This window comes from Chamaea fasciata, unplaced genomic scaffold (genome assembly GCF_029207755.1).
Source record: "Chamaea fasciata isolate MVZ Bird 193981 ecotype frontalis unplaced genomic scaffold, bChaFas1.0.hap1 SCAF_10, whole genome shotgun sequence".
Classification (NCBI taxonomy): Eukaryota; Metazoa; Chordata; class Aves; order Passeriformes; family Sylviidae; genus Chamaea; species Chamaea fasciata.
The window spans coordinates 16,281,877-16,404,679 of NW_027094095.1; the positions used below are offsets into that span (position 1 = coordinate 16,281,877).

General features: G+C 40.2%; 1 protein-coding gene across 3 annotated transcripts; it reads left to right on the top strand.

Moving 5' to 3' along the window:
* Positions 1–3,973: 3,973 nt before the first annotated feature.
* Positions 3,974–120,040, top strand: TGFBR3 (transforming growth factor beta receptor 3). Of its 3 annotated transcripts, none has more exons than XM_066192480.1 (17): positions 3,974–4,143; positions 17,372–17,547; positions 49,754–49,938; positions 69,617–69,754; positions 82,763–82,946; positions 88,304–88,472; positions 90,731–90,878; positions 95,449–95,638; positions 96,865–97,181; positions 97,869–98,018; positions 99,749–99,877; positions 100,126–100,293; positions 102,913–103,206; positions 103,693–103,813; positions 107,777–107,812; positions 109,786–109,893; positions 116,066–120,040. In XM_066192480.1, exons 2-17 carry the CDS (start codon positions 17,487–17,489, stop codon positions 116,182–116,184), a joined length of 2,517 nt encoding a protein of 838 aa, XP_066048577.1. In that variant the 5' UTR covers positions 3,974–4,143; positions 17,372–17,486; the 3' UTR covers positions 116,185–120,040. The 3 variants fall into 3 exon arrangements, with proteins under 3 accessions (XP_066048577.1, XP_066048579.1, XP_066048578.1); XM_066192482.1 differs by having other exon boundaries at positions 96,868–97,181; XM_066192481.1 differs by lacking the exon at positions 3,974–4,143 and adding an exon at positions 4,339–4,578.
* Positions 120,041–122,803: the final 2,763 nt, after the last annotated feature.

Genomic DNA, 122,803 nt, shown 5'->3' on the forward strand with positions numbered 1-122,803 from the left:
CAGCTTAAAACGAAGCTAATTTTAAATAACATTTTACCTCAGAGAGGGACAGAATGGATGTGCTGGGCAATGACTGTACTCATCTGAACATACTTCCTGTGCTTGATCCCAGTTCCAAACCTATCTTATGTACAAGATATCTGTTCAGGATGCCTATTCATCCATTTGGCTTTTGAAATTTAGTGAATTAGCATGCTCACTCTTTTCTGGACTTTCAAAACTACCAGTGGTTCTTTACTGGTTCTTAGAGATTCAAGAACATGGCTGCTGGCCTGATTTCTGGATCTACCGTTACAGAACCTGTATTGACCTGATGTACAACATGATCCATAAATTCAAAAGCAAACAGGAACAGTTCTTAGGACAGTGGTTCTTACTAGCTTTCTTTTTCTTTTCTAATGCTTCATTGGTTGGGACAATCTTTTAGCCTTGAAAAGATTCTAAACACTGTATGAAGTAAGAGAGTTTTGTGAGAATTATCCTTACAAATGTCTGAAAATAATTTCTGGAATCTTAAAATACTTTATGTCAAGAAGACATTTTCATACCAAGTTCTCATTTATAGAAGTCTCTGTTTTCAATTAGAATCTTCAAGTCAATTTGGGAACAAAATTCCATGGAGCTGTAGTACCCTTTGTTTCTTTTGGTGGGTGAAGCATGTTTAAATAGTGCTATAAATAGGTAAATGACCATCAGATACCTACATCCTGCAGAAACTATTTAAAGTGCACTTGGACTCGTGGCAGTGGGCTCATCATAAGGATCTGTGAATTAGCAGGCAGTGTATTCAGTGCCTCATCAATGACAACATGCAATCCCCAGCTCCACATTTAGTCCCAAGGCCCCAGTCGAACGTCACTACAGAAGGCAGAGAAGATTCTGTGCTTCTTAAAACTGTGGAAATTACCCAGGCAATGATGAGTTTAATCTTTTAAGAACAAGTGAATCCTAATTCTCCTTTCCAACACAAACTATTCTGTGATTCTATGAATATGGAATGGTATCCAAATGAATAACCTGTCTCTGGGAAGGATTAGTTAGTTCAGGTTGGATGCCATTTTAATAGATTGAGGCTGCTCCTGCTGTTGGTGACCTGAACTCAGCTGGCTCCTCAGTGCAGGCTAGGGCTTTATCACCATAACATGGAATTAGTAACTGAAACTAGTCCAGAACTTTTTGAGAGTAGTAAATGGGTAGTTGTTATCCACAGGAGCATCCCTACTGTATTTTCTGAGAAAGGAGGAAAAAAATTAAAACTGCCATGTTAATAGTTTTAACAGCACATATTTTTAAAGATTTTACATTTACTTAGGCTTAATTCTGTAGCACCATGAAAACCTCTAAACCTCCTGCAAAAGTGAACTGTCACAGCTTTCATACCTCTTTGTGAGGATAATACATTACATTGGTGGACTGGGCCAATGCCTGCTAAGTGAAATAATCCTGCCCAGGACTGAAGTTAATCACTAGATCAGCAAATACATAAAAAGCAAGTAAAAATATAAATTATGTAGATAGTTGTGTTCCTCAGCTGCAAAGATTGAACACTATAGTAAAGATTGCAGGAATTTTCCATGATTTTAAGAGGAAATGATGTGTTTTCTGTTTGTTCTGCCATAAAATGTAAAAATAAAAAAAATGTCAAAGCCCACCATCATTATGTTCCTGGGTGAACCAACCCATGTGCCTAATTGTACTTCTATGGGGCAATTTGTCATGGCTTCAGTCTTTAAACATCACGTACATCAACTGAGTTACATATTCGTTTATAACTAAAAATCAGTGTTATTTGTGTCTTAGTCTTGGACTTTTTGAAACACCAGGACAAGTGGCGTAAATCCTAGACTTTGGCCAAGGATGCTGACTACCTGACAGAATTGCTGCCATGGACGAGAATCAGTTCTTACCAACATCACTGAAAATGGTGAAAATAATTTGACTAAACTCAGACCTATAAAGAAACAATTTGATTTTACAAAGGCTTGTGCATACACATTTGATGTCACGCACTTGAAGAGCTCTCATGGCTGCTTATTTGAGTGAACCTAATCTGTTTGATTTAATCTTTGCAGGACTGGGACCTAAATGAGTAATCAAAATAAAAAGAATGTGTTTGCTTAAGTTTCAATCCTATTTTTAATCAGCAGTCTGGATTTTGGCTAGCAGAAATATAGTAGACACATAATATGCCTTGAAATACATATATTGCTGTAGAATATTAGTTTTCTTCTCTGTTGTAGGGACTTCCCCCACCTCCACATCCCTCTTCAAAAATTTTGCATCCTACATATGAGAGTGATAAGAGAGGAGGTATGTCATGCTCCAACATGCACAACTTTTCAAAAGCTAAAAACAAATAAAAAATTCTGTAAGTGAGCTTAGGCTGCCAGCAAGCAGTCTGAACTTGTATTTTACTTGTTTCTGCAGGTTTTTCTCCAGGTTTTGTAAGCCTGTTTGCCAGAATATTTAATGTGGATGAAATGCTTGTTATTTTGATTTTACTTTGATTTCCTTGCTAGAGCTCTCATGCACAGATAATGTAGAAGTTTTGAGGACTATTCTTTGGGGGACCCAGCCATTGACTGATGTGTGGTACATGCAGCAGAACTGTGAGTAAGGCTTGTCCAAACACAGAGGTCAAAGGTAAATGGCAGTGGATTATTCTAGGTTGCAAATTGGCATTTCAAGACTGGCTAAATGGTGTCTGAACTCTCGTAACACGCCTCTTGGGTAGATGTAAGAACTTGGCATTCATGACTCAGGGTAAAGGGCCTGAAGTCAAAGAGCATTATGAAAAAATCAACTCATGCCTAGTCCCCTCAGTAAGAAAGCCAATTAAACTAGTAAAATTTTGCTGAAACATCCTGAAACTCCTCTCTTCTTCTCTGTATCCCCACACGGTCTCCATGCCTACACATGAACAATTGCTTATTTGGATAACAACAGCAGGGCTCAATTTTCTGATGGGAGTTTTGCTGTAACAATGTTTGCCAAGTTCTAGTACTGCTCTCATTACCATGACCTTTAGAGGACATACAGGTTCGGAGAGCAGCACACATGTGACGTCTCAGCACTGTGCCAGAAACTAACTCTATTCATCCTGCTGAAGGATAAAGTTATGGTTGAGCTGAGCTACGGGTGCAAAGGCCTCATCCGTGGTGTAGCTCCCTTATAATGACAGTTTGCTCCACAACTCGATAGTCTTGACGTTGGGGGATTTGACAACCTTAAGCGTGCCTTCTGCACTGAACAGCACGTTGCTATTTTCTAGCGTAATGAACCTCGAGTGATCTGGATTGGTTTTCTCTGCTGTAAACGATGTCAGCTCTGCGGTGTTGGCCAAAACTCGTTCTGATGTGGGCTTTTGGCTGCCCTTGGCTGGGGTGGCAGCACTGGGGGGGCGGCCGGGGCCTCCGCGCCAGCCGCCGGTGGGAGCCGGGCTCGCTCGGGGGGCTGCAGGGACGTACCTCGGTGCACAGGGCTGGGCACCGCCACACCGCCGCTCACACTGGGCCCGATACCGAGCGCAGCGCAGGCTCCGTTACGGACGCGGTGCCCGGCGGCCTCACGCGGTTTCGAGGCCGGTAACTTAAAGGCCGTTGCCGGCCCCGGCTGCCGTGAGCGGGGTCTGTGCCTCCCGCCCCGGCTGCGCGGGGGTTTTCGAGCCGCTGGCCGCCGGCACAGCGGGGCCGTGCGGAGCCCTCGGAGCCCCTCTCGGCGGCCGGCGCGGTGGGCGGGGCTCAGGTGGGGACGGGGCGGGGCGGGCGGGGGCCGCGGCGCGCGCTCGCTGCACGCGGACGCGAGGGGCGGTGGCGGTGGGCGGGGCCGTCACGGCGCCGTCTCCGCCCCGCGCCCAATGGCGGCACCGCCCGCGCCCGCCCGCCCGCCCTCCCCGCCCCGCCCCGCCCCGCCCCGCGCGCCGAGGGGTTACTGCCGGGCCGGGGGCCGGGCGGGCGCACACGCGCCTCCTCCGCCTCCGCCTTCTCGCCGCCTCCTCCGCGAACCGCGGGCCGGGCAGCAGTGGCCGGCGCTGGGCGGCCTTGGTGAGGGCTGCGTTCCCATCCCGGCCGGCCGTGCCCATGGCGTAGCCGCGCTGCTCCGCGCCTGCCCCGCGGGACGCGGCGTGGACGGAGTTGCCGCCAGGTAGGTGCGGCGGCCGCGACCCCCGCCCGACAGCGGCGTTTCGGGCCGGGCGCCCCGCAGGGATGCGCCGTCCGCTGAGGCGGGCGCGGGCTATGCGCCCGTCGAGGTGTCACCGTGCGCGGGCCGAGCGGGAGGGGTCCGGGGGCGGGCGCGGCGTGCGGGAGCTCCGGGGGCGGTCAGCGCCCGGGCGTGTGCCGTGAGGAGCGCCGGGAGCCGCTCGCTCCTCGGGACCGGGCGGGCTGCGGGCTCCCTGTGCGAACTGAGGGGAGAGCCCAGAGGTGGGCGTCTGGGGAGGGGGAGCTACAGGTGTCCCGGCGACAGTCGCTGTGTCCGGCTGGTTGGTGCGTGCTGGGCGAGTTACGGGCACCGAGGGAAATCCTTTGCCGAGGCTCGCTCTGCTGTGCGCGCGTGTCTTCGTACCCTTCGTGAGGCCAGGTGAGAACTCGGCAATGTACGAGGAGAGTGTGAGTTCAGTGTAAGTGAGAATAATATAAAGACCAATATAATGTCCCTTCGGTGCTATTTCACTGAGGAGCTGTTGACATGTGGGAGTTAGTGCTGCATATTTTGCAGGGGATGCACTGGGGTCAAGTCACTGCGGGCTTCTGAGTACGGCTCTCCCAGTAATAACAAGAATGAGGCTTCAGTGTTATATGTAAATTAAGCAAGTTTTTAAACACCCAGTTTCAAGTGCACTTGCAATTCCAGAGTCATTGTCATTGGTGTCAAACAGCACAGGATGTGATACTTCTTGTCCGTTTCAAAAAAAGGGACTTCTTCGGGGATAGTATGCACGTGCAGTTATGCCTTTTCCACTTGCTGTGGGTGTAACCAGATGTAAATCTACTTATCTCAGTTCTATTAAGCTGTAGCTGTTTAAATTGATTCGCTATCATTTATTATTCTCATTTGTGTGATTATCAGCACAGTTCATTTTTCACAGAATGTTTATGATAGTAAGTTATTAGAGAGACATTTGGACCTACAGGTGCCATGAGTTTGTTCTAAGAAAGTTTTTCTGGTTTACTGATCTAAGTTTATCTACTTTTTGTTTGGTGAGGTCAAACAGGCTGATATTAAGCCCCCGGTGGAGGAAAAACCCAAAGTGAGAGAGCTGTCTGCTCACTAACTGATATCAATTGGGTTTGTCTCATGGTGACCTGGAGGACTGATACTATTGTTGTCTCATATGTGGAAGACTTTACATGTGTAAATGAAATGTCTTTCCAAGACCAAATCTATTTGTTCATTGTTACTTATGAAGATTACTTTATTTCCCTTACATTCCATACTTTTTTCCATGAATGCCTGGGACATCATGAGCTGGTACCTGAGTTTTAATTAGGACTGTACAGGTGTCCTGTCAAACTAGTCCCAACAAGGGCGTTAGTAAAATGTTAATGGAAGATGCCTATTCATTTGAAGAGCTCCAGTTTAACCCATGAAAGCTTACAGGGCTTGAGTTCCAGCTGAGGAGGAGCTGCTCTTCAAATGCAGACCTGGGCCAGTTCTGCAGCCGGTGCTCGGCTGGGGGAGGAAGGGAGGGACGCGTGTTGGAGGGGGGGTCAGGTCATTGGCTTCCTTCAGTGAAGAGCCCTTTACTCTGAAACTTGCTTCCCCCAATTGTTTGCTGCAGTCCAACCTTTTCAAGTTTAAAGTGACACTTCAGATTTTTCTCTCTTGACATGCTCTCTGTCCCTGGAGAGATCTTGTTTCGTTGTTGATTTTGATGCATGTTTTGTGCGTCAGAGCCTCATCTAAAGTGTGTAAGTGATATCCACCAAGGAGGTGAATTCTTTTAAAAACTAACTTTCAGTTGTTGTTCCTGGCATGCAAAACATATTTGCATATCCCAGCATCTTGATGCCTAGCACAGGAACAGCGTTTGGAAGTCAACTGCTAAACCAGCAGGGGGAACACAAAACTTTCTGTCTATAAAGTCTCTCCTCCTACCATAGTGGTAATTTATTAAAACTTCGGGCCTATACTTTTGATAGTATTTCTTTAGAAGGTGAATGTTAATTTACTTGGAACACCCACATAGATTGAGATAAACACATTATTTTCAAGTACTTGTTTGTGAATTACTTCTAGCAGGCATATCTCCCATTCTTCTGAATGCAATTTTTGCCATATTAGCTAATACTGACTTACAAAAACGTGAGAGGTTTGTTTGAGGGAAATTTCTCTTTGAAGATGATTGAAGTGAATTAAACCCAAGAAATGATATTTTGAGCAATCCTGCAAAGTTTCAGATAATGAACTAGATAAAATATTTTTACAGTGAAGCTCTTACTAGATCATGTTTATGATTGTATATAGGCATCTTGAGAGCTCAAGTTGACTTGCAAAGCAGTTGTATTCTCACCAGAAACTATTCTTAGTATTTAGGATTTCCATAAGAGAAAATATTTTTAGATATTCTCTTAGGTTTTAAGAAATCATTACTAGCTTATTACTGTAGAGGTCAACTGACGGTCCCAGCACAGAGCAATAATGGTTTTCCTTTTTGATTCATATTGGCATAATAATTAAGTCTTTTGCACCAGGAATACTGAATGTAAAGGCTGTTGCCAAAGAAGGTTGTGTGGATGGCTTGCACCAATCCATATTGCTTCCTGGTCTGTCAAGTCTGGTGCAGCCAAATGGCAAACACCGAAGGTATGGATGTACAAACAGATGGCAGAATGTGAAGAGTGGGAATTTGCAGCATGTCAGCTATTCCCCAGTAAGAGCTGGGGAATGGGCTCTTACCTGCAATAAATGCCTCAATCCTGCTGCTTCACCTTGGGGTTAATCCACCTTTCAGTGATGGTGGGATAAAAACATGCCAAAGAGCATTTGCTGGGAGTACCCAATTTGCTGCTTGTGAATGATAACAATTGTATATTCCACCAGCATTGGGTGTTAGAGCAAGTACAGACACAATAGAGTTCAACTGAACTTGACAGTCCCAGGTCAGGTTTCAAGCACGATATGTAAGCTCTGGTTCTGGAATGCCACTAACAGCATAGTGAGGTATAAAATATGTATATATATAAATGTATATAAAGTATATGCATATTTCAATGGCTATGCATTGTTCTCTAAGAGCATTACATGATGTTCCCTACTACTGAAGGTACAAAAAGGTGTATGTTAAATTCCATTGGCAATCTTCATCTTCTGTTGTTTTCATGGAATCTGAAAACTTTCTCTCCAGATGGTTCTCTGAGATGCTGAAGTGTGTAATTCGTAAAGCCAAACTGAAATTTCTGCTTTAATGTGATTTGGAAATAGCAGTAAATCTTTCCCTAATTTGTCTTACAAATCTTTTCTTTGATACCTCCAATAATATTGTGTCAGCATTTAAGACATGAATTACCAAGTCTTGGGCCATTTATGTGGATCTCAGAAAATATTCTCTGGGATATAGATTGCAAATATCTTTGCAATCACATTGCCTTTGATCTAGTTCCACAAAATATTTGTGTATTATAAATAGGCATTACTTCTATAGCAGTAATATTTGTGGTGATTAACAGTGGTATGCTAGTTTCTAGCCACTTCATGAATAAAACCATGTTTTGTCATAAAAATGTACTAGCAAATAGTAGTGCAATTGGAATTGCTTTATCCATCACTGTGGATTCGCATTTTTATGTGCTGGCAGTCATCCAATAGAGCAGCATTTCTTGTGCTATTGCAGCAACAATTAACTCTGTGGTAGCCAAAATGAAAGAGATTTACACATCTCTGGAAATCATAGAAGGAGGGACTTTAAAGTTGTCAATTTATATTCCATATTTTTTTATTTCAAGTATCACAAAATATTTTTAAAAAAGAACTTACTTTATGACTTTGATTATCTAAGTAGTCATATTTGTTGAGTTCAGCAGAGAACATTTCATACATATTGCATTTTAAGTGTAATAACTGTTGATTTGTACTGCTCACAAATAATAATGCCTTGGAAAGTATGCTAGTTTCTGATGTTTCTATAATGAAACGAAAGGTGCTTTTGAAGAAAATGTGAAAATAATAATTTCATCTTCATCCTGTGAATAGTACTTCAAAATGAGCTATACCTGCTTATTATTAACAAATTTAAATGCATTGTAGTTAGCACTTCTCTATAATCTAATTTCAGTACACTAGTTGGCCAAATTCAGATTTTTTTTTTTCTTCTTTCCTATTGTAAGATGTTGTAAGATTTTGAGAACCAACTGGAAAGGGCCTCTCTTTTAGATAATTTCAGCTGTGACCTTGCAGGAGAACAGCTTACCTAGAGGTTTTGGGTCTGAAACAAGTTAATTATGGAGCTGCTATGTAGAGGTGGTTTTTCTGCACAGAAAGCAAAAGGGACTATGATACATAAGGGGTTGTTTGTGATTCTAACGAATAATGGCAATTCACTTGTTCTCTGATTCTCCTTTGTAAGTATAGGCATTTTCTGTTGGAAGTTGATGAGCTATATTGTGTGAGTCAGGGACAGTAAAAAAATCCCAAAGTATCCAGCGAGCTTACTGTGTAGTACAAATTTGCTGAATTCATGTATTTGTTTGCCAAGAAGCTGGAGGTGGATTGAAGACTGATATCTCCTCTTTTGCCTTAGATTTGACAAGTAAGTTGTTAGACTCTAGCTGCATTTGACACTGTGTGATTAAGAGCTATGGGAGAGTGTTTTTATCACACATGCGATACATTGGTTTTGACAGTGATTTGAGTGAACCAAAATTCTGTTCTACTTTACAAGCAGCTGTTGCAGTGTTTGAAAAGATGAGCCTTTTCTTGTAATAAAGCTATTGCATTAATGAACCAACTCACTCCTCCAGTGTGTACAGCTTGTGTTCTGTGATAGATTAGTTCTTCCCCCCAGCAGTTAAAATCACCAGTATTTCTAAATACTTGTAGATCTGGTGATTTGGTTCACTCCCGTGATGAGGTGTAACAATTTCCTTCTGGCAGAAAGATGCAGAAATTATATATATGGCTACAGGAATTTGTTGTGGTCTTCCATCTCCCCATACCTGTGCCCCAAGATTTTTTTTTACAGTTGTCATTTATACATTTAATGTAAAATCATTCAAGGAATTTCTGAATGGTAAAGATTTTATGGGAGTGTATTCTCATTCTGAGTGGAGCATGCTAGTGATTCCTACCTTGACTGAAATAAATCCCCAATGAAGTTGGGAATTTATTTATTAAAAAAAAAAAAATTAATGGAAAACCTTTGCTCCAACCTGAATGTGTTTTTCTGTTCAACAAATGGAATTACGCTCTTTATTTGACAGACAGGGAAAGGGTAGATACCCCTACAGAAAGGGAAACTCCTTTAGGCTCATTTTTTTAACTATGTGTCACTTTAAGGACTTTCCTATTTGTGTGGGAGAAGTTTCCTATCTGTAAGATGTGCAGCTGAGAATTTAGTGGCTAACAGTTAGCTTTTGGTAAATGTGCTTATCTTGCATTCTTGTTTAAGCAACCTGAAGAAATAATCTATTAATCTGCCTGCCTATTAGAGTTTGTTGTATTCTAGAGACCAAAACACATGCTTCTTCTGTTGTTTTGTTTGGGTTTTTCTCCAAAATGTGGGTTTGATAATGCATGCAATTAACTTTAAAATACCTAGTAGTTAATATTTCAACCTGTTAATTTACTTCTTGTAGTATCTAATGGTCCATGGCTGTGAGGAGGGCTGGTTTGTATCACCTCATCCAGTTCCCCTGCAATGGGAAGCACTGATTTTTCAATCATGTTCACTTATTTATTGACTGTCTTGTTTGTTTGTTTTACCCTTCCCAAAGAGGATTGCATCCTTAAACAGTGAATTTATGTTTAATGCTATAGTCTTGCTTTTCATCATGCTCTTTGTGGGTTTCTCACAATTAACCCAGACAGTTTCAGGTATTTATAGGTCATGGTTTCGAAACTACTTTTCTGAATGTGTAGTTTAGAGTTTCCTTAGAAACCTTTAGTTTCAAGGTTTTAAATCCACCAGTGACAGATTTAGTTTTCTTTCCTACCAGAAAGGTTCTTGGTAGAATATTTCTAGATGCAGTCTTAAGGTTTTGCAGTTCAGTCTTGAAAAAAAATAACAGCGCCAAGCATTCATTAACAGCAATTTGCTGGAATCTTTTACCCTGAGTAGAAGCCTTGCTGAATTGTTGGTAACTTTCCATGCTGCTGTGGCTTCAGTTCCGCAGAGATGCCTTCCCTAGGGTTATATCTGTCTTGATAGGTACATTAGAGCTGTTATCTGTTTAGTTTAGGTGTGCAATTAGAAACTCAGCCAAGTAAAACTTAAGATAAATTAAGTTTGTGTGAAGTTTTTGGCTGCTGCTGTGTTTGTGAAGAGTAAGATAGTCCAGTGCCAGGAAATCTATTGTTTCAAATTAGAAGCAATTAAAAGTTAGTAATTAGTCCAAAGAAATTTAACTGTGAGAAGGGATGGTTGTAGAGATGTTTTTTCATGCAAGTTACGATGATCTTGCTCAGTGTGAAGATTCCTATTTCTGTTGCTTTTGTTTTAGGGTAAAATTTTCAGAAGCAGCAAGTCCCACTTAAAAAACATGAGCTTGGTTCCTGTTAGTTGTGGTGAGATATTACTGGTTAATTGGGAATTTGAGTTTTATTTAAATGTGCATTGGAGATTTCTTGGGTTGCCATGTTTTTGTATGTATGTTTCTAGAAATCTCTGCTTTTTTTCTTCCTTTTGCTTCCTTAATGTGTATCAGAAAGATGGCATATAATTGTGCTGCTGGTATTGGCTGGTAAGATTCTTGTCCATCTTCTAACTAGAAGGTGGAAGCAGAATGCCTAAAGTATAGTTGTCTTTCCAGGCAGCTGTTAAGAAGTGATGCTGGGGCTAAGGTGAGGTCCTGTTATGACTTTTTTTGCCTTTGAAAGAAAAGAGTAGCTGTGAGTTGCACAGAGAATACATGGCTGGAGATGGTAGGAGATGGCAGATTGCTTGGGCCATTACAGTTTAAGAGCTGTACAGCATCCCAGCCTCTTGTTTTCTCCACTCCCTTTAGAGATGTCTTGATGTAGAAGTTCCTGAGAGCTCTATTATCAAGTAAAAAAAATTCTGATTTGGTACTCAGATTATGTGTATAATGTTGTTCTTGTTGAACTCTGCAGTGCCATTGGTGCTTCTTCCTGTAGAGGTTCAGTGGCCTCTGGGAATTTCTGCTCTTGTCAAAAAGCAATCTGTTCCAGTCTGCTCCTTGTGGAAGTCTTGTGTTCTCCTTCCACTAAAAGATGCCCGAATGTACTTCCTTCCCTTCCACGTATTGAAACCCTCCTGCATCCTGATCCTGTAAGAGACTTTTCTCATGTTTACACTTGGTAAGCAAAACCTTGCCCTCAGCCCAGGAAGATTATTTAGCTGCATACCTCCCTGTGTTTGGGAGAAGTCCTGGGAAGATATAACAGAATGATTTTTGGCCTGTTTCTGTAAACTGTCTCTTACTTTTGTGCTAAATTATGCAAGGATTCTTCAGCTGCAACTTCCAATGTCTGGTGTTGTTTAAACTCACAGCAATAAAATCAGGTGATTAAAAAAAGAGAAAGTTGTGAAGCTGAAGGGGAAGTTGGTTATGAAATGATACTGAGAATAGACAACCCCATCCAAACAGGAGCTTCATTCCAGCTGTGGGCAAAATATGTACCAGGTTGCAAAATCCCCCTCCAGTATACTATTACTAAATAGGTGGAATGGTTTCACATTTTTATGGGGCTTTTTTTGTGTATATTTTTGTTCCTGTAATTTGGCAGGCAACATTGTAATACATTAATAAGAAAGTAAATAAACAAAATACTAAAACAAAAATCACATGGCGTAGAGGGGCACAATTGCTAAATGGCATAAAACATCTTCCTTTGGCACTCTTCCAATTCCCATAGTCTTTAACTGTGACGTGTTGAAATGTCCCATTACAAGCACAGCAGCATGTGAACTGTAGGACATCAGAGTTACTTTTTCCCTGAGCTTTTTGATATGTCAGGATTTTTAGTTTTATTGCTATTCATATATTCCCTGAAAATGAAACCACTTTGTTGCTTCTAAACCAGTATCTGTCCCTTTATAATTTATGAATAAGTTACTATTTTGAGTTCTGAATGGTGGGACTTTGTGTATATGCCTTGGACATAGGCATTTAAAAATACTTACAAATTTTCAATTCCACATGAACATTTGCTGATCCTATTAATCAGCTTTCCAACCCGTATGTGTACAAATCGTGCAGAATTGACATGATAAATGTCGGCTAATAAAAAAAGATGTCTTCAAAAATGCATTTTAATAGGAGTAGGGTTATAAATAAACTCTTTTGCTATTCCTAAGTTTATAGAACTGCTCACAGAGTTAACTATTCATGGTTTGTTTGTTTGTTTTTTTTTTAACTTGAGATTGGGTCTACTTGATTTCAAATGATGGCCTTTTTTACTTACACATGGCATGCTTGTATCAATTGCATTCACATGGGGAAGCAACTTGGACAAGTGGAAGAAAAACTGGTTAAATAAGTGAAATGGTTGCCATGCGTAAAACAAGCAAACAAAAAGTGAAAAAGCTTTTGCTATGAAGGCGGCCTTGGATGGCCTAGAAACTTGGGTTCACGTTGCTATGGCAAAACAACACAAAGGGACGGATCCTGCTGGCTTCGCTCAAGTATCCCCATTCACTTCGTTGGGACTTGTGATGTGACTTAGAGGAGGAGGATTTTTGGCTTGCTTTGGTAGAGAAGTGTTTGTTAGCAGTGTTGTAGAGAGCTGTGCAACCTCTGGCACCACACGTGGAAAGAGGAGGGAATTACCAGAGTCCATGCTGATAAGGAGGAGAGGAAGTGGAAGTTATTCTTCAGGCAGTAAAGGAAAAGTTTAGACAAGAAGGAGATAGAGTTAAGGCAGGGGAAGAACTTGTATGGGAAAGGTAGGTGCTGATTAATGCAACGGATGGTGGCTATTGGGGAAAGAGCTTAAGGGAACAGAAATAAAAGGGGCAAATAAAATGGAATGATTCCAATTCAGCCAGAAATGTGGCAAATTCCTGTGCTAGAGAAGCCTTTAATAGGAAACAGAAACACCTCGGAATCTGTGGCTCTGGCCACCTGCAGGTTGGGTTGGAAAGAGAAGTTTTGAAGAAGTAAGCTAAATAAATTTACGAAGAGAAGTGTGTAAAAGTTGAAGCGAAGTCTTGCTGATTTCAAGACTACTACACAATAGGTACTTGGCTACAAGTGCAGAATTGGGCTGAGTAGAAAGGTGCTCAAATGTCCTGCAGCCTGAGCCTAATCCATCTACTCTTGTCTATTTTCGCTTATAGTTCTTCAAACACTTAAGAGCGGAGTCCCTTCCCCTTTCTGGAGAGCATTAGGCCGGGGTGGGGGTGGATACGTTTCTGCTAGTGGCAGAACAATGCAGAATGTAATTTCTTAGTGACAAGCCATCCACAGACCACAGAGCTTTATGGTTTGGTAATGCCTGTCAGTAAGGACAGGAAAATAAGTAGGGAAAGATGGTTTTTTAAGAGTAAGCATCATGCTTCTAACCTGTGAATTCTTCCACCTTGTTGTAGTATTAAAGGTGACTTTCTAGTTCAAAGGCTAGCTTTAAGAAATCCAAAGACTGAAATTCTAAGGAAGGTGAGTAGCATATTTTTACAAAGAAAACTATTTCTCTTGGTGAAAGGCAGAGAGAAAACAGTGGTGCACTCAAGTGATTTGTGTTTTGTCTGCTGCCGGCTCTAACAAATGTAGATTGCTTTAAATACCAATGAATTAAGGAGCATTTGTTGTCCTCTAGTGTAGCATAGCAATGAGAACTGTCCTTCCAGTCAGTGCTTTGTATCTTTCAAAAGCACCATGGTTTTCACTAGGTTCTAGCTAAGCTTCATGCATCAAAATTCTCATGGGCATCAGAGGCTTCTAGTTGAAACCAAATTAAAACCTCAAATTAAAGACTCTGCTTGTTCTTATGTACTTCAAAATGTGTTTCCTCCCTTTTCATTTCCCCAGTCTTCTTTCAAACCTAATAAAAGATAGCAGTAGTCAGGTTCTTCCTGATGTCCCTAGCAGCACATATTCCTGATTGGATCTGCAAATATATATTTCTCAACAGAACAGGGTCTTGTTGCTTTTTAGACCCTCACTTTTACCAGGACTACTGGCCTTTACAACAGCAGAATTCAGTGAAAATGACCCCATAGTCTTCAGTGGTTTTGATTCAGATGCCCTCTTTTACCAGCCTTCCTTGCAGCTTGTTATGGTACAGAGCATTGGTATGAAAATATATTTAATAAACCCAAAACTGTCGTGTCTTCTTCTCTTTCTCTTCCATGTCGGGATTCTTTAGTTATACTTTTAATATGCCCTTTCGTGATCTCATTTACAAAAATAGCCACCCAGATATACCCCAAAGGAAAAGATGATTCTCTTGGAAATTTCTTTTGAATGTCAAGTTGACTAGCAGTTGTTTACTTCTTGGGTAAATAGTTTAGGTTCCTTATCCCTTTGCACAGCTTTCTTCTCTTATTTCAAAAGAAATATCTTCCTGTTTTGTGGAGTGGTTTTTCCTACTTTTCCTAGTTTGCGGGTTTCACATTTTTTCTAGTGACAGCAGGTGTCACACTGCAGCAAAATCTGGCAGATTTTGCACCACAGCTTAATTTTCTTACTCTTTTTTTTGTTGTTGTTGGTTTATTTGGTACTGTTAGATGGTCACTTAATAGCAGCTTTGTAGCTGATTGCTGTGACATGTGATCAGATTTTGCAAAATATTGATAAACTGCCTGCTTAGGTTTAGTCTTAAATGAGTTATTAGTAGCAGTTTTATGTATTTTGACTTAAATTGCAGCTGTGGAGCTGACAGTTTGGATATCATTCATCCTAAATTCATTAAGCTCACTGTCAGTTTGTCACCTTTTCATGTTTAACCTTTTCATACTTGCCCTCCTTTTTAAGTTTGTGAGTGTATGTCTTCAAGCAAGTGAGCTCACTCTTTAGAAAACTCTTCCAAATACTCATTTAAATCTTCGTTATGCACCCTTCATGAACTGGCATAATCAGGGTAGAAGGTTAGGGCTTTCCAATCATATACTGGCAGCTCGGAGTTATACCTTGGAAATGTTATTGGCCAGTGGGAATTGAAACTTGACATTTTAACATACTTAGATGCTCGGGTCAGAATGGGAATCTAAACATCATTTCTTTCTCTCCAGTTCTTTCCCTGTGCTCCCTGTTTCTATGCAACTTGGTGTCTTATAAAACTGTCACTGAGGAATGAGAGGTTTGTGCAGATGGGAGAGTGACCTAAGTCATATCTTGTGTTTTCTTATTTGATATATTAGCATGTATGCTAATATATAAAATAATTATATATTAGCGTATGTGCTCTTTTTCTGGTTTCTCTTGTATTCACTGTTGGTGGTGGAATGGCTGTACATTAGTAACTTGGGTTTCAGAATGCTTCTTCATTGCCCATTTGCACATGACATTTTACAGAACATTATGATGGTCTTCTATAGATAACACTGGCTAGAAACCTCATTATTTGCTGTTTTTGGTAATTTTTCTTTATGGCAGCATTTAAAAATTGAACTAGCAACCAAATACTATCACCAGGTAGAGTTAGGTTTCTTTTGACCTAGAGAAATAGCAGCACATTATTCCAGTTTATATTTGACATCCCAAATAATGCTCAGGATTTGTCGTGTCTTGCCATTTTGCCAGAAGCGCATTTTATGTGGGACACTGAGCTTGAGAAGGAACTGCATGAACCCCCATGTTGTGACAGATTGTCAGCCCCTTGCTGGCCCCATAGGCTGCTGTCCTGCAGAAGTGTGTGTCTAGGTGTTCCCAGCAGCCTGCAGAGCTACTCCTGGGCTTTCCTCCCACCCCGTGGTAGGATCTGGGGCACTGCCAAGACCAGTTGGAGGTTTCAGGAACTGGCTGCTGAGTGAAGGATCTGTAGGAGTTCTGGCCTTGGGCCCTGACAGCCCTTTCAGGTGTGTAGATGCAGCACCCTGCACACAGGGCAGTGCCGTCCCTGCCAAATAACCCGGGCAGAAATGCTGCTGAAGAGTTTCTCAAGTTTCCTGTTAGCCCCAGGGGTGCAGGTCTTGAAGTGCTGGTCTAGGTGCAGGTTCTAGCTGAGCAGACCTTTGCTGGTGCACAGCATGGCACACAATGTATAGCAGATCTGGCCTTTTGTCCTTGTACTCATTACATTTTAATGTCAGCAAGAACCTTTTAAATGGTATTTATGTTGCCACAGTTTAGATTTTTTGATTCTGACTCAGCATTTTGCTATCACTTAGTCCCATGATGGGGGTTTGTAATTTCTTGCATTGCTTTATGGGGAGCGTTAATGGTTGCCAAGGCACCATCTGTCACCTGCTCCTGAAGGCACAATACCAGCATTCTGGTTCTTTACGTTCTTGGTCTGTAATCTTATTCTAGACATCTAGATGACTGAGAATATAGTTAAAAAAAAAAAAAAAAAGTGGAAGAGGACATTGTGGATCGGCTTAAGTGTTTCCCCTGCAAAATCTGCAGCATGCATTCTGGAGTCAGAATTTTCAATGTTTGTAAGGCTTGCAGGCATCGGCTGTATTGTCATCTATTAGTATGGTACACTAGAGTTGTTTTACTGACTTGGTATATCATCTCTTGAAATCTCTTAAAGATTTTGAGCAGTTTTGTTTCTATTTAGTGTCAAGTGGCATTGAAAAGTTTTCAGAATTTGTCATACTGAGAAATGATGAGTTAAATTTATCGAGTTACCTGTCAACCAGCTAGAGCACATGTGAAACATTTCTCCATGCTATAATAAACGTAGCAGCAGATAACTAAGCAAACAAATGTTTATATGCCCTAGAGAAAATCTGATTACTTAAGAGAAACATGTCTGAGGGTGCGGGTACCGTTGGCAGGCTTCAGTGGGACTTTGGTATTAGCTGACAGAAAGGACTCTGAGGCCTCACTTCTGAGCAGATCCTAACTTGCACAATGTATAACATAAGGGAGCAACATCTGCAAAGAAGTACTGAAGTACAGGGGAAAGAGTATTGGTTATTGGTAAGTTATTGGTACCTAGAGTATCTGGCAATATAAAATGCACTCCCCTACTAGTCCTTTAAGGAAGAGTTCTGTTTCTCTTCTTAGAAGAGAAATAATTTAAAATATCTAATAACATTTCCGTAAGTTGTATTTGTATTAATATTTATTTTTACTTCTTTCTGTAGGCAATTAAAGGTCCAGAAGATCTGATTTGAAAGCATACCACAAATTTCAAAGGAAGTAAATCTACATGAAGAGCCACAGAGCAAGTTGATTTGAGAAGATACAGCATTTACAAAAATGTCGTCAAGTTGTGTGACTTCAGTGTTTGCTTTGATGGTTTTGTGCTTTGCAGCTGCAGGTAGGTGGCATTATGCAAATCAGACATTCAGTGTAACTGGTCGTGCATATTTAGAATTGTTGATCAGAAATACTTTTTCATGCTGAAAAAAGTAGGTCAGCTAGAGTTTGTTTATGTCTAGGTTTTCTATTTCTATTGTGATCATAATGGCATTGTATATGATGTGAGAAACAATGCTGTTCCTATAAGAATGTTTTCTTGCATCATGTTCACCCTTAAAACAATTTAAGAACTGCAGTAGTAACGTATATTATTTAGGTTATTTACCTATTTAGTTTTAAAAATTGCATGGTACACATGTATTATAAAGGGGAGGTGTAGTGGTTTGAAAGCAAAACAAATGAGAGGCTCTGAGTCACAGATACAACGTAATAGGAAGAAAGGAAACAAAGTAAAATAAAATAGATGCAGTGTTACAAAAGACCACTGGCAGAGTCAGAATGCAACCTGAGCAGGGGGAGGGGGTCTGGGAAAACACTGCCCCGCCTGGATTCAACAGTTCATGAAGATGGTGATAGAATACTTTGTGCACATCCTATACTACAACCAAGGACGGGAGGGTTGATATGGAAGCCTTTGGGAGTGGAAGCAGGTTAGCTCTGCCAGCATGATGAACTATTGGCTCTGCCAAGAGGCTGGATTTATTTCCCCAGGTGCAGGGTTGGGCTGGTGCAGCTAAGGCTTCTAGGCTCTCTCTACAGGGCTGGGCTAAAAGGGTGTACCAGCTCAGCTCCATGCTGCCTCCAAGACCTATAATCTGGAATTAAGCCCCAGTTATTTGACTTTATAAAAGTTATGTCTGACAAAATCCCGGGAAGGTTCTTAATAGGTCACTGAGTCTGTCTATCCATCCTGCCTTATTGGGATAAATCTCACCTTCGTCATTCCTGCCAGTTGTCTAACCTGATTTATAGTCAGCCATTAGTGATGATGGCAAAAAACTTTTAATAACAGTTGTCAGTGTTAATGGAGTCCTTGTAGGTTAGGAACATGCATTGCCGTTTAAGGGGATTGTTCCTGTCCCACATTTTGGCCTAGCTGGGGATTTTTAAAACAGTATGTTGCAACAACTTGTGACAGAGAAAGGAAAGATCTGTGGAGTTCAAGTACCTAGTTTATTCTACAGTTTCTTCAAGCACTCAAGTGATTCTACTCAGGATGTTTGTTTGTCAAAGTTCTGTCTGTGGTTGCAAGGGGAAGCCTCTTATGTGTCCAGCTTGTGTACAGCGTGGTCTTTGGAGAAGAGGCCAAGTCAGTCAGAATGAGACAGTGGGAAAAGTGGACAGTGGACAGATGGCTTGCTTAAATCTGAGATGTCCTCACTATGGAAAAGATGACCAGCTTTGGAAGAGACAGGGCTGAGCAATTAAATGTGTTACAATTTGGCTTCATTTCATCTTCAGCATGGAAAATTGTGTTATTTCAAGCCCTCAAGCCTTGTGGGACTTTCTCTGGGTTTGACCTCCTTGAAGGCATCCATCCAACATTAGTAACTTTGATTGTTTAATAGTACGTGATGCTGACATTTTGCAATAGCTTCATTACAGACAGACTTTCAGCAATGCAGGGTGTGTCTGAGTGTGTCTGCGGCTCGGCCTGAGGACATCAATGCTGCTCTTGGCTGAGAAGAGCCATTACTTGGAGCAAATCTGTATTATTTTAGATGTGTAAAAATCTACTTTAAAAGGAATTGCCAGTGCAGAAAAAAGCTTTTTTAATTGATCACAACCATAATTTTGTTTTGCTGCTGAGGAGAATGCTTGTCTATCAAGTCAGCTTACCTCTTAACTCCTGCTTTGATTAAAACCCACTGATTTAAAAGTGCTATCAAACAGTACTACTATTAGAAAGTTATTCAGTGTTCAGAAAACGTAACATGTCTGTCTTGAAATTCATTGTGGTTTTTTTGGTTTTACTCCCCAGTTCTGTTTTCCTCTGGCAGATATTCTTGAAACAAACTCTTAAAAAGCTTTGGATTCAATCAGATGCTTATTCATAAGTAGAGTCACAGAATTATTTTGGCTGGAAGGGACTTCTGGAAGTCTAGTCCAGCACCCTGCTTGGAGGAGGGCTAGTTTCAAATTGTCTTTCTTGGAGACTGATTTTCCCTCTATCTTCATGGGAGGAAATTAGCTGAAGGGAATAGAAAGGGTCACAGTTTGTTAGGGGAAGGTGAGGAAGCACTGTCTTTGTGGTTTCTGGCTGTACCTGCCTGTATATTTTGGCTTTCTTCTATGCTTTTTATTTTTTTCAATAAATTCTTAATGAGAACAACTAGATAATGTCCTTTGCAGAGTATAATGAGTACAGTAAGATAAGAGCAAGAACCAATGGACTATGATTAAGAAGAAAGAGATGTCAGGCAGATATAATTATAACTGAGGAGGGACAGCTCTCTGAAGGTTATTTAGATAGAGGTTTTTCATCTTGAGTCCTTTTAATGCAAACAGTTACACTTGAAATGCAGGGAGTTTGTGTCTCTAGGTGAAGACAGGTGGGAGCAAACAACATGTTCCAGTCTTGTGAAAAGCTGGCAGAGCTCTGGTCAGTGTGATGGCCAGCGGACTGCAGGCTTGGCTCTCAATTGCCAGCATACAGAACCCGTGCTTTTTCAGTCTTGAACCACTAATGTGCTAGTATAAATAAAACTAGAAGTCTAAATAAAGTAAAGAAGTATAAATAAAATTCCTTGCTTGTGGTGGAGCCTGGGGGAGGCAGGGGGCAGCATGCCACCTCCTTAGGGTATTGATTTTTATACATTTGAGCCTTTTTCCAGCTTGCTCTTTGTTTCTGAAGAAGTGAGGCTGCTGCAGCAGAGCACACCTTTCTTTTGTTTGTCAGTCCTATGCTGAAACTGCTGCTACTAGTTTAAGAGGGGGTTTTGCTGATATTATAGTAGGTTCAGCATTCTTGTATTTTCAGTTATAAGTGAGCTAGACAGAATCTGTGTTTTGTTTGGCTTTTTTTTTTTTTTCCTATTCTTGCTCTTGAAGGTGCTAGGATGTTAAATACATCAAAAAACACCCAAACCCCTCGAGTTGCATGACGTGATGCACAGAAATGGATGGTCAAAGATGAGTCACAGACCTACATATCTTTAAGATAATAGCTTAAAGATTGCACCTCACTAACTGCATTGAATATGGTCTGTATAAATATTCAAAGAATATTTGCCTGTTTTTCTATCTCCTCATAGTACCTGGCTTTATTTAGATAAATGCTTATCTGAATCTGATTTGCTTTTGTCTTGTACATGGATTTCTTGTAAGCTTTTATTTATACAGCTTTAATTGGACAGAAAAAGACTGGAAAGAAAACCTTGATTACTCTGAGATTTTTTTCTACTTCATGGAGTGTCCAAGGCAGAATGGAGAGAAACTGCTGGCAAGCTATCTGCCCGACTGAAGGAATTAAATTTTTGAAGTGGGATTAAATTAAGGTCTGGCAACCTGTAGTAGGAGCTCCACACAAACACTCAGAACTGCACACAGTTATCCAGGCCTTGGATAACCTCTAAATTAGTCTGGCTTTGTAATCTTGGAGCAAAAATGTTCTGTCCTAATGTGGCTTATATCAAAGGCTGGAACGTATTTATTTTACTTGCTGGCAAATTAGTGCAGTTGAGTGCATGATGCATGTCTTAATAAAATGTCTTACAGGACAACTGAAATGCATACCTGCTCTAGACCTTGAGGGCCAAACCTTCAACAAGACAGGTCCTCCTGTGGAGGAATGAGAACATTTTTTAACTTGAACTTCTGTTTTTACTTTTTTCTTTCCTGCATTACTATTCAGGAAAGAAGACAGAAGGGTGATACTGCCTATGGATCTACACTAGCCAGAGGTTCTCATTCCAGCCTCTGGGGTAGATCCTCTGTTAGTGCAAATCATTCCTGCTGCTGAGAAAGTAGTGCAGCTGTGGCATCTGATACCAACCAGAATCTGCCCATGGAGCTGTGTTCACTTTCCTTCAAACCCCCCCAGATATTTAGCATTGCCTGTGCTTGACTTGTAGACACCTCTCTCCGTATGACAGAGTTTCATGGTTGTGGTCAGGCAGATGAAGACCCTGTAAGAATTAGATATAGTGAAAAGTTTACCTATTTGCTATGTTATTGAGGTTACTGGTTTATCTGCTCATGTTAGGTCTGTCTTTATGGTTTTCTTCCAAAAGCTCTTTAATCCCTGATTCTCCACTCTATTGTAATCCTAGCTGTTTTTTCTTTTTTTACATACTTGTTTTTATAAGTAATCTTACATTGTTCAGAGCATGTGTGCTTCATTTTCAATGAGACTGTTCACTTGCAAGTTCATGTATCTTCTGGATCTGTGCCCCCCAGATGTGGTGGTGATGGGTGCCATGTTAATAAGCAGAACAACAGGAAGAAACAGGCCTTGTCATGACATCTACTTTTTCTTTTTTTTTAAAGATGAACTTCCCCTGACCTTGAACACTGTTTCCAAAAGCAATATATGATTCTTCAAAGTATAATAGAAAAACCTTCCACTGAAAGGTGAAGGATGTGATCTTAAAAAAAAATATATATATAGAAATTAATACTGGGAGTTACACAAATTTCCTTCTATTTTAAACAGTGTTGCTGGATATTTCCCAGATGTAATTAGACTAATTTTTATTTTTTCCCCAAAATGTTTGTTGCCAGAGGTGAGGGTTTTTTTGTTTGTTTAAATTGAGTTTAGAGGATGGAAACCAAGGGACAGAGGTTGGATCTTGATTTTTAAGACTGAAGTAAAGCACAGGCTGGTTGCAGCTTTTAAATGGATGAGGATTTCACTCCCTACCTCCCTTTTCCTTCATTTCTTTCTCATAATCAGCTGACTTCTGCCTCCTTTGTAAAATCACCTATTCCTATGCATTGATGGTCCGGGTGTTCAGACTTTTGAGGATGAGATGAACCAGCACTCAGAACATTTGAAGATTTGCAGTCTCAGAGAATTAGAGGAGCAGAGGGCTGGTTCATGTGCTGTGCCATGTCAGAAAGACTGCAAGCCCTCCTGCAGGGGCTGCAAGGGAATATCCATGCCCTGCAGGGGATGATAACGTGCTCTCAGTTCTGAGAAATACTATTGAGAAACCAGTGGCTGGCTATTAGAGGTGGAAATTGTTCTAATTTTTTTATTTCTTCAGCACCCTGATGATGATTTGAAACATCTTAATACTACATGTTTACCTGATAGAGAATCAAATGATGAATTCCTAATTTCATGTCAGTCAGCTCTGTGACATAACTTTGGGATGCCAAAAAATATATTAAAAAATAGAGTTAATTTTCATTTCACATAAAGCATAATACCTTTCATGCAGTAAATTGCTTTAAATGAGCACTTTAAATACAAAGATTGATTAAAAATGGGAAGCTGTACTAAATCTGTGTGCCCCCTCACTTTAGTTTCTTCAGCATTCTTGTGCTGCATGATGATCTATCTATTCCTTTGTAAATTATATTTTTAATCTGGTCATCTGTTTGTCTTTCAGTAACTGAATTGAGTAAAATCCTGTGCCATTTCTATGCTTTTTATATATAAATAGTGGTTTATCTTCCAAACCCACACAAAAATTCTGAAGAATTTAGAGCGTCAGGATACAGAGAGGGTTATGTATTTTCAAAGGGGCAATTGTATCACAGACTTGGAATGGCTTGAACTGAGCAGACTTCATTTTTCCTGTATCAGCAAAGTTCTCAAGCTAAAAGCAGTTGGAATTCAGCAGAATTCTGCTCAATTCTGCACCCATGTGGAGCAGTAGGATGTGGGATTGTGGTCCTGATTCAGCAGAACAGCTGAGTGTATATTGAAGTGTTTGCTAAACCTGAGCATTTATCACTAAACATGAATATCTGGTTCTTTGATTAAAACTGGCTCTGGGTGATGCCAAAGGAATCCTAAGAAATATGAAGTCCATAATGCAGTACTGGAATTGCATAGATGCAGGCCAATGGCAGCATTACTGAGGGTCTCTGGAGGGGAGTACTCCACTGATGGAAAGTAGTTTTGAGGAAAATTTTATGGCACAGAATGGGGAATGGCATTAATCCTTGTCTTTGTAAGGAAATTTATTCAAGGTTTTTTTTAGAGAGAAACTTGTCTTCAACAAGTTCTAAGCTTCACATAATTATTTTATAAATACTTGGCTAAAAATAATTCTTTTGTTTTCTGAAGGGAATTGGGATTTGAGGTTTTGCTTGTAGATCTTTTAATATCCTTTCAGTATTGCTGGCCCTTATTAACTCTTTCTTAACTTTTCCATCTGTCATTTGTCTTCCAAATAACACGAACTGTTGACACCTTTAATTAATAAAAATGTGGAAAGGGCATATTCAGTTAACTAAAGATTAGACTTCATGTGCTGTAGCACCCCACACCCAGCATTCTCAAATGTGATCCTGGGGTGTCTCTACCAGAAATGAAGCATCTGCTATTAGAAAAACAGTTGCTATTTTAACATGAAAATTGTACTGAATTTCTGCAAATCTTTCTTTTATAAGCTCCTTCCATGAAATATGTATGTATGATTCAATGCCATTCTTTTACTACTGGTGATATTATAGTGTAGAGAAAATATGGGGACCAGATATATGCCTTTTCAAGGAAGAGAAATAATTTTATCCTCTGTGGCTAATGACAAAAAGAACTGAAGTCCCTTAGGCTATAAGTCATAGGAGGGATGAATTTGGAGTGAAAAAAAAAAAAATTAGTACAAAGCACAAAGACTGTACCATGTTTCATTACCTGGAGGCATTGAGTTGGATTCCTCTTTGGTGTAAACTTGTTTTAAGTCAATGGAATTTCACCGAGGATAAATTTTGACCCCAGGTGACAAAAGCAAAGGTTTCTAGTAATGCCATGAAGTGCAGCTGCTTTAAGCACAATGTGCTTTTCTTCATAAGTGTACTTCATAAAAGATGGAGCTATTGTTCCTTTTTTTGGCAGCTTCCGCACTGAGACTTACTAATAGGCATTTAATAAAAAAGGGATTTTACCTGTCACTGATGGAAATAACTGAACTTAAAACGTCATTACTCTCATTGAAGTAGTGCAGCAAAGAAGTAACAAATAAAGGAATATGGGGCTGGGTGATGGAAACATATGTAAGGTTTGTTGCTGTTTTCAGCAAAAAGTTTGTTTTCATCTGAGGTAGGTTTGGTGTTTTGGTGGTGGGTTTTTCCGTTTTCTTTTTGAATTTTAAATTAATGTATTTTTCTTAACACTTGGAGTCAAGAATGAGTGAAGAATTTATTTTTATGGTTATTTTCCCTCATTTTCCTCTTTTTTTTTTCTTAATTTCCTAGATCACCAAATTTGCCTTGTGTGTGGAAAGGGTGATGGATGCAATTTATTTTGGAATAAAATTTTTCTTTGTTATTAATTTTAATGGAGTAATATGTATGGCCTACTAGAGATACTCCTCAAGTTATTTTGATTCTAGCTACTATATCAAAGTGATTTTTTTCCTTCACAGGAATGCGTGCCTTTCATTAATGTGTTAAAATCAGGGAGGGGCGACAGGACACTTAGTGTCACAATGCCTTGGTGATTCTTTAGGTTTCAGGAGTTGTATGAAAGTGGATAAAGGTGAAAAGCTTATTTGAAAATGTAGCTATTGCTGAAGTAGCTTAGCATAGTTCAGTTTGCAAATTTGAGTTTCTTTAAGGAAATCTGTAGAAGATTTAGAACTTGATAAAATGTGTGACTGACTGCTTTTATATTGGTGCATGTGTGTTTAGTCCAAATAGGCAATTTGGTTACTCCTGGGAAACATCTGCTTGGTAGCATAAAAGCTCCCTGTGCCTCAGGGCATGGCTGGACAGGTGCTGCTGTGTCTGAGGCCCATGGTGGAGTCTTCTCCTGCCCATGGAGTGATGTGCACTCTTCACAGAGCCAAGGCACAGCAGCCCTGCGTGACGTGATGTTTGTGTGCTCATCCTCGGTGGTGACTGCATGTAAATGCCTGTGTCTGAAGGACCTTTGGGAGAGGGTGGAGCGAGTTACAGGCTGTCAGAGCAGGTCCTTCCAGCTGTGGCTCGGCCATCAGCAGGCACTCCTGAAGGAGAGCACAGGGATGCTGGACCAGGAGCTGGACCTGTTCTCCTTGTTGGGTCCCCGTGCCCATGGGGGTGACCATAGCTGTGTTAAATGCTTGGGGCTAATCTGTGAGCCTCATGCTTTTGCTTATGCTAAAAAGCCTAGGCTTTTGACTGAAATGTGAAAGGCTTTTATCTGGATTTGTGACTTTATCTGTGATCTCCTCACAAGTTATTTCATCTTTCAATCTTGGTCACTTTGTGTAAAACAGATACGTTCAACTCTGTGATCTCCTCACAAGTTATTTCGTCTCTCAATCTTGGTCACTTTGTGTAAAACAGATGTGTTCAACCCTGGCATCTTCCATGCTTCATGGAAACGATCCTTCGTGCAGGTCTGTTTGGAGAGCCAACCTAATGGCTTTAAAGTCACATGGATCACATTGTTGCTAACTGCTGTTGTCTTGGTGGTTCTTCAAAACCTCCTCCTGCCCTTCTTGGAGGTATGAAAACGGCAAAGGTTTTATTAAAGTGACCGTCAGACTTTTTGCCTGTTTTGCTTGTTTGTAGACTCATGGATGCTGAACTGCAGAGGTTTGTTGTGATCTCTGATAAGGAACAAGGTGGTTGACGTTTTGGCAAGTCATAGATAAATTGTGATGTTCTGAGAAGTGTCTTAACTCATGGAGTTACTTCTTTTACTCTACCTGCCCTCCTTATTTAAAAAAAAAAAAAAAATCACTATATTTGCAGAAAGTAGAATGAGTCATACCAAAGCAAGGAAGTGGGAAATCTGAGACTGTACCAAAAACGATTTTCAGGTGAAGTGCAACTCTTTTTCTGTATGATTGAGAGATAACTTAGGACAGCAGGGAGAACTGCATTGAATCCTGTGCATGTTTTGAGCAACATGATACAAGTTAATGTGTGGCTTCAGTTTCTTGCATTAGGGTAGACTTTGACTTTGGGGATGATTTGGTAAACTATATAATTTGTAATATTTGCCAGATTTCTATATCTTCTGCTTTGCAATGGTCATATGTCAGTCTGGCAAAATTTTATTTTATAGCACTAATGAATTCAAAGCAGTAATTAATTTTTCTGTGGGATATTTTCACCTTCAAGCTGAAAAAGTAATAGGTATTTGAGTAAATTGGCAAGAGAACTCTTCAGAGATCACTTTGGAAATTACTTGTCTCAGTTGCTTTTTGGAACTAGGCCAGTAGTAGTTATTTTTCTTGCTAAAATAGTGCTCATGGCCATATTGTTCACTGCATTCATTTTCATTTTCCCAGTGCTAATGTTTGATCTCTGTGATCACATTTACCATCACAGATGGAAGTAAGAGAGCTCAAGTATGCATTGTAGGAAGGTCTCTGAGGTTTTGCTGAAGATTACAATTGTCTTAGTTGTAATACTTGACAAATGATTCTGTAGTGCCTCCTATTAAAAGGTCAGTTATCTGACTTTAGTAATGGTTTCTTTACCAAGGGGAAAAAAGTATAAGAAATGCTTCATGCCAATAACAGAAAAATAAAAGCAACCCTGAAAAAGATCTAGTTGTATTACTTGTGTTCTCTTGAAATCTTTTTTCTTTCTTGAAAAAAAGCAAAGCTAGGGTATTTTTCAGCAATTTCATGCCCAAGATAAAATAATGTTTAATGGTTTGTAATGGTTGATTTTGAATAAAACAATAAAAAAATTAAAGTTCCTTAATTCTAGGTCTCTGATACATTTACTGGATCTCAAAAGTATGTTTTCAACAAGAAGCCTATAAGTCAGCTCTTATACATACTAGACTGAACTTCAGCTTCATTGATGTGATTCAGGAGAAGAGAATTCTACTGAAACAGTTCTGAGTACTGACTTGCTTAATGGTGTTAAAATCTTCTTGTATGTCAAGAAAACTGAACCATCTTATTCCTCTGTTTGCTTCAATATTACTTAAGCACTGTGTAAAGGATTAACAAAAAATATTGTCTGAAACATTTCAAGTAAAAGTTGCTAACAAAGAACTCCTCTGTTTTTGTTTTTTTTCCCTGCCTTGAGGAGTCCTAGAATGTATCTTCCCTCTTTCTCCAGAGAAATAATAATGCACTTGAGATGGTTTTATAGGTCAAGCATTCATGTAACTGTCTATGATTTGACAAGATTGCTCAAAGTAAAAGTGGAGTGAAATCAGGATTTAACTGGGAGGGTGTTTGAGCAATGAATCAGTGCTTTTTTGGCCTAGTGGACTGAAGTAATTTAATTGGAGCAATCAACATTTTTGGTACTAGCTGACTGAACTAATTAAGTTGATTCTGTTCTGATACCTGTGTTGTTGTCTTGTTGCCGTTGATTTCCTTGAATTTTTGGAAGGAACCAGCCTGTATACTGGTGTCCCTGTGTTCCCTGGTGGCATCTCTTGCTGGAATGCGTTTCTCAGGATTTAGTTTGCTGCTTGATGGGCTACAAGTGCTGCAGTCAGAATGGGCTCATATTGAGACCATAACTTTCTGCAGAGTCACTACATCTTCTTCCCTTGAATCCCATTCTAAGCCAGTCAGTAGGTGCCTGATCCTGATAGAGTTGTATAGCATTATGTCTCTAGGAGGATTTAATGGCAGAAATTTGAAGATGGTGTAGCACAGGTCTGCCTTCATAATGGATTTAATCCTAGGGTTCATGTCCTGAAGTGATTACAAAACTTATGATCTGGTCTGAAGTCTTTAGGCCTTCCTTCTCCATTGGCAACACATGGGTTTGTTTGCTTTTTCTTCAAAGCTGCTTCTTGTTAGGTCCTCTGTGCTATTTTGTGAACTAGGCCGTGGCTGTTGGAGTTGAAGGGAGATTTACCGAGAGCCTGCTGTGCAAGGGCTGTTGTGCCAGTGAAGGGAAATCATGCTATTGCTCACTTTTGGTGGGACCCTGCAATGAGTGTGGTGCTCTCTGCTCCCCTCTTTACTGGGAGCTGTTTCTCCCTCCTGTGTCCAATATCTCACTGTAGTTGTTTGTATCCAAGATGTGTATTAGTATGTTTTTTTTGTAGTTAGGATGATCTCATCACTAGTGAGTATTTGATGCCTTTGTAATGCTCCTAATATACACATAGAACAGCTGGAAGAGACTTCTTAAACAAGCATCTTTGTAATATCCTGGATGATCTCAAAGAACGTTTAAATACAACAGTGCAGTTACATTGGAAGCTTTAAAGATAAACATTTCTTTTTCATACAATGGCTGAACAGTGTGTAGTGGGTGACATATGGGGTCTCTGTATTTACAGTGAATGAAAACTGCAGTAAACTGTCCAAAGGGATTAACTAAACTCTTAATGGTTAATAGTAAGCACAGTTAAAGAATCCATAGATGAGAGTACACTTCTGTGCTGTATTTCTGAATCTGTTCAATTTGTTACTGTACCCTTATTATCTAGAGAAAAGGTTGTTTGTCCTCAACAAGAACTTGGTTCTTTTCCAGCCAAACTTGTGGCGCTGGTGGTAGGGCTGCGAGTGGTGGGACTGTCGAACTGCTCTGCCTGGACTCTGATCATGAGTCAGGTCTGTGCTGTCCTCGGAGCAGGGAGTGGAGGTGGTTCTTATTCGGCTGTTGCCATCCAATTAGGAGATGTTGATACCGCGCTTCAGGTCTGTAGGGGGTGGTGGCATTTCTAAAGCAGGATGTGCTCAGGCTTATGCTTCTCCAAGTAACTTGCCTTGCAGTGTAATGTTAAGCCTGCCTCTGCATTGTATGGCCAGTCAGTCACCACAGATCTCATGAGGTGTTAGTGAAAGAATGGGTATTAAATTCTATTCCATTCAGTGAATTTAAACCACTGGTCCACTGATGGGAAGAGTAAGTTTCAGCCGGGCTCCTGTGTGTTTACATGGGACCTTTTGAAGTCCTAGAAGTGGCTGGTTTTCTCTGAACCATCATGATTGCTAGAGCAAATAAGGGACCCTTGAAAGTGTATGGCGGGGTAGTGGAGCCTCCTTTTTTTGCAGCAGCTCATGTTTGTACTAGGTCAAAAATGAATTTCCTCTTACAGAAGTGGAGTATCGAAGTATTGTTCAAGTATTTTGAGTAACTTGATCTGTGGTTCACCTGGTGGTACAGCTGGACATAACCACAAAGTAAAACAGCCTGTCAGAATTGGAATATATGGCAACAAAATGGTTTGATTTACTGGCACAGCTATGTGTCCTTACCCAAAAGTACATGAGAAAGCTGACAGCACTATTTTTTGTTCATGTAACTTATGTAACTCTACCCATAACAAGGCTTTGTCAGCTAGTTTCCCACAGTGATATGCAATACCTTACAAAAAGGAAATGTGCCACCATACAATGCAATGTTGAAACTTCTATACTTTTACTGTGAAGACTGTTCAATAAATGAGAGGCAGCAGTCCTCTTCTGGACTCTGAGCTGGAACCCTTCACAGTCAGTGTGTTATGCTTACAATGTAAGCAAGTGGAAGCCTGAAACATTTGATCTTGTTAAACTCTACACAACCATATAGTTTAACTGGGTCCTGCATTAGTTTCTTTGCTTGTTTTTTGTTTGTATTAAGATGCCACTTGTTTAACATCCAAGTTTTTTCAGTCCTTAGTTCTTGTTTTTTTTCCCCCAAATCAAAACCTGACATTACCTCCTAATTACAAAAAAGCTGAAATGGGTTGCTCACATGGTATTTTCTTCTACAAAAATAATAGTAATAATTAAAAGAAAAGTAGGGCATGTAAGATGCATAGCAGAGGCCACTTTCAGGCTGTTAAAAATGCCAGCAAACCAGATGAATTGCCACCACCATGTGCTGACTCAATGATAGCTTTTATGTGTACTTTAAATGTTTAGCAGGAAGGGAGATTACTCATTCCCCCACCTTTCTGGGGGACTGTTTGAAAGCTTGCAAATCGTGTGTGAGGCCCCTCAGACTGCTGACTGCACTGCAAAGTTATTTTACGTCTAGTAAGTTCCAGGATATTGCAACTGTTTTCTGAATAAAACTATCCTTTACTGATTGTACTTGAAAACAAATAGTGCTGTTCTAGGTGTTACCAAGTCACTTTGAAAGTCTCACTGCAAGGTTTCTGACTCCTTACCCCATATGTGGGGCTGGGGTATTGGTTGTTCTTTTTTTGTTGGAAGCAAGAAGCCATCCTGCTCACTCAGGTCTCTGCTTCCAGTTAAGTCAGAGGGCAAGAAAACTTCTGTGATCTTGCACTTCTACATTTAGTTAGCATTTTGTGGTTAGTTTTTACAGAATGTACCTGCATTTTTTTTTCCCCTGAAATCTTGTTTGTTTGCTTGTTGAAGAAGGAGCAATAGGAGTTTTCCTGTAGTGGAAAAGACAAGGAATTGTACTCCATCACTGGCTGTCAGGTTCCCCATGCGTTCCCTGCCATCTGTAGTGTCATGGGGGCTTGTGCTTCCTTGCTTGCGCACCCTTAAATGGGAGTTGAACCTTTGCCATACAGAGAGATGGATTTCTACACCTGTGGGGTCTCTGAAAGGGAAGTACTTCAGATGTGCGTGTGAACTTTTTATATTTTTGTGAAACCTGAATCGGCTTTGAGGTTCCCTGAGACTTTTTTCCGTGCAGCAATGATACTAAGATGCATGCCTTTTAAAAACTGTGTTAGAATTGGGCACAAATGACTTATTTCCTGAGTTAAAACTCCTTTCCCCAACTTCCCTTAAAAAAAAAAAAGTTAATAAAAGATTATTTGAGGGGAAGAGCCATTGTGATTTCATATGGAGGCCATCTCAGTTCTCCTTTCATTCCTGCTGCTCGCCTGGGAGTATACACTGTACTCATGTCCAGAGCTTGAATTGTTTTCAGCTTCTTATTAGTTTTGAAAATGCGTTTAGCAGTTAACTGCCAATGTGCGTGCTCCTTCTGGTTACAGCTAACAAGCAGCTGGGCAGCACATTAAGAAAACGTGAAATTGGTTAACTCTTGTAGAACCACATCTCTGTTTCTTCAGTTGCCCTTGTAGAACTAAATGGGGGAAAATCCTGTAGGGTAACACAATGGGCACGTGCTTACTGAGGGAAGAAATGAGCAAAAGGAAATCAAGGAAGAGAAAATGTTTTGCTGTTTTGGCAGGGAAGAAGGGTTGCAGTGAGTGAAATGTCAGTTGTTGCCCAGATAGCAGGGAGATGAGTGAGTGGTGGCATTTAGCAAGAAACTCCTTAAACAGAACTTTACCTCAGGGGGAATGGAAAGAGATACATTAGTGAGTGATTCATTTCAGAGCTCTGATGTTGCAGATGGCCTTTTGAGAGACCTTTCCTAAGTGAGCAATTTTACTTTTTCATTAAGAATGATTTTGATTTGGTGTGGGGTTTGCTTTATTTCTGGTGGAACCTCAAGGACACTAGTTAGGAAGTGCTTTATTTTACAACCAAATATGTATCCCTTTATGTTACTTTAACAGTTTTGAAAATCTTGTTACTGGACTTATTCTGTCAAAATTTGCATTTTAAATAATCAAACTAATGCCTATCTGCTGATGGGCCTTTCTCTTTTCAGTGAGGATGAGGCGCAAGTATAGGATATATACAGCCAAATCTTTTTACATGTGGCTGCCATCTGCTTGAGCTAAATTACTGCCTATGAATCAGGCATACAATATGCAAGCTCTGCTCTGTATAAAGATCTGCCCCCAGCTTGTTTAGAGTCATCCTTTCTCACTCTCCATTTAGTCCTTTCTCTGGCAAATCTCCCATGGACCTCATCTGAATTCTTGCCTGATTAAGGACTAAGAGCTTGACCCTCTGAGATAATAAAACCCCAACGTCCCTGTAAGAATCTGCACATTTCAATGGGAGTTGAAGGCAGTGTGTGCTGCCAAAGTCTTCAGTATGTATGCTGGGTTTAAGGTAATGACTTCAGGACTTGGCTGTGTTACAGTATACATACTGGCCCTAACTTGATTAAGCTGTGAGTATATTACTATGATTTCAATCCTCCATGGAAAAGGAAATACATAGTCTCTCTGTGGGTTTTGTGGCTTATTTAGAATGAATTTTCATTTTCTAAATCTGTATATTGAGATGTTTCTCACCAGAAAATTTCAGTTTATTGATACTTGTACTTTTTTAGGAGCAGTTTTCCTAAAAGCAGGAATCCAAGAGCAGATTGCATTGGGAAGTGGAGGCCATGAAATTATAAGACCTGGGAAGGGTCTTAACTTTGACTCTTACTGCACACAACCTTCCAAAATGATTCACTGTTTCCTTAAGAGATTCCAGTATCTCCGTGTTTTTGTTAGAAACAAAGAAACACAATGCTAATTATCACATCCAGGAAGAAAACGCATTACTGGTTTAGACCATATAATGAGATAATGAGCACAGTTGCATGGTGACCTTCAGCTCTTTGTATGGGTAATGCTCTTTAGACTTTCTTTATTTTAATAGAGCGGACTACCCAAACCCAAGGTTTAAAAAGGAAGAATGCCCACAGAACCTCCCAGTTTAGAAAGGGGAAAGAAATATTGAAATGCTCACATAACCCCCAAATTATCTTTTAATTAAAAAGTGGGTAAGTATAAAATTTATTTTAACTTGAAAATAATTTCTAACATAAGAAAAAACTGTTCGTTGATGTTGTCTGTTGTACTGCTTATAGGTTTCTTTTGGAATGCTATTGCACCTAGGCACAAGAAGGGACCCGAAATTCAATTTTAGGTTGAAAGAATAACCCCTAAAAGACAAAAGTTTCTTGATTTGAAGGCTGCAGCAGAGTTACAGGATGCCTACCAAGAAAGTCACTTCTTATTGAAAAGCTCACCACAAACACAGGTTGCTTTAATTCAAGCAAATTTTTTTTAAAAAATTAAATTATCACCTAAAAATCTAGGTAGTTTTCTAGTGATAATGCTCTTTCAGTCTTTCAAGACCAGCGCTCCTGTTTTTATAAACTTTTTGGTACACATACTTTTTTCCCTGCCCCTATAATTGGCTCCATACAAGGTTCACAGGGGTGGGTGTCACTCAGATTGCACACTTAGTAGTATCTGGTCGAACAGATAACACTTGTGTGTTTACAAGCATGATGTGTTTTGTCTTCCTGCAACATGAGCTTCTGCTGTGATGGCCTGGTGACACACAGTGTTTATATAGATAGGAAGAGTCAAGCTTGAATGCTTTGTGAGTCAGGCAGAACCGACTGCAGAAGCCGAAGTGATGCAGCAACAAAGAGGTTACAATGAAACAAGATACCGAACTAAGACTAATAAGTGTTCATGTACACCCTGGTGCATATTGAAGGTAGTGGTGTGTGAACCATTAAGTTTGTGGTCACTTTTCCTGTAGACACTGAAGGAAGGAAGATAGGGTTTGACTGAGAAAAGAAATGGGAAGCTGTGAAAATAAAGCGTAGAAGGCAAAGGCTGTGAAGGAAAAGAAGGAAATAGTGTGATTTCTGGTATCCAATCTCTGCTGTGAAGTTCATGGTTATCACAGGTACATGGGGGAGGGCAGGAAGGAGGAGGCATAAGGACTCCTTCCATACCTTTAAATGTCTTTGGCTGGCTTCAGCTGGGGAGGTCTCCCAGTCTGTGTGGAAAGGACTGGCAGGCTGCTGTGCCTGGAAAAGTGCACCTTAAGCCACTTCACTGATGACACTGAGCTGTGTGGTGTGGCTGACACACTGGAGGGGAGGGATGCCATCCTGAGGGACACTGACAGGCTGGGGATGTAAGCAAGTCCGTATCAGAGGAGGCCACGTTGTTGATAAGGGGAATAGAACACCTTCCCTCTGAAGAAAAGCTGAGAAAGTTGGGGCTGTTCAGCCTGGAGAAGAGAAGGTTGCATGGAGGTCTGAGAGTATCTAAGGGAGCCTACAAGAAAGTCAGAGAGAGACTCTTTGTTCAGGAAGCATGGTGGCAGAACAAGGAGTAATGGGTTCAGACTGAGAGAGGAGTAGTTTAGGTTGGGTGTCTGGAAGAGATCTTTACTGTGAGGGTGGTGAGGCACTGGAACAGGTTGCCCAGAGAAGCTGTGCATGCCCTGTCCCTGGCAGTTTTCAAGACCTGGTTGGATGGGGCTTTGAGTAACGTGGAGTAGTGGGAGATGTCTCTGCCCATGGCAGGGGTGTTGGAACTAGATGGTCTTTAAGGTCCCTTTATGGTCCCAAAACCATTCTATTGTTCTGTGATTCCAAGAGGAAGGAGCATGTGTTCATTTTCCTGGCAATTGATACAAAATAATCTTTGCAGTCCCAGTTTTCCTTATATAATTCTGAGATTTTAATTCCATCTAGCTCTGTGACTCTGTTGTTTCCCATGTATGGCTGTTCCTGTGTTTCAGGGCTGGACTACTGGGTTCAGGGGAGTGGAAGGGGCAGGAGCATGGAGCACACACTGTACTGTGGCACTCTGGCCAGTTGTTGCCTGATTACACACTCCCACCATCAGTTTCTCCTCCATTAAGTGTGGGGTTTTTTTCCTTTTTTTTTCGGGAAGATGTGAATAAACTTTAAGTGGTGTTTTTCACATAAAACATTCAAAGAGAACCTGCTGTGTTAGGTAAAAAGGGTTAATTTGAAGCCGCACTTAAAAGCCACCAAATTTTTTGCCTAAGGATAAGCTCGCTTTTTCAGCTGCTAAATTTCTTTTGCCCTATAAATTAGTGGTAATAATGTTAGCAGGTTATAAAAGGGGAAAATATAGCAATGGAGCCATGTTAGTGCAAACCATTTATCTTAAGTGCTAAATTTCACTTTAAATGATAGTTATGTATTTAGGAAACTGGGGCCAAGCATTTCAAAAATCTCAGATCCTCAGCTTCTTGAAAATACTCTCAATAATATTTGTCTAGGTTTATGCACCTGGAATTTCTGGTTTAAGTAATCTTACTTTGAGATAACTTCACTGTGATGATGGCAACACTGAGCGGTGGGGTAGTGGCCTGTGGTCCCGTGCGAGGTGAGTTGGTTATTTTTCACACATCAATATTAGAGTAACAGCTGAGTTTAATATGTAACATCACACTTTGAAACAGGTTCTGTTTGGAGTGTGGTGTAAGCACTGAACTTGTTAAAATTCAGGTATTGTTTTTGTTGCTTCTGGTCAGTCTTTTTGTGTAAATGTTCAAAAGAGAGATTTCTGAGGCCACTTGATCTCTGTGCTTGTATTTCACTCATTCTGTTGAATCAGCCTAATTGAGAGGGCAAAGATCAATTTCTTCCACTTTGGGGGGGACAAAACAAAAATGGTTTCTGCATTTCAAAGCTATAAGCCAAAAGCGTTTTACTTGAAGAGAAGACTTCTTTATTTACTTGTCTGAAGATTGACAGTTTTATAGAATTGGCAGCAAAAGATGAGAAAAAAACATGCACTTGATGTGGACAGATACTGTGCCCAGGAAACAAGCCTCTGGACAATACTGATGAGATGTTTATTTATTAAGCTTTTTTGTGGTTAAAACCCATAGATTTATCTGTTTATGATTAGATGGTTTCAGAGCTGGTCTGAGTTAGAGGTGCTTTTGCTCCTGTAGAAAACTTTTTCTTCCTTTGAGGCAACAAATGGCATATCAAGTTATCATGCACAATAAAACCCGGTCATGGCAAGGGATTTGGATTCCTTTTTGGTCACTCAGATTCTGTGCTGATGATTCAGACTTCCTGGTCCCCAGCTCTGTACAAGATAGATATGATTGATCACCTCTGTGCACTGGAGAGGGTGGTGTCTTTGACAGGTACCTGGCAGCAGGTGGTCATTTTGGCATGACCCCAACAGTCAGTTGGGTAGAATGGATGCTGACATTGAAATGCATGCACAAACAACATGCTTTAACCTACTTTGATCTACTTTTGAACACTTGGGCTTTCATCTGTGTTTAATATTCAGTCTGTAAGTGTAGATGGCCTCTTGACTTAAGCTTCTCTTTTGCACCATGTCTTCTTTTTCTGCCTGGAAGCTTCTTCTGGACAGAATAACAGGAGTTTGGTTGTTTGTTCAGGACTTTGTGGGATCTGTGAGCTTGGTTAGAGCTGCTGTTGCTGATCTTGGGTAGTTGACAGGTGTTTGGAAGTCTGTGACAAATGTCCATGCCCTGCATACTTGCAGGTGTTACATTGCTGCGTTAGAATGACAATACTGCTGCTTTTGAAGGAAGGGATTGGACATTTCAGATCGTAATTTTCAGGTCCTTTGCGGTTTGGGTTGGTTTTTTTTTTTTTTTTTTTGTGTTTGGATTTTAATATTTACCTACATATTTGTAAATTTCTCCCTGGACATACTGTGATGTTTTAGCAAATCACCATGCTTCATTAGTTGTGTAGGTGAGGCTCTGTGTGGTGTGGTAAGTTATTTCAGGTCTTCAACTAGAACAGTGATCTTGTAAGGTGAATGCATAGAGAAGTTGTCTGCAGCAGTTTTCAAATCTATAGCATCTTGTGTACATACAGCTTGTCCCATAAGAAGATGCTATAGCAGTAACCTGAGATGATGAGAATCTGTAAACCAGACAGGATTTACTCACTATCTGTTAAATCAGAACAGTAAAAAAAACTTTTTGATCCTCTTTTTTAGTGAGTGGTGGTGGTGTTGTTGTTTTTTAATAGCATTTCTACCCTCACCCTTCCACCCCACCCTGAAATCTAGAGGCAAGTCTAACTTGGACTGAGAGCTGAGCTGGTAAAAGCATTGTATGGTTCCTTCAGTCTCCTTGAAAAATGATTCTGTCTGAATAAAAAAGCATTCTATTAATTCACCAATAGTAAATAACTTTATGGTTTCCAAAGGACTGTGCCATGAGGCCCTAAATATGTAAATGAATTGAAGTGACATTGTCTGCACTTGGTAAATTATTAAACCAGCTTAGACTTCTCCCACATCAGGTCTAACTGCTACATCTGAGGTGGTTCTTCGCAGTGCTGCTGTAAATGCGCTTTCCAGGAGTTTAACACAGGAAGTGGAGATGAGAAGGCAAGGGGAGTGCAGAAGTGCAGTGTGCTTACCACTTAAAAAGGGGATACCTCTAGTTTTGCATTCCATATGAGGTGTTAAGAGTGGGCTAACAGGAATACTGATTAGGAAAGCAATTTTAAGAGACCATGTGTCAAGACTGCAATGTCCTGTCATTGTAAATGGTAAGCTTAGTGCTGAGGAAATTAAATGAAATTCCTTCAGGAAAAGCTTTTATGTTAAAAAACAACAGTGTCTTGCATGCTCTTCAAAAGTGAAACAAATACCTTTATATGACTAAAGCGTGATTGATCTCACTTCCACTGAATGTTTTGTCAACATCTAGATGAGATAACTGGAGAACATGTATGTATATACGTAGATATTTACACATAGACATATGTACATACACAGAACATAGAACATAGCGAAGTATTGCATGAAATCTTTTTGGTAATCAGAGCAGTTGTTAAGCTGTGACTATTTGTGTTCTCCACCATGGAAATATTTATTCAACGTGAAAATGCATGAGGAGCTTTTGAAAGTGGTAGTTTGTGTCACTATTGTGCTTATCATGGACTAAAAGGAAACTGCTTCTGTGCAGTCAGCACATTTTCTAAACAGTATTATCTCTTTCTAGGAAGGTCTTTTCACGTTCAGTCAGTGAGGTTTCACAAGCACAATCAAATCTGAAGGCTCCCTACTGCCCATAGTAGGGACAAGGGTGCAGGTTATTCCAGTTCCCTTGGTGACAGCTAGCCTAGGTACTCCCCAAACCTTCCTTCCTGCTCTCAAATGTACTAAAGGCCAACAGAAACCTGCTTAGTCTCTTTATTGCTGGGTTACTTTCCTGTCGTGTTAGTGAGTTGAATCAGCTCCTGGGGAAGGCAGGTTTGATCAGCATCAAAAGAGGCATAAGATAGCTGGAAAGTGTTGGTGGGAAGGAGAAGGGTGGAGAGAATGAGGTGCCCTGGGTTTGGCTGTGGTTAGATGTTGGATGATTCATCCTGTCTCATAAACCTGCGATGTTAGGCTTTATTGTTTTTTCATTACTGGTAGAAATAGCTGTGTATGTATGGCTCTGTCAAACATGCCATCCCACAGACTTGTTCACTTGGGTCCATCTCCATCCTGATGATGTGAAGCTGAGAGCCATTCCCTGGGTGCCGGGCACTGCATTTGTCACCTGCCAAACAGCCACCGGGGCCTGGGGGCCTGTCCTGCAGCTGGGCTGGTGCTTCTGAGCAAGCTGCAAATAATATCCAGGCGTGAAGTCGCAGTGCCCACAGCTGCCTTGGCTTGGGGCATTCCTCAGTACTGGGACCAACATGGTGTTTCCTAGTCTTCTTTAGAACCCTGAAAAATTTTGAGCACAGAGTCTTGCCCTAGTTAAAGCCACACTCGATAATAAATATTCAGAAGTCTGAAGAGAGAACCTGTAGTAGGGCATATTCCAGGATTGATTTCCTTGCTGATTCTACAGCAGAGGGCAAGAACAGTTGGCTAACTGAGTGGGGGCTGTGGAACAGTACAGTAGCTTTTGCATTTTTTTCTTTGTTTATTTTTTAAGTATCTCTTTGTATTTTTCAAGACAAGACTGAAGCTTTAGAGTGTTTTGTGGAGCACTTGATAAGGATCTGTTTTCAGGGTTTGTTCAATGAAACATTTAGTGATAGTGAACTCATCCTTAAAGGGTCAGTTACAGGAATTCAGCCTTCAGTTGAACTTGTAATCTTGTTATTTTTAATTAGGAAAAAGCTGGCATGCTTTCAGTTACGGAGCCATCTTTCCCCAAGTTTTTCTCCCTCCTTTTGGCTTTTGCAGCTTCTGAGATCCCCACTGCATTTGATGGGACTGAGGCAAGCGATTGCCAACTGCTGCAGCTGAAAGCCTGAGTAACAAAGCCACATTTCTTTATTTTCTGAAGGATCCTGTCCACTGATGAAGATTTTCAATCCCTTTGCAGCTGAGGAGCTGAGAAAAGCAGCCCCAGCATGTCCTGGTCTGGCTGGCAGCGTGCATATCACGTGTTTCAATGCTGCTGCTCTCATTCCAACATTGCGTCCAGCAGCGGTGTTTATCAGATCTTCCTGACACACAGCACTGAGCAGATGTTCCCTTTTTTAGTATGGAGTGATGTTTCTGACGTGCAAACTGAGATTAGGAAGGGGGAGCCTTATAAAGTTTCATGCTGGAGTGAAGCACCTATATGTCAGTTTTTGACAGGCAGAGAACTAAGGGGAAGAAAAGCCAAACCCCAAACCAAAAAGCCCTCTCCAGCTGCTTTTCACTGAGTGGCTGGTGTTGCAAGCAGAATCCACAAGCTTCAGTACGGGCTAAAGATTAGAGGCAGTGACTGCTAGTCTGTTCTTCTGATGGGCTAGTCACAAATGGCAAGGCTCCCATGCAGTCCTGGGCCCAGTGACAAAGTTAAAGCAGAAGATGATAGCAGGAAGTTGCTGTTGAGCTGGCAGCTGTACCATCTGGTACTCTGCATTTCTGTGGCTGTCAAAAAGATATTTTGGAGAGGAAATCCCCTCTCTAACTCTCCAGATGTGCATGCATCCATATGCACCAGCATCGAGAATTCATTGTTCCTTCTCTGAAGACTAAAATATGACTTGCTGGTAATTGAATTGACAGATAAAAGCAAGGCATCTTATTGAAAGAAGAGCCCTGTGTACGCAGGTGTAGTGAATGCCAAGTGTTGATGAAGCTTAGGGGACCAGGTAGGAATGGTTGAATGAAGTAATAGGAGTTGGATAGGAAGGAAAGCCAACTATCAAGAAAGAAAGGATCTCATAGAGGTGGTAAAAAAAAAAAAAAGGGTACAAACAGAACTCCTGTCATTTCAGTGTGTCTGTGTGAAGAAAAGGAAGCAGCTTGGGCCGGATAAAAGAAATTAAATAAAAGGAAAACTTTGGATATGCTTTTACTTTGAAGCTTGGATAACCTATCAAAAATAATGCTAATGTTATGAATTAAAGAAAATCTGTTAATGGTTTGTAGAATTGTATGATACTGTAATTATTTAGGAATGTTCGTGAAGGGTCTAAGAGATTCAGTAAAGGCAATTGGAAAATTTTCTAAATTGCAAGAGTAGCTCTCAACTCTGTGTTTGGGATGCCCCCTGAACCAGTAAACACAAGACACCTCTGAACCTCTCCCGATCTCATTGAGGTTGCTCTCATTAGTCACCAGATAAGATATAAACTCTTTTCATTGTATGGTAATGCCCCTTGGACAACCAATATAATACTGTGTGTTTTTGGACAAAAGATGGGTACATATGTAGTTCCAAATGAAGGTCAATAGGGATCAAGCATGTGACAGCTACTTGCAATTCTGAAAAACTGCCATGGGATATTTTTAATCATTATGATTAAGAAAGAATGGGGGAAAAAAAGAAAAAGAAACAACAAAATCCACCTATGCCAAAAATCTTGCCTTTGCCCCCCAGTCTAGTATATAGATTCTACAGTCTTACTGTTACTGTTTATTTTGGTACCTTCATCTATGCTATTGATACTGCCTGAGATGGGATTCCAACACTTCCTGTGTTGGTTTGAAAATCATTAGAACTTGTATCAGCACTCTCAAGAATACCCATGAGTGTGCAAAGAACTGAAGTATATATTTGCAATTTAAATAGGTATTTTTGCTGAGAGAGACTCAGAAGACTTCTTTCCTTAGATAAGCACAGATTGCTGAAGTTTACAAGTGTGTTTTTGTGCGTGCTCTTTCATGATCAACCACACAAGAATTCATCAAAGTATGGTTCTCTCTCTTTGCCTTCTGAAACTGATTTTATGAAATCTGGGATTTCTTCGTCTGTCATCTTTAATTCACCCAATTTTAGTAAAATCAGTAGTCTGGGTAGGATGGTTTGATGAGTTCCAATACTGATTTATTAAAAATACAATGGGTTTGAAACCTGTCTTAGGATTTTTTGCTCTAAGTAGGTATTAAATTTTTATATAGTTTGTTTTCCGCCTTTTGGCCCCAATTCAGAGCTCTCATGTAAACCAAGCAGAATGCTTCCTGTTGTTTTCTGATAAAAAGTGCACTTCCATTCATTGTTTCCATGCAATTTCCTATCTTTCTGTGGTAAAGAGGGGTAAATCTGAGACAATTTATGGGCTACCTCTAGGGAGAATAGACTTTTACAACATGAAGTTTGAATGTTGTTTTTGGGAATAATGAACAAGGAATGTTAGAAGTAGTTTGTGTTTGTTCATTTCTTCCTCTTTGCACAATCACTTTGCTGAAGTCAGTTTCATCCATTAACAGTGATAAGAATTGAATGCTGAATTTGCTTCTTCTCTTAAGGCTGTTAAGGCACAACGTTTCTTTGCATTTTAGGTACTGCTTGTTGTCTGAAGTAATTTTGTATATTTTACAATCTTGATAAAATTTTGTGACTTGAGTCAGGCATTTCTGAAATACAGCCATACTTGGGGGGGGCGGGAAGCCCTCAGTCTAACATTGACCACTGTTTAAAAAAGAATGGGTGCTTCATGGGACAGAAGGTTTGTGCAAGAGGATCATCTGCATTTGATTTTTAGACTAATTGCTTGAAACTTGGGAGTTTTTGTACTACTTGAGGATAACAAAGGAAAAAAGTCAACAACCTTTTTTGAAACATTGGTGGACCACTTTGTTTTCAGTTCTTTGACACGGAAACCAGAAAATGTGCTTTCTGGATGTGTTTAAATGAAAGTCAATGCATACATGCTGTTCTGTTTACGAGTATTAAAAAGATGCTCTTATGTTATTGGCGATGTTTTCCAAATACTAGCTTGGGAGAAGGAATGGGAAGAGACAGTAAGAGCATAGGTGGGTGAGTTTGCACGTTCAGGCATGGAAAAATACTAGAGAGGAGTTCCTGTAAGCGGTGTTCTGCCACAAGCCTCAAGAGAAGGTAGGGCTCTGACAGTACTTCTGGTCAGAAAGAAGTACAGCAGAGGTTACATAAAATGTAGCTTTGTGGTAGAGTACATCTGCTTTTGAAAGACTTCTTTGTTTTCCAGGTGCAGATGTTTGTTTTCTAAGATTATGCCTCATGGGTAGCAGTGTCTTGAGATTGTGCTCAGCGGATGTTAAACCAAACAGGTTTTTCATTCATTGCCTTTTTGTTTAATTAGCTTAATATGTGTATAAACAAGACACCTGGTGTTTCTTTTGTTAAACAAGATACTTGACTGACATTGCCTATCTTTGCATTGCTTGCAAATATTTAAGTATTGAAATAGAGTTGTTCTGTGTAACATATGAGCATGACTTTATAATTTGCAATTTTTCATTAAATGGATAGTTTAGGTTTAATTCATAATTTCTAAGGAGCAGTATGTTACTACAGCAGTTGAGTTTTATTTGATAGTTAACCTTTCCAATTAAACTTGAATCAGTTTTATGTCCTGATATGGACAAAAGATCAATAGAAGCTTACTTTTCAAGAAGTGAGAGAAGGCATTTCTGCTTTAAAAATGTAATTTGAATTTTTTCCTACATGGAAAGAACTGAGTTCCATGCAGGTAACACTTGAAATTAGTTCATCTCTGCTAAACAGGGATAAACCTTGTGCTTTTACCAGTGGCTGGGAGCCATGGGAGTGGATGTTTTGCAACACATCCACCAGAGAGGCATAAAAAATTATTTTGCTTAGAAGGAGAAGCCAGCATCAGGAGTTTGTACCAAGCATAACAGCAACCTAAAAAGGTATGAGGCTTGTAATCTGAATGATTCCCAGTGGGCAAGCAGATGATGTTAGATAGACTTTACTATGTATAACACAAATGTCTAGAAGAACTGCAGAAAACAGAGGATCAAAAGACATGGTAGATTAAGTGTAATTTTATGTGTTGAAATGTCTGAATAGTTTGGTCCATACATAGAATAAGTCTGGGCAGAGTTGATAATAGTGGAATGGGAATTAATTGGGGGGTAATGGTTGGGGATAGACAGCACATGGAGCAAGGGTCTGATTGCATGTAGCATTAGCACCAGATGTCACTGTAAAGGTGAAGAATGTAGGTTAATGTGTAGTTCCAGAGAATTTTTTTTCTTCCTTGAAGAAAGGGGAAGGGTGCAGTGGTGGTGTCATGGAGTTGCTGGAGGTTAGTGAGCTCGGTGCACTGGCATGGGAAGCCACTGCTGAGTTTTTGCAAAAGCACATGTTTTTAGTTAGTACAGCTTGTATGTTTTAACTCCTTCTACAACCAAATCCTGCCACCTGTACTGGATATTTCCTCAGGAGATATATTTTTCTCTTCTCACTAGAAGTTTAATAGCTCATTCAATTCAAACAGGTATCTGTGGAGTCTGATATCTTGGGGTGTTTTGGTTTGTTGGATTGGCTTGTTTTTTCAAAATAGCTAAAATTAGTCCATGTTCATGCATCTTCTCCCTGCAATTTTAAACCTCACCCTTGGCCCAATGGTGATTCAGTCAAAAGTAGCTCCACCATAAAAAATATGCACTAGATATGACAGTAAAAGAACTCCCTGAAAATTATGGATCTGAAGGGAATGTGTAGATTTATACAAATATAAAATACTTTAGACAGTCATCTTCTTTAGTCTTCCTCCTGACCAGTATGAAGGTCTGATATTCTCTGCCCTGCATCTTTTTTATGGTGGTCACACTTACTCAGAGAGGAAAATCATGTCATCCAGGAGTAGTCTTGGACAGCTCAGCTGTCATCACAGAGGTGCTTCTTCTATTCATGAGCAGAAACACTGAAGTTTCCTCTGTGCTGTTGTCTCTCCACACAAAGCTGTGTAGTATTTCCTACCATCTGATCTTGTCTTTTTCGTCTCTCAAGGCTGCTTGCCAGAATGAACTGATCCTGAGCATTGATGTCTTGCTCAAGTGCTTGCTTAGGAGTGTGAAACTGTTTTTTCCATGGTCATCTGTAGTAAAAGCTGCTCTTCGTATTAATAGTAGAGGTTGTCCATTATCCTCTACATTTAAATTACTAGGAATTTGGCTTTTGAGATGGTCTTCTGTGAAGGGTTATGCAGGAGGGAATTTAGTATTTTATGAGAAGAAGGTTGTGTAGGTGGTAACAATTGCTCCATGTAGAACAGTGGCCCTTTGCCCATGCGCTTGTATCTTTAGAAATGAGTGGTGAAAATCATAGGAAGAAGTTATCGCTGAGTCTTACTCAAGTGCTCTGTGAAGCTTTTTAATTCAAGAGAAAATGATTACCCCTCCCTGTTGTCATTCAAAAGTAGGTTTCTTTCAGCCATCATTCACTAGTAGATTTAAGAGAATGCCCTTATATTAACCTTCTCTAAAAGAAGTTTAGTGAAAGTCTGTCATTTGGGCACACTGAAATCTCTGCTTTAGTTAGCCTGCTCCACATCTTAATGTGCCTTTCAGTGTAAAGTGATGAATTCTAGCAGGATCTGCGGTAATTTTTATTACTTTGTACCCAACAGCATAGAGATCCCTTGTGTTCCTCAAGTTTGGATTCTAATTTTTTTTTTCTTTTTATATATAATGACTAGATTACTGTCATTCCCTCATTCTAAAATCAATTACAATAAATCTGTCCTTCTTCTGAGGAGTGTTCTATGCCATTGGTGTGGCTTGTACCCCCTGCTGTGGCATATGGGAACCATGCTAATGTGCTGTGGAACCCCCAGCACAGATTCACACAATTTGCAGGAGCTGCTTGTGCTTTTCTGCTGACAACGCTCCTGAAATCACTGTGGAAATACAGCAGAAAGTACATTACCCTTTACTATTTTAATAAAATCAGTGACAGTTATGAGTTGGTCTTGGGTTGTTGTGTTATCCCCCTTAGTCTTTCTCACATTTCTGCTACCTTCTTACAGCAGAACACATGTTACTCATTAGTAGCATGGATGATATGGGAAACAATGTTGAAGTTGTATTGAATATGTTCCAGATGGACACAGCTACACAGTATCAACAAGGTTGGGTCTGCACTGATTTCCTTTAAAATATTAATTGGAAGTGAAAAATAATTCAATACTCAACGATTCTCTAGAATTGTGAATTCACTAAACATTTGCAATAAACATGATATTGTAAAATATATACCTAATAATTGGTTCTTATAGAACTGCCTAACCTTTCCATCCTCTAAAGGCATTAAGCAACTAAAATTTTATTGGGGTAGGAGCCAGGATTTGCTAACAAGATTAAAGTAGTTACATGCTCCAAAGTTAAACGGAAGCCCAAGGATGGCTGTGTGTGTGCACTTAGGTTCTCAGCAGAGAAGGCACTAAAGGCTTGTGACCACACATGGAGGATGGATAAAGTGGAAGATATCTTTGACCTTTTAAGTGCTTTGATGGGGATGGAGACACAGGAGAATATCTGTACATATTTAGAGCTGATAAGGCAATCTAAATGTGTTAATTGGGTGTTGATAATAATGAATTTTGGCAGAATATTGGTGTTGCTGATGCAGGTGAGCTTGGCAGGAACAGAGTGTGAGGCTGGAGTGGGAAACTGGCAAAGCCTTATCCTGATGTTTGTGGAGGATAGAGCAAGAGTAAAGCCCAGGTAGGATGAGACTGTGGCTTCAGGCTGGCTTTCAAATGTCACTTATGTAGGCAGGGTGGAGGTGATAAACAATCAGATTAGTAGTGTTCTAGGGAGGACTTTGGTTTTTGTGGGGTTTTTTTTTTGTTGTTTTGGGGTTTTTTTGTGTGTTTATTTTTTTTTTCTTCAGAGTGGTGAATATGCATTTTGTAGGATTTAAACTACATAGAGGAAGTAGCTGGCTTTCTGGTCAGAGAAAAGTGGAAGGAAGGAAGATGAAGGATCTGTGAGGGAGCCGAAAGTTGTTAATTTGGATGGAGGAGAGCTCTTGCAGTTCCCACTGGCGTGACAGTGCCTTGTAGCAGCATCCGCCTTTGAGTGGGGCAGATCTGCAGGTGCAGTAGGAAGGGCTGGAAAGAAATGTGGTTAATGAATGTTGAGCAAGCAGCTCCAGCGTTGCTGTCGTGCACAGAGTGTAAGGATAGACTAAAGTACAGCATAAAGGCAGAAGAGATGGCAGAAGGAGCTGCCTTGTGCCATTTGCAGGCTGAGCATTCACTGGACGTTGTGACCTAGAAATAAATTTTCCTTTCACTTGGTGCTACCTCCAGGCATGCCAGTGTCTGTGGGCACGGCACTACAGCCAGGTTAGTGGTTGGGTGGATATGTGAATATCTGTGTGTGAGGACTGCAGTTTGATATTACTGGTGTAAGAGAATAGGTGATTGTGAGAGTCTGGAGTTGCTGGGAGAGGCAGGATGGGCCCAGGACATACCTACTGAGGCACCTGTGTGAAACCTGGCAAAAATGCGACAGCTGGAGTGACCTCTCAGTTATTTACCCCCACAACATGCCTTGTACATAGGCAGTTTCACAGTATGTGTGGTCTGATTGCAGCGGAGCATCCTCCAGATACTGCAGTCACTGGTTCCGATTTCCTGGGCTATATCCCTTTCTCTAACAAGGCTGGTCTGAAAGCAGTTCTATCAAAGACAGTAATTCCCCCAAAACATTGGTTTCTTGGGGTGACTTAGAGCAGCTCTGTGCACCCCTTCCCTCCAAAGAGAGCTGACAAAGGGGACATGCCCCAGGCTGCTGGGGTGTGCAGGCTGATGCTGTGCAGCTGCAGTGCTGTAAGAGTGGACCTACACCAGTAAGCCCTGCTCAGGACTGGCACAGCACGTGGGCTCACTGCCAGCAGGGTGACGGGGTTTCTGCCAGAGGTCTGGCTGTGGTCCAGCCAGGGTGGAGTGCAGGCAGAGCAGGCATGCCTCGTTCTGCCCGTCCCTGTGCAGATAAGCTCAGCTGCACATGGTAATCCAGGATGTGAACTTCTGCTCCCTCCGGGACGGTTTCCGTCTTGCATGTTGAGCAGAACACAGGGATTTCTTAATGTGCACATTTGAGGTGCTAGCAAAGCAGGCAGTTACAGCCTGAACTAAACAGGCACAATCATCTTCCCCTTGTAGGATGTGAGGAAAAAATCCAGATGTCTTTAATGTGTTAAATTTGTTCGGAGTAAATATCAGATGAAGGCTGAAGGGGAGGATTGGTAGATGTCCTGCATGGAAATAGGCATTCACAAGGAAATCACAAGGGAGGTATTTGCTCTTTCTCCTGAATATTTGCTAAGTAAAGTGCACATTTTTGTCAGCAACTCCATTTCTGGTTTTGTTCAGTCTTGCACCTTGCTCCTTGTGGGTGAGTGTGTGTTATGATTGAAACATCTTAACCATCAACTCCATTTTGGCCAGCAAGAAGCAATTCATTGAACAAGTGTTCCTTTCCTTCCTAGCCGAAGAAATGCTTGTGGAGTTTACAAAAGTGTTTTGTGAAGGTTGTATAACATGTGTGCTGTAGGACTTACACATCAGTGCCTGGGCTAATTGATCAATAGGTTCTCTGATCTGCTCTTGTACATCAGGAAAATGTGGCCTTCTGTACTGATTGTGTTATTGTTACAAATTCTAAATATTTATTCAGCCATTACAAAAGGCAACTTTTTAATGGATTTTTTTTTTTTAAACTGAGTATCATTGCTTGGACCTGTCACATTTTGGATATGTGTTCTTTAGAAGGAGTTAAATAAAAACCAGAAAATCTCAAGTCCTCCAAGCTGGTGGTCAGTGCTACTGCCAAGCTCCTCATTTAGGGAGAAGAAAGTTTGTTTATTCTCTGTACCCCAAGCACAGGCATGCGTAGTTTATGCCTTGAGCATTGCCTTTACAAATATTCCTGCTCTGTGGGAGCTCATAGGATATGCACTATGCACTAGGAATGGCCCCTTTGTGGTCCAAGGCACTGCAGAAATCTCCCTGTGCTCAAGGGCTTTGCTTTTTCCAGATAATCTGGTTTAAGACAGACTCTGACTGTAAATGGCCAACTGCAAACTGTATTTTGAAAGAACCATGGTTTTAACCAGTAAAGTGTAGGTCAGTGCTAATATAATTAAACATAAATGTACACTAGTGTCAGATGACCTCAAGTGCTACAATAGCTGGCTTTAGACTTGACAAAACCAGATAGAGCTCTTCCATCTCATCAGTTGAGGATTTTATTTATTTTGAATTTCTTTCAAAGGAAGCATTTTACTTCAATTGCAGATGTGCATGATCTGGAAAAAAACTGTGCTTCTACCTTGTATTTCTCTTTTTTGCCTGGCAGCCTCTGAACTGACTGGTTCATGTGAGTCTAATTCTCATCTGAGTGACTTTGGTGCAAATTAGGGGTTAAATCAATAATGTTCCCTGTGATCTTCTGCATTAAAAACATACATGTATCTGTTACTGTCAGGGATGGGCTTGAGCCATTTTGGAAAAGCAGGGCTGCTTTTCATAAATATTTGCCTTGATTTGGTTTCCTGGGATATAGTTTAAATGTAAACTGCTCTGTATGCTTCAGCTTTTGTGCTATCTTGCTCTATCACATCACACGGTCTCACGTACTATGTAAGAGTATGGCACTACATCATGCTGTGGTGATTATTTGAAAGGGCGTGCACTCTGTTTTGGACTAGATAACTGTTATCAGTGCAGATAATTGCTGTCAGACACAAAATAGACTCAGTAAACAAACATTTCATTTTATCATGTGACAGATGCCTGCTGTTTTGTACAATGTATTTGAATGATGTTCATTATAAATCAGCACTGCTTCAAAAGCAACAAATCCAACTCGTCCAAATCCTTCCTGACGTAATTACCTTTCTGGTAGATATTAACTTTTCATTTTTAAATACACGTGATTTCATTTACAGTGTTTGCAGATAAGTGTTTGACATAAACATCTAAGATGAACCAATTCCCCTGACCACTATCACTGGTGGGGGGGGGGGGGGGGGTGGTTTTTTGGGGGGGAGGTTTTGGGGATTGTTGGTTGGTTTTGATTGAGGTTTTTTTGGTTATGTTTGCTTTTGGGTTTTTTTTAATGAAGTTTTCTTTGACTTTTTTTCCCTCCCTTTGTTTTCTTCCCTGGTAAAGAAAAGAATACCTTCAGTTTTGGAATTAATACTTGAAAATTTAGACTTTCAGAGAGAAACAAACCAATGAGTTAGCATGTGCAGGACAACTGAGAAGGGCAATGGGAACAAAACTCTTAATTTTGTGGAGAATAAACACAAAGCTTTTTCTTGTGTTCCTGTGGATTTTCTGAACAAAAGGATGATAATTATTTGACAAGTATAAATGATATATTGCTTTTTTTTTTTTCTCCCAGTGATGTGTGTCTGTGTCTTTCTCTGCAGGTCCTGTGCCTCAGAGGGAATGTGTCTTATCGCCTGTTAACAATTCGCACCCAGTCCATGCCTTATTGGAAAGCTTTACAGTCTTATCTGGCTGTGCAAGCCGGGGCACGACGAGCCTGCCCCAAGAGGTGCATGTCCTCAATCTCAGAAACCCCAAGGAGGGTCTTGGCCATCATGAAAGAGAGGTAAAGGGGAAATTACTTTTTCTCCAGATCCCTGGTGATAAGTATGTCTGCAAATGGGATTATTATATGTTAATTTGCTGCATAAAGTTATTTCTGAATTGTTACCAAAGAGCCACAAAGAACCATGTACAATTTGCATGGAGACTGTCCACCTATGCTTTGTATGTCATATGAATAAACTGCTTCCATACCTAGCCACCATCTTCATTATCTTTCACAACCACAGAATGTACTTAAAAAAGGTAGGGGGTGGGCAAAGGAAATAAGAAACAGATTTAGATCTCCAATAGGCCTTTGCAGAATTGGCTGTCTTCAAAAGCAGATCGTTTACCTAAATGTGTTGTAAATTAACATGAATACCTTTGGATCCATGCCATGACCACTATAAACAAATACTGAAGTTCAGATTCTTTTACCAGTGTAATACAGCCTTAATGCTTCACTGAGGGGGGACTGCTGTACAGAAACTAAGTGTTGCTAACTGTGGTAGTCCAATTACTTATTTATGTGTGCTCCACTCAGAGGGACTGGCAAAAACTTTAGTTGCTCTGAGAACAAGAGCAGAATGAAATTTTTGATGTAAAGTTGTGCCATATTATTGTTTACTCTCAAAACACATCAAAAGAGAGAGTCAAAGAGCGAAGGAAACATTGTATGGCATGGCAGCTGAGCCTTCTAGTTCATGTCCTTACAGTATTACACACACAAATCTTTAGTACTATGTCCTGTGAGAGCAATGTGTGTGTACACAATTAGAAAGTTTGTAATGAGAGAACAAAAATGATCATCTAACAGGGAGAAGCTTAGGAAAAGAGAGTCTAAATCTGTGCTGGAAGAACTTTCAAGTGGAGTTTTTTATAGCGATCAAAATAAAGGTAAAGTCTCTTATCCAGAATCAATCTTTCCACTGACTCCTATATCAGCCTTGTTGGGTTTGTGGTGACTTCAGCTCAATGTGTATTTTCTGCATATATGAAACCTGAGCTGTTGTGTTCATTTTCAATATATATATGGTCTTAAATATCTAGTTTATGATGAGAAATTATTTGCAATTTCTTCAGTAGATATATCATTGACTTGCATTAATGAAAATTTACAGATCTACTGTCATGACATGAATAGAAAAATTATACTTTTTTTGATGAGACTGTGAACATGGAACAGATATTTTTGTATTTGGAAGGGGTGGTGGTGTAGGGGTTTGCTCTGGGATTTTGTTTTGATTTGGTGTTTTTTAAGCCTTTCTTAATATACCAGGCACTGTTATCAGCCTGGTAAGTGTACTGTGAATGACTGAAGAAAGTGTAGGTACAATCAGTTCTCTGGACATGAAGACCAAATTGTAGGGCTTTCTGCTTGTTCTCTGAGTTTTTGTGGGTTGTTTGCTGGGGGGGTGGGTTGGTTGGGGTTTTTTGAGCATAGTTTCTGATGACAATTAAATAGCCGTATGTAATTCTGCTACAGATTTTTCAGTGCTTCTCTCATCTCCCAGGAAACTTTAAATCCATTGCTAAGTCATAGGCAAATTTGATATGAGTAGATCTCACAAGGTAATCACAAGTTTTATTGAAAGCAGGCCAGAGGAGTGCCTGCACTGTGGGGACATGGTACTGGGGGAACTTGTAACTTCTTGGTTAATAAAGGGTGCCCAGGGCTGGGATGAAATGGGCTGCAGCTGGAGCTTGTAGCTCCCGAGAGAGCAGCGTGGCTCAAGTGCTGAGTGCACATTTGCATAAGCCCAAATTTCCCTCTGGACCGGTGTGGCTGGCGTAAGGCGACGCTCTGTGCAGTTGTGCGCGCACGACGTGGGTGAGTCAGGCGCGCACAGGGATGCAGGCTGTGCCACTGCTGCCTGATCAGCCTAACACAATGATAAAATTAAATACTCGGCTTTGAGTAAAAGTACTTGCTGTCTAGCAGAAAGAGGCTGCTTGTGCCTTGTCTAATGTGCCTATGTTAAGAGAGCAGCTTGCCCTAAGCTGTCTAGTCTGTGTGCTTTGGGGATATACTGAAGTGCAGGGCACTGAATAGATTTCAGCGTTTGGAGCCCTTAGCCTCCTTTTCCCATTTCCTGAGCAATTTCCAGTCACAGCCCTTGGAGATGGCTGCTTTAAAAATGCACAGGAAGCTGGAGCAAGGTTTGCTGGCAGCAGTGTTGAGCAAAAGAGTGTAAACAACTTGGAAAGATCAGATTTTACTTATAGGATCAGACTCAGAGAACAAAGCAGAGCAAATGTTATCTTTTCCATTATTGTGGAAACCAACTCCAAGTGGCCCTTTGTCTAAAAGTAGAATGTACCCATCACCTTAAGTTACATGAGCTTGATTTACCAGCTGAGATATTTCCTGTTGCCTGCAAATGCTGATAGCAAAGGCAGAGTTCTGTTTGTCATGTAGTATTTCCAGTAGACTCCAGAATAAAACCAGTGGTTTTGTTTGACAGCACATTACTTAGATTTAGGAACATTGAAAGCACGTTTAAAATGAATCATGTATTTGTTCAGAGGTTGGGTGAAGTTCTGATAGTATGGAATGCAAGATCTGAAAATCTTTAAGTGAAGGCATGCTTTGGGGGAGGAGGTTGAGTTGTTTTGTTTTTAACCTGCACTGTGCTAGAATTCTGCTAAATTACACATTCCTTACTTGCTGGGAGAAGTGTAAACTTCCCCTAGCAAATTCCTTGGAGGGTTCATGCATTAAACATACTTGTGCAGTTATCATGGTTCTCATAAATATGCAACATATGTGTATGCATTAATTTAACTCACTTTGACACTTGTGTAGAATATACAGACAACAAGCGTTCGCAAATTTGAACATAGACAGGGTGGCTGATGAAAGGGAGGGCATGGCAGTGGTATGTGTTCCTCTTGTAACACAGGCAGGGTTTTCAGTGAGGATTCATAAGATTTGGGTGCTTTTCCTTCCCTATAAAATGGTAAAAAGAAGACAAAAGACAGACTGGAAATGTATAGGATTATGTGTTCTGAACAGTCTTTGCGAAACTGAATCAGTAGTTTACCACTTTTGTGTTAAGGCAGAAATCTGATAAATATAAGATCATATAATAAAATTCTGTTATCGCATTTATAACCTTCAATGAACTTGTTTATATTTTACTTCATTAATCCACTGGGGTGAAATCTTGTATGTTGAGACTGGGAATGTCTTCTTTCTTCAAGTAAGAACCCCCAAAGTTCCAATCTTTTTCAAGTATTTCTTAGAAATGTCTTTTATCACAATTCATATTTGGCCATGCTTTATCATAGGAAATACAATACGGGTGCATGTAATAGCCTCAAGTGTTTATATTGAACTTGGCAAGAAAAATGCAAGCCTTTTTTGTTTGTTTTATTTGATCAAATATTCCTGGGGAAGTGAGTGCGTGTGTGCATTTCTGTACTGCTCTGGGTCTCAGCTGAATGCCAGGAACTACTGAACTCTTACAATAACTTTCTCTTTGGCTTTGGGTATCTTCACTGCTTCAGTTTCTCAGTTTTTAGAAAGCAGATAGTTGCCTCCTAATGGAGCTGTTTGTTCTGAGGAAGAGTTATTGCTTGCTGAGTCACTTGGAAACTCTAGGAATTCGCACCAGAAAAACGTGTACAGAAGAGCATAAAAATTATTTTAAGATTGAAGTTACTCTTTAGGTATATTATCAAGTTCTAAATTAATGGAGGATTCATTTCTAATGCCTGTTGTTTGAATTTTCCTGAGCTGCTTCAAGCACGCAGTCATAATTGAAATAGTTAAAGGGAGAGAGGAGGGGCATATAAAATTAATCTCATGTGAATACTTAGGATTGAATACATATGAATACATGGAATCAGAGTTCCTGGCAATGGGTTCACTATTGTTTTCATTGACATCCTCATCCTCAAAAACTTTAAGATGTTATGCCTGATACAGATGTTTAACATGTGTTATATGAAATGAAGGCAGGAAATCTAAGGACTTGTCTTCATTTTTTTAATTTTGAGTAACGCCACTGAGGCTGTAATAATTCGACAGACCTATTTCCCCACTCTTTAATCAGTGCTGCTTGGCCAAAATGTTAATAATAACAACTTTAAAATTTTCCTTTGAGAGTAAATGTGATATTAAAAGGGCTGTTAGCTCCTGGAATAGGCTAATTATATTAGGCTGATATTCTGAATTCAGGATATTTTTTTCTGTATTACAGGGTTTTTGGTTTTTAGGACTTTGAAGATCTGGGTGATGAAGGTGGTGAAAACCTGTTTCGTTTTGCCTGTTATGTCACATATTTACTGGATTTCCCAGTGTGTTTGTTTTAACTGGTTTCAGAAGTTTCATACTACAACAGCCTTACCCAAGGCTTTGTCAGGAAAAATGTTTTGTTTCAGGCTCAGGCATCCAGAGATCAAGAAACAGCCTTGAGATTCAGCTCAGAAAAGGGGGCCACTTTCTGGGCATATTTAAAACATACTGACCTGCAGCACCAGAGCCATGGTCGGAAGGGGCCTGCAGGTCATGTGCTGACAGCAGGCAGGAAGGGAATTCAAGGTTTGTTACTTGACAGCTGGAGTTTGTGAGGATTTTGTTACCTATTCATTTGATTGAATAGGTATACAGTGCTGCACGTGGATATATTTAGTACTTCTGGTAGGTCAAAGGCCTTTGCTTTGAAGAAAAATAGTTGCTGCTTTAGGAGGAGCAGCTTTGAGAGATAAAACAAAGCACTGTGCCTCTGCTGAGGTACAGACGAAATCTGTACTTGCCTTGTCTTTTCTTGCCTCTTCAATTTCTGACCACCTTAGTTTGGCAGCAGTAGTGGATCTCTAGCTATAGCAGCAGACCTGCACATTTCAATGCAACTATGTTCAGGGGTTCTGAGCCTTCAGCCTCTTCAGTTGGCCAGTTATGCTGAGCCCATCAAGGTCAACCCGATCACTTCACTCATGACTTCTTGTTCCTTGATGATGTGTGGTTCATGAAGTTGTGTGGAGGCAACGTAATCAGTCATCCTGGGTATACAGAATAACAATGGCAGATGACTTTGGCCACCTGCAAGCTTCTTTGTCAAATTTGAGGTTGACTACTGCTTTTTATTGTGATGATTTTGCATGGTGTTTTGTGAGGCAAAAATGCCACATAAGAAGATCAAGAATGAGAAGTCCAGATGAATTACTGCTTCCACCAGTGCTCTGTGCCACTGAGGTCTCAGAGTCAAGCTGTGAGTGATGCTGTGGCAAGTGTACTCCAGGAACACCCTGTATTTGTTGCTTGGAAAGCAGGAGTTCCTCATCGCATGCATCTTTGTTCCTGGGTGATTTCCAAAGCTTGCCCACAGCTTGTGGTAGCTCCACTGGCTCACCAGGGTGGTTTAGCAGGCTGCTGTTTACTCCCTTTACGCACATCCATGCCCAAGAGCCCAGCTGGAGTACTGGACTGAATCAGAAAACTAGTATGTTATAGACCTTATAAAGCCTTAAAAATAGTGGCAGCATGTGCCTCAGAAATCGTAATCATTCAGTGTCTGTCTCAGATAATTCCATGTCTGCTGAAAGCTGCAACTCCCATGCAACTGATACATTAAAATGACATTGTCTTAATTACCTTCATGATGAACATGGCATTGCTATATCTTTAAGAAGTGGAGTTTGCTTGTAGTTTGAAAACCTTTACAATGCTCTTTCCCCTCTTCTCTTTGTGAGCACTTTGAGGCATCTGTGCTTGCATAAAATCCCACTTTTTTTAAAGTGGCTTTTCCATCTTGTTTGTCTGGACTGCAATCTCTTTGCGTGTTGTTTTTAGCCAGCGCAGGATTTGCTGGTCATTGGATTTGGCAGTCCTTTCAAGTTCTGCCCACCAGAACTGCCAGAGGAAGTCCTGTGTTGGCCGGAGGAGCCTGTTTGTACAGAGCCTTGTGTCCTGCAGGAGCGTGGCTTGACGCGTGTCTGCCCTTAAAGAGGCAGCAGTGACATCTCATGACTTGGAAAGTGCTCTGCAAACCCTCGGTATTTTCCGTTTTTAGAAATGGGACTGTGTGCTGTGTGCAGAAAGTGAGCCCTGTTCTCAGTTGAGAGAGAGCTGTGTGCAGTGGTGTCTGAAGCCATGCCAAGGCCTACCACAGAACGCCAACGGGCTCAGAAGAAGGAAAAATGTCAGTATGAGTTTTCTGACTGCGCACAGTTTTTGGTTTTGCTGACATCTGCTTAAAATGTTGTGTTGGAAGCTGTAAACTGGACTCTTGCTTTCCTCTGATGCAAGATGCTGCAGGTACTGATGTGCTCTTGAGGGTTGTAGAGAGCAAGAGGGCTGCTGCTGCTGTTTACTGCATGGACTCTTCCTGTCTTTCTATGGCATGTGTGTGTAAGCACACTGCATGTGGGCTCACATGTTTCTTTCAGGCAGATGTGTGTTGATTTTTTGATCATAGACTGATTTGTGTTCATGGTCTCCAGTTTCCTCAAAGCTTCTGACATGTCTTCTTTATAAATTACTGCTTTGTCTATAATTACTTTCTCCAAGAAAAGATAGTTAAGGAAGTGATGACATTTCCAGGAGTCCATTTATATCACAAAACCCATGGTCAGGTTCCAGTCTAGCTTTGGGCTCATGCATGCGTGTGTGAGATGTTGGAGCAACATTTGTCATGAGTGGTCATATTTATGTTGTTCTCTAGAGTGTCTGTTTGAACCAAAAGCTGGAATTAATGAAGTCGTTCTTCTTCAGCCTCCCAGTGCAGGGGAAAATTTCCAACATAAATTCTGTGGAGCTTGCCATGCCTGACAGCTATGCTTTTGTATCAGCTGAAGAAGTAAAGCCATGCTGTGGCAAGGTGGAAGAACAACAAATGTTTGAATTGGTTGTGTGTTTTTATGTCGATCTTGCTTTTGATAACACTGAAGTTTGTGTTTCTCTAGAAGAGTCTCTTATTTTCCCTGTGAAACATAAGCAGAGTACGTAAATAGTAGGAAAACTTGTTATTTAAAGGAGAAAATGCAAAAATAGCACCACTGTGAGGCACAAGTATCTGAAACTTAATTTGCTAGAAAAAGATTGAAGGAAATAGAGGTTTGCCTTCCACGTAAGTAAGTAAGAACTAATTGCTGCTCCTTGCGTGCAGTATTTTTCCATGTAGTTTCCAGGTGCATTTTCACTCTTCAATTTATTTCATTGCAGGTATCACTTGAAACCGAATTAGTGGAGAAAAGAAGGCACATTGCAATGGCCTCCACTGATGATACACCTACAAAGCAAGGGCCACTGTATTTCTCTGCAAAACCAATGTCATACAGAGTCACCTTTCCCGCGAGGCCCATAGCTGATACTGTCTCTTTGACAATTGCTGTGGCAATTTATAATAAAGAAATATTATGATTGGACATCGTGTCATGTGTAATAAACACGGTAATGGCAGTAGTGTGTTTGGAAGAGAGGCAGTATTTGGTCATGACTCAAATGCCTCACTTGCCATGAGTGTGAGGTTACCTCCATTCTGGAGGTAACCAACATTCTCTTACCCTGAAGACAGTTTGAGGTCTGGCTCACTCTTCCATCATCTCTCAAGGAAGCACAGTGTTCATGTCTTCTGCCTGGACATGGTGTGCTAGTGCATATGTACATGGGGTTCTGGAGCCTTTTGGGGAAGGTGACTCTGTATAATGTTGGTTTTGCAGAGAAATACAGTGGCCCTTGCTTTGTAGGTGTATCATCAGTGGAGGCCATTGCAACGTGCCTTCTTTCCTCCACTAATTTGGTTTCAAGTGATACCTACAATGAAGTAAATTGAAGAGTGAAAATGCACCTGGAAGGTACATGGAAAAGTACTTCATGCAAGAAGCAGCAGTTAGTTCTTACTTACCTGGAAAGCAAACCAGCATTTACTTCAGTAAATCTCTTTCCAAGCCAGAATCAGTGAGACAGTGCAGATATGATGTGCATAAAATGGCATCATTGTGCAAGAAAATACTTGATAGCATCACAAATTTCTTCTGGAGGTTTTTGTCAGGTTTTATGGTATTGATTCTGCATTTTTATAGAGATATGAGTCGTCTTATATGGCTAGGCCCGATTAAATAGAAAATCTGGTTCTTTAGCGGTTTTGGTGGGGGTTTTTTTCCTGTGTAGTTAGTATCATAAAATCATTATTTGAAATATTCCTCAAATACTGCTTTGTTTGTACAGAGATTAAAAGTTCTGATTATTTTTAAGTTTGAAAATAAGAAAAAAAAATTTGGAAGATTGAAGATCCATCCCAGGGGAGTAGAGAGACAATATCTTGGTAACAATTACTTTTAATCTTCTGAAAGCAGTTTCCTTTGTATTTAATTTCCAATACTGTTTGTGAGCATATGTAGTACAGACACATATTTGTACCAACTCTTACTTGGGCTGGCGAGGCACTGACAATAAAGTAAACAAAACTGTTTCCTAAATCTGGAGCTGCTGCTAGGTTTTCTGGTTTTTATGAGTCATTCACACATGCTGTTCCTTACCCTGGCTTGGAAAGCAAGAATTTAGTTTTGCATGTGCACTAAAGATGTGAACGCTGCATTTTACACTTTCTATGTGACAGTGCCCCTTTAAGAGGCAACTGTAGAATGATGTTTCTTTTTTCCTGTCATCCAGATCTACCTGTGGTCTAGCTGCAAACCCTGATGATCAAAATTTTTGTATATGGAGACTTTCAAATGGCATAACTCTTTTCCCTGCAGTCTGTCATCTTTCTCATGGTTTTTTTTGTAGTATTCACTTGCTTTCTTAAGCCCTATTATCTCAGCCTCCTCCCCTTCCCCACCTGCAGCCTATGAAACAGTGGAAGGTATGATGTCAAACTGTTAAGGATTTACCCTGAGATCTGGAAATTCTGTATTCAGATTCCAGTTTTGCTGGGATGTTCTTTAGACACTGTGCTGTGTTACATCTGTATGGTGTTTTGCAGTTGAGATGAACTACTATCCTGCTGTGTCAGCTGTACCCTCAGACCTGGTGGAAAGGAGATAGTGCTAATGCTGTCCCTGAATACACATAGCATTCAGTATTAGTATCATACTGAGCCTGGATAACAAGACCTGTTGGAAGGCAAGATGTGTCGACACTTTAGTGATACATTAGTGCAGCTCTGTCATTTCTGGATGGGTGGCTTGCACCTATCTAACTTGCTGAAAATACAGGCAGTAAAAACTTGTGTTTACCTGGAACAGCCTGTGTAGATTTGTTTAGAAGGCTCCAAATGCATCTAAGGAAAATGGTCCTGGCATAAATTTGTCATATGTCTTTTATCTCTCAGTTTAACCAGCTTTTCCTTTGGGGCAGGAGCTGCTTTTTAGTATGTACTCATATATCCTCTGACACAGTTACCTCCTCCACACCCATTTTTTCTTTTCAGGGCATTAGGTACCCTGTTACACAGCTGGGTGGTAATAGTTTAGGGGTGGGAGAAGGGAAGGCAAATTAAAATTTGCAGCTCAGGCAATGCACTAAAGAAAGCCAAGATCTGCAATATATGTACACATAAGTGTGAAAAGAGATAATAGAAAATTATCTGGCAATTTATTTCATTTCTGCATGAATCTTCTGCCTTTAATAATTAAAGTGAAGCTTAGTGTGATGATACCATTTTTTGAATAGGCTGCTAGCAACAGTAGAGGAGATGCTGTACTTGTGGTGTACAGGGACAGATCCTCTGCCCTTAAACAGATCTAAAGCCAACAAGGAATTTTCCCACAAAATGTGTAAAAGGGAGACTGTCCCCTCAGGATTCATTATATGCCATGTGAATGGTATTGACATCTACTGATTTATGCAAAGCTGAACGAAGCATTGTGTTTTTAGGATTTGAGTGCCGGGAAGCTTGGCTGGTCTGCAGAAGGGCAGATGGCACAAATAGTTTCACTTAATCTTTGGGAGCCTGAGCATCTCATTCAGGTCACAGACAGAATGGGCAAAGGGGTCCCAGCTCTGCACTGATGGGCATCAGTTTTCCATTAACCGAACTGTGGGGCCGGTCACTGTGGGCAGCCCTTGCTTTGCAGGTGACCAAAGTGGGGATTATGGTGTGAAAGTTACATTGAGGTGGCAAAGCTGAGTAGAATTGCTTGTGCAGAGACTGCTTTCTTTGCTGCATGCAGAAGTTTTGAAAAAATCTTCTTTTTCGGGAGAATTCTGGTTCTCAATGCTATGTAATGCAGAACACATTCAGTGAAAATTTAAATAGATATGCACAGGGAAAGCTGAATTTCGTATAATTCAGGTAAACAAAGCTAACATAGATGGTGGGATCTACGGAGAATTTATGAGCTGACTCTTTGGGTTATACTTTCAAGATGATTGTCACAGAACTGTCTCAGTATGAGTTACAGTAATACAGTTATTGCCCTTTTTGTTCTGTCCTTATGCAAACCCTCAAGTTTATTTACTCTTATTATTCTTGCACTGTGAAAGTAATGCCCCTTTCTGTTGCAAATAGGACTTCAATAACTGTCCTGCATATTTGCCAAGTTATTTGTATTAGGAATAGCTTTTATTACATAGGTATTTGCATAAGTTATTAGCATTTGGCTGCTCCAGTTTAGAATAACAACTTAGGAACACCAGAAATTAATTTGGTATGTTTTTGTCTGAAAATAAATTGTGACTAAGCTGTGGGCAGAAATAGTCCAACATTTTTATGAAGGTAGAAGCACTATTTTGTAACATCTGCTTGTGTCAGAATTTTCTAATGCTGTATGAGCTGTGGTGCTTTATGAACAGGCACTGCCTTTCCAGTAAAATCTTACCAGCATGGTTGCCTACAGTTACACTTTTGAGGAGAAAGTATCACTGGTGCAGGAACCCACTAGTTATAAACCAGACACAGACAACTGTGCTGCCAGGAACAGAGCAGTATGTTTAATGTCATAGAGCATACCATTGTACTCATCTGGCACATGATGGCTTTGAAAATGTTATAGTACTAAATTTTACTTATAATTTGCTTTTTTTAGTCTGTTGTGTGGAGTAGCTGAATTACAAATCCACATGAGATCTAAAGGTGCTGCAATTCCATCCTGTTACACAGACCCTCAGCTTGGTCATTTAATACTGGGGCAAGAACTGTCCCGGAGAGTACACTAGAGGCAGAACTACAGATAACTTTTGATTATGCTGCAAGCCCTTAGGCTTTTGTTCTAAAGGACTCTCTCTCATCCAACTGATGGATACAACTATGAAGTCAGTGTATGGGCAAGTCATTTTTCTAGCTGGTTCTGAAACCTTAGATCTTTATTAAAAACAATGTGTTGCTCTGCATGGAACAGGTGCCAAACTCAAGGGTCGTGCTTCATCCCTACTGAAGGTGAAGGGAACTTTGTTTAGTTCTTGCCTTGAGCACATTTAGTGGCTGAGGTCAGTTGGTCTGTTCAGCCTGGGGAAGAGGGGACTGAGGGGAGACCTCACCACATTCTACAACTTCCTCATGAGGGGAAGAAGAGGGGCAGGCACTGATCTCTTCTCTGGAGTGACCAGTGACAGGATCCAAGAGAATGGCGTTAAAACTGTGTTGGGCCGGGTTAGGTTGGATATTAGGAAAAGGTTCTTCACCCAGAGAGTGGCTGGGCACTGGAACAGGCTCCCCAGGGCAATGGTCACAGCCCCTAAGTCTGACAGAGGTCAAGAAGCATTTGGACCATGCTCTCAGGCACAGGGTGTGACTCTTGGGAATGGTGCCATGCTGGGCCAGGAGTTGGACTCAATAATCATTGAGGGTCCCTTCCAACTCAGCTTGTTCTGTGACTCTCTGATTTTTCCTCTGAATCATTAATAATGGGAACATCATGCTTAATTCAAAATAGTTTGTTAGTGGATATTGGCATGTTCATGTGCTGTAGGACTTAATTTTTAAGCTCTTTGTGTCTAGCACAGCACACCCTGACCTTCAGCCCCTGATGAAAGACAATCAGGGGTCAAGGGAAGAAGGAGTTTTCAAACACCTTTTGGTCAAAGGTTTTTGAGAGTACTTCTTAATGGAGAGAGTGCACTGGGCCACAGGTCATAGTTTGACAGTCCTTATCAACTTTTCTGTTTGCTTGTCTTCTTTTTTATGGAACCTAGTTTTCCAGTCTGGGTGGTGGATTGTAATGGTCAAGAGATTGTGCAATAATATTCTCTCTTTTATGAAGTAATGTATGGGACCACATCAGTCTCTGGTTTAATGCCAGTAGCTTCAGTGGAATTATGCCAGGGCTGAATCTTTCCCATGATTTTTAAAACTGAGCTATAACTGCTGTTTAGTCAATCTGATTCTCTAGTATTGTGTGGGCGAGAAGGTCCAGGCAATGCCAATCTACTTGCAGTCATATATTTAGGGTAAACACAGGGTTGATTCTAAAACTAGAGTGTTACATGAGCCTTGGAAATAAACTTCAGTTCCCCATGCACCTGGGTAGATGCTGCCTGGGACTCAGATCCATTCCCTAAGGACTGAGTTGTGCCTCATCCTGGAAGTAACAAAAGGTCTTTCCTTCCCTCATGCCTCGTGCATCGCAGCTCCCTCCCTGCTCTCTCACCAAGGGGCAGGTCCCTGCCCCAGCAGCATCCATGGGTGCTGGTCTGGCAGAGAGAAGGTGGCATGGTGTGGCCCTGGCAAGGGCTGCAAAGGTGGCACAATGTTGGGTTCTGTGGGAGAAAAAGTAACTGTCTGTGAGCATGAGTGCTTGCTTTTAGCGCCATTGCAGTTTCCCTGGAGTTGGTGGTTTCTTTGATACTGGTTTGGAGATCATCTGTCTGGTTGCTGGGGTGAGTTTTCAGAAATTGGTGCTTGCTCTGTCTGAGCAGAGTCTGCATTGGAGGACCTTCCCAGAAGGGAAGCAGTAGGATCTCATGTGCTTTTAGGAACGTGCTTATACAATCATTTGATTTAAGAGTCCAAATATGTAACCCTGCGAGCAAAGTTACATTCAAGCAGTAACACCATGTGAACATATTTTGAGTTTCTTGGAAAAATCAGCAAACTCTCTCTCAGAAATTGTTGGCTCTGGAAAGCTGGGTATTGTGATCTACTATAGCTGGCTTGGTATCAAATCTGAAACACAATATTCAGTGAGCAGAGCAAAAATATGAGGGGGAGGAAAAAACAGTATTCCACTTTGAATCACAATCCCTGTCTAAAGAGTACTCTTTTTCTTTACTTTTATTTTAAAAAGAAAAGTATCCTTCCCAAAGTACTTGATAAACACTTCTGAAAAGTAGTGCAGTACCTGATCTCACCAGCTGAAGTGGATTAATGGAATAATCCTTGACTGAATTCTATTGTAGCCAATGTACCAACATTATATTTTTTAAGTGAATTTTAGTAGAAATTCCAAATCTCCTGTATTGATTGACACAAGTGAACTGTAAAAATAGGTTTCTTCATATTAATTTCTTTGACTTGCAATACCAGAATAAACTATACTCTATAAATACTGTATTAACAAAAAATGTGAGAATACTTAGGGTAGAAATAGGTATAAATTTTCAGATTTCTGCTCTAAATTTTGCCTGCTTTGAATGAGTTAATTTAATCTTTGCAGTGAAGTAATGCATTAAAATGTCATAAATCTGTCTTTACTGCATCACTTGTAAGTCAGAAAATGTGCTTATGGATCTGAGAGTTAAAATTCTTTTTTTCTCTTTTTTAGAGAACAGCTGTCCAAGCCTAGGCAGTGTAATTCAATACAACACCACATATTTTGTCCTGGCTTATTAGCACAGATTTGTAATGGCTGTTTTGGAAAATGTGCTATGAATTTATCTAAAGGTCTTCATGCCGGAATAGTTAATTCAACCTTACAAATCCTTGGCACTTAACTTTCATCTTTTTAGAACAAAACACAGACCCTTTGATTTGATGCCTTGAAGTCAGCAAAACAGAATGGTACTTTAACAGCAGCATTTACTTTGATCAGTTTTCAGCATTTGTGTCCTTGCCTTTCACGTAGTACAAATTGCTTTACCAGAGTAGCAGGGCAGGAGCCCATAGACTGTTTTTGTAGTTGGTTTCTGTGGTGATACTCAGCCTTCCATGAAACTGATCTCTGGGGACAGAAGCCTCTGCAGCCGCCTTAACCTTGCTGCTGCTGGAGACCTCAGAGGAACTGTGTGCGGAATGTGCAGACAGCAGTGGCCAACATGGGTCTGTACAGAGGCAGCTGGCTCAGCAGTGCCAGCAGAGCTTGGGTGGGCATTGCGCCTATGGATGGAAAAAGGCGTTCTAGCAAACAGGACAGGACCACGGGGGTTCACATCCCGGTTGAGCTTAGGTGCTTTTTAAAGAGGAATGTGTAGGTTTTGTTTAACGTTTTCAGAATAGCTTTAGTCTATAATTTTCAGCTATGACCAAATTGTTGTATTCCTCACAAGTTAGTCATGTATTACTTGGAGGAGTGCGTGCCAAAGGGGGCCAGACGTGAGTCTGAAGAGGAGCTTCCTCTGACAAACAGCTGCTGAAGTTGAGTCTTGCTGAGAGGACCATTGCTGACACACATGCCCAGAAGGTCTGGCCTAGCTATTGATTGCACAATGAAAATGCTGGCTGTGCAACAGCTTTGTGATCAAATGAGCCCATCACTGGCAGTGAGGAATGTGTTGGACCTCATTGACTTATTTTCCTGTACTGTTGTGCTGCTGTCTGCTTGGATAATATGCTGTCTCTTATTGTGTTTTTAAAATAATATGGCAAGGCAATAGCAGCTGCTTTTTAAATGGACTAGGTGACCTAAAAATGCCCAAGTCTGTTTAATGATTCTGGTTTCATTTTCTTTTGGTATTGTTTGACCAAACTGGTCACAGAGCTGCCTGAGATGCAGAAGACTTTGACTGAGGTAGTATGTTGTTGAGAAGTACAAAATGCATGTATTCTATTAGCTTCTTTGAAAATCTAGGAATGGATGGAGAATGTCCCTTTTTGCATCCCTAATTATGTTTTTTTTTTTTTAAGCTTAAATGGGAGTTTCAGAAGAATGTTAGGAATATTACCACAGAGTTCAGTGAGTTCAGAATTTCACAGTGTCTTCAAACCACTCTTTACAGTACTGGACATACATAGGATTGGTTTCTGATGGAGTTTCTGGGCAAGGCTTCACATAAATATTTAGTAATATGGATTTGGCCATTCAAAATACAAAACAGAAGGGAAAAATTATAGTTATCTCTCATGCTATTAATTAGAAGCATTTTTTTAATGGTTTAATCTTTCTATCAATTTGTGTTGTGTTTTGAAGGTGCTATGAACTGTAGACATGCGAGAAAGGATGTGCCTTGAGTAGCTCTTGAGCTAAGATGAGACAGAATGATGCCTGGGAGAGGGGGATTGCTTGGGACTCAGCCAATATATAGTATAACTAGAGCCCCATTTCTGCAGCAGAAATGACATTTTGTTGGGATTGCTGTAGAGACAGGGATGAAGATCTTCCTCTGAAGTGCTGTGTATGGAGGCAGCCATGCTAGAAATTAGCAAAGGGACAAGTCAGTGGGAGCTGCCACAGCTGTGGCAGCAAAAAGCTTAGCAAGGCAGAACTAAAAAGAGGGCCGGTGTTGTGCTGGAGGTGCTGGGGCAGCTGAAGTGTTGAACTTTTGCTTGTGTCAATGTCATAACTCTTAACACCTTAGAGTCCTGTAAAGCCTTTCAGTCTCTGAAGCAGGAGTGAGAGGCACTTGCATGCCTCTGATGCATAGTCAAAGTCAAGGCTTTCACCTGGACTCTGCAGTTCAAACCACTCTCCCTCACATAAGCACCTCTCTGGTGAGCTGTTCTGACCATGTCTATGGTACTTGGGCTGAAATTTCCATGTGATACCTGCTGACTGTAGTTATGCAACATAAAAAACCCCGAATGCTTGCCAGCAGGGTTTTTGCATAAAAATCTTGAGCCCTGGTAAGTTTGCTTGAACAATTTTCCAAGAACCAGAAGGAAGTCTCTCATAATAGATACCACTGCTGTGTATCATCAAGTACTGACAGGGATGTTGGAGCAACTGTAGATATAAGGGGGGAAATGGTTACGCTGTGAGGGGTGTGTTAATTTTGTACAGCTTCTCAGTGGGAACAGTCACATTCAGACTTGACTACTCAGCAGGTAGGTTCCTCACCTGGTTTGTTCTGCTCTAAAGCAGAAATTGGTTATGAAAAAGATGATGACCAAGATGGTTCTGAGCAGTTTTTGTGGAGCTCTTGGGTTTTCTTTTTTCCGAGTCTGTAAAACTGAGTTGGTTTTTTTGCTCAAGACTCAGTTTTTTTTAAGTACTCTGTTATGCAAACAAGCTTAGTGACAGGGAATATATATGCTGAGGAATATAGTGATGGAGGCTTCTGCAGAAGCACGGTCACTTCAATTCTATTCTTTCTCAAATTTAGGACTAGGCATATAAATTTTGTATTGTGTGTTTTGTTGGTTAGTCATGAGCATCACTGATGAGTGCAGTAATGCAAAATTACCTTTATTTGGAAAATTTTCACAGAGGCATTTCATTTAGTTATGAAAAAAGCTGATTTGGTGTTAAGTCCTGTTGCTTTTCCCAAGGATCTGCACTTTCAGGCAGAAATGTAGGAAAATTCCATTATGTGGTGTAACTTACCCTAAAGTTTCAGCCAAAGGCATGGATAGATACATCACCACTTCTGCATACAGCTCAAACGTTGTTTATTTCCATGCATGTAGGGAAATAATAATGCATGTGTATATGATATACATCTTTAATTTTCAAAGCTAAGGGAATAGCAACTACAAAGTCTGATAGTAGATGCAATTGCAAAGAGTCTCTGATTTTCTCACTAATGTGGTATGAGTGCTCTGTGTGCTCTCATGTGACTAAAACAACAGGAAGAAATCTGCATGAAGTCTAAAACATCTGTCTTGTCTGATAGATGTTGGCTTTGAACAAATTTGTCTGAGATCAGTTGAAACAGAGGTACTTCTCCATTTCCTTATTACCCAAAAGACTTGGCCTAGCTGTTTCTTAGATTAAGTTTTCAGAGCGTCTTATATGTATTGTATCATTCCCGCTTTTAATAAATAACAAAGGCTTTAAATAGCAAAAATTTTTTTGAAGTTTCTAATACGAGTTGTATCTTTTACATTGGCTTGACATTCTGGAAGAAACACAGCTAGGGTACTGGCCTAAGCTGAGTGCTTCTGTTGGCCAGTGCAAGAGGATTGTTACTGGTTTTTTCTTCATGGTTATTTAAGCACATAAACGATATTAGTAATTTCATCAATATCTAGGATCAAAGAAAATCAGTTACTATTGGTCATGGAAGTATGTTGGATGTACTTTATGCCATTTGGAGCTGAAAAAAAATGAGAATGAAATTTAAACTCGTATTTGTGAGATCAGAACTTCAAAAGATATAGCTGGGCTACTTTACTAAACTAAGATTACAGTATTTTTATTGTTTTGTAAGAAAACATAAACCCAGAACAAGGTAATTGCATTTAATAGTTTAAACTGCTTATTATTAATTAGCAGTGATTACAGCTGAAAGCCACGAGAATTAATGAAAGCTTTTTAATTGTCGTGAATTTAATAGTGGTTCTAAACACCTTTTCCTTTTTGCTTTCACTTTTTCATTTCTAGACATAACACCAAAGCAGGAGCCTTGTAAAATGAATAATTTCTCTTATTTTTAGGTAACAGAACTATTTTGGCTCCATAACTGATAAAGCAAAGCAGTTTCTGTAGCTAAGAACATGACTGGTGTTTCAGGTCTCTGTCCTCCCATTAGAATTGAGAGCACTACCACCCTGCAGTTTGCTAAAATTAGGTATTTTATTCTCTAGAGGCAGAAAATTGAGAGAAATGTGGTTCTTGGTAGTCTGTGGTACTTAGTGTTTCATTTATAAAATGTGTGAATGCCAGTGTGTCCTTTGCTGAGAAGCCAGGTGGTGCCAGAAGTGGCTGCAGAGAGCAGAAGATGGCACTGCCTGGCTGCTGGCCAGGAGAGGAGCTCGTCCTTTGAAGCAGCTTGGGTTTAGTACAAATATGGATCTACTCAGTTTTCCAACAGGTTTTAATGAAGCTGAACTAAGAGGAGGACAGGGATGTCCTCAGTGCTCCCAGAGCTCTGTGTTTGTGGGATTTGATGTCTGGCACTTTGGGAACTAGAGGCTTGTTTGGTCAGTGGCATTTCAGAATCTGGGGCACTCTGCTCGTGTACAGCCAGCTGTTTGCTAGCTTTTTTGCAAGTTCTTAAGTAGTGAAAAAAGGTCTTTCTGCCATTCTTCGGGTGTCTCAGACCCGGGACCAGGGCCTGGCTTTGGCTTTATAGTGATGGTGAACTTGTCAAGGTGAAATAAATAAAATAAAAAAGGAAAAAAATTTTCAAAACCCCCCCCCCAAAACAAACAAACAAAAAAACCAAACAAAGCACAAAACCAAAACCAACCAAACAAAAAACCACCTTCCATTCTATTTTGGAAAGTGTTTTCAACAGTAATAGGCACCTAGTTTTCAATTTGGTCTCTAGCTTTCATCCAGTTAGTTTACTGGGTAAATGTCCATTTACTTTACTGGTAAATTAATGGTCATTTGCCACTATATAAGAATCATGCAATGAGTTCTACATAGTGGCTCTTCTCTATCTCAAATATCCTTTTAAATTCTCTTTAGGATATTAACTAGCAGCATACAGAAATAATTCTGAATTATCTTTGTCCTCATTTCTGTTTGCCACCACTCAAACTGGTGGTTGTGTTCCTGTTTGCTTCCTCTGTACTTTTTTTAGAAAGAGGTGTGATTGTCAGGGAAACTGCCTGTCACCAGCATGGTGGGATGTCAGCTTCCCTGCACAGTCTGTGGCAGATGATTTCTCCATTGCACACTAAAGGGGTTTCTTCCTATAACGTGGGATGAAGCATCAAGCTAAATCCTGACTGCTTAAACAGCTAATTAGGTGCCACAAGACCACTGTAATATCAGTTGCAAGTCTGTATATGCTAAAAAGTGACAGGCTGTTCTGTTGTGTGTTTGATTATGGTTTTGTCCAACATTGAACCATTTCTAGAAGGGCGGTACTGGGATACGAGGAGCAGGGCGGGAGGGACTTCCAGCAACTACAAACTGGTTGTTTTAAAGCCACCTGTGACAGGTTGCCTCATTGCTATGGTGTCCACTTTCCTCAGATCATTTACCCTGTGTATCTTTTTAGTCTCTGAACAGAGGCATTTTCTTTCCCTAGTATATGCTAAAATTTCTTTAGGAATTCCTTCCATAAAGTAATGTAGTGCTTGCTTGTGTTTCTGGATTTGTTTCTCCTGGTTTTGTTTGTTTAGTTTTATTTGTTTTGCAGGCTAGATTTATGCCCTTAACAGAATCAGCAGATGAGGTTTTATACTCTCAGCCAGCTTTGTAGACTACCATCTAGAAACCAGAGATCAGAGTTTGCTTTGCAGTTCTATTTATCTCCTTGTTCTCCAACTCTCAGCTTAGTGGTTTGACCTTTTGCATAAGCTATTTTTCATCAGCATTTGCCAAGGTTTTCTTTTTAGCAGCGCTTTGCGAGCATAGAGTACAAACGTTAACTATTTCATATTTTCTTTTCTCTGTGCTTCTTTGACTAACTTTTGTGGAAGTAGATTAGTCTATAATCTTGAGTCAAGAGGTCTGAATGCTACAAGTCATAATAAATATAAAAATTACCTTTGATTCGTTGTTTCAAATTCCAGGAAGTACTCACGTATTTCTGTGTTTTTCTGTAGGTCACATTACATTTGAATCCAATTTCATCAGTGCATATTCACCAGAAGCCTCTGGTGTTTCTTCTCAACTCTCCTTTGCCTTTGGTTTGGAAGCTAAAAACAGAAAGACTGGCACCTGGAATCCGAAGAGTTTTCTTTGTAAGTGTACACAGTCCTCTGGACTGCTCTCGATCATAGCTGCTTGTCGCATGAAGCGTGGAGTTAATGGCATTCATTTGGAAATTTTTCAAACTTAGATTAAAATAAAGAAGTTAAGAGGGGGTCATGTTTCATTGTAAGGCTCTGGGGAGCAGTTAGGTGGTAAGGCAAAGCAGTTAGGAAAAGGTAGCCAATTACTTGTTTTATGAATTTAAGGAAAGGAAAGCAAAACTGCTTTTCAGAATCTGCACATCACAGAATTATTAATACTAACAGCCACTTGAGTTCAAAAAGCTGTGAGGTTATACCAGATTGCCAGTCCTGCTTGGAAGTCTTAACAGTACCATAAAGCAAAAAGCCTCAGAGCAATTGGAAATATTAAGAGTGGATGCTAATTGTGTGGTCTGTGACCAAAACAAAAATGTGTATGTATTGAGCTCAGTATGTCCAGTTATGGTTTTTGTCTCTGCTGAAGCTTTGGTCTATTGAAATGACCAGGCTAAGCCCAGAATGAAATCATTTTTATTTCTCAGAAAGACTGGAGCACTGCTTATAATGCAAGATCCAAATATTACCTAGTATTTGTAAATCATGTCCTTACAGTTTGCCAGGACGTTCAAGTTTGCTATTTGTAGTGAAAGACGAGTTGTTTGGATTAAATTTTTAATGCGTGACATCATGTCTAATCATGAGTTGTCTTTATGAAAGTTGCAGCTTTCACCATATTGAACTCTAATTGCAGAACTTAACTTGTTTTTTTTTTTTTAGAGATATCTTTATAGGGCTTAATTTTGCTCCTCCAGCACAGCTGACAGTGGTAGGCAAGATTGTTTCTGCAGCAGCCAGTGGGCCCTTAGCTGTGTCACTGTGCATCAGCGGGACAGGAGGATGGACCGTGTGCAACATTAGGACACTGCCCTCTCAGTTGACCTGGTGGTGACATGGTTAAGTGCACCAAGAGTTCTGTTGCTTGCTGGATACTGCAAGCTTTCTGGAATTGTTTTTCTTTTTCCTGTCATCAAGGTATAAGAGCAGGAGTAGCCTTGTTATTTTAAACATTGAAGGACTCAGTCCTGTTTCCAGTACAGTGTATTACTGATTGGTGCAAAGGATATGGACTTGTTTTTATTCTAAGGTATTCATACTCTTAGGTTTTTCATTGGTGTTTTGGAGACTCATGAGTATAGTTATCTTCTTGTTGACCATTCCTGTTATGTGACCTTAATGCAACCAGTACAGTTCTGGTCTGCTCAGAAAATGGCTGAGGAACAACATGTGAAACAACAGTCTGACAAGTCCTCATTCCTCTCATGGACAAAAGAAGCAGGACCTTTCAGATAATAAAGCCTTGGACCTACTTTCAGTTTAGTTTTGATCTTTTCCTACAATGCATTATCACTCCCATTTCCTATCAACTAGATTTTGTTCCGCTAGTTTGTGTTCTTGCTCTGCATCCAGGATTTTCCCTCTCCCCTTATGTTGCTCTGAGAGTGGAGAGATGGTCTGCTGAGACCCATCCATTTCTGCTCAGCTGACTGTGCTGAGTTTGCTTGGTTTGTCTCAGTGTGGTTTCAGCAGCATGCATTAAGGCATAGGAAAAATAGGCATGCTCCTAAGGCTCTGACTGCCAAAACTGTACCAGTAGGTAAGTGTTTGCTGCAGAAAACTGTTTCAGGTGCTGATGTGAGCAGCAGCAGTCGTGATTCTTGCCTGACCTCAAGAACTGCCACTGTGAACTTGGCCACTGATGCTGCAGAGAGGAGTAAACTGTTTCTCAGATGAGGCAGGAGTACCTGGTAGGCACTGTGGATTTGCTGCTGTGTTGGGGAGACCTAATACCTCCTCTCAAAACTCTCTCTCTTAATCTCTGCTAGTCATAGTAAGGGCTTAATGTTGTGCCTTGTGCCATCCTGCCAGCCTGTGGTGCTGGAATAATGCTGCTGCCCATGGGAGCTTACCTTTTTGTTGCAAGGGACTGAACTGGCTCTCAGTGTTGATCCATCCTTAATCCATCTGAATAGCTGTCCATAACAATTTTGGATCTCCTTAACTGCCATATGAATTGATGTATTTTTCCTTCCACCATGTTAAAGTTTCTATTTTTCTTTCCTAAAAAGACCTCAAAGAACAAGATTGCAGAATGCCAGGTATCACCATTTTCTCTCTCAATTTAATCTGTCATCCCTCTCACTCCTAAAGTTCACTTTGTTCTTTCCCTAATGTGATATTTTTTCTGTAAACATAAGCTAACTTCAGTCTCTTACCATGGATTCATCAGCCTTCCCACTTTTTGTAGCCCAGTGTCTCAGTAGCTCAGGCATCTCGGGATGATAAGCCATGAGGTTATGGGCTGAACAACTTGTAAATGTGGTCATCATCTTGCTTTTTCACAGTTCCACTCTGCTCACAAGGGAAAATACATTGTTTTCCCAAAAGCTTTCTGAAAAAACAGCACAGAATCATGTTGCACAGAAAACATGAAAAATGTGGAGGAAGTCCTAGCAGCACCTGTAGGCAAGTGCAGTATGCCAAATAGAGATCAAGGGGCTCTAGTTTCGCATAGAGATGTTTGCCTGTGTTGAGCTGTGCTGGTTTGCAACCCCTGTGACAGTCTCTGTCCTAGGAAACATTGTCCCTTTCCAGAATCACGGATTCTTGTTTTAGGTGAGTTGTGGAGCAAAGTGACATACTGCCTCTGCCCTAGTTGCAGAGAGGTTCCCTGCCTCTGTGCCAGAGCCTTCAGTGCGTTCCAGACAACTGACCCTAGGACTGTAAATAGCAGCTCCAAGGGCTGGAGAGTGCAGAGCATACTTCCTTAGCCCTTGTTTAAAAATACTTACCTCTGGAGCTCTGACTTGTTGTCTCCTTAAATGTATAGCCTAAACAGAAAATTGGGTATTTTGAATCATTAAAGATTTTGAATTTGAAAAAACTTTTCTAGTGACCATGCATTCTATGCTCAAAACAGAAATCCATGGCACACATACCACAGGAGTGTCATAACTATTGTGTCTGTCTCTATGGAAGCCTCAGGCAAGATATTCATTGACTTTCCAGCTTTTCCTTCAGACTTTCCAAACAATACATTCATTCACTATTTTATTAATATACTGTATGTAAAGTATGAATTGCAATGACTTTCACTGATTGAATCCTAGTTAGAACGGTAAGTAGTGTAAAGAAGTTTAAATGACAACTTCTGGGACTTGCTGCTCATAAAGACTACACTGCTAGAGCAAGATCCAAGTTTCTAGTGAAAGAATCATGTAACCATTAGTGAAGTCCTAGCTTTTAATTTCTTTTTTATATTAGCTTTTTTTTCCTTGTAAAGTATCATAATAAAGTTCTCAAACTGTTACAGGGACATGTATTTTAAGTAAATAACTAAACAAAAATTAAAAATAAACTGTATTATAAGTTTCAAGGTTCTTTCTAACAAAGGTATCTCCAGGCTATGAGTAGATGATGAATTGGAGCACAAGTGCTGTTAGTAGCATTGTGCAGGTGGAGAAACCAAGACACACACAGAGCTTGAATGGTGATTGTACTGGAGAAGAGGGTAGAGTTAGGGCTGTGTGTTCTCAGTGTCCTCATTAGCAAAATGGTCTGTTTCCTTCATTCTGTGAATTTATTGTTTGAGTTTCCATTGAAGCTAAGCTGCCCCAGGGAAGGATGAAAAGATTTAAAGCTTGTATCAGCACATATCCAAAAGACTGGGAAAATACAATGCTACAGAGTTGGGTTGGAGTTTAACTTCTTATCACATAGTTTGCTCATGGATTTTTCTCTTTGGCCTGGTCCTCCATCAGTTAAGAAGTTTAAAATGAATCTGGGAGAAAATCCAGGCTTTGGGTGCATGACTGTAATAAAGGGGGAAGCACAAATTGCCTTCTTGATAAACGTTTTTTCAGTATGGACATGTAGATTTTTTGTATACATGTGGTTTTGCATTTATTTTTATCATGTAATGCACATAGTTTCACTCAGTGACTTGTCATGTGCTTTGTCTTCATGGAAACAGCTCATGGTTTCATTTTCACAACATGTCTACTGGTGGCTAAACCTCACAGTGGAATAAATTATCATTAAAATTAAGTAGCATGCCCCAAACAAGCCACAATTTGTGTTGGGTTAGCATCAGAATTTTTTTTTATGCCATGTTTTGAAGAGCTTTTTCCAAAGTGGCACTGAATGGAAGTACAGTGATTCTCACAGAGTGACAGTACTTTGGAGGAAGCCATCATGACAGGGCATGGCTGCTAAGGGGAGTTGAGCTTCACTATTCTGTTGGCTGTGTTGTCATTTTGCTTCTTAAGGTGCTTTCCCCATCTGTAAATCAGAAAGAACACTAGTGAGTAGAAAAGAGAAAACTTTCTCTTAGGAAAAAGTTTGGACATCTTGATATATAAACCTGACAACAATTTTCTCTGTGTGCACAAGAAAGAGAAAAGAATATATGGTGTTTGCCTAGTGTGATGTTAACAATACATTTAGCATGGACAGGGTTATTTTAGGACTCTGCATGAGTTGCTTTATATTGATGGGTGAAGTAGGTGATGCTGTGAAATTATTGTAATTTTAGTAAAATAAGTCCTGAGTTTATTTTCATTGTGTTAAAAATAAATGTACCTTAGTATCATGGCATTTTAATCCAAAAATACCTGCAATGGGTTAGTGCATGGACTGCCTGACCTAAGTAATTGTAAATCATCACTTCAGTTACTGGTGCATGTAGTCATATTACTCTGATTGTATATTTGTACATGTCACAAAAATACAACAATTTGAGAGTTGGGAACTTTGTCCAGGTGTTTTCTGGGCTCATCACTCTGAAGAGTATTGCTTGGGTGGGAAGCTGTTTGGTTCAGCAAAGGAAATGATTGGCATCTGTGCATTATTTTTCCTCTGCAGGGAATAAATGCCAAAATTGCATTATAAAGGGGAGTGGGAGAGGAAGTTGAAGGACATCTTCACTGGTGATTAGACTGGTTAGACTATGACAGATCACAATTTTATGTAAGCAAGACGACTACTGTAGAACTGCTTTTACCTGAGATCTTGGTGCAAGTCAGTATTGCAGAAAAACATTTCCAGACCTCTTCCACCACCTGACTTTTAAGTTTTCATACAGCAAAATAGTTTCCTTCCTTCCCATCAAGTCGTCATTTCTCTCCTTCCCTAAAACTAGTTTATTGCGAACATGTCTTGGCAGAAAACCAGAAGTTTTATGAAACTGCACAGAAAGAGGGTTTTATAGGTGCTACTCAGCAAGTAATTTTTTTTCTTTATATTTGGTAGCTTTTTCAATTGCTTTTATAGCCTAGGAATGTCTTTACTCAGCAAGTGAAAGTAGTGAGAATTAAATCAATGAAGAAAAGATCCCAATCCTTTGTGATTTCCTGTTAGAAATCACTGTTAGAATAGATCCAACCCCCCCCCCCTTAAATATCTACATATGTGATTTTATTTAATATGTGATTTAAGAAGTGATGCTTCAGCTTTTTCTCTGAGTTAGTTATTTAGGCAATTGGATGAGTTATGGGTAAGAAAACACTTATGCAAACAAATAACCTTACTTGCAAGAGCTTGGAGTGAATGTGTGTTAAGGTAGTGAAACAGGAGAAGCAAGAGCAGTAATGATAACTACAAAAACAGATCACTTGCTCTTGGTTTGAAATTTGAAAAGATAAAAGGTTTAAAGAAGATGAAGTGATAGAATGAAGAGTTTAATTATTAGTCATTTCTGTACTTCGAAGAAGAAAAAGGCCATGTTCTTATTTCTTTAGCCAATTGCTGATTTATTTCTCTCACTTCATGAAAATATGGTTCACATATTTTGGGTCCCTGCCACCAAACCACAGGCTGTTCTATGGTTTGCACTCGATTTGGATGACTGACAAAACTCACTGAAAAACAAGTGCTATTTGTTTTCCTGTGCCTAGTATTTAACGGGAAATCAGGAGGCTAAATTTCCAATCACTGGTTAAACAGACCCAGATGTGAACAGAGTGCTCTGCTAGGAGAAGAGTGAGGAAGGATAGGAAATGCATGACTAGTGATAAATCTGGTATAAATAGTGACCTTTCACTATTCAAAGTAAAAGCAGTAGATTTTCAGTGTTGTGTAAAAGTGTGAAGAGGAATTTAAAAGGACGTTTTCATTACTGTAGAATCCTGAGTTTGCTTTTTTTTGTAAATCTTCTTAATTCTTCTACTCAGGAGCTGGAAATGATCTTGTAGTTGCCCTTTTCCACTTGGAAAAGTTCATATTCTCCCTTCCCCTCCCCATACCCTTGCCTTTTGAAAAAATGTGAAAATTTACACTTTGTGTCAAATTAAAAGCAGTGTTTAGTAAACAGTAACTCTTACTATACTTTTCACTGTGGTGAATTTTCCTGCAGACTTTGTCTCCTGGCATGGTTCAGCCCTGACGAAATAGTGCTTTTCTAAAGTCTATGTGAATGGGTTACTCCCAGAAATATTAGGGGGACCTCAGGCTACATGTGGTGATGATTCTTAATGTTCTTGGCAAAAGAGCGGAAGGATTTTGTCAGCAGTAGGAATGGCAGAAAATGACAGGATAGTAAATACATGCTTGAAAATGATGCATGTAAAAGGAGTTTAAGAGTACAACCACCCTTGTAAGGCATCTTTAAATATCTAGGGGGGTTGAGGGTTTTTTTCCCATTCAAAGCTTGCTTCAGGAAGGCATTGCAGAGGAGAAGTGCTGTTTCTGGCTTAAGAAGCAAGATACAGTACATGAAATGAATATGCAGAGTATGGTAAAAAAAAATTCTGAATTCCCAAAATAGGGAAAATTTATGATATATAGCTATCCTCTGCTTTCACTGTAATCACTTTGGTTTGGGCAGAAATATTTCAATAATACCAACTTGCCAGTAAGTTTCACAGGAAACTGGGCAGGTCCTTGTGCCGTAGTTTCCCTTCATGGGACTTCAAAGGCCTGCATTTTTTTTTTGGGAACCTGGTTTGCTAAGTGTCATGGAGTTCATACTAGATCCCATGTGATTTAAGACATCTTTCAGAACACAAGCTTTGTTGTGTGGTGTTTGATTCAGCTTTGAGTGGGCTGTCTCTGTGGGTCATTGCTCCAACCAGGACTTGCGTTAGGAGTGCGGGTAGGCCAGATCTGAATGATGCTGCCTCTTGTATCTCCTGCTGATCTTTCTCACTGCTGCCTCTGACTGGTCCTAAGCATTCCTGCTTCTCCTGGTGCCTGCAGGAGCCCAGACCCATCACTTTCAGAACCAAGACAGCTGGTAGTCAGGAAGACATCCTGGATTATAGGTTAATCCATCCGGCAAGAGTGAGGAAACAAAGACTATTCTGGCATTTAGTGGTTGAGGTGTATTCCCAAACCAATCTTGCAGGAGGCTGAAGCACCTGGACCAGGCACCTGTGATAGTCTTTTCTCTTCTGAATGGTCATGCCTCCTTCCTTTCTTTGCTTGCTTCAGTAAACAGGGGCTTAACCAGTGGAAGTTTACAGAAGCAGGCAGTGGATTTTGGCAGACTACTGGTGTTAGTGACGTGGAGATAATAAATCACAACAGGTTGCGTTACTGAGTCACTGATTCCAGTGGAAACTATAGCTGCTGTTGCATAGATAGGCTTTAATTCTCCCCTCACTTCTTCCACTAAATTGCCTCTAACTTGAAACAGAATCCCTGGAAAAGCTTCTGCTACCTTATTTTGCTCATATCAAACAAGGGTTACATTGAGTATATTAAGGTGTTGTTAAATTAATGTGAGATGAGTGGACAGTTACCTGTGTGCAATTAATAAACTCCTGCTGAGCCTTAAACTTTAGGAACAGATTTCCCCTTTACATGGATTTTCTTGTTTGTTTCTTTCATCATTCCAGTAATGCTCCTTAGGGGTCTTGAAAGTTCCACTTGATTTGACACAGATTCGGCTTTGATAGAAAATCCCAGGATCTTTTTTCTAGCTGTATAAAGATGTGCAGGAGTCTGCTCTCTGATCTCGTAAGGTTCTGCTTTCATCCTGAGAAAACACTGAACACCCTTAATTATATTAGGATCTTTGGTAGCTGCCAAACTGAGTATCTCCTAGGAAGTTGAATTAAAATCTAGAGTAATTAAAATAATGCTGCTTATGTGTGTGTTTTCAAAAATGTGAGAACTGGAAGTGGAATTTTGTAATGACTCTGTGGTCTTGAAAACACTAAAAAGAACCATTTTGTCATTGCCTGAAAACATCACACCTCTGTGGCTGTAAGGACTATGCAAATTTGATAGATGATTCACAAATATGGCATGTAATTTCAAAAGCAGCATGTTTCTTATTCACTTGTTGAAGAGAATTGTTCTCTTGATGATTAAAGCAGGTTATGCGTGGGTTTACGAACAATGAAAGATACATTTCTGAGTTTTGGAATACCTGATATTTCTCCATCCATGGCTTTATTTTTCCTGTGTAAGAGGATGAAATTACATCGAAGTACAGTACCAAAAAACACCAGCTGACTCTAATCCCATGTAGGCTGCTCTGATAGTTGGTTCAAGTCTTCTAATTTTATTCTGAGCAGATAGACTCCTCTCTTACATGTTCCAGCACAGGTCTGATACTGTACAGCGCAGATAAAAATATGAAGGATGCTGCTTCTTTTTCTTCTACTATACTTGCCTCAGTCATGGCTTTAGGGGTGGATGAGGTGTTCACTTGTGCTGGCAGGCCCTCAGTGGGTAGTGGTGTAGCTGTTTTTGTGAGGGGAGGGATTGGTTCCTGCTGTGTGGCTGTGGACACTGAACTTTGTATTCTGAGTCATGTCCCAGAGGTGCCTACCTCTCTCTCAAGGCTAAATTATGAACTTTCTTCCTACTTGGGAGTTTTGAATTATAACTATGTTAAATACTTAAAATGTTATATAGCAAAGTAAATATCCCCCTGGATCAGATTCAAAGAAAAAAAAAATCAATAAACGTTTAAAAGGAGAGAAGGAAATAGGTAAAATAAGAAACAGAATATGCAATTCTGTGTGTGCAGTATTCATGCTCACCACTGAGATGACTCAGGTTTGGCTCTGAGAGTTGTTCCCTCTGGGGAATAATAACTTATGGCATTTGGCACTTTTGCCAGGTAACTGATGTCCTGAACTACCATGGCAGCCTTGCAAGGGCATTTTTATTCAGGCTGGAAACTTTTCTTTAGGGACCTGTGAAGGCTGTATTTGCTTTGTCCCCCCCAGCATGAGAGGTGTATATTAACCTGCCTTGGTATAGTGCAGAGAAAATTTTAGGCCCTATTTTCCCCAAAGGTCAGCAGGGTAGTAGTGCATGCAACCAAAATACATTCCCAAATAGGTTTTGTTCTTTGATGGAATACTCAGCTTTTAGTAGCAAAATTTCAATATACTGTGCTTGATCCTCATTTCCTCTGAGGAACAGCCCTTTGACCTGTGGTGCTTGCTGTGGTTAGTGGCCATGGCCAGTATCTTTTGGTCTTGCAAACGGATTTTCCGTGTCCGGCTTCTTCATTTAGCCTCAGAAAAGTGACAGAATGTGTAGGTTTACGCAGCAGCAGAGGATGTTTCCAGTGCAGTTCCTTTTAATGTCCTCACAACAACTGGAAGAAATAGAACTGGGGCACTTTTTCCACTCTGCAACCTCAGAAAGCAACCACTAAAGGAGTTGAAGGGAGGAGACAAGAGTGTCTGTGGCAGCAGTCTCTTAATCACTCGATCAGTGCATAATTAGTGCTCAGATAAAAGTTGGTTAATTCCCAAATATTTAAAACATGATTAGACTTTAATGCTTTGCGTTATCCTAAGCATGTTAGATTTTGTTTTGATTTGTTCTGAAGAGTAAGTGGTTAATGTTCAAGGCAGGTGTTGAAACAGTGATGGTTGCCTTTTTTGGAAGGGTCTGTTGAATTCTTTCCAGAACAAATAACGTGCTTGGCTCACTTAACCTTGCCTTAGGTCTGTGTAGTAAAAATCCCAACATTGGCAAGCACAGCAGAACTTTGCAATAGTTTCTAAAACCTGGGTAGTGGAACCAGCATTTCAAATAGACATTAGTGTGTGATTGAAAAAAATAAATATTATAAGTTTCATGTTTATTTAAAGATGTTTACTGTGTGATCACTTAGTGAGGATGCTTGTTCCAGACGTTTTAGTTGCTCTGCTTTCTATCTGTTGGTTCCTCCCTTGTAGCGCTTGGTAACTTTGATAGGATCTGTCCCTCAGGAAGATATTTGTCATGCTGCAGGATGATGAAAAAGGTTTTCAAATTTTAATTAGTAATAAATGAAAAACTCAAGTGTATTCTGAGGAAGACAGAATGTTGTGTCTTCCTTAGATACATTTAACTATCTCAAATGAAAAATAGAGCAAAAATGTATTATTGCAAAGTAATCCATTTCTTTGGTTGTTATTTAGAAGGAATAATATTTTCTTTCATGTTGTCCTCAAATGTTTAAAAAGACACACTGATGCTGCTTTACCCTGATGCTGACCATAAAAAAATACGGAAACAATGTGTAACTGAAAACCAACTACTGTACTCACTGGATAAACTGTTTGTCTCTGAGGGTGGAATGCCAGCATCTATTTAATATTCCTGCACAATAATCACTGATTAGGTCCTTAAATCCTGTGAATTTCATGCATGGAAGATTTTTTCTAGTTAGGCCAAAGCTCTATGAAAATGTCCCACATGTCTCTGATATAAAAGTATTCAATCTGGCATGACCTGGCACGTGCTGTGTCAGTGTCAGCCTCTGAGACTGTACACCTGGAATTTACGCAGAGTTTGATGTGTTAGGAGCATCGTAGAGATGCTCCATGAAATCAGCCCGTGGCGTAGCTGCTTCTAGGTGGTGAAAATACAAAGTGAATGCTATGTTCTAGATGCGTTGTAGAGGTAACTGGTTGCCCTCCTTTCCTAGAACTGCATTAACTCTAATGGCAGACTTTGCTTCTTTATTTGAGAACTATGAGAGAATGTGGTGTGGTCAATGTTACACTGAATAATAAGGAATTTTTTCCATTCAAAGGAAGCATTTTATGGTAGTCATTTGAAAAAAAGTAAGATTATTCAGAATTGAAACAGATGTTTGCTTACATTTTTGAAAACTGTTCTGGCAAAAGGATTCCTCAGGTGTTTTTGTGACAGGTCTGGTCAAACTGAACTCTGAATTACCTGTGCCTTCTCTTAGAGAAGATTATGTGATATGTGCATAATAAATGCTGGCATTCTAGCTGGAGGCACAGGGAAGAATTTGCAATTTATGTGTCTACTTATGTAGATTTATATAATTTATGTATCTAATTTATGTATCTACTTTGACAAATATTTGCAAGTGCCGAATAATTTGGTATGCCTCACCCTGAAATAGTGCTGGCAACAATATCTTCAGGCATGGTAATAGTTTGTTGCCATTAGTTAATTTCTGTAATTGGAACCTGGCTTCAGATAATCTGTGTAAAATAATTAGGTTGAGAGATACTCACATGTAAATAGTGCTCTAGACAGAAATTGTTATGATGTATTTTTATGATTAGTTTTTCCCTCTTTGAGTTATCAGTAGTTTTGGCTTCCCAGTTGGGTAAAAAAACATATATTTTTCCACGAAAGAAAGCCTGGGTTAGTAGAACGATGTGAAAAGGAAAGAGGGAGGAGAACAACAGGGTGACTCAGACTTCTTCCTGGGATGCCTGGAGGACAACAGAAGAAGATGAAGTGGTGGTACTTCGTGAAACCTTGTCTGCTGCAGTGGTCTGGAAGTAGGGGCTGTGCATTGTCTCTGAACAAACTATAAAAGGTCCAAAACGGTCTTCACTGATGATTTCACACCTGAAAGCTGTAAAATTGCTGTGTTTTCACTCAAGTACAGATTCTCCTTGACTTGGTATTTAGATCTTAGTGAAAGTGTTCTTTGAAGGACCAGCCTGGGTAGGGCATGCAGGCCCCAGCCCTTGATCACCCTGAAGGAGGGAACAGTGAAGTGTATGGATGGGTTGGGCAAATGAAGGCATGCTGCTCTTTCACCACTTCCTGTAGGGACCTCTCAAGAGTTGACACGTGTCCTGGAAGTGTTGGCTACATCCATCTGCAGGGACAGGCGAGTCAAAAAGTTGTTGTTGGGGTGATGTTGCAGTGTAGTAAATCTGGAATGACTTGTTTATATCTCAAAACCAACACAGGTTCAAGCAAGTCACAATCTGAAAGACAGTCTGACCCTCTGCCACCTTCTGGTTTTGAATGATGCTACTGCCACTCCAGTGAAGTTGTATTTGAACATCTTTTGTTTTCCTGCAGAACCTGTTACACTTCTATGTACTGTGTTTCCATTTTCACTATTTTAAAAAACCATTTTAGTCTTTCTATTCAAGACCTCAGTTAATGTAACCTATTTTTAAATTTTTTTCAAAAGATGTATTTAATTCATCTGCTTTATCTATTAAACTAAAGTATTTCCTCACTTCCTGTAAATAAAGCAGCAATGAATACTGTCCTTTTCTCTTAGCCTTTCTGTTTCCTTGCATTCTATTTCTGTGCTGGCCTTTGTATGTCACTGGGCTTGGACTCACCTTCTTTCTCATTTCGGATTTACTTCAGTAGTTCCCAGTTTTATTGAGCTTCACATTCTTATCTGCCTTCACTTCTTCAGATCATCCTCTTCTTATTCTCTCCCTCCCTTTGCCCCCAAAGTTTATCTCCCCTTGAAGCACTGTGGTTCCACTTCTGCAGCAGTACAATTTTGCAGAGTGGCTCAGAGCCCTCTGTTATTCATCTGCCATGTGCACCCCACCTGGGCTGATAGGAACTTCATTTTTTTAAAAAACATCTCTGAAAAAAGGATCATTATGCAGATGTTAAAACATGTGACATTTGGGTACTGTTGGAAATAAGCCATAATCATCTTTGGTCACTGCGTTTGTGTGTGACAGATTACATTGCTTAAACATGCTACATGTCTGTGTGGATAAATGGACCTTGTTAAAAATATGTTTTTATTCCCATCAGGTGTCTTTAGGTTCCGTTGTTCAGTTTGAGAAGGGAAACTTCTCCTTGTCAGCGGAAACGGAAGAAAAGTTTTTTCCTGAGAAAAATGAACATCTGCTACAGTGGGCCCAGAAGGAATATGGAGCAGTAACATCTTTCACTGAACTTAAAATATCAAGAAACATCTATATTAAAGTAGGAGAAGGTAAACCAAGACAAAACTAACTGAATTCATAGACACTTCTAGATACTGAGAATAAGCCTTGCTTACATTTCACTTATTTTAATTTTTAAACATACCTCTAATTTTCCAAGAGATATGATATGAAATGGGGAGGCAGAGAAATAAGAGCAAGCCTAAAGACCAGACCTTAAATTTAGGCAACTTTTAATGGATTCTGGTGCCACAACTTTATGCTCATAAATGTGGATGCAATTGCTCAGACTCTTAGAAGAATAAAACTTTTCCTTTTAAGCAGAATTAACTACTCATGGTGATTGTTTGGGTGCATTCATCTGAAGAACTGAAGCGGAGACCTTGAAGTAGGGGGAAATTTCTATAAAGACCTGAGTTACATTTGGGTTTTTTCAGTATTTGCTTGAATAAGGACCCAGGGCAATTCTCTGGGCAAAGAATTATTGCTTTCCTCACCAAACTAAGTTCCCTCAGTCTGTCCTTAAGTATTTTCATCCCAAGGAGAAAGATTTCCTGTCCCTGTGAGCCACATGCCAGATTCTTCAGGTGGCCTAGTGCAGGTGGGAGAGGACTCCAGCTCCTGGGGGACTTCACAGGCTCATATGGGGGTGGGGCTCAGGCTGTAGCTCCATAGCTGAGTACTGTTGGCACAACATAACTATATGCAGGAATCTCTCTACAGAAACCCCCAAACAGCTGAACTAGTTGGTTACAGAAAAGAAAAAAACAACCAAAAACCTTCTGTGGAGAAAACATTATTTCCTAACCGCATCTATCTGATCATTTGATTTCCTGACACATGAGGTTTGCCCCCCAAAATCAGAACATGCCTGAGTTAGTTTTATCCAGATCCTGCCAGATTTGTAGAGGATTCCCCTGTGTGGTTTTGGGTGGTTTTTTTGGTTTGTTGGGGTTTTTTTGTTCTACTTGGCACCAGTCTTGTATTCTAATGCCAGAAAACCATTCAGAAATATACTTATTATCTTATTAAAGTGCTCTTGAAACATATACATGGGAGTAGTGGTCTCTGCATTGTGGAGACAAATATTTAATTAGGTATGCTGAAAAAAAACAGATAAAATTTTGTTTGTTGATTTTGCACGTCTCCAGTCAAATTGGGAGGTGAAGGAGGAGAGTTTTGCATCATCTTTAAAATGCACTAAAACACAATTTCCTTAGGAGTAAGTACACAAAATGGAACTTGGCAGGCAACCAAAATAGACAGTTCCTGAGAAGGCTCCTACAAACTAGCTCAGCTGTAACCATACTGGATTTTGATTTCAAGTCTTGCAGAAGAATGTGTATGTGTGGGGGTTGTGCATGTGTTCAGGGGTGGGGACGGGGTCAGTCCTTGAACTGCAGCAGTCGTGTGCAGAGCTCTGTGAAAACCACGTGGGATGTGGTCCTGGTCTGCTTCTCTGCAGAGTGAACAATAGAATCACTGGATTTCACAAACCACTGCATACAGTGATGTACTATTTAGGCTTTTCATACAAAACTTACACTCCTCGTGCAGTTTAGTAAGGTACCCTCAGCTGACAGTCTGTGAATCGCTGCTGGTATTGCTCACAATCTACAGGTGGTCATACAGAGCAGTTCCTTGCTATGTGACTGATACAGAATTTGATGGCTGTGTCCATATAATTGTCTCCGTTTCAGCTTCACTCAAGTTAGACAAATCTGAAACTGGAAGTTGTAACATTTTAAAAGTGTAGGCTGTAGCTGAATACAGCAAACACGAAATGCAAGCCAAAGGACAGAAAGATCTGAAGAAGGCTGATCTTTCATAGAATAAAGCTGCTTCTCATGCCATGGGTCTCTGAAGTCACTTTTGAAACTGCAAATGAAAGGCAGCTGAGAGCACTGGCAAGCTGGATCGGGGCCAAGTGCATCTGAATCCTGTTGATTCTAAAGAGTGGCTGATCAAATACTGCAGGGATGGTGATCACAGCAAGGACTTTAAGGGGCCAGGATGGGGGTATGGAAGAAGGGGACACAAGAAGTGGGGTTCTTGTTCTTGCCTTGGTTTAGGTAATGAAGGGAGATGACAGAGTGACTGCTGTGACAATCACTGTCAGATTCTAGCAAGCAGGACTGCTCATGGTGAAAGTGGTCTTGGTACGTGTTTTTCAACAGAAGTCAGTTTAATCCCTCATGGTTCAGTAAGACATGATGAAACAGTCAGGAAGTCCTATCAGTTAGCTAAATGTTACTTAATGCATGCAGTATCACCAGTAAATCCAGGGCAAATATGCTAGCCTGGAGGGACCCTAATTTCAACACATTTCTAGCTGAAAAAGAAAAGAAAATCAGCCTTAACAGTAGCTAAACTGGGAAATGTACAGTCTATTTACAGACAGTAACATGGTGCTTCTGTCCTGGCAGAAGCTGAAGCATCAGTCCTGACTTTGAATTTATAGCCAGCACACACCAGTGCACATATCCTGCATGCCATGCTTGCTCGGTTTAATGCTTGCACATGGTCACATTGTGTCTGGCTTAGCTGTGTGTCCTGCTGAGGGATAAGCACTGCCTAGAGTTTGCATCCTCCCTTCTGAGACCCCTGTAGGCCCTTCCCTGATGCTATTTCTATCCTGTCATTAAATGCCAGCCAAGGTTCTGATCTCTGTTGTGCTAAGGGCTAGCCGACTGCAAAATACACATGAATAAGCCCTACCATCAGAGTGCCCAGGGAAAATTCCAAACACCTTGGTTATGCCCAGCTCAGACTTTGAAAGGCAAGCTTGGGTGGGATTTTTATTGCTGAATCCAACTGCTGATGCCCAGGGTGCCTGTCATGGAGAGTGACACTTGATTAACAGTGCTCATTTGCACAAAAGCCTCCTCAGGACGATGTTAAGCTTGGATATTCAAATTTTAGCCAAGAACCTGCGGATGACACCTAATTTGTGCAGAATAGAGCAGACAGTGTGTCCTCACCAGTAAAATAAAAGTGCCGCACACAGAAATTGCAGATCCTGGTGTGCAGTCCGTGTCCGTGCAGGCAGCCTGGCACTCACCAAAGGAGGAGGTGGCTGCTGGCCACTGCTCACAGCTCTGCTGCTCTCTGGCCAGCGGGGCCCCTCGGCACCCCAGCCTGCTGGCCAGAGACCCTCTGCTGAGGGTGTTGCCTGCAAACCTCACGTCTGATTCCATATTGGGAGTCTGAGGAGATTAGAGAGGCACAGAATCCATAAACTGACTGTTTCTTGGCTGGTTTGGTAATGTTTTTAATTGATTGCAGACACCTGCAGTCCCTTTCCAAAGTAGACAGCCCTGAAACTAACAAAGGAGAGATGTATAGTGAGCAAGGAAAGATGAAATGGATTCCCTTTTTTTTCTGCTCCGGCCAGATTTTGGTAACTGGTGCAGATGAGAGTAAATACATTCTGGTGTGAATGTCAAGTAACCTGTGACAGAGTTAAAATTTGCTGTAGAGGAAAAGCATGCTGTTGAGTGGAGGCCCAGGCTGGGGAGTCCCCGTGCTTCTGGCAGCAAGAGCAGCACTTCTGGAGAGCTCCAGAGACGCCTAATGGAAGTGCCAGGAGCAAGAACTGAGTCCTTTGCAATGGCAAAGGATAGCACGTGTGGTAATTACCCACAAACTACTCCAGAACTGTTATTTTGTGGTCTGAATCATGTTGTACAGCAGTTAAGAAGCAAATACCTAGTGTCTGTGCGTGTGTGTGTGTGTGTGTGTGTGTGTGTGTGTGTGTGTGTGTGTGTATTTAAAAGTTCAAGCTCAGCATAGACCATTTGGGATCATTTTCCATTCTGTGCTGTTGTGGGAGGAGCTGGCAGAACTGCAGCTGCATTCAAGGCTAATCTGGCAGGGCACATACCAGATGTTGGAGAAGTGCTTTGCTTGGGCAGTATGAATAGCTACAGCCTTATACAGCTTTAGTAGCTTCTGTAGGGGACACAACAGGGTTAATATTCAAAGGCTGCTTTGTATAAAATCAGGAGAAGAAACTCCCCTGATTGTTTCTGCAGAGACCAGGGTCACAGGAGTCTCTGGTCTTCCTGCAAAGTTGGGTAGCACACACAAGTGCACTTCAGAGGTGACATTTCAGTTCTCATTTAGAGAGTGCATGGCCTCAGCACGGCTCGTAGGAGTTTATTCGCAGTTTTGTGTTCATGATGTGTGCTAGTTGATTTATTTTCTTTTTGATTTTTTTGTATCTTGCTACTGACCTTAATAGGAAAAGTCTTTTTTGTAAAGCAGTGGTCAATGACCCAGCCATGTGGAATTGTATTCTTACAGGACTTCAAGTGTTTGAACATGGTAGTTAGTCCCTCTATGTATTACGGCAATTCACATGTCAAGCTATCTCAGAAATGAAAAATGCTCCTGATTTTCAGTGGAAATACTATTTCTTGGGGTACAGTAATGTAGATTGTGCATGAGAATCTCATATGAGTGACTTTTTTTATGGTTTGCATTTATGCATTTCTTCACCTAGAGGGTGGTTGGGCACTGGAGCAGCTCCCCAGGGCAGTGGTCACAGCACCAGCCTGACAGAGGTCAAGAGGCATTTGGACAATGCTCTCAGGCACAGGGTGTGACTCCTGGGAATGGTGCTGTGCAGGGCCAGGAGCTGGACTTGATGACCCTTGTGGGTCTCTTCCAACTCGGCCTATTCTGTGATTCTGTAATGCTCATGTTCAGCTTTTCAGTTAAAACCAAAAGAGAGATTGAATAGCTATGCTAGAATTTCATTATTTCAGTTGCATATATTGTGATCAGACTTCCTTGATATCAACAACTGATTCCATAATTTTCTTGATATTTTTAATTTTCCATGTGCAAGAGAAATGCAGTATTTGATGCTTTCTAGACAATACTGACTCTGACTACACAATATATTGAGTAAGGAAGTGGAATGTACTTTCTGTAGTACTTAAAAAATTGTAAGTTTATAATAGCAAGAATAAAACATTTTCCACAGCGAGAAGGAATTGATTCCAAAAGTTATCTCTGAGTAAATTGCAATAGAAAGAAATCTCTTTTAAAGATGCAAGGAACAAATTAAATGTATTTCATTCATTTTGAAACATTTTCACATATTTTCCTTCAGAATTGTTTTCAAATTTCTCTTTGCAGGGATTTTCTTTCATTAAGTGTTTGAATCCATAAATAGTAACTATTCGGTTTAGAGGCATATATTTTATATTCAAAAGTCAATGTATTAGTGCAACAGTAATCTCCCATTCAATATGATTTGTCATATGTGCTTATAATAGATGGTAGATATACCTTTCAGCAATATAGTGTACACTGAAGTTGGTGTGGTACGTGCATACATCTAAGCTGATATATGTGTGTTTAAAGTTCCCTATGCTTTCTTTTTTTTTCTCCCCTCCAGATCAAGTTTTTCCTCCCTCGTGCAACATAAAAAAGAATTTTCTCTCTTTAAATTACCTTGCGGGGTACCTACAACCAAAACCAGCAGAGGGGTGCCTTATGTCTAACTTAGTCCAAGAAAGAGAAGTTCATATCATTGAACTAAGCACTCCAAATTCCAATCCTAACAGGTAAAGTATCATCTAAATAGACTAAAACTGTTTGAAATAATAGCTAAAAACTTCACTTGTCTAATAAAAATCAACTGAAAGTATCTATTTCATCCTTAAAGAAAAGTTTGGTACTTTGCCTTGAATAGAAATCGGTTCTTCAGTATGTAAAGATTTTGAATTCTGCTTCATAATCACAGAATTTTTCTGGACAAGACTGCAAAGCACAGCTTTTATGAACTATATACTGCTCCCCCTCTTGCTCACTCAATCACATTTTTCCAAGGGTAAGGTGGTAAGGTGATAAGGGCAGTATCTGGCAGAGAGGTTTTAAGGTTAGACCACTGTGTGAAGAGGTGAGACAGAGGTTGAAAGTAATCTTGACCTGTCACAGGTAGGGATGACTGGCAGCAAGGTCTAGGACAGCTCCCAAACAGTGTCCAGAGACTGCAAGTGATCTGTGGTAAGTGTTCGACAGTTGCTCTGAAGATTCACAACAGTATTGTCTGTCAAGTTTCCAGTTGAGTTTAAGGGATAGTTTGATAATTATAAGAAATGTTAAGGGTTGACAGTGGTGCACTGACCAAAAAAGTTTTTAACCACTGGTAAGGAAAAGTAACTCTCTGTACATGTTATGAGGATTTTCTAAATTGTCAAAGATACCTTTGGGGGGGTAAGACACTTGAAATACACATCCTTTGCTGTTCTTTCTTAGAGCTTAGTGGGAGAATATGAGTGGAGGTTGCTTCAGACAGTCATACTTGGAAAAACTCTTCCTAAGTGCCAAGTATGATTGCTAGAATACAAATTTGCTATGAAACTTAGATGTTTACAATTTCATCAGAGATAAGGTAGAGTTAAAATCCTGTCTGCTTACTGCATTCACTGGGTATCTCGTACTGTCTGGTTCTGCTCCTCGTGCAGCTGCATGTGAGTGCATCCTGTCCCTAATGAGAAAATCACACAGGGAGATGGCGGTGGGAGGAGGTGTTGTTGTAAAAGGATAATTCTCATTGCAAGATGTTGAACCCAGAGCCTGATAATTTTCTTGCGTAGCAACCTGGAGCGAGTAAGAAATGTTGAGGTGTAGTGGAAGTGGAGTCGGTAACCCCAAATGAGGATGCAGCCCCATACTGAACAGAGCTGATGCTAAGCATCATTCCAAGTCCCTTGTAGTGCTACACAGTGAAAGCCCTGGTTCCAAGCTTTTGGCTTTGGATGATAGTACAATAGGAATTTGCTTTTGAGATGATAACGCTGCAGAAAGTTTAAATGTTTTGCTATTAAAAAAAAACCCCAAAGGTACTAAATTAATTTGTTCTTAGTTTTATGTGTTATCCACAGCTATCCTTACAAAGTTTGAATCTCCAAAGAAACATACAGAAGCTGAGCTGGGCATGTGTAAAACTGCAGGAGATGGACCAAAGGTTCCAAGATACACTAAGTCTCAGTGTAGAATATTAGTTGGAACCTATTATTTGGGGATGAGCATGTTCTTGTAATGTATGGCCCCATAAGATGGTCTGGAAGTATAGATTTTTCTGTCAAATTGGTATTTTGCATTATGAGATGTTATTGATGGGTAAGAACCCATTTGCTCTACTTATTTTACTATGATCTTGAAAATCTGGATAGTTTTCATCTATTTTCCAGCAAGCAGTAGGCTGGACATCTGGGTTTTTTTCTTTTTAAAATAAGTATATATCCAGAAGTAGTGGAAACTGAATACACTGCTTAATTCCTCAAAGCACGCAAGATCTTAAGCAAAGTCATTCCACAATTTAACTGTTTAGGCAGAGACACCCCCCAGTATAGTACTTGTGGTCTGGGTTGGGTTTTTTATGTATATGTGTTAACCTGCTTGTCTTCTTTACTTTTTTTAAGGTATTATTTTAAGTTTTAATGCAGCAGTAGCCAGAGGAAACTGAAGCAGTTACATTTAGGCACTGTCACAGTGAAATAAGAAAATTATGTTTACTTTAAAAAGCAACCTGCTAGTCATGGAACTTACCTGCACTAAGTAATAGGTGAATTGAGTAGCACACTTCTTGTAAACAAGAGACAGATTTATTTTTCTAAAAAGTACTTGTATCTATTGTTATGCAAAATCACTTACGTGTATATGGAATAACAATCTGTTTTGCACATGTTGTGTTGCCTGGGATAATATCCAGCATTTTAATCAGCTGGCCAGACAGTGGAAACATGATGGATTGGAAGAAGGTTGATAGCTGAAAATTTCTGGCATTCTGTTCTAACTTTCTATTTTCCACATACAGTGCTCTCCAGGTGGATATAATCGTTGACATTAAACCATCTCAACCAGGCGCCAGACTTGTCAGAGATGTCGTACTTATCCTCAAGTGTAGAAAGTCTGTCAATTGGGTTATCAAGTCTCATGATGTCCAGGGAAAGCTGGAAGTGATTGTAAGTTAAGGCACTTTTATTTTTTGAGAGCTATCATTATGCAACAGTATAGAATTCATTTAAATGTGATGTAGTGCTAGACCATGTTGATTTCTGAATGTTTTCTCTTGGCTGCTTCTTTTTAATGATTACTGCATTTTAAGGAGTAAATGCATAAACTTTTTATTCTCATTAACTTTTAATATATTGGCTATAAAACTGAGCAACGCATTACAGAAGCCAGGTGGTCAGAGCAAGGATTTAGTCTGTCTCTTTGACTTTTGTTGAAGCACCTTAAACCCAGAGTTGGGTGTTCACCTCTCTTTTTGCTGTTACTTTGGTGAATGGATCAACAGCTTCATGTCAGAAGTTGGAATGATGCCTTCAAGTGCAGAATAGATATTACTAGATATGCAGCATATACCCACATCCCTTTAGAAGTGGAAACCCTTTTACTTCTGCTTGTGATTGTAGTATTATCTATCCCTCTTCCCTGCCACTTCTTCTGTCTCCAGTAAGTGTTTTGTCAAATTGACCTCATCTCTCCTCAAACAGCAAAAAAAAATTTTTTAAAGTTAAAACCATGCTCTCTAAAGTTAAACTTCTAAAATTACTGGAGATGCTGATTCATGTTGATTTTTGGTGCAGGCTTTATGGCTTAACACCATTTTTACTAAGAAAAAGTGTGTTTCCTTTCTCTGAAATAAATAAATATCATTGAACTGGTCTTGCAGCCTATAAATTTGTGGCCTATTTCTGTCTTAAGTGAGCAGTTAAGAGCACATTGTACAGTTAAGCTGAATGTTTGCTCAGGACCACCCAGTAGCCTCACACTTAGCAGTTTTACAGCAATTCAGTTACGTTTTCAAACTCCAGTTCTTGGTATTTATAGGAATTTTACTTTGCTTAGTTGCTTTCTGCTTGTAATCCATGCAGGGGAAATTCTGGCAGAATGCAAAGGCTAATTGATCCAAATCTCCTAAGAAAGTGGGTTGGTAAGCAGGATTTCATAGTAGCTTTTGAGAATGAAGGGAAACAAAGCTAATTTTGGTGTTGCTCAGAAAACTGAATGGAAAAATTACCTAGGATAGGTGATGAAGTTCCCTCTTGATCCTTGACAGGTATTTATCTCACAGACAGGAAAGGATGTTCTGGTCATTCTGTAGGTCCCAAATAGTCACTTCTTAAAGAGAAAGGTCAAGGTTGGTTGCTGAGGATTACCACTCTTGTAAGCAGACGGATGAAAAAGAATGCTTCACTTCTAAGTTTCACTCTGGGTTATTACATAAAATTCATCACTGTATATTTGAGCATATATGGATCTACTTTCACAGGATAGAGAATTGTGATTTAGTTCACACCATGCTAGGAGATAGCTCAAGTAGCATATTGCATGTCCATGACGCTATCACTTTATGCATGATCAATTTTCACAAGACAGTTTCTACAGGTTTTTAAAATTTCTAAAATGCTGCACTTGAATATAGAAAAGCAAGACTGCTTTAAAACCTTTTTTTTTCTAAAGTCCTTCTTTATTAATTATTGAGAATATAAATAAAAATATAACTAAAAATAGTTTCTGTAATGACTGGCAGCAGGTAACATTTTATTTAGATTAACAAAAAGAGAAAGTAATATATTAAATATATACAGAAATGTTAGTATTTAAAAGACTTTGTATTCATGTTGGGATTTGTAACTATTTACTACTTCATTTATATAGATAATTTCATTTTCTAAATACGTGTTCATTTTCCTTTATTTAGAAGGGGGTAAGGGAGGGGATTAACTCCCCCATGTCATTAAAAAGCCTTGCATATTCAGCATTAGGATCTCTTCATGTCTTTATTAAGCTGAATGCCTTTCCAAGCCCAAATTTAGACAATGCATAAAAACATTACTAAGCAATTAGGTAATGTTTCACTATGTTCTTTTTATTAGTTGAAGCAGTTCCATGCACTTCAATTTTCCTAACTTCTTGCCCTCACTATGAATTAGAATTGTCTTGAGGGGATTGGCAAGCTGAGAGGGAAGGGTTAGCGCTAAGCTGCCTCAAACCCAGGACTGTAAGTTACTGAGGTCTAAGTTCACGGACAAGAAATTAAAAAGATGTTTTAGGTCATATAGCTCATGTCCCAGTTTGCTGTGTTTTTTTGAAACTCTAAAAGAGGATGGACACAAACCCCAGTAAAATGGGAGTACTTTAGGTAAATTAATTGCACACAATGTATGTGCAGTGCTTTCCTCCCAGGCTGTGTTTAACTCCTGTGTTGAGTCCTTACATGCAGTGCTTGTGTGGTTCTCTGCTTGTTCACTGCTGTTCACATAGCTTCCTTTGCAGCTGGTCTCCCTCTGCAAAGCTGGGAACTGTGCAGTGAAGTTGCAGAAAGAAATGAAGTGTCTTGAGGGGCAAGGAGTGAGAGAGGTGCAATGCACAAAACAAACCTTTGAGGGTTTCAGAAACTTGGAGGGACGGTTGTTTACCTGAGAACAGCTGCCCACCACTTTCTGAAATAGCGTCTATTCTGAGTAGGTTGGTGGGGGCTCAGATTGCCTGGTTTCAGTCACTGTGTAGTAAAGTATTGGCAGGGCAGGCAAGTGAAGGGAGGTCTATTCCTGCAAGCCCTCGTTGTTGCTTTTGTTTCAGTGAGGCAATGCAGGACTGAACATGTACAGGCTCCGTGTGGAGTGGGGGGGTGTAAACAAGCCCTGGAAATGCTCGGGTGCCAGCAAGGACAGTAAAGTTCTGAGACAATATTTGTTCAGCTGTCTCCTCATGACAGAATACTAAAGAGATACAGCAAAGTTGGGGTAGCATAATAACTCCTACCAGTCAAAGCTGTGTGGTAATATGAAAATACGTGATCAGTTGCGTCCAGATTTGCACGTGTTGAAGAGCAAAGAGTAGTTGATCCCAAAGAGTAGTAAGGCACTAAAAGTAGGATACCTATTGCTCCATTTTTGTTTCTTATCTTCAGTAGTCTTTGCTGAGCATTGATAACTGTTCTGGTAACATTATCCTCAAACCAGGTGCTCCGTACTTAAAGTTATCTTTAACTTGAGTTGTGAAGCTCCAAGTGTTCAAAGACTGCAGAACTGGGTCTTTAGGAAGAAATGAGGGAGGGAGCTAAAGGTACACTACGCCATTCCATCAGGATTCTCTACATGCTTTATTCACTTCATTGTTCAAAAACTCCTTCTGATGTCAGGTAGAGAAGTGCAGAGTGGGCTGTCTGACCTGTGTAGCATGTTCATATGAGCACTGCCTAAGGGAGGTCTCTCTTGGCAATCTTCTGGTGTTCTAGAGTGAAAGAGATTTAAGATTTGTTCCCATTGAGGAAAAACCAGTGGGGATGAAAAGAAGATGCAGCCTATATGATGGAGGAGGTAATGGAGCATGGGAATGAAAGTGTTTGTGGAACATTCCATGGTATCAGCTGCATTAGAAAGTGCATTTCAATCACATTGCAGAAATCATTGAAGAGTGGGTCATCGTGCCCTTCCTGCAGCATCTATGTGTTCATCTTGTTCTGTAGCCATTGATGTGATTGTTATACTGATAATAGTAATGTTGTGACTGTAAGACTAAGTACATAGATATATATTTAGCTTTGGCGTGAATGATTACATGTTAAAGATGCCAATCTGCTGAATACAAGTTTGTATAATACCAGTGAGTATTTTTGAACTGCTCCTCTAACAGTGAGAGATATTTGTTATGTTCCTTTGACTTGTCCATTTGGGCAAAAAAAATTTGAAATTTTAAAAAACATTTACAGGAAAATGAAAACTAAGTGGTTGTGTGACTCATTTATTTAATAATAATTCATCATGTTCATTCATAAGGTCAGCATGTGCCTTTATGAGTTTGCTGGATGTATTTGTGTAAAACTTGTATTGTTAATGGATTTTAAAATCTTTTCATGTGCAGAAAAGTATATGTTGTTTTTTTAAGTAGTCTGGCCATGCATGAATGTGCATGGTCTCGCTTAGTGCTCTATTAAGTGTTTACTGTTTAACAAACTCAACACTTTGGAGGAGGCACACAGCATTTCTAGGGTGAAGCTCATTCAGACACAGCCTGTCCTTGCTGCCAGCTGACTTACAGCATTAGCTGGTAAAAACTCTGCTTCATGAGCGTGCTTTTTGCCTTTTTCAGTAATGCTCATTTGAACAAAGGCTTTCCTTTATCCAGCTTAGGTAATGCTCTAATCCAAGAAATTAAGGGGACACTTGAAAATTCATTAGTCATCTTGAGTTCACTTAAGGAATAATTTCAGCTCAGTTTTGAAGAAAGTATGGCATTGTAAAAAAGGCTGTAAATACGTCTCGTTTAGGGATTAACAGTTTCTGATTGCCTTGATTTATTGTACTCCAGGCAGAGGCTGAGAGGAAGCAGGGAGTTCTTTTCCATCTATGCAGCAGTTATGTGCCTAAGGTGGGAGGGTTTGATTTATTTCCCAGGTGTCCTGCGTTTGCTGTTATTTAATAGATAAAACAGAATAAAAAAACAGGGTTCAATCAGTGTCACTATTCCATCGTAAGCATCCTTAAGGGGTAAATCACAAACCAAGTTTTTCTTTATTTACAGACATCAAACAGTATTGGTTTTGGAAAAGAAACAGAACGATCCATGGATATGAGTAAATCAGTAATACCTGACCTTCCCTCATCGCATGAGAGTTTGATCAAGTGGGCTTACGAGCACAATTATAGTCCAGTTATTTCCTACACAAAAGCACCTGTTGCTAACAGATTTCATCTGCAGCTTGAAGATACAGGTAAGTTTCAAGATGGACTTTTAGCATATAGAAAAAACACATCTTGTGTTTCTAGGAATGCAATTACTTGAAAGGTGTTTTCTCAGTTTTGAAGCTTGGGGGTGGTTTTTTTTAAGCTTTGGCTGTTGCACTTCTTTTACTGCTGGTCATCAAGAATGCTGGTAATATCCATGAATTATGGTTACAAATAATAATCTGTGGCTTTTTCATTACAAAAGTCCAAGTAAAGTTGTGTTATTTTCTGAAATTTGGTGGAATTAAATGTTTAGAGTTTATCCAAAGCACAGGACTTCATAGCTGATGGTACCCAGTGTACACTGAAATAGATGTCAGCAACAAGATAGTTTGGTAGTTAATAAATCCAGCTTTGATTTTTTTTTTAGTGTGTTTTTTCCAAAAGTATGAGCATAATGTTTCCTTGAGATGATTAAATAAACACTGAAACTGTTTACAGACATGAGTGACTTACCAAAAAAGTCTGAGCAAGCAGAATAAATACAACTATTGAAAAAACCTGGGTATTAGGCCAAAGTAATTGCTGATGTTAAGCTGGGTATGGATACATTCTGGGTCCATTGACACTAGCAGAGTTCCATCTTTGTTTTTCACTAATTCTGAGTTGCAACCACTAAAACTATTGTTTTACAATTTTAATAGAGATCACATTCACGTTTATTTTATCAATTGTACTCTCATGGATTCTGTCTTCAGCAGTCACGTGTATAAGCCAAGAGATAGTTTTTCATCTACTCACTATAAAGTTAACTCTTATTTAGCTTCATTCTGGTTATGTAAGTAATTTCACAACAGTAGTGACTGAATTTCTAATGGGTCAGGTAGTGGAAGAATTTCACCTAATGATTTGTATTAGGCTCTTTCAGCACTATCAAAATAGTATATTTGATGAATCTGATGTTTCTTTTACCTCTGTGGATCTTTTACATATAATAGATCCACTTATCGAAAGTTTATTTTCAGCTCTTGGTGAAAGATTTCTGACAGGGGCTAAGTATACCAAGATTAGATGCCTCAGTAACAGCTAAACCCTTAGTTGTAGGATTTGTGGCTACTTACCTGAAAAGTACAAAGATGCTGCTTTTGTTGTCCTTCATGAGCTCCCTTTATGGATAGTATTTTTTGTATGAAAATTATTAGTTCTAGATACTTTTGGGAAAAATATCTAATAAGCTAATGTGGATTTGTTGTTGGTTTGGTTTTTTTTTCAGAAGAGATGAATGATGAAGAAGACCATTCCCTTCCTCCAGAGCTGACAGAATTGCTGGGTGCTAACCCACTGCCAGCTCCAAAGAATACCGATGGCCTGACTTTTCCATTTCACATTAACAGAGGAAGACATGACACAGTGGGAGAAGAAATCTTCCCATCTAGGCATTCAGTAGATACATTAATAAATCATGACTTTGCGCATTCCCTCTCAAAACATAAAGAACCTGAAGAAGTTCAGGGCAGTGCTGATATGGCCCTGTCAATAAAGTGTGATGACAAAGTTATGACGGTAGCTGTAGAAAAGGATTCTCTACAGGTTGGTGTGATATCTGGTTCACAAAACTGGGGAGGCTTTTTTGGGCAGAGCATTTTTATTTGCATTTTGACTGAAAAAATAAACATTCAAAGTCCTACAGCCATGACCACACAACCCTCCCAAAATCGTTTGGTGAGGAAACTATACTGTAGATGTTCTTTGCCCTAACTCAGAATCACGTTTTCTCTTCCCAGCAATCTGGTGGTTTTTAGAGGGATTTCTGATCGAAGACATGCATGGTTGGTTCCATCAAAAGGTTCCTGTACTCAGCCATCAGTCTCAGTTTTTAATTTCCAAAGTACTAAGAAGCTGCTTTTGGTAGCAGTGTGAAGCCTAAATAGATCTAAAGATCTATCTTTACCATCTACCAGCTGACAGGTTGCTTGTGTCCATTTGTATTGTGGAAAAGAGCCTGAAACAGACAGCATTTTAGCTCATTTCAGACCAAACAGAGTCAGCATTATTAATCAGCAGATTAATAATGAACCTGTTGTTTCCTTTTTTTCCATGTTACATTTATTCCTTGTCTGCCATGCATAACAGCATTTTGAGAGTGACCTTCCCTGGACGTCAGTACAATGAACTCCACTTCCTCCTGTCAGCAGTCACGAACAGTGGCTGAGCTGCTCTTGAGCAGGGGCCGAGCACAGTGGTGCTCCAGCCCCTCACAAAGCGCCTTTGTTTCAGGCTGGCGGCTACGCCCGCACGGAGCTCTCGCTGCTGGACCACTCCTGCAAGGCCACCATGAATGGGACCCACTTCATCTTGGAATCTTCACTCAACAAATGCGGCACTCGGACAGCATATGTCTTGAACAGGATTGTTTATTTTAACTCTGTGAGTATTTTACAAAGAGGATCCACCTTCTGGACTGCACATCATAGTAGTACAAGGAAGCCGTTGTAGTTAGCTTTAGCCGTAGCAAACAGAAGGTATCCTGATCCTTTCTAGTTGCAGCCACAGTCTCTGTATTTGAGGAGGTATGAAGGCTGCACATTCAGTTTGTGCCTGTCTGTGGTCAGATAGTATCCCAAAGGCAAACAGAGGAGTTGGAGTTAAATGCATTTTACAGCATGGCTGCCCTTTGGGGACCATCTGTACCAGTGTGGGAGGAGTTGCACGGGCGTGCCCTATGCAGCTTTGATCATCCATACATAAGCTGTAATACATAGTTGTAAAGAGAAATAGGAGTGAAGTTTTGTAATTGCACAAAGCAATACCTTTTAATTCATATCCTGAATTAAGTGAAATATTTTTCTTCTAAAATTGTGTGTGAAAAAAGGCTTTTAAAATGTAAGGAAATGACATTATTTTTTTCATGCTTTTCTCTTAGAATTTGAATTAATATTTTTTAGAAGTTGCTATATGAAATGAAGGGACTCTTGAGTGCTAGTATATGAGTGGTGATGTAAAGGAGCCCAGTTAGGTTGTAAGCAACTGCTTCCAGATTGGCTCAGCTTATGAGCCAGAGTACAATGCAGATATTCTGGGTTCAAAAGTAATGACACGTTTCTCTTGCTGAGCTTTCCAGTACATAGAAGTAACTTTGGCAGATGATGGAAAGCCTGTGGTCCAACCCAAACACAGCTCAGGCAATCTGTTCTGGCCTTGCCTGGTTAAAACTGTTCTGTGCTGGGGAGTCAGTAGCACCTAACTTTAGAAGCAGTCCCAAACCAAGATAGAATCTTCGGCAAGCAACAGAACAGCACAGGTCTAAATATTCTCATGGTCCCTGTAGTCTATTATGACCCAAAGTAAAAGTAGTCATTTACCTCCTCTCCTTTCTCCATCCTGGTCTTTTAATAGTCTTGGCTATACATTTGAACTCTGAATCATGTATAGGATTGTTCAAAATTTGGGAGCGTTTCTCCTAAAAACCAGACATCCTGCAGTGGAGTGTCAAAGGGTGTGTGTGTGTGTCATTTTTTAGCAGTTGCTCTAAGTCTAAGAAAACAAAACTGAAGTCCTGGGAGGGAGGGAACTAGCTGAGAAACTGCAAGCGTAAAGAGGCAGAATGCAGAACACTGGAAAACAAAACCATAAATTTCCAGATGAAGAAATGAAGACATGTAAAAAGGATGAAAAAGAAAAAAGAGGAGGGGGAAAAATGGGGGGAAAATGAAGAAGGAATATCATGGGTTTGGGTGTACACATCTGAAAAAAAATGCTAATGTCAGAAGAGAAAATTTTTAGTGATTTTTTATGAGTGCATTAAGAAGAACTGCAAGTAAAAAAGTATCACTTTAGAAAGCTATTTCTATTTTCAGTGTTGGCTATAGAAATACTAGAAATAGAACAGAAATGCTGGGCTGCTCATTCAGATACCAATACCCACACTGGTGTCTTTCTTCACTGGCTCTGAATTCTGCAAAAAACTCGGGCATTCTTTAAATATAAGCTACATATCCTACATGCTCAGCACAAGGCTGTTAAGGATATGCTTTCCATTGCTTAGCTGGTGCTCTTCTTGTGGCTTTTGCATTGTTCTGAAGAGAGCAGAAAATAACAACCCTGAGAGCACTTGGTTATCACCTAATCTAATTTGTTTGCAATCCCTCTCTGTGCAGATTGTCATTCAGCTGTCAGCACCAGCTGAAGGCAGTGGCTTTGAAGATGACGACATGGAATCGGGTGATGGATTTCCAGGGGATGCTGATGAGGGAGAGGTGGCTTTCTCAAGCTGGCCTGAAATAGCGGTATGTAACCCTCGGGTTTGCACCTGACAGTGAAGAGAAACCTTTTGTAATAGGCATTTCACATAAATTACATTATTGTCTAGAAATTAATTTGTCTCTTAACACATTTCTTCTCACTACAGTTTCTTATGACCCCGTTGAAGATTTGCACTAAGTAGATGTAGCGTGGGTGGGCCTATGTTGTATGTAACAAATTTGTCCTACCGCTCCTGACTTGTGATGTTACTGTATTTTTTTTCTCATTTTAGTTTAACTGCACACTGCACCGGCCAGAGGATGACAGAGGTATTTTCTGGCCTCCCGAACCACACATCACCAATGTGACCTTCAACATGGAGCTGTACAAAACAGATTCGTTTCTCGCTCCCTCACAAGGACTCTTCTCTGTTGCCAAGAATGGGCCAGTATATGTAGAGGTAACAACCTGAAAAAGACTTCAAACTGACTGACGGGTTTTGCAAGGCTGTGCAGCTGAGCCAAATCTGTTCTTGTCAGTTGAAAGGTTTTGTTGGGCAGTTGGTTCAGGCCACTGTGGTGGCTGCAGGGAACAGAAACTATGGGATAAGAACTAGGAAAATATTTTGGGTAAAAAACCCAAAGATTCTTGCAAAATGGATGAATTTAACTTATAAGTAAATTGTTGAATCTTGCTAAATGTGCTTTTCTGTACCAAACTTAAAGGTGGTTTCTGAGCTCATGCTCTGAACTGGCATGTCCTGATGGGTTCATTTTATTTTATGTCTGAACCTCATCTGAAAGATGTAGACATGCAGAAAAACTATTACAAATGTGTGTCTTTCATATGCTAGTGTTCTCAGGTTACACAGTTAATACAAATTCTGGTCTCTCTCCAGTCTGCTTAAAAACATCAGTTATAATCTTTTTGTTTTGAATGCTACCACATAAAGAGATCTAGCAGATTTAGATAAATAATACTAAAACAAAATCAACAGCCGAGTACCCTTGACTTCAGCTGCATTTTGCACATGATGTTTCCATGTGCTGCTGAGTTGCTTATGAAATCTGTGGAATTTCACACCAATAGAGTCAGTACTTTTAAAGATAGCTATGTGAACAGAATTTTGGATTTTCAAATAGTGGTAGACGTTAATAAATGCAGCTTTGGCAATGAAGAAGTATCACCAGTTTCTAGGCAAGTCAATCACAAGGTGTGAGCTGTGGGGTTGTGAGACCAGGAAAAAGCAGCAGTGCTATGCTGTGTTTCTCTTGCCCAAGTCAGTTTCTCTTTGGGAGCCCATGTTGCGCATGAAGAGCCGAGTAACCCATTTGGTGCAGTTTTCTTCATGATTTCAGCCCGCTTTGTCGTTTTGTTGTTCTCTACCCAGTGAAAAGTATTTAAGACAGCTAAAGCAAAAATAAAGTCTGTCTCACTCAGTTAAGAATATTTTTATAACAAACACTTAAAGCCATCCGCTTCCTTCATTGATCTGGGATGAATCCCCCTGACTCTGAGCCTACTGGAGCTGTTTATTCAGACAGATGTTCTGATTTCTTTATCACCTGTCCTGGCAAAAGCCTTTTTTAATTCTGTTTATCTTTCTTGCGTGGTGGAAAACGTATCAGTTTTGAACTTCTGTGACTCCATTTTTTTAAGATGACACTGATTTTTGTTTTCCCTTTCTTGTTTCTATTTGCATTTGTTACTAAGAAAAATATTTTTATATTTTGATAAATACATATTCGGTAAAATTTTTCTATCTCCTTTTTCCTTGTTTAGTACGGTGGGTTTTTTTGTGTATGTGTTTGAATCTTTTGGATTCTGGGGTTTTTTTCTTTCTTCTCTCCTGTAATTTTCTTACAATATTTTGTCTTCCAGTTTCCTCCTGTGGTTCTTTTCTTTCCTTGAGATATCATTCATCCTTTTATTTAATTAACTGTAGTATGCCTGTTCTACTTTCCATAATCTCTTTTTTAATTAGTTTACACCGTCAGCTCGTTTCCTGTCAGTATCTGTGGTTGACTTTTGCATACATCTTTATTTCTGTTCTTTTTAGAAGATACTCTTTATTGCTTAGATGCTTCAGCACATCCCTTCATCTCTAATTTGATTGCTGCTCACATAAGGGAGAGGAAAAAGGAGAAATGCTTTTATTCACTGCAAAACTTGTAGCACCCAGAAATTACAACATAGACCACGCAGTTTGGCAGGCTCTTCCTAAAAGATACATGCAGCACATATGGATTAAGTATGCATATAAGGCACATTTCTTCTAAGCAGATTTCTTGTGGAACTGTTTCATTGGGCAGTGTTAATGGTTAGACAAATGCTTCTGTTGTTTATTAAGAGTAACATGCCTCATTTGTTACAAATTCCATTTATTTTTTTCTTTGAATGATTCTGTAGCATTTATTGTCTGCATTCCAATCCAGCTGAGCAACATCAGGGCATCAGAAGCTTTCAGTATTAATTATTTTTCATAAAAGAATATGAATTTCAAACTTACAATAAGCTAAAAGGATCCTTTCACAAGAAATGATGGCTTTTTAGGAGACTCCCTCAGCCCCTCCAGTCCAGGCATGCCACCCACACGTCAGACCATGACCTCCTCTCTGCCTTTGCATTCCTGTCTTGGCTGGGGGTGGATTCTCTGGTTTTTTGGGGTTTTTTTCCTATTTTCATTATAATTTTGAACAGATACAAAACTATGGAATTAGTGATTGATTTCTATAGAACTCTGCTACAGCCTGTGTGTCTAAGGGAGGCAGTGCCATCTCAGGTGGCAGACACAGACATTAACTGTGTGTCTTATCTGGGGCGGGGGGTGTTCGTCTGCTTTCAGAAAGATAAGGAATTGCTATATTTATGCATGGTTATGCTATTAAACAGCTGCTGATTTTGAAACCACAGATTTTCTGTCTCTCAGTTTGACAGTTTACCCTTAACATTTAGCCTTCAAAATACTTCAGATTGGAAATGGCACTGGAAAACTGCTTAAAAAATTGTTGAAAATATTAATGAAATGTGAACTAAAAATGTCATTTCTGAGATCTTACTGTCTCTTTCTTTAATGCAGGTGTCTGTGACTAAAGCTGACAGATCGTTGGGCTTTGCTATTCAAACGTGCTTTGTTTCCCCGTTTTCAAATCCAGATAGAATGTCTGACTATACCATTATAGAAAACATTTGTCCTAAAGATGAATCTGTTAAATTCTACAGTATTGAGAATTTTCTAATACCACACGCACAGAAGGACAGAAAAAGATTCAGCTTTGTGTTCAAACCAATGTTCAACATCTCACTGCTCTTTCTTCACTGCGAGTTGACTTTGTGTACAAATAAAGACAAAGATAGTCAAGGACTGCCAAAGGTCAGTAATTAATTAAATTCATCAAAACTTCTGATTTAGATGAAAACAATGTATTTTTTCATCAGAACTCTGAAGGTAATAAATAGTTTTCTATGGAATTGTCTAATGAACATGATATCTCTAGGCTAAGGATTTTAATAGCTTAGAGTTATTATGCTGTGCATTTTGACTACATAATTTGCAGTTGCTGTTTAAATTTCAATAGGTGGCTACAAATAGAAATGGCTTTTTATTGCACAATTGGTTCTAGTTTATCTTTTCTATTCGTATCCAAAGCACAAACAATGTTAGCTTTAATTTCCAAAGACATGCACCATATTGGATAATATTGTAATCTGATTGCTACAAAAGAGAAGGTTGTTTGGAGGTTCTCTTTTTTTGGTAAATTGTGTAGGGAAAAACTGGTTATGAGGCAGCTGTGTCACTGGCACAGCAGTCCTGGGAGATGGGTGACACTGACCTCACACTCTGTTCTTTGCACTCCAGTGCATTCCTCCTGATGAAGCTTGCACCTCTCTCAACGTGGATATGATCTTGGCCATGATGCACAACAAGAAAACCTTCACCAAGCCCCTTGTTGTAATAACACATGAAGGAAAACAAGAAGGTATAAAAATGAGCTTGACTTGTTGAATAATGCTGTATATATAAAATATTGTGTAACATACAGCCACTTGAAATGAGGGAGTGCTACGAGAGTGTGACATTTTTTAATCTTGTGGTGGTACTGTGTCTGTAAGATGTAACTTGTTAGGACATTTCGCTGGCAGCACTCATCAGGCCAAGTCATAGCCATTTTTTAACCACTGTTACTGTTCTCTGGATGTGTGGGTTTGCCTAGCATTGAGAGAGGAATACTCAAAGTAGTACAAAATAACATGGTTTTTGGAAGTATGAATGTAGCAGTAGCACTTGAAGCAATTTCTTGTTGCCCAGAGATCAAAGGCAGTGTTCTGCTCCCTGCTGTGTCCTTTATTTATTGTGCTTGTAAATATAAATTTATGAATAACAACAATGGAATTGCAAATTACTGAGGATGTTAAAGCCTGATAAGTTTGTCAGGCAAAGAGGTGGCCCCCGGGGGCTTACTAGATTCTTAAATCTTGAAGAACAAAGGATAGTATGCACAAAGGGGCTCCATTTTGGTGGGACTTGTTTGAATATGGGATCTTTCTTGGGAAAAAAAAGAGTGGTTAGTAACTGGTTGAAGGAGTTGAAGAGGCTGAAGTGCATTATGAGATAATGCCAAACAGCATCATGAGACCTTATTCTAGTTTAAGAATATGCCCCGTGAGTGATAGGAAGTAAAAACCGTTCTCAGTTTCATTTAATTTGAAAGTTTTTTTAGTAGATCCCTCTGACAACAGCATGAGTTACGTTTTGATGCAGTCCTAGAAAAAAGTATGTGCATTTATATTTTTGTATTTGCACTGAAGTTTTATAAGAAGCTTCAGTGGCCTCTCATACACATCAAAATCTTCTGATGGTGTCCAAAGGCTGTTTGACCTCTGGAATGCTTTTCAGGGAGCATCAAAAGGATGGGTATTAGGAGTCCTTTAACCTCTGTTTTACAGTGCATGCTGTTAGTCTTTGAACAACTTGAAGTTCAAATACAGCATTGCTAGGGGACATAGGCAACAACTGTTTCTAACTATGCAAGTCAGCTCATACTTAGTTTGGAGGGTTTTTAACAAAATTGTTAATACAGATCAAATCCACTATGAATTAAAGCCAGGTATTTGATCTGTCACCGTCACGATTAAAACTGTGCTTTGGGCCTGACTCTGGGCTTTCATTTTGCTCAGCTCTCATATTATTTCAGTAGGTTTTCTATTGGGAATGAGTAAATCCTGCAACTGAAATTTGGCTTTCAATAAACAGACTCGTACTTCAGCTCTCTTGTCCTTATGATGTGTGGAGCATTGTGCGCAGCTCCCATCTCAGGCTCCACTCAGAATGTTGTCTTTGTCAGAGGCACAAGGTCTCAGTGTGCAAAGACAAGCTAAATTTATAAAGATTAGTTACAAGACAACAGTGTGAGAGAGTATTTTGTTGCATTGTGGGTGATTTAGTATAATTGTGAGATGTTTGGTGGAAATCTCCCCAGCATATCCCAGCTTTCAGACATAATACAAAGTGGCACATTAACAATGTAGCTTTGCTGGTATGCAGTTGTTCTGCAGTGAATCAAAACCCTTTTCCTAAAGACAAATGCCATTGTTGGCCAATATGTGAACCTAAGGTTTGGAGAAGAAATTACATCACATTATTGAACAGGAGAATTTGCCTCTCAGAGGTGGTGTTCTTCTTCTTTGATGTGAACAGAACCAGCTTTCACTATTGCAGACCACTCTATGTGAGGTACTGCCCCTAGTTCTCCTCATCAAGCCACATGTGAAAGTCATGTGCTTGACATTTCAAAAGTCAGAACAAACTAGTCATTGCAAAGGTGTTTTTTTTTCTTCAGACAAGCCTGTATTAGAAATGACAGCACTGTATCTAAATGAGAATTTGCAGTAGATCCCAATGGAAGTGTTTAAAACCTAACTCCATGCCACATACATTCCCTTTGCATTCCCGCATTTCCCCGTGCTCTCCCCTAGTCCCATGAAAAGCACGTGGATGGCCATTTATATGCTAGGAAATACATGTTCTGTGGAAAAAAATCTACCAATGTTGTTCAGATTATTGCTAAGTGTGGAAACTTTAAATTATTATTTCTACAGCAAAAAGACGTCATAGAAAGAAGGTCAAAAGGGTAACTAAAAAGTGCCCCTATCCTACAAATGTATAGAAAATTATGATAATTCTCAAGGCTGGCAGCACTTGTTTTTAAATTAGATGGTTTTCGTAGACCTCAGTGATTCTCACTGCTTCTGAACTGCTCTGAGCAAATCACAATAAAATACATGTAAGAACTGGATGACTGAAGAGAATTGATAATAAGCTACACAGCTTATCATTAGCTGATTTCATATTCTCTGTAGAGAGGCCAGTGATAGAAATAGCATGGAAAATTCATTTTCCCCTCAGCTCAGAAGGCATTTCCTTGGCACTTGGGAAATGCCAGTGGAGTGTTTGGACAATCTGATAGTGCCCTTACCCATGTTTGTACTTTTCAGTGCTCCTTGATTTCAGTCCAGCCCTCTGGCAGATCTTACATTCAGTTATACTGTTGCTGTTACGTGCACTTGATAACTTTCCAGATTATTTGTGCATGCACCACCCCACATACCCCTCTATGTCCTCACCTGTTTCCTACTACTGTTCCACCTGTTTCCCATCATCTGCCAAAAGATACTCTTCAACAGATTTGCAAGAGATACTCTCGTGTTAGAACAAGACACAATAACACAGTTTAAGAATAAAATGCTTTTTTGATTTTGTAGGCACACGTGTCTCAAGGCCTAATGATCTAAGGGATATTGCTGGAAGTTTGGTGCTGACGTCTGGGTTTTAGAAGTTAGAAGCATAGTCTTCTTTAAGAACACTTTAAATAAATGAATATATTTATTTTCAGTATTTTTGGGTTGTTATGTTTGCATAGAAATTAATTAAACTATTTTTTTTCCATTTGCTAAAGATACAAAAACATGTACTGAAGCACAGTGTTATCAAATCCTTTTACATCTATTGCACTGATCACACTCAGATATGCCAAAATATAAATGAAATCCCTGAGTTGCTGGGCAATCCAGAATCAAACTGCAGCTAACCAAACAGGACCCTGAGTCTGAAGCCAGAATTTCTAGCTCTTCTGCTTAGGTGGCATTCTTGGAGAAAGATGAGAGACCAATTAAGAGAAAGGAGGGGAAATTCTTCATTTTTTAAACATTTGTTTACTTGTCTCTTTCTGTTACAGGGTGATATCTTCATCACTAGGATGATGATATTTGGTGTTCTTGCCTAGAATAATAGCTTTGATCTTTGAACAATACCTTTGATCTTTTATTTCTTATATATAATAATAAATTTCGTAAAACTCCTCCCCCTCCCCCCCAAAAAAAAAAAAACCAACAACCAACAGAACTTCCAAGACTCAGGAAAATGGGTGAATCAACACATACTCATGCAATTTGGACAAAGCAGTTTGTATTATGCTATTACACTCACTATTCTTTAGTGACTGTTTGCTTTCGTGTGTGATCTAGTGTGCTGTTACCTCATATTTATGATTAGTGAGTGGTCAGATGGATGCAATCACCTTAATACAGTCTTTGTTCCTTCCCAATCTGAACTTTAAGAGTTTCACACAGAGGTAACCAGAGTTACTGTGGGTCATGCCTGATGACATCTGATTTGGGAAAAGTTGCAGTGTATTTGCCAACAAAATATACGGTGCATGAACTATACTCTAGATAGAGTCTCTTGAGGAATAATTAATATACAAATAGAATTTTTCTGAGATGAGTGAGTTTACTGAATTTGGTCTGCTTTTCCTGAAATTCATGGTTTGTAAGAATTACAGTTGATGTCTTTCTGTCAGATCAGAACCTGCACAGTTTGTAGGCTGCATGTGGAACTCTTATCTGATTAATGCTTTGTACATTTTCTTTTTTTTTTAAATTAGATCCTTCCCTTCCAAAGCCAAACGTGAGACAGCCACGTAAGTAACTCTTGAAACAATCTCTTTCAATCTTTAAACGTTTGTCTACAAGGCATTAGATAAATTAAGAAAACTCTCTTCAAGCTTTCTGAGTGTGTGCATGTTTAATTCAGAGACAGAACAGAATTGACTGTACTGTTGAATGAGAGGTGTTTTCATCAGTGTTCAGAAGACTGTGACCTTTTGTGTATGTGAAAATCAGGTTTGGGGAAACACCACTGAGAGTCTCAGCCTTAGCAAGTTCACATGCTGGTGTGTGTGTGTCCCCCTCTCTGCTGAGGCCACTGCTTCCCAACAGCAGTGTTAGAGCAGCAGTGCCATCCCTCAGAGCTTCTGTGCCCTACCTGTGTCCTATTTCAGCCTCACTCCTGTCCTGCACCACAGCCCCAGGTGCTCCAGCACTTAAAAGGCTGTGCTTAGACGAGGTCATGGCCTTGATATGGATTAATTTCTTTGGTTTTACTGTTATCTTGGTGTAGTGAATTAGTCAGGGTCTATTAATGACCCAGAAAAGGAGAGGAGCAGCACTGGAAGAAAATAAACAGGAAGGTGTAGATGATGTGCAGCCAAAAGCAAGAATGAATGGAGAAAAGAGAGATTTAAAGAGGAAGTGAATAAGGTTTTTCTTCTGCTCCTGTCCCTGTGTCTTCAAGACTAAATTTGTTCAAAATAGCAAAGGCAGTGAGCAATTATGCTTGTGCCACTTCTCCATGCAACTTTTTTCTCTCCACTGTTTCCTCCTAAGAGGAGAGGACACTGATGGTGCCTGGTGGAAAAAACAGTTGAGTTTAGTCTTTTGTGTATGCATTTGAATGACTGGAAGTAGCCAGAGGAACCAGAAACAGTCTCATAGAAAAAATGGAAGAAAAACCTTCCAAGACACTATCTGTCAGGTGTTGTATATGCAAACTAGCTCACAAGCACCCAGAAATGTGATTGCCAACAGGAGCTGCTGGAGAAGACTTTTGATAAAAGAGGATGGAGGATGTCCTTAGGGACATCTGCTGGATGCAGGATGTGTAAAGTGAGCATGTTGATTGTGTTCTGAGAACTGAAAATTCCAGTGAAGGGTACTACTGAGATCCAGTCAGCTCATTTCCTGGCCAGCATAGTCAGTAAAATGTTATTCACTGGCCTAAGCAATTTTCTGCACTGGGAGATATTAAAAATACTAAAACTGGAAATCAGTTTTTTAAGAAGTAATTTCCCCCAAAGATTGCTGAATGATTATTAATTTTTTTTTAGTAGTTCTAATTACCAAAAAGAAAAACACAAAGGTGAAAAAAATTTCTGTTTGGATGATTAGCACTGGGGGTAATATGTCCAGGAAGCAAATGCTGTTACCCTTGAAATGGTCCTACAAAAGGGCCTCTCCCCTGGAAAGTGATTTACGTGTGTATGTGCTTCTATTTTTGTGATCTGGAGTTAATTTCATTTACTGAAAGCATTGCCAAATGTGAAAAACAATTGTTTCTATTTATGTTTTCGCTGACTTTCTGCTGGCATCTCTTCCCTCTTAACAGCAGTTCCGTTCTCCACCTAGATTTCAGACTGAACTTGAGGAGATGTGGGGGAAAGTTTGTTTGAATGTTAGGCCATTGAAATGAAAAGCATTTTTGCCAAACATCTCAGCCTTTTTAAAACACTTTAAAGATAAATGAATACTTAATTGAAAGCAAGTTATTAACAGCCAGCTGGAAATCCTTAATTTTTGCAACATTTTCCAGATTTGGGTGTGCTGAGCTGGAGTTTTACTTTGTGATGTGGAACAGTTGGTTGGACTGAAGCCACTCTGAAAGCATCACTTTCATTTCCTTGATGCAAATCTGCCAGTCTGTTTCTCAGAGCGGTGCTTAGTTAACTATGAAATTTTAAAAAGCTCTTCCATGGAAGAGTGAGGATGAATTTTTGTAAAATGCTATCTGCCTCTGAAAATAAGAAGTGCCTATGTGTGTGTGTGTTTCCCTGAGCAGCTGTGCTGTACGGGCTGGACACTCTGACCGTGGTGGGCATTGCCTTTGCGGCGTTCGTGATCGGAGCCCTGCTGACCGGAGCGCTCTGGTTCATCTACTCACGCACAGGTACGGCCAGGGCCCTGGTGCTCTGAACCACTGCACAGGGGAGGGAGGGCAAGGGAGCCACCTCTGCTTATCCTGGGCTTTTTTATTTTCTTCCTCTCTTTTCTTGACTCAGGAGTTTTCCAGCAGCTCCTCCCATAAGCCTCTATTGCGTATCAGCCGAATGATACCCGCCCTTCCCTAAAGGGAGATGTTACATGTTATGGTTTGAAATTTACTTGAATAATTTTAAACATAGGTCTTGAAAATGGACATGAGTAAAACTGACTATTTCTGGCTTGAGTATTATCATTAGTAACATCTCTGTATTTCAAAATTAGTTAGTATTTCAGTTAATGGATCCCTTTTGGTTCCCATACTACTTTTTAAATTTTTTTTTTGCAGTTACTACATTAGGCTGATGCGTACAAGAAGTGGGCCAAGTGATTAAGAGAATGCATTATCTAAACAGACATATTCTGGGTATAACTAGACTTGAAATTTTTTGGGGGGCCTTGATTACAAAGAATTTTTGCCACAATTATTTATTCCTTCATTCTTCAACTACTATTTTCAATTGCTAGAAGTCACGTGTAATTTTAAGTGTGTGCCACCAAACACTTAGGAATGTGTCTGAATTGGTGCAGACTCTATGCACGGATAATTTTCCAGTGTCTCCTTAGAATTTTTTTCCCATGCTAAACTAAATTAGCAAAAATGGAATAATGTATTGAAAGAAAAGGGCATTCGGGGAGCTTTCTGTTGCATGCCCCAGACAAGGACTGGACGCCGATGGAGCCTCGGTTTCCAGCATGTGACCTTGGCTGCTTGTGGTTTATGGGGTATCTCAGGATCCTTAGAGTATTCTGGGCTCCCAACTACTTCCACTTTTGACCTCACAAGACCCTGCCAAGAGGTGGGAAAAATGTGAGGTCAATAGCTCCAGGCCTCTGCAGCTCTGGAACATTGAAATTTGCCTGTAGCCCACTGCAGGGGTTTTTTTTCTGGCACCTAAAACCTCGTGGAAGCTATTTAGGAGTGAGAATCTATCCCTGTTGGGGCAGAGCTTCTGTAAATATTATGACCTAGGAGCTTATGTTAATTTGGAAATAAAAACGATGGTGTTTTTTCCAGTTGGCAGTGCAACAGTTTTGTATAAGCAGTTTAGTACTTCAGTGCATCAGCTGTGTATGAAACTTACTTGGAATTGAGGCAAACATGGAAAATTTAAAGGTTGTGATAATATGCATAAATTGTATAATTCTGTTTCATATAAGTACTGAAACATTGTGGAAGAGAAGTAAGCGCTATTTCAGTGAGTAAATGGGAAGTTAAGTAATTCCCATATTGGTAATCTGTATTAACAAAAAAAAATTAATTGTTAAATTAATACCTTTGGTCCTGCATTTGTGGAAGTTCAATCTGTATCCACATACAGAACCATGTATAGACACGTGTTGTGTGTCAGTACTCAAGGAACACTGGGAAGCCAACATGATAAATCCTTCAGCAACAGTAGAATTTGGACTAATCCCATTAACAGAATTATATTAGCAAGGTACATCAGTCATGGTGACCACATCCACGTAGTGCAGAGGGCAGCTACTCTGGGCTTCATCTTTAAGAGATAAAAATAAGTGGAGAAAAAGGCCAGACAAAAAGTAATAAATTAATACAAGAAAGAAAGGGGAGACTGTAACTCATCAGATTAGAGAATCACAGAAATGATAAAAATTATCTAGGAAGTTTCCTGGTTCAGATTTTAAAAGGACTGGGAAAGTGCACCTATGTTCCTGTGCACATAATTTTGCTGTGCATAGTGTCTTGTATCTACAAAGCATAACTTGCAGCAGAGTGTAACAAAGGCTCTGGCAGGCACGGTCTCCTAGAGGACAACTGCTGTGGCAGACAAGATAATCCAGCTGCAGTGGAAACATGTTAGAGCTCGCTGCAGGCTTTTATTAACTTGAGGAGGGAAAGAAAAAAAATCTAAATTTCATCTACAGAGTGGCTGTCTTTTGACATTAGAGAATTTATGCATTGCTGAATAGTGTTCTGAAATCTCATCTTTTGTTGTAAGTAGTACTGGGTTTCCAACACATGATTTAGACGAAAGGTTGGAAAAAACGAGTTCATTCTAAAACTCTGTTTTGCTGATACTCAGAGCGCAGATAAAAGCTACTGCTGGTAGAGAATGGCAGCTTGGGATGTGTGAAGTAACTTCTTTTTGTTGCTGTAGTGCTATGTGCAATACAGCAAAAGGCCACCTTTTTGCCAGTAGTAAGATTTGCTGATACACTTTTATCAGTATCTCTGCTGCTAACAAAGAAAGTGTTACATGAATGAGCTCTTTTATTCGTCTTGATAGGCCATTAGCATTAAAACCTCAAGCAACTGATAGCAGAAAGGAACTACAAAATAAGTGGAATTTCATCTCCAGAGATTGAGCAAGGATTGTTGTGTTGTCATGTAGGGCTTTTGCTAATTGCAGTCATGAAACATTTCTGCCAAAGCATCACAGCTGTGCTTTAGAAAATTCTAGATTTTCTGAAGCAATTCAACGTGGAGTAGAGATGTCCTATGATACATGGGTAGTAAGAGAAGAGAGAGGGAAAGCCAGTATCAGAACAGCAGAGGAGGAATTTAAGCTGACTTGTCTGCAAAAAGACCCTACTTTTGATCCATTCTCTGGTCAGTTATTGGGCTTGAAAGGTGTTAGTGCTGCCTGGAGAGGACCCAAGAACTAAGGGAAATACCAGATTTAATTTGCCACAATTGACCTCATTTATCTAGGGGTCTTGAAAGAAGCAAAAATTTTGCAGCGTGCATGAATGCAGAAACTCTTCGTAATTTAACCATATAAATATGTATCAATGTAATATATGTCTTAGTAGGGATCACTGAGTATGTTTAGGAGAGACTGGCACAAGCCTGATTAGTTAATGAGACTGTTAAACCTTGTAAAGTGTGTTAAAGAAAACATCCGTCCCTGCCTTCTCTTAGGAAGCGCACTTCCCTTCTTCAGGCAGCGTTGCAAGTTAAGAGGATAAAGTGTTCCAAAATCTGAGAAGTTAAAAGTGTCACTCCTCCCCCACTTCTCCCTTTTTTATGGGATCTGATTTAAAGTAAACTGACATAGCAACCAATTATATTTGGCAAAGGGAGATAGAAAAGCAAACATTCAGACTTCCTGGACAGGGAGTACAACTGGCAGCTTTCCTAAGTGTGAATAATGAAGTGCATGTTGTCGCGTTCAGATGGGTAAAAGCTTGTTTACTGTCAATAGATGAGATGAGTCCATTCTGAGCAGTTTTGGTTCGGTAACATGAGATACATGAAGCTGTTTACATGAAAAAGACAGATGGAGAATGCCTCTTCAGTGATCGTTTACATTTCTTTACATCCTTTTCTTGAATACTCTTTTTAAAAAAAGCTTAGCTACGGTTTAGCTAGGTGTTGAGGAAATAAAATACAGGAAAAGTCAGCCAGTCCAGATGTAGTTGCTAGGCTGTGTGTTCATAACATCACGGGTTTGGATTTTCTTTTTTCTTGAGAACACTGAGAATTTGTTATTGTTCAAGAAGTGATTGTGGTGCATCAGAGCTGCTGATGTGCTCTAGAAATGAGGTGCTGCAGAGGCCATTACAGTGGAAGGAAGGGGTCTTCCAACCCAAACAGAAGGGAGGGTGCCTCCTAGGACACTTTCCAGAGGAGCCAGGAGCGGGGGTGTGAGCCATTGGGCTTGCTGGGGACTGCGGCACTGGGCTTTCGCTTTGCCATAAGATGGAAACAACGTGTGTTTGTCTTATAAATGAATTTATGTTTAAATGCATACAGATTGTATTGATGTGCTGAGGCTGACCAAAGCCGTGTGTGACCATGTGGTTTGTAAAATGGGTGACAGCGGCGCTGCAGGGAGAGGCGGGGGCCCCGCCGGGGGAGCCCAGCGGCCGCCCTTCCTCTGCCGCCAGAGCGGCTTCTGCGGCGGCGCTGGGGGTCTGCAGCCCCCCTCGCTGCTTTCTGAGGTTTGCGATCACTTGTTTAGCTTTAATGAAAGGGAGTTTGCTTATCGCTGCCTTTATAAATATATCCTGTAGTACAAAAGGAAGGAAGACATGTACACAAACAACGGGAGGAGAAGGGAGCAAGGCAGGAGGGGAAGAAACATCCAAACAAGGCTTATGAAAGCCTGTACAGCACGATGAAACATACTTTGATTTGATGCCGTTTATTCTGGGGGGTTACAAAGGCACTTCCAAAGCAAGGTAAAGCTGAAACTTGATTTATTTGCAGATGACTGGGGGTAGATTCTGATCTGCTGACTATGAGCAGAAATCCACGGCTCATGGATGAGCTACAATAGTTATTTCTTACACTGGGAAAAACAGACTCAAAATCTGCTCACAAGAGTAAAATGCTGGACTGAATGGTGAATTTAAAAACGAGATCCTCACCCTCTTTTTAAAAGTTTGTTTGGCCTCCTGGGTAGTGTGGTTTAGTCGTTTAGTTTGTTACTTTTTCTGTCCTGTCCTGTCCCTTCTTTCCTCCCCAATTCCTGAACCAGTGGGGTGTAAGGCAAGAACTGTGTGTTGTGGGGCCTTAAGTGCACTTCAGCTGTGGCTGTGGCTTGAGCTAGCAGCAAATCTGCTGGTCTCTATTACACAGAGCACTTGCAACCTCTGCTGTGAGAAATCCTCAGACCTCCCTTGTTTGTTTGCAGCAGACCTCTGAGTAGCCTGCAGAGGGATATTTTGTGGCCTGAGACACAAAGCGTTAAAGGCGCATTTCCTCTGCAGCCGCATTCCGAGAAGCTCGGGCTCTGGCAGCTGGGCAGCAGCACACAGGGCATGGGGATGTGCCAGAGCAGCTCCTGTGGGAGGAAGCTGGCTCGTCCTTGCACTGTAACCCTCAGTGTGCAGGCTGTGCCTCCAGCCTGTCACTGGGGAGCGGGATCTCGACCAAATCCTGAACATGGAAGAAAAATTGGAGCGTGCAGACCTGACCCATGGCAGTGGGTTTCGGATGACACAGGATAATGTGGAGCAGGAGAGCTGCGTCACCATAAGCTCATGAGGCAGTAGATGTGCTAGCCTCTGATTATTCCTAACTGCTTTGCCCATGATCCCACAAATCATTTCTGTCTTGCTCCGTCTCTGGGAAAGCAGCCGTGCTGGTGCTGGCTGCCACGGCAGGTCTGCAGCTCAGGCAGCAGCACTGTGACTGTTACTGCACTGAGATCACAGGTTCACATCCTGGAGATGAGCTCAAGGGAGGGGGCAGCTACAGTGCACATTATATAAACTTAAGTCTTGCCATCTGTTTCGAAGAGACTATTCTGTAATATCGCTAAGGTTACAGACTTGAGCACTGTAACTTTAAAAATGCCACAGTTATGGTTTCCTATGTGGCCTTACTATGATCTTTTAGGCATTAAATGGCATAATTATTGCTTTTATGCTTAGTTGACAGCTGGATTTTTCCCTTCAATCTCAGCCACAGGTGCAGAATGGTGTGAGGAGACCCCAAGTGCTTGATTTGGCAGCCTAAGTAGTGAAGGGGTTTTAATTTATTGTCAATAAACAGTTAATGAGAAATGGTGAGATGTTCTCACTACAGGTTGTAAGTGCTGCACATACTCTGGTAGCTGTAGGAAAACTTCCTGCATGTTGTATTAGGAGTAAATCGAGTCAAGCTTTCCGGGTAGCCTGTCGGTTTTCTACATGAAGAAAACTGACTGTGTCTCAGGATATGTGGTATCCAGCTGATTGAAGAACATTGTCTTGAGCTACACTTTTAGTAAATATGGCATTAAAACCAAAGCCTACATCTCCTGGCCTTTTTCCTGGAAACAGCAAAGCTATAAAGTGTCTGAGTTGTGTAATAGGACCCATTTTGAGTGACAGCTGACAACAGAAGATAGACAGTGTTGATCTTGGCAGTTTCCATCAGCTGCTTGTAAAATGCTCAAGGAAACAGCGCTGTTACTTTCCCCATGTGCACAGCAATGCTTAGGTGCCAAAGTCTAGTAACATTTTCAGTGATACTTCAGTTAAGGTTTGTTACCCTGTATATTAATTGCATGGGAAAACAGACCGCCAGAAGAGGAAGACTGGGAAGAAATGGATTGTTGTTTTCTATGACAATATTTTCAGTTTCCCTTGTCCTGACCCCACTTTTTCTCTTGCCCATCCCTCAGGGGAAGCAGCAGGAAGACAGCAGGTCCCTACGTCGCCGCCAGCCTCGGAGAACAGCAGCGCAGCACACAGCATTGGCAGCACACAGAGCACCCCCTGCTCCAGCAGCAGTGCCACCTAACCCAGACACAGCTGAGGAGCAGCACAGGACTCTGGGAGGTCATCAGACAGCAGCTTCTTCACGTTAAAAGGATTGGTTTGGTCGCTTCTGAAAAAAATGAGGAGGGATTTTTCTATGGAAAAAAAAAAAAAAAGACTGATTTTCTTTTGGGGAAGCCACTGTGTGTGTGAGTGTGTATGTGTGCACACAATGCATGAATGAACACAGCTTGTTGGATCTTGTTAGCATGTTATGCTACATGTGACAAAGCTACTAATTTTACAGTACTGCAACCTGTTCTAGGGGTCTGTGGGCCCTCAATGTGAAATCTGTGCCAGTTTGGAAAAATGCTGCTTTGTCTGTATGATATTTTCCTTTCCCTGAACCTTCTCATTGACACAAGGTATTCATTAAGGGAATTCAGTCACAGAATCACAGAATGGTTTGGGTTGGAAGGGACCTTAAAGATCATCTAGTTCCAGCCCTCTGCCATGGGCAGGGACACCTTCCACTAGACCAGGTTGCTCAAGCCCTATCCAATGTGCCTTGGAATACTTCTAGGGATGGGATCTCCACGACTTCTCTGGGCAACCTGTTCAGTGCCTCACCACCCTGACAGTAAAGAGTTTTTTCCTAATGTCTAATTTAAACCTGCCCTATTTCAGTTAAAAGACATTACTCCTTGTCATATCACTACATAAGATAAGCAGAACAAAGATGATCATAGGTCAAAGGATTTCTGTTTGAGCAAGAAAGCATCAATGTCACATCTCCTTGGTAAATAGTATTTTATTATTCAGCTACATTTAGCCTCTTTTGAATAATCTTTGTTTTGTTCAGCTTACAGCTACAGCATCTCGTTTGCTTTCCTGTTGTGTTTGCAGCTTCAGGTTTGTTCCAGGTGTTTTTGTTATAATACTCATTGATTTGGTAATTGGAAAAGAGCACACTCTAACATTCCCTCTTGTCTTATGGGCCAAAGCTCTTTTATTAGAGATTTTTTGATCTGCTATACCAAATACAGGCACACATAAAGACCAAGAATGGTTCTTGTGCACTAACATAGATGGGTATGTACCTTTAATGGCAATGTCTTTATGCAGATAGATAAATATCAAGGTATACACAGCCTAACCACTTTACCAATTGGAAATTAGCACAGCATTCCTTCCATACATAAACATATAATCCATAAATATATATATATATATATATAATTTAAGACTGCCTTTTCAGTTTATAATAGGTAGCTAGAGGAGATAAAGAAGCTGATTTGGTTCTAATCTTTTAACTAGCCTAAATTCTCTTTGAAATAAGAGATGAGTTTGAGGCACAAGGAATGTACAGTAGTGCCTGTTGTTTGCTATTCTCTGAAAATAGCTGTGCAATTGTTTGTGTCAAACTGTTGTATGAACATTATGATTGGATAGTCCCAAAGTATTATCAGAATATGGAAATGGAAGAAGGGTACTAATTGTCACTATTTTTTAGTGTCATTGCCTTATCTTGACTTTCAAATTGATGCAAAATGAAAAGCAGAAAAAGACACTTTTGTCATGTAGTTGACTGTTACTTGCCACTTTGTAATGTGTTCTACTGATCCTTCTTTGAGGAAGAAAGAGCATTGTTTTCCTCTAAAAATGAGATTAACGACTTTCATTAGTTGTAGTGAAGGTTACCTGTGTTCTGCAAGAGAGGAAGACACTTCATTACACTCGAGTGGTAGTCTGCTCTGAAGTCTGAGCTGCAGATTTCTTGCTGATTCTACACTTGTGCCTTGCTGATGCCAGGATGGTCCAAGTGCAACATATGCAATAGATATAAGTGCCCAGGATCAGGCAGAGTGTTACTCACTTTAAATCAAATCTGTTGCCAATCCTGCAAACACTTTTGCAGATGGGTGACTGCACACCTTGTCCTCACTACATGCTCGACTCTCTACACCAGGGCTGGTCTCAGTGTCTGTGCAGGCAGGGGGCCTTAGAGTTACACATGCAAAAATATTTGATGCTACCAGGCCAGTGAGCAGTCCTGGTGATGTGGACAGGGTGTCACGTAAGGAAGTTACCCCCATGCTGAAGGGTTTGCAGGACTGGCTCCGCTCCAAGGCATCAGGAGGATGAATGTGCTACCTGTGTGGTTGAAAAGAAAGCGCTTTGCCTAACCTTCAGCAGAATGTATTGTTAAAGCATATTCTATGTGTAAAGTCTTTAAAGATGTCTTCAAAGAAGACTAGAGTCTTTAACTTCAATCATAGCTATATTTTACTACATTAAATTTCTGTATAAAGATATATTTAAATGTTTTAGATAAATGTAAGTTACTCTATATGAAATGTTTTATTTCAATTACTGTGAAATTTACATATTTTGTAAATGCCTTTCCCTGTTTTTAACCCTTTCCTTCCTCAGATATTTTATTAAGTAGTTTCTCATAGGAAGTATTAGATTTGGTTGTTGGGATGGACAGGTTGAAAAATTCTATGTAAAATAGATAATGGTATATTTTTGAGAGAAACATGCTGCATTATCAATCTTTTTATCAAAAGTTTAATTCTAGAATAATTTACAGATTTATAGTTACCATTGGATAAACCAAAAATATAAAAAGGTCAAAGATTTGATTCGTTGACTTGTGTGTGAAATATAGTTTAAATTAACTGAACTTGGTATACTCAGCTATTTAATTCAGCAATTTTAATACACCTCAGTTAATTGTCTGTTAGAGTTTACCAAAATGGCACATGATTGCTTAGCAGATGGAAGAGCCATTTCTGCTTCAGTAAAGAGAGAGAACCAAAGCCAAGCATTCCCAGTGAATAACTTTATTACAGAAATGTGTAGTACTTTGCAGCAGCTGTTAAGCTGCCTGTAGCTCAGAGCCTGATACACCTCTGGGCTCTGGTTTTACAGCACCCATTTATCTCCACTGCCAGCCCCTGTGTCTGGTGTGGCAGCTCCTGAATGCGTAACCGCTGAGGCACTGATTGCCACCTCTGTCCCACGTGGTTCCACCACGCTGGACTCACAGGCAGAGCCCTGTGGGGTCTGGAAGGCCAATGAGACTCTCCTGTCCCAGCAGAGGGTGTGAAAGCAGGGGTTTAGATGGATGGAGTCAGTGGTTCATTTCAGCATGATGGAATCAACTGAGGAGGAACTTCTTATGTAAGAATGGGAGGATTGGACTTAAAATGGACACCTTCTGCCTGTAAAAGCTATTAGTAGCATACTTAAACTCCAAAGCAGACTTCTTGTTCTGTCGTGTGTCATCTAATCACTAACTCTAACCTTTTACAGTACTTGGTTTTGGACATTGTGTTTCAAGAGATCAGATCTTTCTGTGTCAGGCTATTTTTGTAGCATTTTCCACATGGAAATGGATTTTGCAAAATGTCTGTAGATGCTGATGATTGTAACCTTCCCCCTGCGCTTTCCCAACTATTCCTCTCCTGTATGTTCTTTCTGTTACGTATATCTACCTCATGCTTCACAAGAAGACTGTACTGTTGGTTGTGCTGGCAGCCCTTCGTGTGAGGTGACTGTTGTGCCCTGTTGTTGTCTGTCATTCATCGGGATGTTCATAGCGTTATCAGATCTTCGCTGCCATGTCCTGCCAGTCCCAAACACAATATTCTCACCTTTGAATAAATAAGTATATTTCTTTTAGATGCAAATGCCAGATGTTTTTTAAAATCAAAGAATGGGAAAAATGTACTTGCTAATACCTGTGGCCAGTCTGAACACCCCCTTTGTATTTCATATTGCATTCAGTATTTCAGAGCCTTGTGGAAATGCATAGTTGTACAGTTTTGATAACCACAGTGTCATGTCATCTTAGTCTCTTGTGCATAATAAAGTATATATCATTTTATTAATAACTGATGTCATGATTCATTTAAGTTGTACAAAGCCAACAACAATAGGTCAAATTTTGTCTCACTGCTCTGTCCTCATGTCCCATAAATTTCAGTGGGAATTGTGTGCAGGTTTTGATTTTGTGTATCCACTTCTGTTTCCTTCTTTCTGAATTCTTCTACCAATTGGCTTTGTTTGACTACTCAGTATCATGGCTTCTTGTGGAAACCAGTAGATGTGTTTAGTTAAATGCTGCTGTTTTTTGCTGAAGTTGAAGTCCAGAGCTCTGATCCTGTGGGCATTCAATTGTTGCATGTCAAGACATGGCCTCAGTCGAATTCTGCACAAAGCCTGGCTTGAGCGGAGTGAAGCCCATGGCTCTGCAGCAGCAGAGTGCTGGTGGGTTGTACCTGTGAGACACAGGCACAGTGGAGACACGTGAGCAAGACTCTGTTTTCATCACTGAATGGTCTTCCTGTGCAGGAGCCAATAGTTTGGCTGTGTATCAGCAGGACAAGAATTTGGGTGTTCACTATGCTGCTTTCTAATTTGTTTCCTGTATTTCTTGTGCGTAATATTCTTTATGGGCACTTGAGGGGAGCAGCCTCAGTGGTTTTTCCCGGGGTTATTCAGATATTGTAGTTATTGACTCAAAAAAGAGAGCTCCTTAGTAAAGAAATCTGAAATGTTAAATGATCACTTTAAAAACCAAGATTACTTCAGTACAGAAAAGGTTTTTAATTAGAAGCAGCTCTAAGCTTGTGTTGCCTATGACACAATTCACAGAGGTGCAGTAGATTTATTGCTTCATAACAACCATATTTCAGTTTCTGCATCAAGACAATTTTGTTTTCCTGTGGAAATGAGCTCCAGAGGGTGAACTCTCTGCTGAAAGTTGCTGTTCCCTTTTGCCTGTTAAATTTATATTTTGATTGAAACATGGTGTGAAAGCATGATCATTTCTCATATGTGGAATTAATTTTAAAATGCAACTATTAGCCAATGAATTCTGATATATTTGCATGAGTATTTTTAGACATTAAGAGGTAAGAGTATTGCAATATTGCAGAGTAGGTGTCCATGTTGCGCATATTTGTTCTCTCAAGCATTGTGAGTGAAGCAAATGTTTTGGACGGTCAAAAAATACCAGGTGCCAGTTTGAGGAAAAACACAATCCAGAGCTCTTCAAATTTAAACAGAATTAAATTTATCACAGCATTCCTTCCAAGACAATATAAAAGGAAATGGAGACAACATTTTGATAAATTTTCACAGCTGTCACTTTGTAATTGTAAAACAGATATTTATGAGGCTGGAAGCCTGATTGCAGCGTGTGTTTTTGTACAGTGTTCCCAAATCTCAGGCCCTGAACGCAGCCTTGCCAACCTGCGTGCATTTACACTATGCAAAAGAAAGATCAAATTACATCCCTTCACCTACCCAAAGAAGTTTACAGCTCAAATTGCAAATTTCTCTGTCCTTTGCTGGAAGCCCTCAGGGTGCCACTGCAGCCTGCCCAGAAGTGATGTGCCCGCAGTGGCTCCCGGCCGGCTCTGCAGCCCGTCTCGGCTGCTCGCCCTGCCGTGCTGAGCTGCAGCTTTATTGTGTTTAGGAAAGTCTGAAAAGGAGTTGGTTTGTGGAGAGATGAGGAGGATAACCAGCACAAAAGTGTTACTCTTGCACTCTTGTTTAAATAACAGATTTTTTCCATCCGATTTTGGCACATATATTTTGAGGAATTGGTTAAAAAATATTTGGGTGGAGGCTCTTTTCCTCTGTTACTGCTGCTCGTGAACTGCCGGCTCTGGTAAAGAACATACTGTGGAGACAAAAAATTAAATCAGTATTTTTAAAAACAAAATCTTGAGTGTTAAGCAGAGAAAGCTGATGGTATTTAACAGTGTGTTAAGTGGCTCACCAAGCCGTCTGTTTCGTCAGTAAATTTTTTATGGCGTGCCTGCAAAATCACAGTGCAGTCCATGCAAGTGGCTATGGTCTTCCCAGTTCTCTAAGCATTTAAAGTCCAGATTTGCTTTTGTAAATAGGGTGAAAGGATTAAAAAATTCTTAGTCTTTCCTTTATACAAGTAAGTATATCCCATGGGGTCATAAGAGCTTGGGATGTAGTCTTTGCACTACACAATATTTTTATTAGTCCATGATCCTAAAGGTGATTAGTAATATTGGCTGTTAGGATTGAAAAATAAAATAAACAGGACGATTTAGGAGGAGCTTACACACAGAGCATTTGCAGCAGGAATATTTAGGTTTTCACAAAAATTTTTGAGTGCCAAAACATGTCACAGAAAATTTAAATCACTGAAATAAAATAACATGAAGGAAGCAGTTAAGAAGTGTCTGGAAATGGGAGGCTGAAGACTCATGCCACACTTTAGCCTGAAAGCAGCTGGGTCTGGCAGACTTCCAGGGCTGCCATGCCCCCAGCGTGCCAAGGGCATGAGGGCTGGGATAGTGCCTGTCGCTGGGAGCTCCAGCCTGCGGCGCTGGGCACCAGGCAGCCGGGCAGGATTGTTACAGGCAGGACTCGTGCTCTTAGCTCTGTGTTTGGCTGTCCCTGCCAGAGTCCCGTTGTTAACAGGCTGTTCCTGACAAACCAGGTGTATGTGTGTGTAAGCTAAGCGGGTCTGTCTGGCTTTTGCATTGGGAAGAAGGGCGGTGAAACATGAAAGGCTTCAGCTGGAAGGCACAATCTGCACTCGGGAGGGTCAGAGAGCGAGTGTTCGTCTTGCAAGCAGGAGAAGAGATACAGCACCAGTCCTGGGAGCT

Excerpts from the sequence above, each read along its gene's own strand:
- TGFBR3 (XM_066192480.1), top strand. The coding sequence starts at position 17,487 with ATGTCGTCAAGTTGTGTGACTTCAGTGTTTGCTTTGATGGTTTTGTGC. Across the intron at positions 49,939-69,616 it reads TTGGCCATCATGAAAGAGAG|GTCACATTACATTTGAATCC; the intron begins GTAAAGGGGAAA and ends GTTTTTCTGTAG. Across the intron at positions 69,755-82,762 it reads GAATCCGAAGAGTTTTCTTT|GTGTCTTTAGGTTCCGTTGT; the intron begins GTAAGTGTACAC and ends TATTCCCATCAG.